The sequence below is a fragment of the Rhinoderma darwinii genome, chromosome 4 (genome assembly GCF_050947455.1).
Source record: "Rhinoderma darwinii isolate aRhiDar2 chromosome 4, aRhiDar2.hap1, whole genome shotgun sequence".
Lineage (NCBI taxonomy): Eukaryota > Metazoa > Chordata > Amphibia > Anura > Rhinodermatidae > Rhinoderma > Rhinoderma darwinii.
This window is the reverse complement of record NC_134690.1, coordinates 238,440,907-238,562,882: the sequence shown is the minus strand read 5'-3', so window position 1 is coordinate 238,562,882 and position 121,976 is coordinate 238,440,907. Positions and strand designations below refer to the sequence as shown.

Sequence of the window (121,976 nt, the reverse complement as noted above, 5' to 3'; positions counted from 1 at the left end):
TTATTTAATAGTGACGAAGTATTGTACATTTCTATATGAGAATGAACGATATATATTGATTTGAAGGAACCCTTGTGTGGGGGCTAATAAAACCTTATAATTTCCAAAAATAGGCTGTGTTACAAATGTAATAGACCGATGCGATCATGTTAACTCAGATCTGTCAAATGGAATAACTTCCGGTTCAAAGGGTGGTTTTTTTTAAGCTTGCGTTCCACAGTGTCTAGTAACCTAGGAATGCACACCGAAAACGGCCCAGCAGCTGGAGATCGACACCAAGGCGAACGGTGTGTTCGGATCATAGACATGAAAAAGAAGAACATAGCCTATGTATGTATATTGATTAACTATAGTATATATGGTAGATGTGGCTGTGACTATATTGGTTTGAATTATTTATTATAAAATAGATGTTTCAATATAATCGTCCGACTATGTTAGTTCTCAATAGAGAGTACAATTGGTGATTGTACTTATAGGTTGGGAAAAGAAAGTATGAAAGGGGAGCGCGATGTACACATATATTAGGTTAATGGTATTACCTCAATTGTATTAGTTGACCAGAATGTATATGTATTGTTTAGAAGGTCGGTGCTTGGTATTGATTACCAAATGAGAAGTAAAAGTAAAAGGTAGAAAGAATGAGCAGATATGAATAGAAAAGAAAATACGGAAGGTGTAAGAAAAATAGTGTCTGTTGCAAAACATGGTGGCTTAAAAGATGTAACGTGCAAAAAATCTATAACATGCACGTTGCATTATTAAAAATAGTGTGAACCTTGACATATTAGATACATTAAATGTTTATTTAGAATAAACACTGAAAAAACGACGTTAGTTAGAATTGAGTGGATACTTCCAAGATGACTAGTATATATCTAGTGTCTTATGGATATAGGTAAGTAGGTACATGGCATTGCAGAATATTCATATGTAATATTAATGTCATAATTATAGTATCTGCATATCAAGTATTGTGTGTTTGGGGCCGATGTTGTACTAAACTGAACCAAATGTGCTTGGATATATATTAGTTAGTTATATATATTGCAATAACATATAAAGGGTAGAAATGGAAGTTGAGTACATACATTAATAATGGAGGCTCAAATCATTTCTTATGTTGAGACCATTAGGGAAACGGGTGTTCAGCCTGAAGATCCAATAGGCTTCACGTTGGTAAATTTTATGTTGTAGGTCCCCCCCCTCTTTTAGGTAAATGAACTTTTTCGATGGCTTGGCATTGGAATGATTTGATTACTCTATTGTGCTGATATATAAAATGCTTGGCTGCATTAGAGGTATTAATGATGTTCATAGGCTATGTTCTTCTTCTTTTTCATGTCTATGATCCGAACACACCGTTCGCCTTGGTGTCGATCTCCAGCTGCTGGGCCGTTTCCGGTGTGCGTTCCTAGGTTACTAGACACTGTGGAACGCAAGCTTAAAAAAAACCACCCTTTGAACCGGAAGTTATTCCATTTGACAGATCTGAGTTAATATGATCGCATCGGTCTATTACATTTGTAACACAGCCTATTTTTGGAAATTATAAGGTTTTATTAGCCCCCACACAAGGGTTCCTTCAAATCAATATATATCGTTCATTCTCATATAGAAATGTACAATACTTCGTCACTATTAAATAAAGAAATAGAGACACACGGGAATGCAATTAAAGTTACCAGCAACACCTGTAGGCAGAGATATATATTCCAGCCACACAAACTAGTAGGTCAGCACCAGCCATGACTAAGGACGCGTGCAGCGTCTGAAACGCGTAGGCTTTTTCACCGATATTTTTTCCTTACACTACCAGGATTTCACACTCTTTACCTAAGTCCTGATTTTTAATCAAATACTTTTTGTCCATTAAACTTGGAACTTCGTTCCATTTTATTCTACAATCCACGCTGGATCCAACCCTCCTTCCTTTCATTGTTGTCCATTTATCGTGTGCCGACACGAGGATCCGTGCAGGATGACCTGAGTCATATATATATATATAAGGTGAGCTGGAGGTCTCTATCTCTATTTTTGTCTATTCACCCTCGGCTTGTGTCTCACGTGCCTACCTTACCTTATGTCTTCATACCACCAGGACTGAAATTGTATTGCTATAACTAACGCATCTAACTGCCGTGTGAATAGTGTCAAAAGGGAATCTATCACTGAATATTACCAGTTACAAGTAAAAGTAAAATAATAGACCTACTATTTGATAATTATACAACTACAGTGGCTGAATTCCTTCATTTTTCTGTGTTTTTATATTGAACTAATAACCTTTGACAGTAGACAATTACCCCAATACCATTTAAACACAATTCTCGACAAATTGAAATCAACATAAACTCTTCATCATGACCAGTGTTACACAAATAACCAGAGCACAAATGGCAGCTAAGGTCTTTGGCAACCAAGGTAGTGTACCTACGCACAACCAAGATATGGAAAATCTGTTCCATGACATGGAAAAGTTTATGGCTCAACAAGCCAAAATATGGTGGGACTTAACCACTCTTAAGAATTACATAGAGAAAGATATGATTCCAAGAGGCCTAAGGATTAAAAAACTACCTACGTTCAACTACTCAGAAACATTTAATAAGGAATGGAACCAGACGCTCACAGAATGTTCCATTAAATTGATGAAGCTCATCACTAAAGAAGAGGAAGTCAAACTAACAGAACTAGAGGCAAAAATATTGGAAATCAAATCTAAAATAGACGATCTTCCCAGCTCACCAGATCTTACAATGTTGGATACCCGAACTTCATTATACATAGACAAACTTGATCGATCTCTAGCAGAATCCCAAAAAAACAAGTTTATAAGAGATACGCGAGACTACAAGAACAACCAAGTATATAATTGGAATAGAAGGGACTCAAATCGGATAAGACCTAAACCCATTCTTAAAAATCGAAGTTTCCAACAACATAACAAACAGAGAGACACACCAAACAGAGTGAGTTTCAGTTCCACTGAACCGGAATCACTGGAAGGACTCTCCGAAGACGAAAATTATGGAACTCGCACTAAATATGCCCACAGATCTGATTCCATCCAATACACGTTTTCAAAAAACGAAGAAGGAGGGGCGGCAGGAAACATAGAAAGACTGGAACAAAACCAGAGCCGTCACCTCCGATCACGGAAATACCAACTCTAAATTCCAACGTGGTCAATTTATCTTCTATCACACTCACGCCGGCACAAAATGAAGCTCTGTCGCTGGGTCTGAACTTTGCACTGAATAATAATTTTGACATCTTCCATACTATTCTTGATATCAATAAATTCGTAAGAAATCTTACCATCAAACGACACTTTCTTATTTCTGACCAACAATCCACAACTCAAAATAACACTTCATTGTCAAGTCCTATAACAAGTGGTCATAGAACATTGTCTGAGAACCCTACCTCTACATCGTACCCTTCAAGCATTGAACAAATGAATCTGGTTGAAGATTCCATAATGGCACCGTTCCATACTATAGTGGAACAAACAGATTCATATGATGTATCATCACAAGATAACAATGATCAACCTGCAGCCTTTTTTTCTTTTCAAGAATTTCAAACTATTGCTTGTTTAGACAGTCTTCGTATAGATAGTCTCAACCCAGAAACCAATACCACAAACAAATTATGCAATTTTTCTACAACAAATACAAAATATTATCCTATCAAATCAAGGACTGACTCAATGGACACCTTTCAGACAATATTAGAAAAAGAACTTCAAGTGTTGTCCGACAAAGTAAACCAGACCAAATACAAATCTAACCTTCCCCACAGATTAAAAAATGCAGTGAAGTCACTTCAAAATAATAAAGAAATTATAATCAAAATGGCTGATAAAGGGGGAGGGATAGCCGTCATGGACAAATCCGACTACAAAGCGTCCATACTGGATCTTCTATCAGACGAACAGACATACAAAAAATTAGAAAACAACCCCACGGAAAGAATCCAAATTAAAATGAAACAGCTTCTGGATGAAGGTCTCAAAAATGGACATATTAATCAGAAACAAATTAACTATATTTACATCGAACAGCCGATTATACCAATAATACATGCCCTCCCCAAAATTCATAAACAAATAAAACCCCCACCCATGCGCCCGATTGTCTCAGGCATCGGTTCCATCCTAGAAAAATTATCTGAATGGCTGGACGCACTACTACAGCCATTAGCTCAGCAAACCCCAGCATTTTTGAGAGACACACGAGACGTCTTGCGCTCTTTTCAACACAAAATATGGAAAAAAGAATATTCATGGCTTACCTGTGACGTAGTGTCTTTATACACTTCGATCCCCCACCAGACTGCATACGCCGCTCTAGAACACCATCTAGCCACTCACAGTGTATACACCAAAAATTTTCAAAAATATATCTTGGAGGTATTGATGTTTCTCATGACTCATAATTTTTTTCAATTCAATGGTAAATTCTACTTACAACTTAAGGGGGTTTCTATGGGAGCCAAATTCTCCCCGTCAATAGCCAACCTAGTGATGGCATGGTGGGAGGAACATGCCATTTTTTCTACCAACAATCTCTTTGGACATCACATTGAATGGTACAAGAGATATATTGATGATCTGTTGTTCATTTGGAAAGGAGATGTTCTAACCATCCCTAAATTTCTGGAATACATGAATGATAATTCTCACAATCTCAAATTCACCCACAGTTACAATAAAACTGACATTGTGTTCCTGGATCTAGAACTAAAAGGATCAGAAGGCTTAACAATTGAATCCAAAACACATCGTAAACCAACCTCCGCAAATACCATATTGCATGCGAACAGCAACCACTCGAAAAAAAACATCATGAGCATTCCCGTGGGAGAAATGTACCGAGCGAGAAGAAATTGTAGTTCCAATAAACAATTCAACATTGAACAAAAACAAATACACTCTAGACTACAAAACAGAGGTTACTCAAATTGGTCACTCAACAGGGCTAATACCATCACAGCCAAACTGGCAAGAAATAATCTACTGAGTGAATCTAACAAATCCAAAGAACCTGATCATCATGTACCCACTCTGATATTACAACAAAGTAACCAATTTTCCGAAATTAAACGTATAATAAACAAATATTTACCTATTCTACTTGACGATGATAGTCTACGCTCCATTCTCCAAGAAGGAGTCAGAATAGTTGCACGAAAGGCTCCGTCACTCGGCAGCTCCCTCATTTTTCTCACCAAATGAAACAAAAACGACCTGGCTGGAAAATAAAGGCTTTTATAAATGCGGGCAATATCCATGCAAAACCTGTTCCTATGCTCACCCTAGTAAATCCTTTTCCAACGCAGACAACACAACCACTTTCACAGTGCAAAATTACATCAACTGTAACTCTACCGCAGTTATTTACATTATCGAATGCACAGAATGCAAATTAAAATATGTCGGGTGCACTAGCAGAAAACTTAAAATTAGAATACTAGAGCATTTGAGCTATATCCGCAACCAGAACATCATTAATACCTCTAATGCAGCCAAGCATTTTATATATCAGCACAATAGAGTAATCAAATCATTCCTATGCCAAGCCATCGAAAAAGTTCATTTACCTAAAAGAGGGGGGGACCTACAACATAAAATTTACCAACGTGAAGCCTATTGGATCTTCAGGCTGAACACCCGTTTCCCTAATGGTCTCAACATAAGAAATGATTTGAGCCTCCATTATTAATGTATGTACTCAACTTCCATTTCTACCCTTTATATGTTATTGCAATATATATAACTAACTAATATATATCCAAGCACATTTGGTTCAGTTTAGTACAACATCGGCCCCAAACACATAATACTTGATATGCAGATACTATAATTATGACATTAATATTACATATGAATATTCTGCAATGCCATGTACCTACTTACCTATATCCATAAGACACTAGATATATACTAGTCATCTTGGAAGTATCCACTCAATTCTAACTAACGTCGTTTTTTCAGTGTTTATTCTAAATAAACATTTAATGTATCTAATATGTCAAGGTTCACACTATTTTTAATAATGCAACGTGCATGTTATAGATTTTTTGCACGTTACATCTTTTAAGCCACCATGTTTTGCAACAGACACTATTTTTCTTACACCTTCCGTATTTTCTTTTCTATTCATATCTGCTCATTCTTTCTACCTTTTACTTTTACTTCTCATTTGGTAATCAATACCAAGCACCGACCTTCTAAACAATACATATACATTCTGGTCAACTAATACAATTGAGGTAATACCATTAACCTAATATATGTGTACATCGCGCTCCCCTTTCATACTTTCTTTTCCCAACCTATAAGTACAATCACCAATTGTACTCTCTATTGAGAACTAACATAGTCGGACGATTATATTGAAACATCTATTTTATAATAAATAATTCAAACCAATATAGCCACAGCCACATCTACCATATATACTATAGTTAATCAATATACATACATAGGCTATGTTCTTCTTCTTTTTCATGTCTATGATCCGAACACACCGTTCGCCTTGGTGTCGATCTCCAGCTGCTGGGCCGTTTCCGGTGTGCGTTCCTAGGTTACTAGACACTGTGGAACGCAAGCTTAAAAAAAAACACCCTTTGAACCGGAAGTTATTCCATTTGACAGATCTGAGTTAACATGATCGCATCGGTCTATTACATTTGTAACACAGCCTATTTTTGGAAATTATAAGGTTTTATTAGCCCCCACACAAGGGTTCCTTCAAATCAATATATATCGTTCATTCTCATATAGAAATGTACAATACTTCGTCACTATTAAATAAAGAAATAGAGACACACGGGAATGCAATTAAAGTTACCAGCAACACCTGTAGGCAGAGATATATATTCCAGCCACACAAACTAGTAGGTCAGCACCAGCCATGACTAAGGACGCGTGCAGCGTCTGAAACGCGTAGGCTTTTTCACCGATATTTTTTCCTTACACTACCAGGATTTCACACTCTTTACCTAAGTCCTGATTTTTAATCAAATACTTTTTGTCCATTAAACTTGGAACTTCGTTCCATTTTATTCTACAATCCACGCTGGATCCAACCCTCCTTCCTTTCATTACAGTACGAGACAGTTGTCCTGCAGCGAGGCAGGGACTCCTAGCGTCGTACATAACTATGATGCTAGGAGCCCGGCTCCCTGCAGTGTGTTCGGTCCGGGACTTGCGGCCGAAATACGTTCTGTCCTTTACGGATGTAACATGCTCGTGTGAACCCAGCCTTACAGAAAAAAATGAATTAAAATGGATTTCATAAAAAAAAACAAATGATATGTATAAAAATTTCAAATCCACTTTTCTTTCATTTCTGTGACTGACCTAATGGGTTAAGAAACTTTCTAAATGCTGCTTTGAATACTTTGAGTTGCGGTTTTTTAAATTCTAAACCACTTCAGAACTGATCTGGTCCCTAAAAAACTAGGTTTTGAAATTTTCTTGTGAGAAAGTTGTAATGCGTGTAACGTCCTGGAAAAAGAAAAGGATGTTCAAAAAATGGCCGGATGCTGAAGGAAGAGGACGTATGAGAGGAGAGCTCCGTGCTGTGATAGCGGCTCAAACAGCACCTGCTAAATCAACCGGATCACCCTGACTGAGGCTCAAATACTCATCATCCTAGGGTGGTCCACCATCATGACCAGGAGCAAAAAGAAAGAAACCAGTCCGTCGAGACTTACAGCTTTCTTCCCTCTGGTCTCCTCAAACCAAGATGGCACGGGCTCCGGAGCATGCCAGAGACCCACGACATTACAAATGGCATTGGAGGTGAGCACTTCCCCTCCTACAACCAGCTTGTCTCTTTCTCAGGTGGCCACAAACAAACATAAGTCCCCTCAGCATCATTTTTCCTCTGAGAAATCTACACAGCCTTTCCCCTGTGGGAAGTAACATGATGCTGCTCTTACCTCCATGCTCCTGTCACCAGTTGACACTCACAGGAAGAGGATTTCTCCATTTTGAAGCTAAAACTAGCTGACCTAGAAGACCGCTCTTGGAGAAATAATATCAGATTCACGAACATTCCACAGTCTGTTTCAGACTCCCAACTACAGGAATTTCTGACAGATGTATTTGTAGCTCTTATTCCCACAGCCAAAGAGCGTGATCTCCTTATTGATAGAGCTCCCAAAGTTCCCAAACCCAGAAATCTTCCACCCACTGCATCAAGGGATGTGCTTGCAAGACTCCATTTTTACTACTTTAAAAGAATTCCAGAACGCTTTCATCAAATCTCCTTATATGCTGACCTATCCTCTGCTACCCTCTCTAGAAGAAGAGAATTTGCTATATTTACTAAAATCCTAGGGACACCAATATTGTTTACAAATTGGATTATCCTGTCAAATGAATAATTAAAAATGACGGATCCACTCATGTCATCGCTGACCAAATAGAAGCTGCTAAACTTTTGTCCAAGTGGTCCCTCTACCAACCACAAGATGGCGACAAATCTCCATTGAGGAAAAAACGTCCTTCAACTCTGGTTCAAGAACGGACAAAATCTCTCAGGTCTCCACTTGATTCTGTATCCTTTTATCCTTTGCTGGACTCTCAATGAGTCTATTTACCACTTCTAGCACTCAATTTCATGTACTGATCCAGTACACTGGAGCCCACTTGCAGGAGAGTAACTAGGAAAGACTGAGCCCTATAGCAAACACTTGACTGGGCCCCCCCCAGGTGCCACACAAAGCCACCCTTATATCCAAGAAAAGAGAACATGAAGCAGCACTCAAAAAAAGTAGATTTATTTATCTAACATCAGACCACAATGTTTCACCTTTCTCTATGAAGGCATTTTCAAGCCCCCCTTATAGATAGTGCCCCCTGTAGTTTGTGCCATACAGCCCCCTGTAGACAGCACTATACAGCCCCGCCTGTAGACAGTGGCACACCCCACTTGTACATAGCACCCCCACCTCCCCTTTGTAGATAGTGCCATACAGCCCACCTGTAGATATCTAGATATCGCCAAAATGCCCCCCTGTATATGTCACCATACAGCTCCCCCTGTATATAGTGCCACGCAGCCCCCCTCCCTTGTATATAGTGACACACAGCCCCCCCTTAGTAGATAGTGCCACACAGCCCCCCTTATTAAATAGTGTCACACACAGACCCCAGTAGATTGTGCCATGCACAGCCCCCTGTAGATAGAGCAACAGCCCTCTCTCTTGTAAATAAAGCCATACAGCCCCCCTAGTAGATAGTGCCACACAGCCCCTCCTTAGTAGTGCCACACAGCTCTCCCTTGTGTATAGTGCCACACAGCCCCCCCTTGTATATAGTGCCACACAGCCCCCCAAGTAGTAATAGGCAATGGCACATTCGAGAAAGTTGTATCAGCCAGGGAGATGTCAATTAAACATGGAAAGGTGGGCTTAGAGGCAGGACTATGTGACAATTCAGGATATCGGCACCACCCCATGACCCTTTAATGAGAAATTAGCATATAGTGTTCATTTTATAGATTTTGCTGCATCTGAAAAAAACATACATTTGGAAATATTGTCAGGTCATATATTACCGCATGGTGGCGGTTGAAGGGGTTAAAACTACCAGACAGGTTCCCATTAAATATACAATGAATTGAAAACAATTCCATCTGCCGTGCAATTTTGTTATTATAAATATACCCTATATAATTACAGCTCCAAAAACAAGCTCATACCTATATACAGTACCACAACCAAGCTTAGTACATAAATACAGCACTAGAACCAAGCTCTGACATAAATACAGTACTACAACCAAGCTCAGTACATAAATACAGCACCAGAACAAATCTCATACATATATACGGGATGAGAGCCAAACTCAATACATATATACATCACCAGAACTAACCTCAGTACATATATACAGCACCAGAACAAAGCTCAGTACATATATACAACACCACACCAAGCTCAGTACATATTTACAACTCCAGAACCAAGCTCAGTACATATATACAGCACCACAACAAGCTTAGTACATAAATGCAGCACCAGAACCAAGCTCATACATATACACGGCACGAGAGCCAAGCTCAATACATATTTACAGCACCAAAATGACCTCAGTACATAAATACAGCACTAGAACCAAGCTCTGACATATATACAGCACCATAATTAACCTCAGTACATAAATACAGCACTAGCACCAAATTCAGTACATATATACAATACCAGAACCAAGGTCAGTACATATATACAATACCAGAACCAAGATCAGTACATAAATACAGCCCCAGAACCAAGCTCAGTACATAAATACAGCAGCAGAACAAAGCTCAGCACAAATATACATCCCCAGAACCAAGCTCAGTACATATTTACAGCACCAGAACAAGCTCAGTACATAAACACAGCACCAGAACCAAGCTCAATACATAAATACAGCCCCAGAACCAAGCTGTAAAGGATTTGCCAGACACAGCTTCTGTGTCGACGCCCATGGGCAATCAGTCTGCACCTGCTCCTATGTCTGTGAGACTGACTCCATCTTCCACCACTCAGGATGGCAGGCTTAGGAGTGGGAGAGCCTATCACAGCCTGGCCAGATGGAGCTAGCTCCCGCCCACTGTCTATTTATACCTGCCTATCCTGTTCCTCCTTTGCCTGTGATTCTTCTATGCTTGTTTCCTGGCTTTCTGCTGCTGCTTGTACTACTCATCATCTGCTTGTTATTGACGTTGGCTTTCTGACCACTCTCCTGCTCAGCGTTTTGTCCCTCGTTCTCTCCTGGTTTGACTCGGCTCGTTCACTACTCTTGTTGCTCACGGTGTCTCCGTGGGCAGCTGACCCTTTTCCCTCTCTTCTGTGAACCCTAGGTCTGTTTGTCTGTCTTGCACTTACTGAGCGTAGGGACCGTCGCCCAGTTGTACCCCGTCGCTTAGGACGGGTCGTTGCAAGTAGGCAGGGACTGAGTGGCGGGTAGATTAGGGCTCACCTGTCTGTCTCCCTACCCTGTCATTACACAAGCTCAGTACATAGATACAGTACCAGAACCAAGCTCTTACATATATACAGCGCCAGAACAAAGCTCAATACATAAATACAGCATCAGAACAAAGATCAGTACATATAAACAGCACCAGAAAAAAGCTCAGTACATAAATACAGCCATCAGAACCAAGACCAGTACATATATACAGCATCAGAACAAACCTCAGTACATATATACAGCACCAGAACCAAGCTCAGTATATATATACAGCACCAGAACAAATACAGCTCAATTTAGTGCAACCCCACAGGTAACCCACCCCTGTATATAGTGTCTCACATATAGCCCACCCCTATAGATAGTGCCTTACAGATAACTCCCCCTATAGATAGTGCTCCACATATAGCCCACCCCTGTATATAGTGTCCCACATATAGCCCACCCCTGTAGATAGTGCCGTACATATAGCTCCCCCTGTATATAGTGTTCCATATCCCCAAATATAGACCCCCCCCCTGTAGATAGAGCCCCCACTGTAGATAATGCCACTCACAGTTTTAGTAGAAAAAAAATCTTTACATACTCACCCTGATCCCGTTCCCGTCCGGTGGCAATGCAGATCTGTTCTCTTCCGAGCAGGTCTGCTGGAGCTGAACGTCACAAGCAGCGCGTTGTTGAAAGGCGCTGATTGGCAGGGCTGAGTGACTTGCCCCGTCAATCAGCACTTTTCAACCACGGTAGCGGCGTGATGATGTAATCGTGCCACTAGCGTTGTTGAAAGGCGCTCATTGGCGCAGCAAAATGATTTCAGCATCATTGTAAGGCGCTGAATAGTCGGGCACGCTAATGCGTGTATTTTCACCTGCCCCTCCGGTGCTAGTGACACCACCAGGCATGAGAGGCCTGTGCCGCCTGGCCCACAAATGTTAGAGGCCCGGCGGTGTGAGTCACGTATTAGCGTCGCTACCGCTGTAGCAGACATAATGGCTGCTAGCAGCGCCACTGGGCATATGGGGGGGCGTGTCAGCGGGCGGCACGCGCCCCCTCATGCCGTGGGCCCCGTATCAGCTGCTACGGCTGGTACAGCGGTAGTTACATTACTGCCCGCTTGCTCTTAACTGGCACTTTCAAGTTTCTTCCATATTTGGTCCATCCCTCCATTTCTGGTCGCTTCGGCTGAAGCTACCTTAAAGATTCTCTGCGAACCTGGACTGTGAATTTCTATTGTATTTTTGTAGTATACTGTTTTAAGTGTTATGACACTTGCTAATGTTCTTTTTAGCATATTTTCATCTAACTGTTTTAGTCAGTGTGATAATATGGTTTATCTCCATTGTAATTTATGCACGTATGCATTCTACAATTTTTAGTCCCTTTATCCTATTGAATCAATTGCATTACTTACCGTATCTTTTGGACTATAAGACACAGTTTTTAGCAAGAATAAATCTTGGTAAAAGGTCCCTGCGTCTTACAGTCGGCAGTCAAGAGACCCGGCAGCGATCGCGCTGTTCCTGGCCGTTTAACTAGTTAAATGCTGCGGTCAATAGCGACCGCGGCATTTATAGGACTTTTGAAGGACATTTATGACATATACACAAGATATGAAGCAAGCAGGCTTGACAAAGACCCCACACTCACTATGGGTCGAAACGTTGCCTGTTTACCGTGGATGTTTTGACAATGAAACCACTTTGAATATCTGGAGACGTGTGGTGTTGTCTTACTACTTTTCTTGGAATATCCACAAGATACAGTGAAGGAAATAAGTATTTGATCCCTTGCTGATTTTGTAAGTTTACCCACTGTCAAAGACCTGAACAGTCTAGAATTTTTAGGCTAGGTTAATTTTACCAGTGAGAGATAGATTATATATAAAAAAAAAAGAAAATCACATAGTCAAAATTATATATATTTATTTGCATTGTGCACAGAGAAATAAGTATTTGATCCCCTACCAACCATTAAGAGTTCAGCCTCCTCCAGACCAGTTACACGCTCCAAATCAACTTGGTGCCTGCATTAAAGACAGCTGTCTTAAATGGTCACCTGTATAAAAGATTCCTGTCCACAGGCTCAATTAATCAGTCTGACTCTAACCTCTACAACATGGGCAAGACCAAAGAGCTTTCTAAGGATGTCAGGGACAAGATCATAGACCTGCACAAGGCTGGAATGGGCTACAAAACCATAAGTAAGACGCTAGGTGAGAAGGAGACAACTGTTGGTGCAATAGTAAGAAAATGGAACACATACAAAATGACTGTCAATCGACATCGATCTGGGGCTCCATGCAAAATCTCACCTCGTGGGGTATCCTTGATCCTGAGGAAGGTGAGAGCTCAGCCGAAAACTACACGGGGGGAACTTGTTAATGATCTCAAGGCAGCTGGGACCACAGTCACCAAGAAAACCATTGGTAACACATTACGCCGTAATGGATTAAAATCCTGCAGTGCCCGCAAGGCCCCCCTGCTCAAGAAGGCACATGTACAGGCCCGTCTGAAGTTTGCAAATGAACATCTGGATGATTCTGAGAGTGATTGGGAGAAGGTGCTGTGGTCAGATGAGACTAAAATTTAGCTCTTTGGCATTAACTCAACTCGCCGTGTTTGGAGGAAGAGAAATGCTGCCTATGACCCAAAGAACACCGTCCCCACTGTCAAGCATGGAGGTGGAAACATTATGTTTTGGGGGTGTTTCTCTGCTAAGGGCACAGGACTACTTCACCGCATCAATGGGAGAATGGATGGAGCCATGTACCGTCAAATCCTGAGTGACAACCTCCTTCCCTCCACCAGGACATTAAAAATGGCTCGTGGCTGGGTCTTCCAGCATGACAATGCCCCGAAACATACAGCCAAGGCAACAAAGGAGTGGCTCAAAAAGAAGCACATTAAGGTCATGGAGTGGCCTAGCCAGTCTCCAGACCTTAATCCCATCGAAAACTTATGGAGGGAGCTGAAGATCCGAGTTGCCAAGCGACAGCCTCGAAATCTTAATGATTTACAGATGATCTGCAAAGAGGAGTGGGCCAAAATTCCATCTAACATGTGTGCAAACCTCATCATCAACTACAAAAAAAGTCTGACTGCTGTGCTTGCCAACAAGGGTTTTGCCACCAAGTATTAAGTCTTGTTTGCCAAAGGGATCAAATACTTATTTCTCTGTGCACAAATCAAATAAATATATATAATTTTGACTATGTGATTTTCTTCTTTTTTTTTAATATAATCTATCTCTCACTGGTAAAATTAACCTAGCCTAAAAATTCTAGACTGTTCATGTCTTTGACAGTGGGCAAACTTGCAAAATCAGCAAGGGATCAAATACTTATTTCCTTCACTGTATGTCATAAATGTCAGAAAGATGCGGGTCACCTATCTCTAGAACGGCGCCCCCTAAACCCTGTTTTATTTTACTCAGCTCCGCTGTCTCCCGGACACTTCCTGGTTAGGTGGTTGGTAGTTAAGGAAACGGCCGAGTGCTCGCTGAGCTACGCTGTTTCCGTAACTCCCATAGAAGCGAATGGGAGTTACGGAAACAGCGTAGCACCGCGAGCTGCGCTGTTTCTGGAACTCGGTTGTTACAAAAACATCGTACATGGTCGAGTTACGGAAACAGCGTAAGTCGCTGAGCTGCGCTGTTTCCGTATCTCCCATAGAACTGAATAGTAGTTACGGAAACAGCGTAGCATGATACGCTACTTCTGTAACTGCCATTCACTACTATGGCAGTTACGGAAACAGCGTAGCTCAGCGAGTTATGCTGTTTCCATAACTCATCCATGTATTGCAGCGTATTGTACCAGCGATCTAATGATCGCTGGTTAAAGTCCACTAGGGGAACTAATAAAATGTGTAAAAAAAAAAAATACATACATTTTCAGGAGTGTAAAAAAATATTGAAAGTTCAAAAAAAAAAACTTTTTCCCCAAGCACAATGTAAAAAATACAAAAAAAATATTGTATCGCTGCATCCTTAAAAGTCCAAACTATTAGAATATAGCATTATTTGACTCGCACGGTGAACGGAGTAAATAGAAAAATTAAAACCCCAGAATCTGTTTTTTTTGGTCATCATTGTGCTAAAAAGAATTAAATAGAAAATGATAAAAAAAAATCGTATGTACCAAAAAATGGTGCTAATACAAACTACAGCTCGTCCCGCAAAAAAAATACGCCCTCACACCGCTCAAACGATGAAAAAATATAAAAGTTGTGGCTCTCAGAATGTGGTGAAACCGAACAAATTATTTTTTTTAACCAATAGTTCTTTCTTTGTAAAAATAGTAAAATATGTCTTTTATTCCTATTTTCTGTTGTCTAAACCCTGGATGCATCTCATAGTCAGGTGCGTCTAATGGTCCGAAAAAACGTTCACTCCTATGGAAAGAAATTCAGAAACAGAACTGTGATATTTGCTGTATCCAAGAAACCCATCTATTGCAGTTAGATGCATTTAGAATTCAAAACCGCAACTTTCTGCATATTTTCTTTGCTCATGCCTCGACAAAAAGAAAGGGTGTTATCGTTGCTTTTAAAAACTCATTAGCTTTCAAACTTATAAATTTGTATCCTGACCCAGAGATATTTAATTTATACCTGTTGTATTAACAATGCCCGAATGGCACTGTTGTTACAGTTTATGCCCCCATTGGGCAGCAATCCATATCTATCAAATCAACTATTGAAATGGCCACTAATCTGGCACATGGTTCACTACTGATAGGTGGAGATTTCAACATTGTCTCTGATCCATCTCTAGACAAAAACTCCTCACCTAACATCATTAGAGAACCTCGTATCCGAGACTTACTGTTCAAAGACAATTTATTTGACCCTTGGCGCATATTACATGTTACATATTACACATATTTTTCTGCCCCACATAATGTATATTCCCGTATAGATTTTTTTCTTAACAGACAATTGGCTTCTCTAAAAGATCTCAAATGCTGTCATAGATATAATCTATATCGGTTCAATAATCATTTAATCTCACCCCTTCTTCACCCTGGAGATTAAATAATTCTTTACTGAATAAAGAGGTGTATCACTCCCAAATAAAGAAAGAATTTACAGACTTCTTTAAAATGAACAATACCAGTGAAATGTAAAAAAAAGAGCTAGAAATAAAACCATTTTGGATCTCTTTTCCAAAATCAAGCAATTAGAAGACAAACATAAAATAAATCCCCTAAACTCCACCCTTTTAGAATTAAAAAAAGTTACGTCACCATTTATATCTACTCATGCCACACAAATAACCTTAGAAACTTTGTTCTATTGGCAAGGTAACAAAGCCTCAAAAATGCTAGCAAATCACATCAAAATCAAAGAAGCCAAATCTAGAATCCCTTTCCTGTTCTACCCCAAAGGATCTAAAATACTAAACCCCCAGAAAATTTCTGAATCTTTTTCGGAAAACTATAGTACCTTGTATAATATTGCAGCAAACAAGGAATTCCAACATCCAAATTCTACTTTGGTAAACAATTTCCTCATTCTAAATCTCTCTCCCCTCCCTATCTTCCAAACAAATTGTTAGTCTTAACAAAGAATTCACAATAAATAAGTTTGTGTTAGCAAAGAGATTGCTAAAACCGAATAAATCTCTGGGTCCTGACGGCCTCACAAACGAATACAATAAATAATTTCAGGAAATATTAGCTCCATATTCACTTAAAATGTTTCAACAAATTGCCCATTCTGGTAATTGCCCAAATGAAATGCTCCACGCCTTAATTATTACCCTCCCAAAACATGGCAAGTCCGCAGACATTCCGCCTAATTTCCGTCCGATATCTCTTCTCAATACTGATCTAAAAGTATATGCAAAAATTCTGGCTGCTAGGTTACTTGACATTTTACCCAAAATAATAAAAAATGATCTGGTGGGCTTCATTAAATGACGCCAAACTTCGGATGGTACTAGACACTTTTTGGATATTATTGAAACAGTGGAGGCCTCTCGGACACCTTCTCTGCTTTTCTCTTTGGACACGGAGAAGGCATTTGACAGGGTCCACTGGGGATATTTGGAGTCCACACTAAAAAATGTTGGTTTTCATGGCTTGTTTCTATCAGCAGTCATATTACTCTATTAGAATCCCAACACCTCAGTATATACTTCGGTATATACTTCGGTTTTCTGTCACCTCCCTTTAAAATATCGAATGGTACTAGGCAGGGCTGCCCAATGTTGCCACACATCTTTGCAATCGTAATGGAACCATTTGCAAAACACCTTAGACAGTCTGAAATTATCAAAGGAATTAGAATAGGTCATTCTGAGCATCGCATAGGTCTCTTCGCTGACGATGTCCTGATAGCTCTGACTGACCCCAGTATTTCTCTACCCAGCAGTTATGGACATTATAAATAAATTTAGTTCTGCGTCCTATTATAAAATGAACACTTCAAAATCCCAAATACTTAACATGGGCCTAAAGAACTCAGAAACAAACAAGAACTATCCAAAAAATATAGCTTTAATTGGGTTGGAAACTCCCTTCCATACCTAGGAATAATACTCTCTTTTCCCACTTCTAAATTATTTGAACTCAATTATGGTGCCCTTCTTGTCACAATCTGAAGAGATACTAATAAATTAAGAACCCAAGGTATAGCATGGATTGGCAGAATGTAATGTCAGGATGGAGTAGTGGATGAGCCGAGTCAAACCAGGAGGGTATGTGGTAACAAATGCTGAGCAGGAGAGTAGTCAGTCAAGCCAGGGTCAATATGAAGCAGAGGTCAATGGTAACAGCAGGAACAGCAGAGCCAGGAAACAGGAAAATCACAGGCAAAGGACAAGCAGCAAATGAAGGTATAGGTGGACCAAGGGCGGGAGCTAGAACCATCTGGCCAGGCTGCGATAGGCTCTCCCACTCCTCAGCCTACCAGCCTGAATGGTAGCATATCGAGTCACTCTAGCAGACCTAGGAACAGATGCAGGCTGATTAACCACGGGCGTCGACACAGAAGCTGTGTCAGGCAAATCCTTCACACAGAATCTCTGCTATCAAAATGGTGGTCCTCCCTAAAATCCTTTATATATTCAGAAATGTTCCCATTTTCCTTCCATTTCCTACATAAACAAATTGCAATTGATTGCACAGAAGCTCGTTTGGGGAAAGATGAAACACAGAGTCAAAGCTAATATCTTACATTTATCCCACCGAGATGGTGGCCTAAATACACCATCTATTCTTCATTATCGAGCCATTATCTTAGATCAAATGCGTTCGCTATGGTCGAAGAATATATCCAAGTGTTGGGTGGATATTGAGCCCAAATAGCTGAATACTTATTCTTTACAACACCACCTAAATGCATTCTCAATTTTTAGCACAAATTTCCTTCCCAACCTCCTAACGTTACAGGCAATTTCTCTAACATGTAAGGCAATTTCCTCAAAACATGATCTCTATAAAAAAAAATACCTTTACTATGAACCTCTGGAGGTGCTGGAATTGGCGATACCTGGTTTACATCTTGATCTTTGGAGAAATTTGGGAATCAACAACGTAGGGATGTTGGGGCAGGGCGACCACTTAGTATCTTTCCAATTTCTAAACACAACATTTAAAATCCTGCATAAGGATTTTTACAATTTTCTTCAGATTCGATTTCTACAGAAAAACCTTATATCAGTGGTATTTTACCCCAGTAATACTGCAGTGAGTTTTTCGAAGATTTTCCAAACTCTGCTGAAAACGTAACTCCTCTATTGGCACATTTTTTCTTTTATGGTGGGAATGCCCTATTGTGAATAATCTATGGTTACGGTTTTTTTAATATGTTGTCTGGGCTATGCAGGGCACAGCTCCTACCTGATGCAGCCCTGGCATTGCTGGGATTGGTCTTGATCTGTTACCTGATGATCAAATCACGATTATTTCTCACACTTTAATTACCACAAGGCCAAAAATTGCCCAACACTGGAAAGCTGATCACCAGCCAACTATGACACTGATTATTTTAGGTAACTGTAAAATTCATCACTAAGTGGAAGCTATGACTCGATAGTCCATACAGCTCTTTCCCTTTGTCCTATATATAATTGCTCCCTACCTATATTTCTTTCAATCAGTTTATTCTCTTAGCAGTCTGATTATGATCTTATTCCCAAAATTACCTGTAATTTATGAGGTCTCTCTAAAAAGATCAATTTCCTACATGATATGTTCTTAGTGACATACTCCCAGTGACTATGTCTGTAATTACACTGACGGTTATGTTATTTTATTGTAACATTTGTTATTTTCCACATTCCTTTGTCAATTCCAGTGCTTTGCCAAGCTTGTTTTTTTACACTGGATTATTGACTTACTTTTGTATTTTGTAAAATTTCTAATAAAAACTCAATGGAAGAAAAAAAAGTAGACATATGGGAAATGTTAACTAGTAACTATGTTGTGTGCTATTACTATCTGTTTTACAAGCAGATACATTTTAATTTAGAAAAATGGTAATTTTTGCAAATTTTCTCAAACTTTTGGTGTTTTTCACAAATAAATACTGAATTTATCGACCAAATTTTTCCACTAACATAAAGTGAAATATGTCAGAATTGCTTGGATAGGTAAAAGCATTTCAAAGTTATTACCACATAAAGTGACACATGTCATATTTTAAAAAATCGTCTCTGTCTACAAGGCCAAAACAGGCTGCGTCCTGACTGGGTTAATGGAGAAGGGGGCCTAACTACTATATGAGGCACCTTACTACTACTGTATTTGTGGGGCTAACTACTGTATGGAAGGACCTAGCTACTATATGGGGGCCTATCTACTATATGGGGTAGGTTAACTTCTATATGGGGGCCTAACTATTATATTGGCACTTAACTGCTATATGGGGGCACCTATCTACCTATCTGCTATGTGGGCCTAACTACTATAAAGGAGCACATATCTACTGTTTGGGGGAACTACACTATTATATGGTGGCATATTTCTACTAAATGGGGGTCTAACTATTATATGGGGCACCTAACTACTGTATGGGGTATGTATCTACCTATCTGCTATATTGGCCTAACTATTATATGGGACCACTTAACAACTATATGGGGGACTATCTAATATAAAGGGGGCCTAACTATTATAGTGGTGCACATAACTACTTTATTACTGTTTTGGTGACACTATTACTGTGTTTGGCAATAGAAGGAGAACAGTATGGTGGCAATATTCAGTCACTATGCAGTGGTTATATTAAGTCATTTTATGGAAGTATTATTTGGTAACAGTGTGGTGACATTATTTAGTTACTATGTGGTGGTAATATGTGCTAATGATATTGGCAGCATTATTCAGTAACATTATGGTGGTATTATTCAGTCACTATGTGAAGGTAATATATGGTCATGGTGTGGCGGTATTGTTTGTTGTGCAATTGGTAATATTGGCTTTAGTATACTAGGCTTTTTTTCAGTAACAGTATGGTAATATTTTTTCCTTGTACAGAAAACATAGAAAATTGTCTTATAGCTAGGTTGCCTTTGAGACTCACAAAGCCACGGGGGCCCACACATCTGAGCAACAAACGTGGTTAGATTGTGGCAGGGGGGCCATTGCAAATTTTTCCAGAGCTTTCCATGTGGTAAAAATGACAGCTTAACTTTATTCTGTGTCTCAATACGATTACGGTGATACCAAATTTATATTGTTTTTTTTTATATTTTACTACTTTCACAACGAAAAACAATTTGTTAAAAAAAAATGGTTTTGTTTCACCACATTCTGAAAGCCATAACTTTTTTATTTTTTCATCGAGCGGTATGAGGGCTGGTTTTTTTTGCGGGACGAGCTTAAGTTTTTATTGGTACCATTTTTGATACATGCAACTTTTTGATCACTTTTTATTACATCTTCAATTTTTTGCAGATATAAGTTGACCAAAAAACACAGATTCTGGCGTTTTAAATTTTTTACGGCGTTCACCATGCGATTTTTTACATTACTTATTTTTTTTATTTTTTATATATTTTTTCCCACTACTAAAAATTGTATTTAAGTTTTTTAGAAACAATCTATAAATCCCCCTAGGGGACTTAAACCAGTGATCGTTGTGGGCTTCATTAGGCCCCTGGGCTGCCATGAAAACCATCGGCACCCCACGATCGCGTTGTTGGGGCGCCAACGAGCTTTCAGAGGCCCCTCTCTTTTTAACACCTCACATGCTGCCGTTGTGGATGACTGCAGCATTTGAGGGGTTAAACGGCCAGGAGCAACAAGATCGCTATTCCTGGCCGTTAGTCACGGGAGTCAGCTGAAAAACATAGCACCCCAACCATTTGAAAAGCAATTTCTCCCGATTACGAAAATACCCCATATGTGGTCACAAACTGCTGTTTGGACACACAAATTAATTTATTAAGGGGTCTAGTGAGCATTTAGACCCCACAGGTTTTTTGCTGAATTTAGTGGAATTAGGCTTTAAAAATGAATATCAACATTTCTTCCACTAAAATGTAAAAAAAAATTAATTTCCACAAGGGATAAAGGAGAAAAAGAACCCCAACATTTGTAAAGCAATTTCTCCGAAGTACTGCAATATTCCAGACGTGGCCATAAACTGCAATTTGGACACACGGCAGGGCTCAGAAAGGCAGGAGCGCTACATGTCATGCAGATTTGCTGGATTGGTTTTTGGGCGCCATGCCGCATTTGCAAAACCCCTGAGGGACCAAATGAGTAGAAAACCCCCCAAAAGTGACCCCATTTGGAAAACTACACCTCTTAAGGAATCTATCTAGGGGTTTAGAGAGCATTTAGACCCCACAGGTCTTTTGCAGAATTTATTAGAATTAGGCCATGTAAATGAACATCAACATTTTTTCCACTAAAATGTAATTTTTTTTCATTTTCACAAGGGATAAAGGAGAAAAGGCACCCCAAAATATGTAAAGCAATTTGTCCTGAAAACCCCACATGTGGTTATAAATTGCTGTTTCGAAACACTGCAGCACTCAGAAAGGCAGGAGCGCTATTTGGCATGCAAATTTAACTGATTTGGTTTTTGGGCGCCATGTCGCATTTGCAAAACCCTGAGGTACCAGAGTACAGTGGAAGCCCCGAAGAAGTGACCCCATTTTAGAAACTACACCCCTCAAGGCATTTATCATTTGCCTGGACATATGACAGGGCAAAGAAGTGAAGGGCACCACATGCATTTGAGGTCTAGTTTGGTGATTTTCCCAGGATTGACCCACAATTGCAGGGCTCTGAGGTTAAATAGTAAAACAAACCCCCAAGTTGTGACACCTATTTTGGAAACTACACCCCTTTAGGCATTTTAAGGGGTATAGTGAGCATTTTGATCCCACAGGTGTATTTTCATTAGAAATTAATGCACAGCGGACGGTGCAAGGTGAAAATTGCAAATTTCCACTGATATGCCATTTTAGTGCACAATATGTTGTGCCCAGCTTGTGCCACTGAAGACAAATACCTCATAAACTGTTAAGCGTGTTCTCCTGGGTGTGGCGATGCCATATATGTGGACATAAACGGCTGTTTGGGCGCGCTGTAGGGTTCAGAAGAGTGGGAGCGCCATTTGGTTTTTGTAGCGCAGATTTAGCTTGGTAGTAGTTCTGTTTGGGGTTTTGCTGGTATTTCAGTTTATAATATGGGTGCATATGTAATCTTTGCGGAATACATCAGGGCATAATAAGAGGGTATAATAATGCGGTAAATAAATAATAATTCATAGATGTGTGGCCAGTGTCGCACTGATAAATGGTGCTCAATCATATCCGCCTTTGGAACACTCTGGACATTTTGCGTCGCCACATTCTGAGAGCCATAACTTTTTTTATTTTTTCTCTAACGAAGCTGTTTTAGGGCCAGGGGCGTCGCTAGCACCGGGCCTCCGGGGCCCAAGCCTTGGATCTTTGGCCCGGTGCCCCGGATTCCTGGGTGACTGCCGCTACAGGGGTTGCAATTTCAATCAGGCAGCAGTCGGAATTGCTACTGGGCCGCGCCCCCCCGCACTGCTTCTGTAAAAATACTGGGGCCTATATCATAAAATACACGGGCCGCTGTTGCTATAGTAATACCACTATACTTACCCTCCTTCCCGAGTGCAGCGGAAGTCCTGACGTCTTCTTGCGCCATGACGTCACGACGCTGTCCGCCCCGCATGACGTCACATTGCTGGATCGTGTCGGGACATCCGCTGCACCCGGAGCAAAAGAGGAGGGAAAGTATACGCTTACTGCTTACTATCTGCTGGGGTCCTGTATCTAAGCCTGCCTTGTGGTAGGCTTAGATACAGGGTATAACAGACAGTAACACATATGGACCCTGAATCTAAGCTTACCAATTGATGGGCTTTTATACATATCCATGTATGATACTGTCTGATGGGCCCTGTATCTAAGCCTACCACATGGTAGGCTTGGATACAGGGCCCCAGCAGACAGTAATCTTATACTGTATAAGATTACTGTCTGCTGGGGCCCTGTATCTAGGCCTAACATGTGGCAGACAGTAATAAAAAAGCCGTAATCGAAGTAGTCCTTGAATCCGAAGTAGTCCAACATTTGAACCTATAAAAAAAAAAAAAACACACCGAAAAAATTTGTAACACATACAAAAGTATAGCAATTCTTATACTTACCTTGCCTGGGTCCAGCGCTGGAGCTGCAATGTCAGTTTTAACCAGTTTTCCCTCCAGAAGCTTCTAGCAATCTGTGGGTGGAGACATTAGCCCAGCCTACCTCTTAGCAGAGGGCAGGAAAACCAGAGCAGACGAGTTCTGGGGAGTCTAGGGTGAGGTGCCAGCAACCCATGCTGTGCAACACATGGCAGGGAGTCTATAGCTATCTACCTGCCATGCCTAGGAGCTGCATGGTGAATCTCACAGCCCATGCAAAGCACAGATATTCCTAGGACCCTTCACCAGTCCATACAGAGGTATTAGGTAAGACTAAACGTGGACACCACAACACTACTCAGTTATTTTCAAATCAACGGTTTACTGAAAATCACAATTTCAAACAGGCCAAATAACAACAATACAGCATTCAAATCAGGTCTCTCAGTAGCTGAGGCACTCGCCCTTGTGGGAGTCCCACCCACTCTCGGGTGGTTGCGCCTGGCGCAGGCATACACAGGATAACACATAGTAGGTACAGATAACACAGAAGAAAAATACCACTGAACATGAAAGATGCACAGGGAAGACAGTTTACTTTAGATGGGCAGTATCACCCCCTTACACTTCCCCCGGCTTTTTCGAGTGCAGTCCCTTGCACTCACAGAGGCGAGCCAGGCATTCATTTCTGTAGCGGTTACAGTTCCCCATCCTTGTAGAGCTGTGTTCTCCTTTTTGTCGACCTCTTGGAATCCCACTGCATCCGGTTGTGTTACTGTCGACAGGTCCCACTGATCTTTAGGCTGCTCAGTTGAACAGACGAAAGGCTGTTGAAACGGTGGTTCTTTGGTAATCAATCCTGGTCTTGACTCGTTGGCTGCTACCAACTTAGGACGTTGCAAGACTGCTGGTGTGAATTCCGCCGCTGCAGGGGAAAGGAGGGATGGCTGGTCACGAGACGTTTGGCTTGACACTTGACCTATGGCCGGGTCTCTTGATTCTTCTAAACTCTCTGACCTGAGCTGGTGAAAGGGCCGACGGGGTCGCCGCCGGTCAGGGGCAAATCTGCTTCCCTTAACTGGAACACCACCGGGGCCTGTGACATTGGCAGCTTCAATGCCCTTTCTTCCTCTCACTACATCAAATTCTACCATCTCTCCTTCTCCAACGCTGCGCAGAGACTTCCGGGGGCTGCTCCTCTTTATAGCAGACCAGTGGACAAACACATCGCGTTTATGGTCACTTCGGCGAATAAAACCGTAGCCCTTTCGGACATGAAACCACTTCACCGTCCCTTTTACTTGACTAGCAATAAACTTTCCTTCCACTTGGCTAAGATTCCACACCTTGTGCTGTACTGCTGCTATTCCTGTGAAGCACCCAATAGCTCTCTGTGTGGATGATAGAGGGCCTCTACAAGGAACTTCCGCCACTCGGCCCTCAGCAGCGGGTCCTTTTAGTTTAAAGGTGGCCGTTCCATCTTAGGGGCCTGACAGTCTCTTGCCAGGTGTCCTGGTCGGCCACATTCCCAACACCGGCGAATTTCGGCCGGATCAAATCTTCTCTGCCGAGGACGGTCCTCCCGGGTAGAACTTGCCGCCTTTAGCTGGTTGATCTCTTCTCTCATCTCCCTCATGGACTCCCTCACATCCCTGGCAAAGTCTCGGAGGAAAGCACTCTCTGGTGTGGTGTCCATTTTCGGAGGCGGTCCCCTTTCGGTAGAGTTGTGTACACTAACGTGAGCACCATCCTCTCCCTCGCGCTGCCACTCTATGGCCTCTCGAACTAGGTACACTAAGGCGGTATGCGGCTCCGTCCGTATATAGTCTCTGAGGCTCCTTCTTAGCCCTCTATTCTTCAACCTAGACACGTATTGGTCCCGCAGCACCCTGTCCGGGTAGCGGAAAGCCGCGCACCCCTCTTGATCTTTCTTGCTAAGTCGGTTCCACAATCGTTGGAGTGCGACCGAGTACTGTTGGACGGATTCATCTTCCCGTTGACTACGGGTATAGAACTTTTTCCGTAAATCGGTAACTGAGGTAGTGTCTCCCTATAGGGTTTCGAGCCTGGCGATGATGTCTTCCAGGGTCGCTCTTTGACTGACTTGGAGGACTACTACTGCTGCACGAGCATCTCCTTCTAGCAGGCTCAACGCGAGATCCGCTTGGTGTGGGGGAGGTACTTGGTAGAGTCAGGCCACTGCTCGTAGCCTCTCGGCCCAATCCATCAGCGTCACATTCTTTCCGTCATATTTGGGCACATTTAACATGGCTGCCCCCATAGGGAACAGAATTGGGGGTGGGGCTGGGGCACTGATGGCAGGCTCCGCTGAAGTTCCTGGTTGGCTCATCCTGTTTGTGACGCCACGTATTAGGTAAGACTAAACGTGGACACCACAACACTACTCAGTTCTTTTAAAATCAACGGTTTACTGAAAATCACAATTTCAAACAGGCCAAATAACAACAATACAGCATTCAAATCTAGTCTCTCAGTAGCTGAGGCACTCGCCCTTGTGGGAGTCCCACCCGCTCTCGGGTATCTGCGCCTGGCGCTCACTGACCCGGCCCGGCGGGTCTCAAGAAGGAAATGGGCCGTCTCTGCGGATCACTGTGGTGCTACCACTCACACTGCGGAATCCCCAAAGGTGGAAGCTATGCCCCTCGCCCTTTGGCTACGCCGTGAGTCCGGCGGATATATTACCGCGTGCGCCTCCGCGGGTCAGAGCGAGAGCTACTCACTACCACGCGGCATACCACCCTTACCTCTGATTTCTGCTCCTCTATTGAAGAAGATGACGTCTTTTCCTTTGTGTCTCCTGGCATCGCTGAGGTGTAGTGAATGTCCAGCTAGTCCTCCTCCAGGAACGTTGAGCCAAGGATCCTTCTCCTACAAATGGCGGAAGCCTGGTCACTGTGCTTCCTCTCTCTCACCCAAGTCTTCTATTTCCCCCCCCCCCCCCCGAGTCACATGGCTCTCACTGACTTCCACTTCCTGTCACCCAGCTCTGTCTCCTCAGTCACTCGTCCTGCAGTGACACCTTGTGGCTGCTAATAATATGACAGGCATACACAGGATAACACATAGTAGGTACAGATAACACAGAAGAAAAATACCACTAAACATGAAAGATGCACAGGTGAAGACAGTTCACTTTAGAAGGGCAGTATCACCCCCTTACAGAGGGGATAATATATACATTTCTACCGCCTCCGAAAAGGAGAGAATCTATCTGTCAGAAAGGAGCCGTTTCAAGAGGAGACTATCTGCAATCCTGGACCTTAAAGAAGGCCTAAAATAAAGTCCAGTACTCCGTGGTTTCCAAGCCACGTGTCTTAGGTCCGCGTCCGACTGTCGGGTACCGCGGCCCTGTAACCGTGAGTAACTACATTTCCCTCAAGTTAGTCACCCGCCGGGAGCCAACTGGTGAAGATCCCTTCTGTAGCCATAATAAGGACTGTGTCTCCCCCAAAACCATAAACTGCCTAATCTGAGGAAAGTACTATGTCAGCATCACCCCTCACAAGCATATCCCTGCAAGTCAGCTAACAAGGGGTCCTCCTCACATGCACACTCCACTATACTGGTAATGAGAGACTGCATTCCTGTGAATTATTGCTGCACTTTATGGAAGTTCTCCTCAGTAAAGAGACTTTTTGTTAGCAGAGGACTGTGTCTGATTTTGCTTTCCATTTTTGACAATTGACTTGGTATGTGTCCTAAGAGAGGTGCTCCAGGGTTGGATCACCACTGCAGCTACCGTGACATCACTAATAAACCAGCCATTAGGGGGACTACTACTCTCATCAGGTCCTCTCATAACATCTGCATCCTTTGGGATACCACAATAGGCTTAGATACATGGCCCAGCAGACATTATCAAACATGATAGACTTAGATACAGGGCCCCGGCAGTAAGTATACTTGTACTAATATATGTTCTCCCCCCGTGTATGCATGTATAGATAGCGCCACTGTAGCTCCCTGAAGGAGCGGAATCCCCGTGTGGACAGTGACATCAGGGAAAACTCCTGAAGCGGAATCCCCGGTCACAGCATTGCAGACGCTATGACCGTCGATTCCACTCCAGAAGCTCCTGTGTCCATGACGTCATTGGCTTCTCCTGGAGTGGAATCCCCGGTCATAGAGTCTGCAAGGTTGTGACCGGGGATTCTGCCTCAGGAGTTTTCCCTGATGTCACTGTCCGTATATGGACAGAGGCATCAAGCAGCGCTCCAGGAGCAGAATCCCCGGCCACACGGGGATTTCGCTCCTTCAGGGAGCTACAGTGGCACTATCTTTACTGGAGGGCGGGGGTTGCTATCTACAGGGGGGCTGTGGGCTGTGGGGCACTACCTACAAAGGACAACTGTGCAGGAGCACACAAAATACCCAGCTTTCCCGGGTATCAAAAAAAAGTGTGGAAATAAACTAAGATATAACTTTTATTTAATCTAGCTAAAAAGATGAATCCTTTACTCAGACTAAATAAAAGTTATATCTTAATTTATTTCCACACATTTATTTGATAGCTGGGAAAGCTGGGTATTTTGTGTGCTCCTGCACAGTTGTCCTTTTTTTAAAGCTATCAGGGTCATTTCGTAGTCTTTGCACTACCTACAAGAGGGCTGTGGGCAGTGTGGCACTACCTACCAGGGGGTTGTGGGCTGTGTGGCACTACCAACCAGGGGGCTGTGGGCTGTGTGGCACTACCAACCAGGGGGGCTGTGGGCTGTGTGGCACTACCAACCAGGGAGCTGTGTGGCACTCCCTACCAGGGGGCTGTGGACTGTGTGGCTCTACCAACCAGTGGGCTGTGGGCTGTGTGGCACTACCAACTAGGGGGCAGTGGGCAGTGTGGCACTACCAACCAGGGGGCTGTGGGCTGTGTGGCACTACCAACCAGGGGGCTTTGGGACACTACCAACCAGGGGGCTGTGGGGAACTACCAACCAGTGGGCTGTGCGGCACTACCAACCAGGGGGCTGTGGGGCACTACCAACAGGGGGCTGTGGGGCACTACCAACCAGGGGGCTGTGTGGCACTCCCTACCAGGGGGCTGTGGGCTGTGTGGCACTCCCTACCAGGGGTCTTTGCAACACTTCCTACCAGGGGGCTGTGCGGCACTCCCTACAGGAGGCTGTGCGGCACTCCCTACAGGGGGCTGTGCGGCACTCCCTACATGGGGCTGTGTGGCACTCCCTACAGGGGGTTGTGTGGCCCTCCCTACAGGGGGCTGTGTGGCACACTTTACAGGGGGCTGTGTGGCGCTATCTACAAGGGGGCTGTGTGGCGCTATCTACAAGGGGGCTTTGTGGCGCTACCTACAAGTGGGCTGTCTGGCGCTACCTATAAGGGGGCTGTCTGGGGCTATCCGCAAGGGGGCTGTGTGGTGCTACCTACAAGGGGCTGTGTGGTGCTACCTACAAGCGGCTATGTGGTGCTACCCACAAGGGGGCTGTGTGGCGCTACCCACAAGGGGCTGTGTGGCGCTACCTACAAGGGGGCTGTGTGGCGCTACCTACAAGGGGCTGTGTGGTGCTACCCACAAGGGGCTGTGTGGCGCTACCTACAAGGGGCTGTGTAGCGCCACCTACAAGGGGCTGTGTGGCGCTACCTACAGGGGGATCTGTGAGTGGGGGGCTGATGGTCATTTTACTGTGAGTCGGGAGTTGATGGTCATTTTACTGTGAGTAGTGGTTTCCACCTCTGACCTCCAATTAAAATGAATAGGAGGCAGAAAATACCTGCGGCGCCCGTTTGGAGCTTTTTTTTTCCTGCGTCTTTTGCATTCGCTTCAACAGCTTAAGAAAAAACACAAAAAAAAGGTCACACAACGCTGTCAGTTGCTGAAGGAATTTTGAGGCAGATTTTTTTTGCCTTACAAAAAACGTGTGTGAACATGCCCTACAAGTGGAGTGCTTGTTCTTAGCGGTTTTCTGTCTTTCTCAAAACAATTTTTGGTAGGGGGGCCGTGAGGAAATTTTGTTTTTCCAGTGCTGCCTCGAGTCCGAAAAGGTTGGGAAACTCTGTTCTAGACTACAGGGTCCCGTCATGGAGCAGCTCAGTTCGTCATGGGAACGGGGCCTAGGTGAGTACAATTTTTGTTTTTGTTTGGGGGCACTGTCTACAAGGGGGAGGTGCAGGGACTGTATGACACGATCTACAAGGGGGAGGTGGGGGACTGTATGGCACTGTCTACAAGGGGGAGGTGGGGGACTGTATTGCAATGTCTACAAGAGGAAGGTGGGGGGCTGTATGGCACGATCTACAAAAAGGAGGTGGGGAATTATGGCACTGTCTACAGGGAGGCTGTATGGCAAAATCTACAGGGGGGCACTATACTGTGTGGGGGCCACTAAGCGGACATTATACTGTGTAGGGGTACTACAGATGGCATAATACTGTGGCCACAATTAGAGGACAAAATACTGTGTCCTTGAAGGGGTTGTAATATATAATATTCTTAAATATTATTATTATTATACTGTATGGGGGCACTAAAGGGGCATTATAATTTTTTTATGGGCCATTTATTTTTAATGATGGGGTGGGGCGCCGAAAGATCATTTCGCACAGGGCGCCATCTATCCTAGGGCCGGACCTGGATGTCGTTAAGGGGTTAAATCAACAACTGATGTGTATGGAGCTGGCCAGTTCATGAGCACACTCCAGACCCTCGGAATTCCACTGTAATTAATGAAAAACTCTAGTATTTCTTTGGATAAACAAGAGAGGTTTGATAAAATTTAGACTCCATGGAACAGGTATGTTGATTGATAACCAGTCTCGTCACTCCTCCACTCACCTTTTTTTTGGAATGACAAAGTTACTATTATTTCATGATTTTTCCTGTGGATTTTGTGCTTTCTAATCGGGATTTGAGTCATTTATTTTGTATGATAATATGTCAATTGTTGGCAAAAAATGTTGCCACCCTTCTGTTTTTCCTTGATTGAGATTTATTTGTATTGTCTATATTACATTTAATTATGTAAAATCAATAAAAACTTTGAAACAAAAAATTTATTAAGTTGACGATACAAACAGCAATAATAATGTAAAATGCTAAACGAGGTCATGATAGCAGTCTGTTACCCATTATGATGACATAAAGCATTAGTATCAGTTCAGTAGAAGTTTAAGCTCTGTATACCGAACAGTATTGTATTCTGCACTGTTTTTATGGGGTTTTTTTTTTGTTTCTTTTTTAGAAGAATTTTTTTTTTCTTTACATATTAATATTTTGAACAATTGATTGCAAAAATTATATAAAAATTTATTATTTTTTTGCATTAGTATTTGTAAGCCAAAACCAGGAGTGGGTCCAAAGAGAGGTACAAATCTTTCCATTAGACATTTCCTCTGTGTTGGTTCCCCCCCTGGTTTGGGCTTCCAAATATTGATGCAAAACACTGACCTAAATATGCCAATGTGAATGAGGCTTCATTGTGACCTAGATCATGTGAAGTTTCCTGACCTTTGTCAGATGTTGTTTCCTGACACTTTTCTATTTAGAAATTAGAAATATGTGTGTCTATATTATATTAAAATAATTTGCAGGTAGCAGAATAATGTACTGTATAACTGGTTATAGAATGGCTGTACATTTTATTGAGTCATCACATTGAATTAGCATTGTAATTATTAATTCTTAGAAGCAGCAGTCATTACATAGAAATGAATATAATATGGAAGTATTTTCCATATCTGGCATTTTTCTTTACATTAGTAGTATTCCTTGAATATTTTGTTTCATACATTTATATGTTATTTTTTTTTTACGGCAAACCTTGATTTCTTTTGTTTACATCACATCCCTAATAAGGTGCCTTTAGCTTGCTATGGGCCCATACGGTACCTCTGTATGCCTCCAATTTTATATAGTTCCTTTTTCTCACAGATGTCACAGGTCCATGCCCAAAGTGTGTTGCAGTACAGGCTCTGAACACATGGCAATGCAATGTAAATACTTTTAACAGATCTTTTTTTATTAATTTAAAATTATACTAAGGGTCCTAGTCACACAGAGTTTTTTGGCGCAGATTTTGACGTGGAAACCATTGATTTCAGAAGTGTTGTTTTTCCTGGGCGGCTTTTGGTCGCTAGCGGGAAAAAAAAGCAACATGTTCTTTCTTGCCTCTGATCTCCCAATGAAATCAATGGGAGGCAGAAAAAACCTGCGTCGCTTGTTTCCGAACGGTTTTCACTGGGTTTTTTGCCCGTGGTCCTTGCATTAGGTCAATGCCACGGGTAAAAAATGCCACGAAAAACGCGGGAAAATAAGCACAGGTATTTAAAAATCTGCCTTAAAATTCCTGAAGGGATTCTGAGGCAGATTTCTTCTACCTGCAAAAAAAATCTGTGTGAACAGGGCCTAAGTGTTTTTGTTTTCTCTTCTTTTTACTTTCTACCGACACCCCGAGTGTCACATTTGGTATTTTAGCTTCATTCTGTTTACCAGTAATAGCATGTGTCATTGCTTCAGGCATGGTCCACACCCAGTAAAGTAACTATATACAGTATACTACTCCAAAACTTCATGATCAGATATTATATTTCTATAATGTCTAATGGCACAAACATTAACAGCTTTTATGTCGTCTTCTTCTTGCTTTAATGGAGAAGATTCTTTCATTCTTTGACCATGTCTGTGTACAATGATCATTCTCCGATCCAGAACATTGAAAAGATTGAGCTTGAAACTTTGAGTTCCTTTGTGAAGGAAAGAATGTGGCCCTACGGACTTTAAAGAATGATTGAATACTTTGAAGGTACCATTCTCTGTTGTTTCTTTCATGTTTAAATAAAATGATGTAACAAACAGGTAGTAGGTGACAACCGATGACCCCATAGTTTGAGGCTAATATGGCTATTATCTGTACAGCAGAGAGATATGTACTACTAGTATTATTCATGTAGATCGGAATAAAGAGAATCCATACAAACATATAGACCAGCATGCTGAATGTGATACATCGAGCCTCATTGTATTTCTCTGGTAATTTTCTACCTCTGTAAGCTAAAAGGAAACATATAAATGCAAGTAACCCAATATAGCCAAGCATGATTCCAAACACTAGGTAAGACCCTTCATCACATTGCAGGATTAGGAGTTGAGGTATTTTGTGGATGATGCTAACAGAAGGACTCATTAAAAAGAGCCATATTAAGCAAATAACCAACTGGATACTGGTTAAAAAAATAATAATAAATAGTGGTTTAAAAGCAAAACTCATTACCTTCTGACCTCTGCTGCCTGACTCAAACGCCAAAATAATTCGCAAGGATTTGATTAAAATGCAAGAAACAATAACAGTAAAACTGATGCCAAAAAGTGGTTGTCTGATCTGGCAAATAATTTGAACTGGTTCACCAATAAATAACGCAGTGCCTGCTAAACTTACCAACACTGATATGTTTAGTATGTATGTATAACTGCCCCCTGCTGCTTTAACTGCCGGCGTGTCAATATACTTTACAAATATAATTCCTATTACTGACACCAGTAGAAGTCCAATAGCAGAAAATGTCATTAACGTTATAGCAAATGGGTTGTTCCAGTGGAAATATTCCTTTGTCCTGTTATTACATTGATGACTTCCATTACTTGACCATTGATTATCGAGACACTTCAGACATTGAGCCAGATCTAGAAACAGGGTTAAGACATGGATCATAAATATATACCAATGAAAAAATTACAAACTGGGAAAAATTGCAAAGAAGGGCAATACAATTGATAAAGTACGGGACATTGTAATCCTGTTATTAAAAAACAATAACAGGATTTAAATCATTCAGCTTTGAGAAACGGTACCTAAAAAGACAAGGGCACATGTAAAATCTGTAACAGGGTTCCCGACCATACTACGTCCAATTTGTAATAATAGTGCCTTCTAATGTGGCAGAGGGACCTTCTGCCGCCATTAGGCCTAGATCCTACACAGAACATTTTTGGCGACGCCTGAAAAAATAGTCATACCCAGAGCATGCAGCGTTTGAAAAAACCCGCTTCTGACCACAAAATTGCCTCAAAAATGCCACAAACCAACATGCAGTAGTGTGCAGTGCATTTGATATTTTGCTATGGACTTTATTGTAACATCTGAACGCACATAAGACTGAATGAAAATCACTGCAAAAAATGCCATTAAAAACTCCATGAAAAAAGCACAAAAATGCAGCAAAACGTTGTGTGTGAATTCAACCTTAGGCACCAGAGCCAAACTAACTGCAAACTCTGCATCCTTTGGCTTTGCCCCTACACATAATCATTTACAGGCCATGAGGTCATTTCAAATAGACAGAGAGATACCCACAGTGGCTGGTGAAAAAAATCTCCAACCGCAAAATAAATTCTTTAGGCTTCCTTCACACATAATTTTTTTTTGTTGCCGTATTAAACTGCATGACACAATGCACGTATAAACGCCATCATTATTTAAATGAAACTTGCATTTTTTATGCTGTTTTAGTGTTAGTTTAAAAAAAAATAAAAAAACACACCCAGAGCATGAAGCATTTTGAAAAAACAAAAACAAAAAAAACACTGACCATAAAAATGCACCAAAAACACCACAAACAAAAGTGCAGTGAATGTAGTGAATTTTATAGTTAACTATAGACGTTAATGGTAAATCTGGCCGCGCAAAAATACACACTGTTAAAAATGCTACAAAAAATGCAGAAAATGTAGCAAAAAATGCTGTGTGTGGGATTACAATCCAGTTGTAAGGTTCATCTGGGAAATTATTGCTGTAGCCCTCGCATCATGCGTAAATATCGCTTAAGCCAGCTAGTGGTTTAGGGAGGTGCGCGAACATTCTTGTCTTTCACCCTGTGCTGTGTTTATTCTAATTTACTGTATTTCTGATTCCTATTCCCGCTTCTAAGTTGTCTATCCTGTTTGTGAGTACCTGCATCTGAATCTGGTCATGAACTCTTGTATAAACTAGTAATTTTTCTGATCTTGGAATCTGACCTTGTCTCATGTGATCCTTGAAACTCACTGCAAACTTTGGATATCCTATTATAGGGGCACAGCCTTTACAAATATACCAACCATACTCAAGTCAAACACCAAGGACCCCCGAAGCACTGCATTCTGCAATGGTTCCTAGAATCTAAGGACTGTTTTTACTAAATGCTGGACACTTGATTGCAGATTTGGACTGGCCCGCTAGGAGTATGCACTGGTGGGCTCAAGTTTGGGAACCATAAGGGCGGGTTCACACATAGCGGAATTTCACTTAAATTCCGCTGCGGACACTCCGCAGCGTTAATCCGCAGCGGAGCCGTTTCTCCATTGACTTTCACTTTAATTTAGCAGTGTTCGTTTACACGATGCGTACAATTCCGCTGCGGAGCATAGGCTGCGGAGCGGAATTTGGTGTCCGCAGCATGCTCTGTCTGTTGCGGAGCAGTGGCGGACTGGTTGCGGACTCATGGCGGAATTTCTCCATTGACTTCAATGGAGAGTCAAAATTCCGCAATGAAGTCCGCAGATCTTATGTGTGCTGCGGAGCGTATTGTTTTTACTACCATGACATTTCTTCATTCTGGCTGGACCTATGTATTTCTAGGTCTACAGCCAGACTGAGGAAGTCAATGGGGCTCCCGTAATGACGGGAGCGTTGCTAGGAGACGTCTGTAAATAGTCACTGTCCAGGGTGCTGAAAGAGTTACGCGATCGGCAGTAACTGTTTCTGCACCCGGGACAGTGACTACCGATCTCAATATACATGTATCTGTAAAAAAAAATATAAGTTCATACTTACCGAGAACTCCCTGCGTCTGTCTCCAGTCCGGCCTCCCAGGATGACGTTTCAGTGTAAGTGACGGCTGCAGCCAATCACAGGCCAAGCACAGGCTGCAGCGGTCACATGGACTGGTGCGTCATCCAGGGAGGTCGGGCCGGATGCCGAAAGAGGGACGCGTCACCAAGACAACGGGCGGTAAGTATGAATTTCTTTGACTTTCACTAGGGAAAGTGCTGTCCCTTCTCTCTATCCTGCACTGAATAGGGAGAAGAGAAGCACTTTTCCTGCAGTCCGCAGCGGCCAGTCCGCATCAATTTTCTGCACATTTTGTGCAGATCCGCTGCAGAATCTGCAACGCAGATTCTGTGCGGCATTGATGCGGACAGTTGCGGAGGAATTCCGCCATGTGTGGTCATGCCCTAATGGGCCCTGCAATAACAGGGAATTATGAGCATGGCCTATGTGTCCAATGATAACAGCAGGGATTATAATATGGACGCACGCTTGTTCTGTATAGCAGGAATATAGCACTCTATCATTTCCTATGCTAGGTCCAATGCACTCCACTTTGACATTGCTTATGGCATAAGGCTGGATATCCAAGAGCCACATGGTTTCCAAGCCACATTGTAGCCAGCCTGGCTACAGACAATCTGTCTATTCATCTATACTGGTAATTCCAATGATGTCATAAAAGAATTACATCAATACATTTCCAATTGTATACGGTATATATTCAAAACTTTTTACCTACCACTTGTTGGAGCATAGTATCCTTCAGCACATGAAACACAGGCGTAACAGCATGTAATATCAGAGTGTTTTTTGTAAGTTCCAGGAACACATGTTTTTGAACAATTTGAAAAAGGAACCTGGAAATATTTTACAAAAATGCAGATTACGTTCATTTATTCACAGGAGACAAAATATTGGAAATAATAGTAACACACCCAAACAACATTTATTGTTTCACCAGACGCTCATGCTTCAGACACTGGATGGAGTACTTTTTCTTGTGGGGCTTCAGTCTGAGGCTTACAGGCCTGTGTGATAACATCAGCAAGTTTCCTCCGCTTGTGGCCTTGTCAGTCAGTATGATTGCCATCTTATTGTCACAACTCTTATAGCAAGGCATGTGCAGTTGAGAGAGACTCATAGTCCACACTGTGCATGAATGCCCACTTTCCCCCCCACTAAGCCATGCACAGACAGTATAATAATGGTGCAGTCGCACATGGCAGACATTTTCTGCGATTGAAAATCCGTTCCAATGGGCTTGTTTCTACAAGTTTTATTCAGATGAATGGAACTGATTGTCAGACTCACAAAATTTCTGCAACAAAATCTGCTGTATATGACTGCACCCTAAGGCTGGATTCACACGAGCGTGGCGTTTTTGCGGACGCAAAAACGCGGCGATTTGCGCGCGCAAAAACCACTAGACAGCTCCGTGTGTCATCAGTGTAATTTTCACGCAGCCGCCATCATAGAGATGAGGCTAGTCGACGTCAGTAAGTAGTCACTGTCCAGGGTGCTGAAAGAGTTAACTGATCAGCAGTAACTCTTTCAGCACCCTCGACAGTGAATTCCGATCACAATATCGAGCAACCTGTTAAAAAAAAAAAAAGACGTTCGTACTTACCGAGAACTTCCCTCCCGGCCGTTGCCTTGGTGACGCGTCCCTCTCTTGACGTCCGGCCCCACCTCCCTGGATGACGCGGCAGTCCATGTGACCGCTGCAGCCTGTGCTTGGCCTGTGATTGGCTGGAGCTGTCACTTGGACTGAATTGTCATCCCGGGAGTTCAGACTGGAGGAAGAAGCAGGGAGTTATCGGTGCTTTTCTGTTTACATTCAGAGTTTGACAGCTCTTGCGCGAATAACGCAGTTCGCACGGAAGTGCTTCAGTGCGGCATGCGTGGTTTTCACGCACCCATTGACTTCAATGGGTGCGTGATGCGCAAAAAACGCAGAAAGAACGGACATGTCGTGACTTTTTTTCAGCGGATTCACGCTGAGTAAAAATCACGCACATGTCCGCACGGCCCCATAGACTAATACAGGTCCGTGCAACGCGCGTGCAAATCACGCGCGTTGCATTGACGTGATTCCCGTTCGTCTGAATAAAGCAACGGAATTCTGTGTAGAAATTCTGCAGCATTTACAGTAGCAGCAAAGTGGATGAGATTTAAAAAATCTCATGCCCACGCTGTGGAAAAAAAACCCACTGCATAAATGTTGATAATTTGATCTGCGGTGCGGAAATTAAATCCGTAGCATGTCAATTTATGCTGCATTATCGTTGATTTTCTTTTGCGGGTTTTCCCCATTGAATTCAATGGGGATACAAAACCCGCAACACAAAGTCGTATTGTGACTTTTGCGGCGGAATCACAGTGATTCCATCGCAAAAGTCGCAAGTAAGAATAAAAAAGTTATACTTACCCAGAATTCCCTGCTTCTTCTCCAGTCTGGCCTCCTGGGATTTCATGCCATGTGATCGCTGCAGCCAATCACAGGCTGCAGCGGTCACATGGCTTGCAACGTCGACTACGCACAGAAGAGAGGGAGGGGGTAAGTATAAATAAAAAAAATTTCAGCTCTGTTTTCCGCAGCGGAAATTCCGCCCAAAAAAACCGCACCACGATGTGGTGCGGTTTTACGGACGGAGCGTGCTGCGGGTTCCAGGTCGGATACGCTGCATAGTTTTTACGCAGCATATCCGACCCGTGGGAAACTGGCCAAAGGCCTTAGTCACATGAGCATGTTTCTCATGCATGTGCTGTCCATTCTACCAACTGAAAGCACACTGGCCTATGCAATTCAATGGGGCTATTCATACATTCATGTTTTTTCATGTTTTTTCATGTTTTTTCATGGGGCATGTGTCCAAAGCACGAAACTCACTGCATGTCCTATTCTGGTCTGTTTTTGCAAACCAGACTCACCCATTAAAGTCTATGAGTGTGTGAAAAAAATGGACAGTTGAAGGAAGTCTCTGAAGTTTAGATACTTTGTATGCAGGGACTGCTCTTCTCTGTCCAAGTTTATTCCACCAAAAAAACCTGAAACCTGATAGAACGGAATTGAACTGAAGCACACTGGGCTTGTAAAAAAAACTCATTGAACACAATAAGGGTATGTTCACACGGCCTATTTTCGGCCGTTTTTCAGGCTGTAAACGCCCGAAAAACGGCCGAAAAAATGGAAGCAGAAAGCCTCCAAACATCTGCCCGTTGATTTCAATGGGAAAAATGGTGTTCTGTTCCGACGGGCCCTTTTTTTACGCGGCCGTTTTGAAAAAGTGCAGTTCACTTCTTGGGACGTTTTTGGAGCCATTTTTCATAGACTATTGAAAACAGCTCCAAAAACGGCCCTGAAAAACGCGAATGGCTTAAAAAAAACTCTGAAAATCAGGAGCTGTTTTCCCTTGAAAACAGCTCTGTATTTTCAGACATTTTTGAGTTTGCATGTGAACATACCCTAAGTGTTTTTAGGCGCATTTCGGGGCGTTTATGCCTCGAAAAATGCCTGAAAAAACAGAAGCTGAACCAGACAAACATCTGCCCATTGAAATCAATGGGAAAAACAGCATTTAGTTCATACGGGGCATCTTTTTACGCCTGTTTTATAAAATGGAGCGTAAATAGTGCATGTCACTTCTTGAGGCGTTTTTTTTAAGCTGATTTTCCATTGAACACTATGAAAAACACCTCAAAAAAACGCCTCAAAGGAAGCCTGAAAAGAAGCCTCAAAAGAAGCTCCAGATTAAAAGAAGCTTCATTTTCAGCTTCAAAAACGCCAGAAAATCAAAAAAATCTACTTTTAAAACTGCACACGCTATATGCTAATTACTGATTAAAGGGTCATGGGGCGGTGGCCCCTATCCTGAAGAGTCACAAAGTCCTGCCTCCAAACCCACCTTTCCATGTTTGATTGACATCCCCCTGGCTGACACACTTTCTCGGATGCGCCATTGCCTTTTACTACTTGGCCACGCACGAGGTGTACTCTACCCGGCTTCATCGTTGCACCGCGCATGACAGAGGAGTACAAGGCAACTGTGCATCTGCAAGAGTTTGAGGTGGCTGGTAGTGATGTAGAACAGCCAGCGGGATGTCAATCAAAATCTGGGGGGCGCCATTTAAATTTTAGACTCAGGAAGCAGAAAAGCTAGAATCGGCCTTGAGCCTGCAGGCCACTTTAGGCCTGCAGCCTATAAGGTGCTGGGTAGACTCCCTGCGCAGGCCAGCGTGATGATGTCACTGTATCACACTGGTCTGCGCATGTGTCCCGACCAGGGCCTGAGCAGCGCAACGTCCGTCGCAAGAACTGGGGAAGGTATGTATAATTTTTTTTTTTGGGGAGGGGGGCTGTGTGGCACTATATACAAGTGGGGAGTAGGGTGGCACAAAAGGGGGCAGGGTGGCACTATATAAAAGGGGGAGCAGGGTGGCACTGTATTCAAGGGGGAGCAGGGCGGCACCTTATACAAGGGGGGAAGCAGGGTGGCAATATACACAAGGCGGAGAAGGGTGTCACCATGCACACGGGGGAAGCAGGGTGGCACTATATCCAAGGGGGGAGAGGGTGGCACTATATACTGGGGGGCCGTGTGATACTATATAAAAGTGGGACTGTGTGGCACTATACACAAGGGGGAACTGTGTGGCACTATATACAAGGGAAGGGCTGTGGCGCTATCTACAGGGGGCTGTTTGTGGTGAAATCTACAGGGGTCTGTGTGTGGCAATATATACTAAGGGGGTTGTATAGCACTGTCTACAGGGGGGCTGTATGGCACAAACTACAGGGGGCACTATCTATAAGAAGGTCTGTGTGTGGCACCTAGGGGGGGCCCAGTCAAAAGTTTGTTATGGGGCCCAGTCTTTCCTAGTTACGCCCCTGATTGGGGTGCATTCCTTCAGTATCATGAATTTTACATGTCAAAAATGCCTTTAAATTGTGAAAAAAAATTAAAACCAGTTTTGCTTAATTTATGGACCAAAATGTGGGCTCAAAATGCACACTAAACTCCCTAGATGAATACCTTAGGGTTTTTTTTTTTAAAATAGGGTGAATTCTGGGGGTGTTATATTATTTTGCCAGCTAAAATCCTCTAAAGGCATGGAATAGGGCCTATAATTGAGCTAAAATGGTGTCCTAAAAGCTGCGGGGTGCTCTTTAGCATTTGATAGAGCAGCAGATGGGGGTATTTTTAAACATAGTAGACACAGCATAATCAATGTTGGGGTGAAATTATTCAGTTTAATGTACTTTGCAGGAAATAATGACACATTTGTGACAAAAAATGAGATTTACATTTTTTGCATCAATTCCTACAAAAAAGGTGGGCTTGAAAAACTCACTGCACCGCTAGATGAATACTTTGGGGTGTGTGGTTTCCAAAATTGGGTCACTTTTGGGGGCAATTATTCAGTTTAACGTACTTTGCAGGAAATATGTGTCCTAATAATGACACACTTGTGACAGAAAATGAGATTTAAATTTTTCACATCGGCTTTGTATCAATTCCTACAAAAAAAGTGGGTTTGAAAAACTCACTGCACCGATAGATAAATACTTTAGGGCGTGTGGTTTCCAAAATGGGGTCACTTTTGGGGGCTTCGACTGTACTGGTACCTCAGGAGCTCTGCAAATGTGACATGGAGTACAAAAAACATTCCAGCAAAACCTGTGCACCAAAATCCAAATGCACTCCTTCTTTTCTGAGCCCTGCTGTGGGTCTAAACAGAAGGTTATTACCACAAATGGGGTATTACCGTAATCAGGAAAAATTGCTATCAAAAAATGGGGTTCTTTTTCTCCTTTATTCCTTGTAAAAATAAAAAATTTCAGTTTTTTCAGAAAAAATTTAGATTTTCATTTTCACGGTCTATTTCCAAAAAAATTCAGCAAAAACCTGTGGCTTCAAAATGCTAACTATACCCCTAGATAAATTCCTTGAGGGGTGTAGTTTCCCAAATGGGCTAACTTTTTGGGGGTTTACACTGTTTTGGTCCCTCAAGGGCGTTGCAATTGTGAAATAGCACAGATTGTGAAATAGCACAATTCCAGCAAAATCTGCTCTCCAAAATCCAAATGGCACTCGTTCCCTTCTGAGCAGTGAAATGTGTCCAAACAGCAGTTTATAACCACATATGGGGTATTGCCGTAATCAGGAGAAATTGCTTTTCAAATGTTGGGGTGCTTTTTCTGCTTTATTCCTTATAAAAATTTAAAATCTCTATGTTTTTTTTCAGAAAAATTTGATTTTCATTTTAACGGCCTAATTTAAATAAATTCAGCAGGAAAACTGTTGGGTAAAAATGCTCAATATAGCCCTCGATAAATTCCTTTATGGGTGTAGTTACCCAAATGGGGTAAATTTTGGGGGGTATCCACTGTTTTGGTACCACGAGACCTCTTTAAACCTGACATGGTGCCTAAAATATATTCTGATAAAAAGGAAGCCCCAAAATCCACTAGGTGCTTCTTTGCTTCTGAGGCTTATGTTTCAGTCCATTAGCACACTAGGGCCACATGTGGGATATTTCTAAAAACTGCATATTCTGGGCAATAATTATTAAGTTGCGTTTCTCTGGTATAACCTTCTGTGCTACAGAAAAAAATGAACTTCAAATAAATTTCTACAAAAAAAAATTTTATTTGTAAATTTCACCTCTACTGTGCTTTAATTCCTGTGAAATGCTTAAGGGATTAAGAAACTTTCTAAATGCTGTTTGGAATACTTTGAGGGGTTCCGTTTTTAAAATGGGGTGATTTATAGCGGTTTCTAATATATAGGGTATTCAAAGTCACTACGGACATGAACTAGTCCCTACAAAAACAGGTTTTGGAATTTTTTTTGAAAATATGAAAAATTGTTGCTATAGTTATAAACCTTGTTACGGCCTAGAAAAATAAAAGGACATTCAAAAAACTATGCCAACATACAGTATGGGAAATGTTAACTAGTAGCTATTATGTGTGGTATTGACATCTGTCTTACAAGCTGATACAATAAAATGTTGAAAAATTCTAATTTTTACAATGTTTCTAAAAATATTGGTGTTTTTCACAAATAAACACTGAATGTTTCAACAAAATTTTGCTACTAACATAAAGTACAATGTGTCACAAGAAAACAATCTCAGAATCGCTTGGATAGGTAAAAACATTCCAAAGCTATTACCACATAAAGTCATATAGGTCAGATTTGAAATAATCGGCTGTGTCCACAAGGCCAAAACAGGCTTTGTCCTTGAGGGGTTAAAAAAAAAGCATAGTTTTTTAATGTATCTGTCAAACAAATCCATTAAAAAAATTGTATGCAGTTGCATACAGTCGGCATCTTGCTTATGGATTTGTTTTAGATATTTTTTCTTAAAGGGAAAATGAATGTTTTTTTTTCTAAATATATACCAGAAGGTTTATTAAATATAGAAGGTTGTTAACAGTTACCATGATAAAAAAAAAAGCTTAAATGAAATTGATATTTTTCAATGTTTGATATGGAAGATACAAGATTATTAAATCCCTTCACTAGTAGTAATGCACCATTATAGAAAAAATTATTAATTGTTGATTTCAAGAACATGCCAAATTAAACTTTTTAACTATTGTTTATTATATAAAAATGTTCTACAGATACTGTATATGAATGTTCTAGGCAGAGGTAGTACCGAGAACGTGATTTTCATTTGTCACTAACTAGATTGTGTCGGCATTTATTTGATTCTTTTCCGTTTCTTCTTCTCTGCACCTTTCTTTGTGAAGTTTATCATTGTATATTAAAATACAAATAAAAATAAAATTAAAAAAATGTATTCATTGGACAAAGGAGGGTTCTACCCCGTGAGCTGAAACATTCTCACTAGACATTGAATATACCAGTGATCATCTCAGGACCTAATAGATCAAGATCTATGCGTTTACTAAACAAAATACATATATGCTAAATAATATTGTGGACAACCAGAAATTTATTTTGAGGTAACAGCTAGGTCTTCCTTTAGCACATAGGAATGTTATGGTATATTATGTGAACTCTATTTGTAACCCGTGATTAATGCATTAATTATGAGATTATTTGCATGTAATAAATATCTTGTATTCATTTGTGTGGAGAGTGTGGGTGCTTTAGTCTAAAATATGATTTAAACTATTCAAATTATTTTTGAGGCACGTACTTTATTGTTTTCTGTATTCCAAAAAATAGCATTATCTTCTAAGGTAAGATTTCTTCCATGAATGTCATATAAACCAATTAATTGGAATTTCACAGTAGAGTCTGCTGTATCCCAATAAATGATGTCATAGCCAGACAAAACTTCACCAGATGAAGTAAAATAGAATGTATTATTATTGTAGGTATAGTTTCCTCTCTGTATTTCCTCTAGTAACTGTAATAGAACAAACACATTAAAATGGAATTCTAAAGAAAAATCTATAAAATCAACTTTTAAAACGGCACACACTATATGCTAATTACTTATTAAGGTCATGGGGCTGTACAGCTATCCTGAAGAGTCACATAGTCCTGCCTCCAAACCCACCTTTCCATGCTTGATTGACACCCCCTGGCTGTTATACATCGCTACCAGTCTCCTCCAACTTCCTCGGATGCGCCATTGCCTTGTACGACTTGGGCACGCACAGTGCAGCGAGGCGTACTCTGCCCGGTTGCACCGCGCATGCCTGTACAAGGCAACGGTGCATCTGCAAGAGTAGGAGGAGGCTGCTAGTGATGTAGAACAGCCAGGGGGATGTCAATCAAAATCTAGGGGGTGCCATTTACATTTTCACCTCAGGCAGCAGAAAAGATAGAATCGGCCCTGACAACACTAGGCACATCTGCTAGAGCAGAGCACACCTCTAACGCTGCCCGCCAGAGAGGAGCAGAAGACACCTGCATGTTAGAAGAGAGGGTGAGCAAGGGTTTGTATACAGTGATAATGGATGATATATACAGGGATGATGGCGGTTAATGCAGGGATGATGGGTGGACTACCCATCATCCCTGCATATCATCCCCATCATTCCTGTATATAACCACCATCATTCCTGTATATAAACACCATCATTCCTGTATATACTAGCCAGGTTGGTATTTATAGAGATGATGGGGGTTATATACAGGAATGATGGCTGGTATATACAGGGATAATGGCTGGTATATACAGGTATGATGGCTGATATATACAGGGATGGTGGGAATTACATACAGGGATGATGGCTGGTATATATAGAGATGATGGGGTTGTATACATGGATGATGGGGGTTATGTACATGGATAATGGCTGGTCCAGACATGATCACTTTATATAACCCCCATCATCCCTGTATGTACCAGCAATCATCCTTATTTATAACCCCCATCGTCCCTGTAAATACCAGCCTGGCTGGTATATACAGGAATGAGGGGGATACAGGGATTTTGGTTGTTATATACAGGGATGATGGGTAGTCCAGCCATCATCCCTGCATTAACCCCTATCATCCCTGTATATACCAGCCATCATCCCTGTTTATAACCCCAATATTACCTGTATATACTAGCCAGGCTGATATATACAGAGATGACAGGGGTTATATACAGGGATGATGACTGGTATATTCAGGGATGATGGGGGTTATTTACAGAGATGATGGGGGTTATACACAGAGATGATGGGGGTTATAAACAGGGATGACGGCTGGTATATACAGGGATGATGGGCTATATACAGGGATGATGGGGGTTTTTATACAGGGATGATGGCTGGTATATAATTAGAATGTGCCTCTTCAGTTGTAAACATGTGTTAGGGAGGGCCCATTATATGTTTTGGCCCCCCTGTGCTAAACCCCTAGCTACGCCTCTAGGACTTCTGCCTATAAATACAAACACATTCTCTAGAGCTAAGCCTATAAGTAAAAATTGTATATTTAAAGACTATAAATACAAATGCACACACTATTGTAATAGCATCATAATAGATTGCAGACTAACATCTTTTTAAGGGAATATTTTCATCTTGTAAAGTGCTAGGATATGCCATCAATTTATGGTCGGTGGGGGTCTAACCTCTGGTACCCCCTCCAATCCTGAGAATGAAAGGGCTGCATCACTGATTTAGCGCTGCACCTTCACTGTTTTTCCAAGTGAATGTGGTTGGTAGCAGCTCCCTAAACAGCTGGGTGGCCAGGTGCACCCCTGTGCATGAAAAATTTAGAATGAGACACAGTGTTAAATCTGCGCTACAGCTCCTTCATTCTCAGGCTCGGTGGGGGCCCCAGACTATGGACAGCCACTAATCATAAAGTGATGGCATTCTGGGGATCACATGACACAGGTGCCCATAATGAAAGGGGTTTAAAATGTATGCAAACAAATTACATTGCTAAAATATTGCTGGTGAGTTCGTAGTTATGTCCCAAAAACATTTCCCGGAGTGCTTTTTTAAGTATGCACACAATGACATAGCCACCAAAATGCAAAAATTATTTAAAAGTTTGAGGGTAATAGCCAACAAACTTTGCACTTTTCAAATTACTATCTAAGAAAGAGACAAGTACCTAGACATAAATATCACAAACTATTACAAATAAAGAGAATGATGAGATAGCTTAAAGGCTATTGATACCTTTGCAGACTTTTTTTTATTATTACACCATGTGTGTTTTAATTAAAAATTTTACACCATTTGTCTTCTGCAGCTTATATATCTTAAAAGAGCATTCAAGCTGCTGGATGCCGTTCAGTTCAAGTTCGACAGGCCATCTGAATGTCAGCTCCTCTTCCACGGTTGCCAACCTCCACTTCAGAAATTTCTGGACAACTGAGCTAAAAATCACGGACAGACCAAAATTTTTACGGACACATTGCAAAATCAAGAGTAAGGACCCATGCACACGACCGTAGATTTCGTCCGTAATTACGGACCCATTCATTTCTATGGCCACAGAAACCTTCCGTAAAAAATAGGACATGTCCTATTTTTTTATTTTATGGGCCATGCTCCCATACTTTATAATGGGTGCACGGTCCACAAATGCGGATGACTGTCCGCAGCCGGCCGTGCCCGTAATGTTACGGGCACGGTCGTGTGCATGGGGCCTCAGTGATAATAAAGAGCATAACTAACACCTTTTATAAGTTTGCTTTTTTGGATAAAAAATAGCTCCTTGTGTCGGGCGGTTCTGTGTAGCTGGTGCGTTGTTCATTACAGACCCATTGGATGAAATCTAAATAAGTTATTGGACATTACATATATATAAAAAACAATAAAAAGGGATAAAAGAGGATGTGCTGCAACGCGTCTTTTATATCTTTTTATTGTTTTTTATATAAACGTAATGTCCAATAAATTATTTAGATTTCATCCAATGGGTCTGTAATGAACAACGCACATGCTACACGGAAGCGTCCGACACAAGGAGCTATTTTTTATCCCAAAAAGCAAGTTTAAAGGCCACGTCGAGGAAACTCCAGCACAGGAGGCAACCACCGTGGGTCTGCTCCCGAGGCTAGTACAGTGTACCGGAAAGTTCACCAGGCGAGCAATAAAGTTAAGTTGTGCTGATGATCCTGCACAACCATATCAGGTGAGTCGATTACAACTTCACCATACAAAAAATATTATCAGTACATACAACATCACCCCAGAGGAGCGCCATCTCTCTTTTTTGTACCTTTTTCCAAAGCACCTTTTATAAGTGATCACACGAGTGGGATAGTAAAAAGAAGAGTACGGGCACAACTGAATTTGAATTCAAAAACAATTAAAGTAAGGCTTCTTTCACACTAGCATTTCTATACGTTTACCTCTCTTCCGTCAAAGGAAAAGAGGATCGATGCATTAAATGGAAAGTAATGGTTCCGTTAGAATTACCATTGATTTTAGAGGTAATTCTTTTGTATCAGTTGCTTTCCTTTTGTCTCCGTTCGCTAGGTTTCCGTTTTTTTAACAGAACTTTTATTTTCGTTCAAAAGAACGGAAACCTAGCGAACGGAGACAAACGGAAAGCAACTGATACTAAAGAATTACCATTAAATTCAATGGTAATTCTAATGGAACCGTTGCTTTCCGTTTAATGTATCAATCCTCTCTTCCTCTGACGGAAGAGAGGTAAACGTATACTAACGCTAGTGTTAACTTAGCCTAATACAATGAAGTTATTAATAATATTTAAAAAAAATAAACAAACACTGTTGGGCTTTGAACCAGCGACCCTTCAAACATAAAGCAAACAAGCTAACCGCTGCACTATAGAAGCTATCACTTTCAACATCTGCCAAACAGTAGTAGTTGAGGGTCAATTCAATAATGGCGGGCACTGTCTCAGTTTATCTTGCCGGCAGTGGCGTAGCTAGAGGGGGCGCAGTGGTCGCAATAGCATCCGGGCCCCGCAGCCCCCTGCACCACATCAATAAAAAGTTACTATAGTAACTCGGGCCGTGGGCCCCTGTTACTATAGTAACTGACAGTACTTACCTTCCTGGTTCCGCAGCACTTCGGAGGTCCTGACGTCACAGCGCTGTGCGCAGCGCATGACGTCACAACGCTATGCGCCACACACAACATCATGATCCTGGATAGAGTCAGGACAGAACTTCCGCCGCGGCTGAAGAGGAGGGTTAGATTAATATCCCTGTCTGCTGAAGCTGATTGGCGGGTTCCGACTCCCGGGAGCCGGTCAATCAGCTGTTTTGAAGGGACGGCATCACTCGTACAAGAGCTGCTTCCCCTTCATTCCGGTCACTTGCTCACACTTGCGTTTCAACGGCCGTCCCACGATGTTTAACACGTTCATGTGAATCAAGCCTTAGGCTTCGAATCCATCTGCGTCAGGGCTCCGTTCAGGCATTCTATCTGAGCTTTCCGTCAGGGGAACCCATAAACGGAACCCTGACTGAAACAAACGAAAACCATAGGTTTCCGTTTGCATCACCATTGATTTCAATCGTGACGGATTCGGTGCAAATGGTTTCCGTTTGTCTCCGTTGTGCAAGAGTTCCGTCGTTTTGACGGAAGGAATACTGCAGTCGACTGCGCTATTCACTCCGTCAAAACGATGTAACCATTGCACAACAGAGACAAACGGAAACCATTTGCACCGGATCAGTCACCATTGAAATCAATGGTGATGCATATGGAAACCTATGGTTTCCGTTTGTTTCAGTCAAGGTTCCGTACATGGGTTCCCCTGACGGAAGGCTCAGACGGAAAGCCTAAACGGAGCCCTAACATAGATGTGAATCAAGTCTAATCAGTGAGCGGCATCTAGCAGTTGTAAGACGTACACGGGCAGAAGAAAAATTGTGAAAATGTTTAAATTAAAGCCAGTTGTAAATATGTTTAGCTTTTTTTTAAAATAAAATAAATACATTGCAGAAAAAATAATTTAAAAATGTAAGTGAGGATGTCAATAGCCTTTAAGTATTAGTTCACAAATATTAGGCTGGTGAAAGTAGTATGACAGATTTTGCAACACATCCACTTGATATTGACTTACCTATACTAAATAGCATGACTTACCATTTTGGGGATAAATGTATTATCCTTGTCACATGTATCCTGTTTGCACACAATGTTTCGAATAGCTTGGGCTATGGCAGTAACTGCCAATGTTGTGCTGTACACTGTACTCAACTCAATATTCTGCACCAAGAAGTCATCATTTTCCAGGTAGATATTAGTTACATTATCATGGCATGCCAATGGAGACTTCAACAGTATTGATTGATCATGAACACAGTTTATGGAAGACGAATTCATACATTTTAGGTATTCTCTGTACTCCTGTGTACAACCAAATCTTAACTCTTTATATTCTTGTAGAAACTCATTTGTAGCACCATTCAATGGAGGCTTTAAGTTCTCCAAATATTGTGAAAAACCTGGAACTAAGCCAGACTTAAAGTTCAGACCAATAATAGTTCCAATTTTTTGAATGTTATGAATAGTTGAAATCTCTTTTGAATTTGCCCAAATGTCACTTGCTATCCAGGTTTTGGATATGTTCAGTCTAATCATTCTTTCAAGTAATTTGCTCAGAATAGGACTCTTCACAAAGACGATCACAACATTTGTGGAGCTGTTGATAAGTTCATTCGTTATGTCATTCAATGTATGATCCAGATCAGGATGATCTACGTGGGCTGGAATTGTTTTGGTAAAGGCAGTACATATTCCATACTGCTTAAAAAGAAAATATAAACTAGAGGACGCAGAACTACCATAGTCGTCATCTGTTGCAATAACTCCAATCCAGTTCCACCCATATCTTCTGATTAGAGTAACCATAGCTTCGGTCTGATGCTTATCATTTGGAATAGTGCGAAAAAAAGATGGAAATCTCAGTCTATCTAGGAGAGTAACAGTCGATGATGCATGACTTATCTAGAAGTATAAATTATTTAAACATATTAGACCACATCAAACCATTTTATTGTGTTTAACGTAAAAAGAAAAAACAAGACATTTGCTCGACTTAACCCCTTAAGGTCCGAGCCATTTTTTGATTTTTCATTTTCGTTTTTCACTCCCTGCCTTCCAAGAATGATAACTCCTTTAGTTTTCCATCAATAGAGCGGTGTGAGGGCTTATCTTTTGCAGGAGGAGTTGTCGTTTCTATTGGTAGCATTTAAAATACCATATAATGTACTTGGAAACTGAGAAAAACATTCTTTGCAGGTTGAAATTGGAAAAAACTGCGATTCCTATTTTTTGGGGGGTTTCGTTTTTACGGTTTTCACCATGTAGTAAAAACGACAACTTAACTTTATTCTGTGGCTCAATGCGATTACGGTGATAACAAAATTTATTTAGCTTTTTTTTATATTTTACTACTTTAAAAAACAAAATGTTTTGTTAAAAAAAAATAGTTTTGTTTCACCACATTCTGAGAGCCATAACATTTTTATTTTTGCATGGATTGAGCGGTTTGAGGGTTTTTTTTTTGCTAGACGAGCTGTAGGTTTTATTGGTTCTATTTTTTGAACACAAAACTTTCTGATCACTTTTTATAAAAAAAATTTTTAGAGCTAAGTTGACCGAAGAACAGCGATTTTGGCATTTTAAATGTTTTCTTTTTTACAGCGTTCACCATGCACATTAAATAATGCTATATTGTAATAGTTCAGACTTTTACGGACGCAGCTATATCAATTTTGTTTACTCTTTTTATTATTTACACTACTTTAGAGAAGAAATGGGAAAAGGTGTTTTTTTTAAACTTTTAATAAATATATATTTTTTTCACTACTAAAAACTTTATTTCACACGTTCTATTAGTCTCCCTAGGGGACTTGAACCAGCGATTGTTAGATCACTGGTACAATACACTGCAATACTAATGTATTGCAGTGTATAGTCATTTTTACAGGCTTCTGTTCAGCCCTGCCACAGGCAGGGCTTAACACAGGCAGAGTGAAGGCAGACCTGGGTGCTTCTGGGCTGCCATGACAATCATCACCGCCCCCGATTGCGTTGCTGGGGGGGGATGAGCTATCGGAGGGAGGCGCCCCCCTCTTTTCAACACCTCAGATGCTGCAGTCGCAATTGACCGCAGCATTTGAGGTGTTAAACAGCCAGGAACAGCGTGATCGCTGTTCCTGGCCGTTAGTCCCAGGTGTCAGCTGTGATACACAGCTGACACCCGCACCGTATGGAGCGCGCTCAGCACGTGAGCACCCTCCATACTTCTCCCCCTGCAGCAGGATGTACCGGGACGTCCTGGTGCGTGAAGAAGTTAAAGGGATTTTCTGGTTTTATGTAAATAATGCTTAAAGGGGTATTCCCATCTGATAAAATGATGGCAAATTGCAAGGATATACCATCTCTTTATGATTAGTGGGGTCCGACCTTTGGGATCCCCACTGATCCTGAGAATAAAAGGCGCCACATCGCTGCGTCAGTGCTGCTCACGGCCATGTGGCTTTGCAGGGAACTGCAGTCAGCTCCATTCATTTGAATAAGGCCATGCAGCTTGAATCTTCCCTCTATTCTAGGAAATTCAGGACTTGTGTACACTATGATGGTACTTCTCAGACTATATGGTCTTCTCTGATGTATGTTGTCATAGTTATGTTGCTAGCAGGCTCATTAGCCTCCATTTGTAAAAGGGCATTACTTTTTGAGACAAATGTATTTAAGATTTCATTGCGCTTAAAGTAAGTTTTTTTTCTACATGGGGCCTGGTGATTGTTCGTTTTTATTCCAAGGGAGTGTGAAACTACATTCGGTCTCATCAGAGGCTCAAACTGTTACTCTTTTGCTCCTCCATACTTTACACTTCAGTACTATCGTTTTAAATTGCCTGCTGTGTATACCCACACTTAATCATCACTGAGATTAATAAGGTAACTGCCACACATCTATTGAGCCAAATAAGTCTATATATGTAATCCAATTAATCTCTACAACACCTATCTACTTCAATGCATTTTGAAAGTCTTTAGATCCTTTCAGTTTTTTCACATTTTGTTATGTTGAGGTCTTGTGCTAAAATTGAAAAGGAAAAACAAAAACATTGCACTGACGTAAGTATTCAGACCCTTTACTCAGTACTTAGTTGAAGCACCTTTGGCAGCGATAACAGCCTCCAGTCTTCTTGGGTATGATGCCACAAGATTCGCACACCTAGATTTTGAGATTTTCTGCCATTCTTCTCTACAGAACCTCTCAAGTTCTGTCAGGTTGGATGGGGACCGTCTACTAACATCAATTTTCAGGTCTCTTCATGTGCAGTTGGGTTCAAGTCAGAACTCTGGCTGGGCCACTCAAGGACAGTCACAGAGTTGTCCCTAAGCCTCTCCTGTGTTGTCTTGGCTGTGTGCTTAGGGTCATTGTCTTGTTGGAAGTTGAACCTTTTGCCCAGACTGAGGTCCAGAGACGCTGGATCAGGTTTTCATTAAGAATATCGCTGTACTTTGCTCCATTCATCTTTCCCTCAAGCCTGGCCAGTTTCCCTGTCCCAGCCGCTAAAAAAACACCCCCACAGCATGATGCTGCCACCACCATGCCGCACCGTAGGGATGGTATTGGGCTGGTGATGATCAGTGCCTTGTTTCTTCCAGACATGACACTTAGCATTGAGGTTAAAAAGTTCAATCTTGGTTTCATCAGACCACAGAATCTTGTTTCTCACAGTCTGAGAGTCCTATAAGTACTTTTTTTGTAATCTCCAGGTGGGCTTTCATGTGTGTTTTAAGGAGCAGAGGCTTCTTTCTGGCCAATAGAAAAATAAAAACGGGGGAAAGACCGTTTACCTGGTAATTAGCCAGATGAAAAGTCAGCAATTAGTACTTCCACAATCCCAATAAACAGTTTTTCCTTATGGGATTGTGTAAGTACTAAGTGCTGACTTTTTATCTGGCTAATTGCATAAAACTACTATACTAGCAGGCGCTGATCTTTCCCCCATTTTTTATTTCTCTATATGCCAAGACAAGTTCAGACCAGACCGGATTGTCAAGACCTGCTGCCAAGCCAGAATTTTTATTACTAAAAATAATAACAACACTTCCAGTGCGGGTTACTCTATTTTTCTTTCAGGCCACTCTGCCCAGATTGGTGGAGAGCTGCAGTGATGGTTGACCTTCTGGAAGTTTCTCCCATCTGCACATAGGTTCTTTGGAGCTCAGCCAGAGTGACCATTGGATTCTGGGTCACTTCTCTTACCAAGGCCCTTCTCCCCCAATAACTTAGTTTGGTGGGATGGCCAGCTCTAGAAAGAGTCATAATTGTTCCAAACTTCTTCTATTTAAGAATTATGGAGGCTACTGTGCTCCTGGGAACTTTCAGAAATTTTTTTGTACCCTTCTCCAGATCTGTGTCCTCCAGACAATCCTGTCTCTGAGCTCCTACAGGCAGTTATTTCCCCTTCGTGACTTGGTTTTTGCTCTGATATGCATTGTCAGATGTGAGACCTTATAAGACAGGGTTGTGTCTTTCCAAATCATGTCCAATCAAACGAATTTACCACAGGTGGACTCCAATCAAGGTGTAGAAACATGTCAAAGATAATCTAGAGAAAAGGGAGGCCCCAGAGCTAGATTTCAAATGTCAAATCAAGTACAGTAACTAAATGTGCAAAAAGGGTCTGAAGACTTTCCGAATGCACTGTTTATGAACACTGTTCATTCAATTATAAAACCTCTCATCAGATAAAACTATGTACTGTAACTTTTACCTGGGGTATAAGATGCAGACTTAGGATCCTTGAAATTATAATGGAAAATTCAGAAAATTCCTCTCCAACAACAGCCTTGATATTAGGTATGAGTTCTGTGTGGTTACAGTTCGCAGATCTATTCATAACAACGGATTTAGAAATCATTTTCAGTGTTGCTTGAGTGGCTTTTAGTCCATAAGAACATGAATCGTATATTTCATACCCCAATGTAATTCCTGGTAGGAGGGTGGAGTTATTAATATTTTCAATTGCATGGATCATAGAAAGAACTTGAATAAGGCTTCGTAGCTGTAACCTACATATAAAAAACAAGTAGTGGCAAAGCCAAAAATGTTAGTTTCCCAATATCCAAAAATGTATTTAATCTTGTATCATTAAACATGTTGTGGCTGGGTGCAGGCATCTTCCTATGTTTTCAGAATTTTCATCAAAGCTTTTTTGGTATTATGGCTACAAGATTCAGATCCCCTGTGTTTAAAACCAACTGCAGAGGGGTCTGAGTGTTGTGGCTATAATATGGATGTGTAACATGTGGGAATTGTATTCCCAGGCAGATGGGGCTTTTGTGATGATTTTTTTGATACTGTATGTTTAGGTTCTATTGTATGACTGTGCTTTATTTTCCTTCTGTATTTGGCACTTGTACAGTGTATAAACCTGCTGAGATCCGACAATGATGGGAGAAGAAAAGCCGCATGGAGAAGGGTTTCTGTCTGACAATGAATATGGCGTGTGCAACGTGTGATGTTGGCGTTAATGTATAAAATAAGGTGCGGTAGATACCGGCTTGTTATCACTTAAACATTGGCACTGGGGCGTATGTCCCAGACGTCATCTTAGGCTGCGTTTGCTACCTCTGTAACCAACGTCAGGTTGGCATTCCTTGGGTCCACCAGAGGAGATGATTCTGAGGGCCCACCCCCATCTATAAAGAACATGTACATGTCCACTTTACATTTCATCATATTGCTTGTTGTTATCATTGTACACATAGGAGATATCATTAATAAGTTCAAATAGGTAATTTGTGAATCATCCCATAAAAAATAAACCCTAGTGGAAAGTGACTGGCTCCAATGGGATTATCTTCTGCTGTACCTTTAAGGGCCTGTTCACATCACCGTTCATTTCCGTTCCGGGGTTTCGTCAGAGGGTTCCGTCGGGTGAACCCCGCAACGGAAAGTGAAACTGACAGCACAGCTTCCGTTTCAGTCACCATTGATCTCAATGGTGACGGAAACATCGCTAATGCTTTCCGTTCGTCACCATTCCGTCTGGTTTCCGGTTTTCCGATGGAACCCTCCGATGGAACCCCGGAACGGAAATGAACGGTGATGTGAACAGGCCCTAAGACATATTGTGTAAATGTCTGGGCCCACCGGAGGATCCTCTGATTCTCTGGTGGGCCAGTCCGACCCTGTCTGTAACAGGGTGATGACAGACAGATGTGCCTGGGGGCAGCGCTATGTCAATAAAACAGCGGTAAGCCCCCCAAACAGGGCTCAGTATTGGGAAAGAGCTAGGAGTGACCTGAACTGCATACTGTGAAGAAAAGAGAGAAGACAGTGGTGGATTTTGAAGGGCTGAGCATCTTGCCATTTCTGTTGCTGCAGTGGAATGGACTAGAGAAGCGCTCAGTCTGAGGAAAGGACTGGAAATGAGGCCTCATATGAGGACTGGAAAGAACTGGGCTATGGTGTATCTGTGCTTGCCCTGTAGCTGCAGCAGGGCCCTGGACAGCGAGCAGTGTTTCTTGAGGTAGCCCCCACTGAAGAAAGCTAGCTAGGCAACTAGAGGAGAAACAAAGAATGAGCCTGTAGTGTCCAGTCACACAAAAACAACTTGGAAATAGTCTGTACTCATACAATAGGTTTATAGGGGCCTTCTTAGTTAGCAGCCAGTTACCACCGTCAAAAGGGGCGATAGGCCCGAACCTCGCAGATGCAGCCAAAATCTTGCAGTATACATGGCCTGAGCAAACTTTCCCTTGCATAAAGGGAGGGCTGCCCTTGGTCCTTGCTCTGCCAGTTACACAGAACAAAAAGGCAGTTATCTTTCTAGCCTGCTCCTTCTGTATGTACACTCCTCAACATTGAATTTGCGACACCAAGAAGGAAAGGTTTTGCAATTGTGGTTGTTAATGATATGCAAATGATAAAAAAATGGAAACAAAATATTCCAAAAATCAAAAAAAGTATGAGCACCACACACAGAAATACACGCTCTTACATGCCTTGGCATGCTATCAATGACGTTATTAATGGTTGTCTGAGGAATGTCCTGCCACTCTGAATTCACTTGGGCACGCAAATCATCTAGATTGTCTACTGGCAACTTCCTTTGCAAATGCCGACCGATGATGTCCCACATGTGATCGATGGGAGACAAGTTCAGAGACTCTGCAGGCCATGGTAGCGCGTTTAGGCCATGCAGGCTGCTCACAGTAGCACAAGCAACATGTGGCCTGGCATTGTCCTGTTGAAAAACGGCTTCTGGGACACTTTGGAGAAATGGCCATACCACTGGTTCCATGACCAAATCCATGTAACGCCGAGCGGTTAGTGTACCTGAAATGAAGACTAGAGGGGTCCGGCTACCGTACATTATGCCGCTCCACACCATAATCCCGAGAGTAGGACCGGTATGACGTTCCCTTGTAAAGGCCTCTTTGTGGCTTTGCCCACATGGTCTCCATTTCGTCCGACGCAAAAGTGGGACTCATCGGTCAAGAGCAGATATGTGACCGGATGTGTCTGTCGAAGCTCTGTCCCTCTCCTCCGTCCCGCGATGCACTGCTATACTGCTCCGGACCCAGCCTCTGCTAATTTATGTAGCCGTCACACTGATTAGGGTAATGCTGCTACTAACATCGCTACTGCTATTGTTGGGATACTGCTGGAATACTGCTGCATCATTCTACTCCCTGACTCTAATTCTCTCGGCTCTCTAGCTTTGGTCTGCTGGCTCTCCCCTGGCTCTCCTACACCTTGATATTACTAATAGCTTGCATGCTGAGCTCGTTCATTGAGGCCTGCACGGTTGCATTCCTACACCCTTGTATAAGACCAGGAGGGGTGAGATCGTTCCTAACAATATCAGAATTTATCTGTGCATTATATTTTTAAGAGCTGATATATACTGTAGTTGTAGGTGTTATTGAGGACAGGAGTGGAGGAGAGGTAACATACTGAGAGCTACGTAATGGTAAGAGCAGAGTTCACAACAGCACAGAATCTGCACGCTCCTCTCCTGAAATACTCTGTGCTGCTGTGAACTCTGCTCTTACCATTACGTAGCTCAGTCTGTTAACTCTCCTCCACTCCTGTCCTCAATAACACCTTCACATGATTGGCAAGTCACCACCCCGAACAAGATCCGCACGCTCATCTCCTGAAATACTCTGTGCTGCTGTGAACTCTGCTCTTACCATTACGTGGTGACTTGCCAATCATCTGAAGGTGTTATTGAGGACAGGAGTGGAGGAGAGGTAACAGACTGAGAGCTACGTAATGGTAAGAGCAGAGTTCACAGCAGCACTGAATCTGCACGCTCATCTCCTGAAATACTCTGTGCTGCCTTAAACTCTGTGGACAGGTCAGGATCCTGTTTCTTTTAAATGCTGCACTGTAGCGCAGCCTTATATAGTGGATCGAGCGAGTTCCCCAGCAGCATTTAAAAGAAACAGGATACTGACCTGTCCACAGAGTTTAAGACAGCGCAGCACAGAGTATTTCAGGAGAGGAGGGTGTGATTGGCTGCAGAGGCCGCTGCAGCCTGTGATTGGAAGATACAATTTTAATGTAATAAAAAAAATAAAAAATAAGTTCATACTTACATTCCTCCTGTCTGGCCTCCAGCGATGACGTTTCATCCATGTCGCCGCTGCAGCCAATCACAGGCTGCAGCGGCCTCTGCAGCCAATCACAGGCTGCAGCGGCGACATGGATGAAACGTCATCGCTGGAGGCCAGACAGGAGGAATGTAAGTATGAACTTATTTTTTATTTTTTTTATTACATTAAAATTGTATCTTCCGTGCGCCGAGCATGGTACTGTCAAGGTTGCTGAAAGAGTTAGTGCAGCCCATTAACTCTTTCAGCACCCTGGACAGTACCATGCTCGGCGCACGGAAATTACAGGTTCGGTCAGAACTAGTTCGGTCCGAATCGAACTTTTTCGTTAAATTCGGCGAACTAGCCGAACCTTAACTTTTCATAAGTTCGCTCATCTCTAATTACCACATAAAGTGAAACATGTCAGATTTGAAAAATGAGGCTCTGTCAGAAAGGTCAAAAGTGGCCAAAGCGGGAAGGGGTTAAACATGACCTGTCCAAAATAAGAGAGAGGTTGGAGGAAGGGTCTCTTCTCTTGAGAATATGGTGACCACTTTAAAATCTAAGGTTTTGGAGAGAGATGTGAAAGATTCTGCTAGTAAATTGGTGGACTTGGAGGATAGATCCAGGAGAGCGAACATTTGCTCTATGGGATTGCCTGAGGGGATAGAGGGAGAAAATTGCTGCGAATATATTACAAATTGGCTGCTGGAGAGGTTTGGAGAGGCAGTGTAATCCAAAGTTTTTGCTGTGGAAAGGGCTCGCAGAATCCTGTTTAAACCCAGACCTGCAGGCCAGGCCCAAGATCTATTCTGGTCAAGCTGTTATGTGCAGGGGACTGGGATATAATCCTAAGAAATGCACGATCAAGGGAGAATATGGTGGTAAATGGAGCCCAGATAATGCTTTTTCCGGACAACTCAGGGGCCACTTCCAAAAATAGGCTTAAGTTAGTTTAAATTAAGAAACGTCTAAGCAGAGCGGCGCTACAATATTCCGTCCTTGCTTCCATTCCCGGCAAAGCTACAGGTGATACATGAGGGGCAAACTTTTTTTTTTCCTCCTCTGAGGAGGCAACCACCTGGATGGACTTTCCATAAGAAGAGATGTTTGTTGCCCGGATGAACTTTATGTTACTGTTCTAAGGAATTGTGATTGCTGGAGAATGTTATAAATAGGATGTGTGGTGGTATGTCTAGGGGATTTAATGGTGGATAAAAATGTGGTCTGGTAAAACAAGATAGGAAGGCAAGAGGGTGCTTAGGTATACTATTTAACATGCAGGCAGTGTAGATACACAAAATGTGGTATTTTGATATGGAGCTAGGGGGAGGGGCAATGCCCCTGGATCTGGCGATCAAGGGAGGGAAGGAGGGGATGTGTGGTTATTTATTTATTTATTTATTTATTTATTTTATCCATTTTTTTTGTACCTTTATGTATTTTTCATTTTTTATTTTTTTTTGGTATATTTTTTGTGTCCCTTTATTCTTTTTAGAGTATGAGAATTTTATCATGGAACATTAGGAGGCTGGGCAATAAATTTAAGAGATTGTCAGTTTTTAATTCAATCCAAAATCATCTGCCCGCAGTGATTTTTTTTGCAGGAGAATCATTTTCTTCCTGCGACATTCGGAGGTCTATCTAGGGGGTGGGTTTCCTATATGTACTACTCCGTCTATTCGTCCTTTTCTAGAGGAGTGAGTATTTTGGTCCATAAGAATGTTATGGTTCAGATTTATGAGGTCCTAGTGGATGATGCAGGAAGATTTGTGTTATTACATGGGAGATTTGACGGAGTGGACATTGTATTGGGGTTGTATTGGGCCCACCATTTGCTTATTTAGTCCAGAATAGTATTACCCTTTTTCTGGCTAATAAAACTGGAGTTCCTCTTCTCCTAATTGGGGACTTTAATAAGGTTTTAGATTAAGTAAAAGATCGGCACTGGAGGTCCACTTTAAAACATGGGAGTATTAGTCACTCTTTTGGGTGTTATTTGGAGGAGATGGGATGGTTCAATACATGGAGGATTTTTCACCCACACACATTTCAGTTCTCTTGCTATTCTAAGACCTCGGAATCCCTCTCAAGAATTGACTTAACTCTGGCAAATAAACAAATGATGGGCTTAGTTAAGAGAGTGGAATATGAAGTAAGTGGCCTGTCGGATCATTCACCATTGCTTGTTGAAATTGAGACCATAAGGCGGGGGTGTTCTGTGAGACCATGTATCTCCCCCTATTTAATTCTTGGAATGGAACGAGATGAGGAAGCTTTAGTTCAGTTTATGGAATTTTTCCAGATTAATAAGGGGACTGCATCTAGAAGAGGAATTTGGGATACCTTCAATGCTTATGTGAGATGATTCTATAAAAAGAGAAATATTGAGAAGAACAGGAGAGAGACAAGTGGTAGACTCCTTGATGCTGGATTTGGGTAGAGCAGAGGAGGAGTATACCCGTGTCCATCAGATGATACAGCAGCGGTATGACAGGCATCTCAAAATCGGTACAACAAGTTTTCTAAGGCAGGGATCCTTGGAGAAAAATTTAATTATTTCAGATTAATATTATTTGGAAGGGGGTAGAGTGGGAAAATTGTTGTCATCTTGCGTGAAAAATCAGAGGGAACAGTTGGAAATAGTTGCGGTTAAAGGACGTTCGGGGGAAATTATTACAGATGCCAAACTAATTGCCGACAAATTTGCCTCCTTCTATAAGGAAGTATATGCATCTGAGGATACTTGTATGTTGGATCTGGTGAAATCCTATTTGGATAAAATAGCGTTTCCCAGAATATCAGAGGTTTAGAGGGAAGCTCTGGAGGTACCTTTGTCAAGGGTCGAATTTGAGGCGGCTATTAAAGAAGAGCAATGGGAAAAGTCCCCTGGGCTGGATGGGATTCCATATGAATGATTTTTAAAGTATCAAGAGCAGATTCTGAGGGAGTTCCTGGGGACAATGGAGGAAGCATTCAGGGAAGGGGCACTCCCAGAATCTATGAATGATGCTTTAATTTCTCTTATCTTAAAGAAAGATAAAGATCCGCTCCTTGTATCATCATACTGTCCGATCTCTCTCTTAAATTGTGATATCAAGTTGGTAGCTAAGGTTCTGGCAAACTGGTTGGCCTCTGTTATAGAGGATATTATCAACCCAGACAGATTTCATCACGGGTAAAGCCATCAATTACAATTCACGTAAAGTCTTTACTAAAGTTACAGTATGGAGACTAATTATGCGGTGGAAGGGAGACTTCTCTCAACCGATGCAGTATGGGAATTTGACTCGGTCACTTGGGATTTTTTGTGAGCAGTTATTTTGAGGTTTGGGGAAAATTTTGTCTCCTGGATTAAGCTCATATATAGGACCCGCCGGGCTCAGGTGGGTGTGAGTAAGATAATTTTACCATTTTTTGTTTTAGCCAGAGGTACCCGACAGGGATGTACTTTATTTCCTTTTTTGTTTGCAATTGTTATTGAATGTCTGGCATTGAAGATAAGGGCAGACCCAGGTATCAGGGGGTTTTTGTTTGGGACTGAGGAGGAAAAAATTTTCATGTACGCGGACGACATGCTCCCGTATCTTAGTCAGTCGTCGGATGTGGAAGAGGTCGTCCGCGTATATCAGGAGTTCGGGATTCTCTCGAGTATCCAGATCAATTGGTCTAAATCAATGTTTCTCCCCTTTTCGAATATAGTTTCAGCCAATCAGGTTATAGGAGGTCTCCAAATTGTGGATCAGATGCGTTATGTAGGTATTGTTATTTCCCCAAAAATTGAGGATTATACATCTTTAAATATTTTCCCCCTAATGGGTGTTCTAAGAAGCAAGGTTAAGACTTGGAATCGCCTCCCTCTGTCCAGGGCCTCAGGGATTGCCCTGATCAAAATGGTTATATTACCTATGCTGTTGCATATATTTGGTAATTCCCCAGTTTGGATTCCGGGTAAGATTTATAACATACTGGAATCAATTGTTAATGATCTAATATGGTGGGGTAAAAAAAGTTGTATTAAATATAGTAAATTATGTCGCCGAGTAGTCGTGGGAGGGTTTGATCTACCTGATTTTAAGTTGTACTTCTTACCTTCGCAGATCCAACAGCTCATTGATTGGTAATACTCACCAGCAAATGGATTGATTTTGAATTTGGGGGGCCCTATATGGAGGGAGAATATATTTCAGGCTTTGGAGGCAGGATGCCTTAGTAAGATGTCTTCTAGGTATAACGTTTTTACTATGATGTATAAGGTATGGAGTGCGGTGAAACATTAATTGGGAGTTAGGGTAGTTCTTTTACCTCTATATGGGGTAATGAATTACTTAACCAATTTGTAAAAGTAGAGGATAGAATTTGTTAATGGGGCAATTAAAACCTTGGACAATTTACAGTGGGAGTTCGATATTTTATCCGGATCCCTGTATTTGCACTATTTTCAAATAGTTCATGCATGGGAAGCAACAAGTGATAAAGAATTCTTTAAGCTTGGTTCAGAGGAATTATTTACGAAATTGTACAAAAGGGGGAAAGAAAAGTGGTTACGTCTTTGGTGTATCATGACTTAAGTAGGTTTACAAATAGAGATAGCCAAGTAAGGGCAAACTTAAATGAAAAATGGGGTAAAAAGTTGGGGAAGGATTATATAGTCACGTGGAGGGAAGTGTTTAGAAGAGTTAATACTGTGTCACTAAATTATTTAGATAGATTGGGATACAGAGAGAATGATACCTGTCCTACGTGTAATATAGAACAGGCTGATCTCATTCATTTGATGTGGTGATGCACAAAGCTGCATCGATATTGGTTCTCTGTAATTGAAACCATTAAATCTATCTTACCTATTGCTGTCATTGCCGTTTGTCGATGTTCTCCCAACCTCCGGGACACACAACGTTGAAAAGTGCTGAAATTTTGGCGCATAGCGATCTGCCAGAGTGATAAACCAAGGTCTCTCAGTTCAAGTATTCTGCCCCACCCAGTTTGCCAAAAGTGTCGATAATTGGCATGTCGACGAACAGGAGGCATCGCAACAATCATCCCACACCACATGACTTGAGGTTTCAGGTGGCTAAAAAACTTTGCTTTCAATCTGCCTTTTGTGCCCCTTCCGCATGCCACAGATTGGAACCAGATGCTTGAAAATGTGATAATTTGTAGATTTTAGCGACACCTTGCATAATCTTGGTAGTTGTAACTTCACATTGTACCTCTCACACTGGGAAGAATGTACATAATATTTGTGGCCTAATGCACAATCAGAATGTACATATTATCTAAGTAAAAGTTAAGTGAATATGCTAACTTTCTGCTTCATTTTATCTTTTTCCACAAAATTCATGCAGGGGCTTCACCATCTCACCACAACCATCACTTTACAGACCTTAACATGCAGTAATTTATGGACGTATGAAAATAGCCTAACACTTAGGGCACAGACACATGGCAAAACCATGTGCCCAGATACTGTACAGCAGCAAACAGTGTCCATGTAATACTGTATTACAGACCCGTAGGCACTCCATTCTCTACTAGAGGCAATGGTTCTTGGGATAAGCACGTCTATAAAAAGACATGCAATCTAGCATGATACCATTTTTTCAAATGGATTGCGTATGGGTACTAGATAAATGCGTACAACACAGATTCATAATATAGCCATGCCAATTAGCCTTTAACATAAATTAATGGTTGGTTATAGATAGTAAAGTTATGTTTTCAGGGAGCTTAACTCAATGATGTGGTAGCTGTTCTTGACAAAAGGTTAATCTCTTCATTGTTCCTACCTTCTTTGCAGGTACTGCAGGCAGAGGCGTAGCTAGGGGTTTAGCCAGGGGGGGGACGGACATATATGAGTGGACCCCAACCCAGTGGGCCCCCCAACGCATGATTACAACTGAAGAGGCGCTGTAAAGGATCTGCCAGACACAGCTTCTGTGTCAACGCCCATAGGTAATCAGTCTGCACCTGCTTCTATGTCTGTGAGACTGACTCCATCTTCCACCACTCAGGATGGCAGGCTTAGGAGTGGGAGAGCCTATCACTGCCTGGCCAGACGGAGCTAGCTCCCGCCCTCTGTCTATTTATACCTGCCTTTCCTGTTCCTTCTTTGCTTGTGATTCTTCTCTGCTGGTGTCCTGGCCCTGCTGCAGCTTCTTGAACTACTGACTCTCTGCTTGTTACTGACCTTGGCTTTACTGACCACTCTTCTGCTGTGCGTTTTGTACCTCGCTCATCTCCTGGTTTTACTCGGCTCGTTCACCTCGCTTGTTGCTCACGGTGTTCCCGTGGGCAACTTCCCCATTTCCCCGGATCTTTGTACCCTTGTCTGTTTGTCTGTCGTGCACCTATTGAGTGTAGGGACCGTCGCCCAGTTGTACCCCATCGCCTAGGGCGGGTTGTTGCAAGTAGGCAGGGGCTGTGTGGCGGGTAGATTAGGGCTCACCTGTCTGTCTCCCTACCCCTTCATTACATAATCACAAGCCCATATACCTAGTCTACCCTGGTCCCTGAGACTCTATGGACCCCCTTGAGACCCTGGCTCAGCAAATGCAGGGCCTCTCCCTACAGGTCCAGGCCCTGGCTCTGAGGGACAACCAGCCTGATGCTACCCTGATAGTGCCCCTCAGCTCACCTCTTGAACCCCACCTCAAGTTGCCTGACCGGTTCTCAGGGGACCGGAAGACTTTTTTCTCCTTTCGGGAGAGTTGTAGGCTCTATTTTCGCTTAAAGCCCCACTCCTCTGGTTCTGAGAGCCAGCGGGTGGGTATAATTATGTCCCGGCTCCAGGACGGGCCCCAAGAATGGGCCTTCTCCTTGGCTCCTGACGCCCCTGAACTTTCCTCCGTTGAACTTTTCTTTTCTGCTCTCGGGCTCATTTATGACGAGACTGACAAGACTGCCTTTGCCGAGAGTCAGCTGGTGACCTTACGTCAGGGTGAGAGACCTGTTGAGGAGTATTGTTCTGACTTTAGGAAGTGGTGCGTAGCTTCTCGGTGGAATGACCCTGCCTTAAGGTGCCAGTTTAGATTGGGTCTGTCGAACGCCCTGAAAGACCTGCTAGTTAGCTATCCCTCTTCTGACTCCCTAGATCAGGTTATGGCTTTAGCGGTACGACTTGACCGACGTCTCAGGGAACGACGACTTGAACGTTTTTGTATTTTCTCCTCTGACTCCCCCATGACGCCTCCCGAGGTTCCGTTGCTTCGTTCTTCCACGGAAGACTCGGAGGTACCTATGCAACTCGGGGCCTCCGTGTCCCCCCAACAACGTAGAGAGTTCCGCAGGAAGAATGGTCTCTGCTTCTACTGTGGGGATGACAAGCATCAAGTGAACAAATGTCCTAGGCGTAAGAATAACCAGTCGGAGGAAATTCCGCGCCTAAGTGACCATCGGGGAGGTCACTTGGGCGCACAGGTATTTCCCGTAAATATGAAACGTAATAAAATCTTGCTTCCCTTTCAGGTCTCTTTTGGTGGTAGGTCTGCTACCGGCAGTGCCTTCGTGGATTCAGGGTCTTCTGCTAATATTATGTCTGTGGAATTTGCTATGTCTCTAGCTATGCCATTGATTGACTTGCCTAAACCTGTCCCGGTAGTGGGTATCAAGTCCACTCCTCTTGCTAATGCAGTGGCGGACACAGACTGCAAAAGGCCCCTGTGCAGATAATGTGCCAGGGCCCCCCCCCCCCCCCACCCCGCAAACTTCTCATGGCCGACGGTCCGCTTTCAGCTGCATCGCTGGGTCTCCTAAGTGACCCAACAATGCAGCACTAGCAGCCGGGGCGTCACTAAGGCTGGGTTCACACACACACTATTTACGGACGTAATTTGGGCGTTTTAGCATTGAATTACATCCGAAAATGCGGCTCAAAAGCGTCGGAAAACATCTGCCCATTCATTTGAATGGGTCTTACGATGTTCTGTGCCGATGGTCATTTTTTTTTACGCGCCGCTGTCGAAAGGCGGCGCGTAAAAAACTGCCTGTCACTTCTTCAGATGTAAATGGAGCCGTTTTCCATGGACTCCATGGAAAACCAGCTTCAATTACTTCCGTAGTGGACGCAGCAAAAGACGCCTGCACATGCCATTACGGCTGAAATTACGGTGCTGTTTTCTCCTGAAAACAGCACAGTAATTTCAGCCGTAACAGACGCTGCCGTGTGAACATACCCTCAGGGCTTAAAATGTCCGGGAAATAGCCCCAATACATATGTGTCCGCCCCAAAAAAAAGTGTGTGTATAGGAGACAGCATAGCATATCTATAGCACTACGACCCTATAAACTATGGATAGGATTAGATACAGTGGCTGAGCAGACAGTATCACACATGATAGGATTAGATACAGTGGCTCAGAAGGCAGTATCACACATGATAGGATTAGATACACAGCTCAGCAGACAGTATCACACATGATAGGATTAGATACAGTGGCCCAGCAGACAGTATCACACATGATAGGATTAGATACAGTGGCTCAGCAGACAGTACCACACATGATAGGATTAGATACAGTGGCTCAGCAGACAGTACCACACATGATAGGATTAGATACAGTGGCTCAGCAGACAGTATCACACATGATAGGATTAGATACAGTGGCTCAGCAGACAGTACCACACATTATAGGATTAGATACAGTGGCTCAGCAGACAGTATCACACATGATAGGATTAGATACAGTGGCTCAGCAGACAGTATCACACATGATCGGATTAGATATAGGGCCCAGCACAGTATCATACATGATTGGATTAGATACACAGCTCAGCAGACTGTATCACACATGATAGGATTAGATACAGGGCCCAGCTCGCTGACATTGCGGCTCCAGCGCTGGACCCAGGAAAGGTAAGAATAATAATTTTGCTTCTTTATGTGTTACTGATTATTTTTGTGTGTTTGTGTTTTTTTTACAGGTTCGGTTGTTGGACTTCGGATACGAGGACTTCAATGACGGCGTTTTTTTTATTCTCAATAAAATGGTTAATGAGGGTTGTGTTTTTATTTCAATAAAAAAAATTTCTATGTGCTTGTATCTTTTTAAACTTTATTATCACCGCCTTAGTAATGGCCGCTGGCTGATTGACAACCTCCATTACTAAGGCGAGGCTTAATGTTAGCCGGTGCAGAGTCTACACTAACCCCCATTATTACCCCGGTACCCACCGCCACCAGGGGTACTGGGAAGAGCCGGGTACAAACCAGTACCCGACCAGCTGTAGTGACGGGCAGGCACCGGGGTGGCCGCAGGCTGGTAGTATTAGGCTGGGGAAGGCCAAAAACAGTGGCCCTTCCCACCCTTGTAATGCTGCCTGCTGCTGCTGTGTTGTATCTGGCTGGTTATGAAAATTGGGGGGGACCCGACATCGTTCTTTCCAATTATTTTTTAAATGACGTGGCGTCCCCCCCATTTTCATAACCAGCCAGATACAATAAAGCAGCAGCAGCCTAGCATCACCAGGGTAGGAAGGGCCACTGTATCTGGCCTTTCCCCTCCTGATAATACCAGCCTGCGGCCACCCCAGTGGCCGACCATCACTACAGATGGTCAGGTACTGGATCGTACCCGGCTCTTCCCAGCACCCCTGGTGGCGGTGGGTACCGGGGTAATAAAGGGGGTTAGTGTTAGCCTCTGCACCGGCTAACACTAAGCCCTGCCTTAGCAATGGATGCTGTCAATCAGCCGGCGGCCATTACTAAGGCGGTAGTAATATAGTTTAAAAAAAACCACAAAGACATAGAAAAAATATTTTATTGAAATAAAAAAAAAAAACACAACCCTCATTAACCATTTTATTAATAAAAAAAAAAGCTGTCATCGAAGTAGTCCTGGAATCCGCCGTAGTCCAACGACCGAACCTGTAAGAAAACACACAAAAAATGATTAGTAACACATGTGTTAGGGTATGTGCACACACACTAATTACGTCCGGAATTGACGGACGTATTTCGGCCGCAAGTACCGGACCGAACACACTGCAGGGAGCCGGGCTCCTAGCATCATAGTTATGTACGACGCTAGGAGTCCCTGCCTCGCTGCCGGACAACTGTCCGGTACTGAAAACATGATTACAGTACAGGACAGTTGTCCCACAGCGAGGCAGGGACTCCTAGCGTCGTACATAAGTATGATGCTAGGAGCCCGGCTCCCTGCAGTGTGTTCGGTCCGGTACTTGCGGCCGAAATACATCCGTCACTTACGGACGTAATTAGTGTCTGTGCACATACCCTAAGGCTTAGATACAGGGCCCATGTGTGATACTGTCTGTGGGACCCTGTATCTAAGCCTACCACAAGGTAGGCTTAGATACAGGGTCCAGCAGACAGTAATCTTATACAGTATAAGATTACTGTGTGCTGGGGCCCTGTATCTAAACCTACAGTGTGGTAGGCTTAGATACAGGGCCCAGCAGACAGGATCACGCATGGGCCATGTATCTAAGCCTACCATGTGATTGGCTTAGATACAGGGCCCAGCAGACAGCATCACACAATCTGTGATCCTGTCTCATGGGCCCCCTAAGCCTGCTACATCGTAGGCTTAGGGGTTGTGCAGTCCCTAAACATTGATGGCCTATCCTCAGGATAGGCCATCAATAGCTGATGTGTCGCCCGGGACCCGCAAATCAGCTGTTTTGAAGGGGCCGCAGCACTCGTACGAGAGCTGCTTCCCCTTCATTTCACTACTCGCCCACACTGTGAATCGCCGAAACCGATTCACAGTGTGACCGGAATGAAGTGACAGGAATGAAGGGGAGCAGCTCTCGTACGAGTGCTGCGGCCCCTTCAAAACAGCTGATTGGCGGGTCCCAGGAGTCGGACCCCGCCAGTCAGGGCTATCTTACCTTCCTCTTCGGCCGCGGCGGGAGTTCTGTCGTCTCGATGCTGTGCGCGGCGCATAGCGCTGTGACGTCATGTGCTGCGCACAGCGCCTGACGTCAGGACCTCCGCTGCGATCCGGAACCAGGAAGGTAAGTAAAGTATGTTACTATAGTAACAGGGGCCCGCGGCCCGAGTTACTATAGTAACTTTTTATTGATGTGGTGCGGGGGGCCGTGGGCCCCCCTGGCTTCGGGGCCCGGTCGCAATTGCGACCGCTGCGACCCCTATAGCTACGCCAGTGGTCCACGGGCCTCTGTCTCAGTCCTCAGCATCGCGCAGCTGAGAACTGAGTCGGCCAGCAGAGGAACGGGCCCCCTTCCCACGCGGGGCCCTTGTGCAGCTGCACCGGCTGCACATGCGGTATGTCCGCCCCTGTGCTAATGGTTATTTTACATAGCATACCCCTGTTTTTAACTCCTTGTTGGCTCCATGCATTTGGAGCAGTGCTCTGTACTGGTGAGGCAGGGATTATCGTCCGATTTGGTTTTAAGCCTTCCCTGGTTGCAGTTGCATAATCCCACGTTTTACTGGAATACTGGGGATCTTACCAAATGGGGTAATGAATGCATGACGTCATGTTTTTCTGTTAATTCTATTTCTCCCCCTGAGAAGGTGAACACTCTACCTGAGTTTGTTTAGGACTTCGCTGATGTTTTCTCTAAAGAGGACTCCGAAGTGTTACCTCCTCATAGAGAATACGATTGCGCAATTGATTTGGTACCAGGAGCTAAGCTCCCTAAGGGTAGGGCTGGGTCTAAAAATATTAAGGCTGATGCACTGTCGCGTAGCTTCATGGCCAGCCCTCCTTTGGAGGAAGATCCTGCTTGTGTTTTGCCTCCAGGTATAATAATTTCCTCTATTGATTCTGATTTAGTCTCTGAAATTGCGGCTGATCAAGGTTCAGCTCCCAAGAACCTTCCTGAGAACAAGTTGTTTGTTCCCCTGCAATTCCGGCTAAGGGTAATTAGGGAAAATCATGACTCCGCACTATCTGGTCATCCAGGCATCATGGGTACCAAGCACCTCATTGCCAGAAACTATTGGTGGCCTGGGTTGCCTAAAGACGTTAAGGCCTACGTCGCCGCTTGTGAAGTTTGTGCTAGGTCCAAGACTCCCAGGTCCCGACCAGCGGGCTTACTATGTTATTTGCCCATTCCCCAGAGACCTTGGACCCATATCTCCATGGATTTTATCACCAATTTGCCTTCATCTCAAGGCAAGTCGGTGGTGTGGGTTGTAGTAGACCGCTTCAGTAAGATGTGCCACTTTGTGCCCCTCAAGAAACTACCCAATGCTAAGACGTTAGCTACCTTGTTTGTCAAACACATCCTGCGTCTCCATGGGGTCCCTGTCAATATTGTTTCTAACAGAGGGGTACAATTAGTTTCATTGTTTTGGAGAGCCTTCTGTAAAAAGTTGGAGATTGATCTCATCTGTCCTTCTCCTCTGCCTTCCATCCTGAAACTAATGGCCAAACTGAGAGGACTAATCAGTCTCTAGAACAATATTTAAGGTGTTTTATCTCTGACTGTCAATATGATTGGGTCTCATTCATTCCCCTCACCGAATTTTCCCTTAATAACCGGGTCAGTAACTCGTCAGGGGTCTCCCCCTTTTTCTGTAATTTTGGGTTTAATCCACGGTTCTCCTCCATTTCACCTGGTAGTTCCAACAATCCCGAGGTAGAGGTCGTTCATCGGGAACTGTGCACAGTCTGGGCCCAGGTTCAGAAGAACCTAGAAGCGTCCCAGAGCATACAAAAGACTCAGGCAGATAGAAGACGTTCTGCTAACCCCTTGTTTGTGGTCGGGGATCTGGTGTGGCTATCGTAAAAAAATTTGCGCCTTAAAGTCCCGTCCAAGAAGTTTGCTCCCCGGTTTATAGGGCCGTACAAGGTCATTGAAGTCCTCAACCCTGTCTCCTTCCGACTGGAGTTGCCCCCGTCTTTTCGAGTACACGACGTGTTTCATGCCTCCCTCCTTAAACGCTGCTCCCCGTCCTTGGCTCCCTCGAGGAAACCTCCAGTCCCTGTTCTCACCCCTGAGGGGGTAGAATTCGAGGTGGCCAAGATTGTGGACAGCAGGATGGTCTAAGGCTCCCTCCAGTACCTGGTCCATTGGAGAGGATACGGGCCTGAGGAGAGGACTTGGGTACCCGCCCGGAATGTTCACGCTGGGGTATTGGTGAGGAGGTTCCACCTTTGTTTCCCCAATAAACCAGGTCCAGGTAGAAAGGGTCCGGTGGCCCTTCATAAAAGGGGGGGTACTGTAAAGGATCTGCCAGACACAGCTTCTGTGTCAACGCCCATAGGTAATCAGTCTGCACCTGCTTCTATGTCTGTGAGACTGACTCCATCTTCCACCACTCAGGATGGCAGGCTTAGGAGTGGGAGAGCCTATCACAGCCTGGCCAGATGGAGCTAGCTCCCGCCCTCTGTCTATTTATACCTGCCTTTCCTGTTCCTCCTTTGCTTGTGATTCTTCTCTGCTGGTTTCCTGGCCCTGCTGCAGCTTCTTGAACTACTGACTCTCTGCTTGTTATTGACCTTGGCTTAACTGACCACTCTTCTGCTCTGCGTTTTGTACCTCGCTCATCTCCTGGTTTTACTCGGCTCGTTCACCTCGCTTGTTGCTCACGGTGTTCCCGTGGGCAACTTCCCCATTTCCCCGGCTCGTTGTACCCTTGTCTGTTTGTCTGTCGTGCACCTATTGAGTGTAGGGACCGTCGCCCAGTTGTACCCCGTCACCTAGGGCGGGTCGTTGCAAGTAGGCAGGGACTGTGTGGCGGGTAGATTAGGGCTCACCTGTCTGTCTCCCTACCCCTTCATTACAGGCTCATTCTAATTATATGCCAGCCATCATCCCCGTATATAACCCCTATCATCCCTGTATATACCAGTCATCATCCCTGTATATAACCCCCATCATCGCTGTATATAACCCCCATCATCGCTGTATATAACAGCCTGGCTGGTATATATAGGTAAGGTGGGAGTTATAAACAGGGATGATAGCTGGTGTATACATCATGATCACTGCATATACCCACCATCATCCCTATTCATACCAACCGTCATCCCCATATATAACCCCCATCATCACTGTATATACCAGCCATCATCCCTGTTTATAACCCCCATCATCCCTGTAAATACCAGCCTGGCTTGTATATACAGGGATTGCGGGGTTTACATACAGGACTCATGGCTGGTATATGCAGGGATGATGGGGGTTATATACACGGATGATGCGGGTTATATGCAGAGATGATTGGTAGTCCAGCCATCATTCCTGCAAGAACCCCCATCATCCCTGTATATATCAGCCATTATCCCTGTATACAAACCTCATCATCCCTGTATCCATTCATTATTGGGGAGGGCTGCTTGCTCACCCTCTCTACTAACACGCAGGCTTCTTCTGCTCCTCTGTGGCGGCAGCGTCAAAGGTATGCTCTAGCAGACTTACCTAGCGTGCAGCACGTCTGCTATATTGAAGTTTATTGCGGCGTGGCTGCGGCGGTGATGACGTGGGTTGCGACGGCCATGGCAGGGCGACGGCAGTCATGGTGGGCCCCACCATCTTAGTGGGCCCGGGGCCACTGCCCTCCCCTCCCCCCACTAGCTATACCACTGACTGTAGGAGGTCAGTTTAAATAACCTTAGTCATCAAAACTGTAGTTTTGTGCTTGTGACATGAACTTCAAATACTATTTTCGACACAGTCCACAGGAACAATAGGGACTGACCTTTAATAACTATATATTACAAAGCTGAAGCTTCGCTCTGAAGAAAATTCTACAGGCCATACTCAGGACAGACTAGAATATTGTTTAACCTTATTTCGTTTTTGGAAACAGTAAAGAAAGTATCCCATTGACATAAAAAAAAATCTTCCTACATGCTCAAGTCTTTCTGTTTGTTTTTCTTCATTAAAATCAATAGGTGAAGAATAATGCATGTTGTGTACCAGCTGTGCTTTCCATCATTCTAGGACCTAATGTCAAAATAATGCTCTGCGACCGATCCACATATCACGAAAACAAATCACCGTATTTTTCGGACTAAAAGACGAATATAAGACGTACCCACGTTTTAGACAAAGGAAAATAGGGAAAAAAAAATATTTATTCGGTTTCACCACATTCTGAGAGCCATAGCTTTTATATTTTTTCATCGTTTGAGCGGTGTGAGGGCTTATATTTTGTGGGACGAGCTGTAGTTTTTATCAGCACCATTTTTTGTTACATACAACTTTCTTTATCACTTTTTATTTCATTCTATTTAGCGCTATGGTGACCAAAAAACAATGATTCTGGGGTTTTAAGTTTTTTGTTCTTTACACCGTTCACCGTGCAAGTCAAATAATGTTATATTGTAATAGTTTTGACTTTTATAGATAGAGCAATACCAATTTTTTTAATTTTTAAAAAAATGTTAAATTGTGCTTGGGGAAAAAGTGTTTTTTTTTACTTTTAATATTTTTTTACACTCCTGAAAAGGTATCTAACTTTAATTTTTTTTACACATTTTATTAGCTCCCCTAGGGGACTTGAACGAGCGATCATTAGATCACTGGTACAATACACTGCGATACATGTATGAGTTACGGAAACAGCGTAACTCGCTGAGCTACACTATTTACGTAACTCCCATAGTAGTGAATGGAAGTTACAGAAGCGGTGTAGCATGCTACGCTTTTTCCGCAACGACTATTCAATTCTATGGGAGTTACGGAAACAGCGCGGCTCAGCGAGTTATGCTGTTTCCGGAACTCGACCATGTACGCTGTTTTTCTGTGGATATGTCATAAATGTCCTTCATGGGAAGACCCCTATAAATTGACTGCGGCATTTAACTAGTTAAATGGCCAGGAACAGCACCATTAAACGAGAAGGTGTCCGTGGACAATAGAAGTGAATGCGTCCGTAATTACGGATGATTTTTACGGTCGTGTGTATGGGGCCTAAGACAGCGTAAACTTACATCAGGCATTGAGAAGATGCACCATAACTTTTTTTAAGTGTCTAGAGAGGTGTAAACATCTGTTCTAAAATGAAATGGTGGAACATTTTTCGACACATTAGTTGCAGACGCATTAGTAAATCTGCCCCATAAGTCCTTCAATTCCTTCCAGAGTAGGTGAGAGGACATGGATGAGAGGATGGAGAGAAAAAATATCTTAATTTATACCTGTTGATCAAAAAAAAGGAAATAATAAAACTAACATTACTGGCCTGCTGTTTTCAGGTATCGTTGGTACACTTCTTAGAGACAGTGCTTGGGTGCTACAGCATTTTATAGCATGTTGTTACATTAGTATAGTGTTTATCTGACTGTTTTTAAAAGGGTATTCCCATTTTGGGGCCCTGCCAACCTCTCGGACCCCTGCCAACCTAGTGAACAAAGGGACAAAGGGTGCTCCCACCCACGCCCTGTGAAGGGAAATGCAACACGGCCCCATTAAATATTTCAGTCTGTAAGTCTGTAAAATAAAATTTAATCATTGCATAATGAAAAATGAATCATCTTTCTAATATGTCATTTGTGTTTCAAATCCATACCATTTTCAAGATCTTTGTTTGTTGTCAGTGGATATACTGTAAGCATTGATGTTCACATCCGGAATCTGAATATTCGTCCTGATCTAGTGCTGTTCACACAGCTGAGGATTTGTTACAATGTTTTTGTCTAGGTTAATCATCGGTGAGTTAAAGGCTATGTGCACCTCCACAATTTTACTGTTTCGATGCATTTAAAATTTTAAAAAAAGGCCACTTTGCAACTCGCCAACAGTCATATTGCCTTCCATCTGTCCCCTACTTCTTAAGGCCCTATTACATGGGCTAATGATCGGGAAAACGAGCGTTTACATGATCGCTCGTTCCCAATCATTGACCTGTGTAATAAGGGCAACGATCAGCCGATGAACGAGCAAATGCTCTTTCTTCGACTGATCTGCTCTTTTATGTAGAATTAAAAATCATCGTTATCGGCAGTACATCTCCCTGTATAATCAGGAAGATGCTCTGCCGACATGATGAAAATGTATGTGGACAAGTAATCGGAGTAACGAGCTTTCATCCCTATACATATCCAATCATTGTTCCATGTGATAGGAGCAAACGAGCGCCGATCAACGTGCTGTCTCATTGATCTGTGCTTGTTTACACGGTCCATATCAGGCCGTGTAATATTACTTTAACTATCATGTTTGTTAGACAAGCAAAAAGTAGGCTATAGATTAAAGGCATTATGACGGCAGGATTAGATTACACAGGGTTTGTTTGTTGTCTGTCACCATGTGAGCCCAGGTTTTCATGCATGCTGTGGAGACGAATTATAGGAGATTGTTAATTAAGATTATAAATTGCTTCATTGTTCATTTAGATGCATTGGAACAATAATAATGAAAAAAATGATTTCAAAGGTGTACATAGCCTTTAAACTCTGAAATAACGCAAACTTTTCTTAGACTAAGTTTACAACTTTTGCCTACGTGACAGAAAACATCCCACAAAATTATGTAATATGATACATTTTAACAAAGTTTCAGATGTGTGAGTAGCATTAGGTTGGGATTGTTTTAAGTTGGGATGGTTTCTCTGCCTCTGAATTTGAAAAAAAAAAGTATTTTAATTTCCTGACTGTAAGCAGTGACCTTGAAAACTTTGAAGAATTGTAGCACAAATTATACACAGGCAGATATAAACACAAAAATAAAAAGTATTATAAAAACTTACCCAGAACACTTAAAGTCTTGTGTATATCTACGGGTTAATATGTTAGAAACACCTTCATGAATTGGAAAGATGCCTCCTATGATATAGTCACCAGACAGTTGGGCTACAGCATGTTCATACGTGTCGCAAGTTAAGATAGGTTTCCATAAGTTTTTGGAAAACAGCGCAAAAAATATCAAATTGAAAAACATGGTTATCTTAAGGCTTGTCTTACACGTTCTGAGCTAATATATTGAAACTCAGAAAGTATATCAAGATTTCATTTAAATGCAGGCACTTAATTATTACGTTTCTAAGCCATTGATAATGTATGTCTATTGGCATGATTCCAGATGATTGCACAAAGAGAAATTATATAAGCAACATAACTTCCCGAACTGAGGCATGACGTCATGGGAAAAATTCTGGCATGAAGAAATAGTTTTGTAGTAACTTAGATCACAGGGGTAGCTATTTCCAGGCAATGATTTCAAAAAGGCCATACCCGGGCATGGTTCACTTTTGCTTAAGCAAGCTAGAATGTGAGTAGCGTAACCCCTCTTATGTAAATTTGTGAGTTTCCCTTTAAATTGCATGATGCCCCATATTTTGTGTCCCCACTACTGGCTCCACCTTTGTGTTTAAGGCCTGTTTGCCTGTGTCCAGTGGTGTCTGTTGGACTGCTGTAAGTGGAGCCGCTGCCAAGCCCTGCCAGAGTCGATGGCCACTGGAGTACATGGAGGGAATTTACTAAGACTGGTATTTAATATGGCAGTCTTAAACTGAAGTGCGTTAGAGTACAATCTGCCAAATTTATTTAAAAAAAACGTGCGGCCTCTTAAATTTAGTGCATCTTTGGCTTTCAGTGCATCAGAAATTTAAATTGATGCCTGCTGTAAGCAAGCGTAGGTTTGTGCTCTAATATACACCAATTACTGGCATAATTGATGGTCAATCTGTGGGCCAATGTGAGGCCCCATCCCACTAAGCCCCATCCACTTTTCTCACCACTTTCAAAAAGTAACGAGAGGTGTAAAAATTCGCAATTTAGAGCACAAAGATGGTGTGCACCAGGGGCGTAGCTATAGGGGGGGGGGCAAGTGTAGCAGTCACACTCTGGCCCTGGAGCCAGAGGGGGCCCAAAAGACCCTCAGCCGCATGAAAAAAGACTTATAAATTACATATGGTAGCTGGAAGTATTATAAATTACATATTATAAATGTAAGTATTATAAATGACATAAATTACATATGGTATGGTAGAACTATTATAAATTACATATGGTAGGTGGGGGCCTTGTTATAGATTTTGAATTGGGGCAAAGGAGCTTCCAGTTATGACTCTGGCGTGCACCATAATTTGCAACTTTTCTACACCAGAAAAGTAATTCCCCTATAGTCTACTGGCAGCCAGCTTGCAGGAAAAGGAGTCCGACGTCAGCATAGGCCCACGCAAAGCTTGATGCTGACGTCAGGGAAATGTTTTGGCGCAGAGATATTGCACCATGGTGTGGTGGCATAGAGAGGGACCTATGCAAAGTGATCTAAGGAGTATGAAAGTGGTAATCTAGAAAGTTAGCAGCAGAGATTGCGTGTTGCGGCCACAGGAGCTTACTGCATGGATGTGATAGCAGCAAGCTATGTGCAGTTACTGTGAGCTAAACTGTTGGGCTGATGTCTGAGACTAATAGACTATAGGAGGCCACTGCCAAAGGAAGTGCCAGCCCGGAGTTGGAGCATTCAGCAGCTGAGTATGAGATTGGCTGCCCTGAAGCCTATGGAGGAGGCCTTTTCCTCTGAGCGGGGTAGAGTGAATGGACAGTTGGGGCAAAGAGAGACAGGCAAAAAAGGACTAGTTCAAGCCTAGTTAAAGTGAGTTATTCCTCCTGTTGCCTATCAGAGTGTAAGTCCAAGTATTGTATTCCACAAGTGTTTGAAGTTACCATAGGACTATTGCTGAAATCACTGTTGAGCGGTCTTTTAAAGAGACGATACCCCATTAACAAAAAGGAAGGTCTAGAACTGTGTTGGTAATCCTGTGGTATACAAACATAAGGAGGTTGGGTATTCCGCAAAACATAGTCACGTAGTTGCCAGAAGGTACAGAGAAATTCCTTTACTTCGTGACTGGTGCAACCCCATGAGTTGCAAGTAGGCGAGGTAGGGTGTGATAGAAAATAGCCCCTCTGGGACCCACAGCGGCACAATTTTAGCGCAACCCAGCTTGGGGGCCTCCCGCGTGGTTGACGTCCTCGACCCAGGTTTTAGGACCGCTCAGAAAGGTTGTGCCACTGTAATTAAAAATAAAGTTATTTGTTCGAATGCAACTGAATTGTCTGTGTTCTTACGGGGGAGCCTCCTCTTACAAGACATTGGCTGATTTAGATTAACCCCTTTGATTGCCCTGAAGGCCATTTAAAAAGTAGGGTCTATTTAGCTAAGCACCGCCCTCTTTTTGGAGAAGTGCCATGGGCAGCGTAAATGCATTAAAAATCACATTTGATGCATTTGCGACTTTTGCACACCATGAAACTGGTATAGAGAACCATAAAATCCTTTCAAAGCAAGTTAGAAAGTTGTAGAGCGTTTCCTTATAAAATGGTTGAGTATTTTATTTGCATAAAACTTCTTAAACCTTTTAAACACGCTAATATATGACATTGATAATCACAGTAACCATAATAACCTGCACAGTATATATATGAAGCCTTTTTTTAATAAAAGACAGACAACATTGTATTTATTAAATAGGCACTGTACTTTGAAAAAACTTTGCATAAATCAATACTATAAGCGAATAAAATAAAGTTTGTAACATATTCTATTCAGGGGCGGATTGCCGGTGGGCCACTCATTTATAAAACATAGTGGGCTGCCTGGTCCTCCCATCCCTCCTCTGTGTGCCTGGCGGAGAAAAAATATGCACTCAAAAATTTGAGCACAGTGTCCTGGCCAGTCTCAGATCATTGTGAGCGGCGGATGGAATTGGCGCGCACAACTTCCTGATGCTGGCCAGTCACAACGTTCTGTGTGGAGCTTGCGCTGCCCGGCCATCAGACTCAGAGTCAGTATTTGTCTCCACCTCCCTCTATCCAACCCCCGTTGTATTAGAGTAAAATGCCTCTTTCTCTACTTATCAGGCTTCTTCCTCCCCCTCCTTCCTAATTACTTCACTCACTCTGAATTTACTGCTTTTTCCGTCACCTCAAGACATGACGGACTATTATCTCAGTGAGTGATTAGGGTAAAGCTGCCTATAGAAGTCTATAGGGGGTGGAGTGGGAGGTGGGGGATGGAGTAGAGTGAGAGAGACACTGCTGCAGCTTCCAGTAAGTGTTATATCTCACTCCAGTGCTGGATGCGCAGCTACACTGCTCCTTACTTCTGTATAATATCCTCCATGTTGCTGCTGCTTCTATATATTTGATAGGTTGAGATGGCAATGTGCAAAGTATGGCAAATATGATAGCAGTTAGGCTTCAACGACTAGCTCATTGAAAACTGAGAATTAGGGATAGATCCTGCAGATGGGAAAACTGATTTAAAAAAAATGGAAAAATATTCCATATACAATGAATGACCAGAAATAGTGTTATTCCTCATCTACACCCATATGACAGCTTATTCTGAAAAGTCACCTGAAAAGTATTTACTGTACCATATAACGTACTGGGAATCTGCAAAAAAAATGTTTGTGTGTGAAATGGGGAAAAACAGCAAATCCTCCATTGTTTACTTGTTTTCCTTTTCACCGTGCAGTAAAAACGACATGTTACCTTTTATTCTGCAGGCCAATACGCATATGGCGATACCTAATTTATCTTTTTTTCTTTATATTTTACTACTTTTACAAAGAAAAGAAAAAAATAATTTGTTAAAGTATATTTTGTGTCACCATATTCTGAGACATATAAGTTTTTTATTTTTCTGCCGATTGAGCTGTGTGGGGGCTTGTTTAATGCAGAATGAACTGTAGTTTTTATTGGTATAATTTAAGGGTACTTGCAACAATTTGATCACTTTTTATTCAATTGTTTATGTGAGGGGAGGTGAACAGCGATTCGGGTGTTTACATTTTTTGGATTAAATAATGTTATAGTGTAATAGTTCAGACTTTCACAGCACGGCAATATCAATTATGTTTATTTATTTTTTTCCATTCCATCAGGAGAAAAATGAGAAAAGGTTTCTGCTTTTCTTACTTTTAATAATTATATATATATATATATATATATACACACACATATATATATATATATATATATATATATATATATGTATATATATATATATATATATATGCATATATATATATATATATATATATATATATATAAATATATATATATATATATATATATATACATACATATATATATACATACATATAAACAGTATATATATATATATACTGTACTTTATTCATTAGTCTCTCAAGGGGACTTGGACCAACAACAATTGTTTGACTGCCTGCACAAAATACTGCAATATTTATATTGTATTGTATTATACTGTTTTTTTTTTTACCAGATCCTATTAAGCCCTGCCTCTAGCAGGGCTTAATAGGAGCACAGGTATAGCAGTCCAGCTGGCCTTCAGTAGGCCCCCAGGGTGCCATGACAACCTTCAGCCCCCTGCAATCGCATCGCGGAGGGGCAATGAGCTGACAGTGTGGGCCGCCCCCTTTTTTGATGGTTTAGATGTCACAGTCGCTATTGACTGTGGCATCTCAGTGGTTAAGCGGCTAGGATCAGAGTTATCTCTGATTCTGGCCGTTACAGTGAGGTGTCAGCAGTAGAATACAGTCAACACCCACTGTATATGGAGCACGCTCAGCACGTGAGTCCGCTCCATACTTCCCTGACGTAACTGTGCGTCAAATGTCGAAAAGGATTTAATCACTTTATACCTGAAAATCAACAGTATACAACGCTCTTCACCATGTTCGTAAAAGTCAGAACTATTAAAGTATAACATTATTTATGCTGCAACAGGGGCGGACACAGGCAACTGAAGGCCCTCATGCAAGAACAGTTTATTGTCCGTCTGCTCTCCAATGTCTAATCATAGATTAGCCCCTTTGTCTCTCTAAAAATCCATCAGTAGTTGTTATCTATAAAGTTAGCTCAGGCATTTATATTTAATCTATTAGACACAAGAAGGCCGCTTTATGGTGAAGGTGTGCCCACTTACCTACTGGGCCCCTGTGCAGCTGCACGGGTTGCACCAATGGTATGTCCGCCCCGGTCCTGCAAGTTAAACGCTTTAAAAAATTAAAAAAGAAAGATGCCAGAATTGTTTCTTGGCCACCTGGCCTTTCCAAAAAAATTGGATAAAAAGTGATCAAAAAGTCGTATATACCCCCAAAACAGTACCAGTAAAAACTAGTCTGCCCCACCACTCCAATGATGCAAAAACAAAAACGTTATGGGTCTCAGAACATGTGACACAAAACAAATTATATTTTTAACAAATTGGTTTTTTATGGAAAATGTAGTGTATCTTTAAAAAAAACAAAAAAAAAAACAAGCAACATGTCTCTATAACAAAAGCTCTTTTCAGCCCCCTAATACCATGCAAATGTGTAAAGGATCTGCCAGGCACAGCTTCGGGGTTAACTCCCTTAATTAATCAGTCAGCACCTGAATCTACATCCCTGAGACTGACTCCAGCTTCCACCACTCAGGCTGGCAGGCTTAGGAGTGGGAGAGCCTATCGCAGCCTGGCCAGACTCAGCTAGCTCCCGCCCTCTGTCTATTTATACCTGCATTTCCTGTTCCTCCTTGCTTGTTGTTCTTTTTCGTGTGGTTTCCTGGCCCAGCTACAGCTCCTTCTATTTTGTTCCTGCTCCATACTGACCCTGGCTTACTGACTACTCTTCTGCTCTTCGTTTGGTACCTCGCACACTCCTGGCTTGACTCGGCTCGTACACCACTCTGGTTGCTCACGGTGTTGCCGTGGGCAACTGCCCCTTTCCCTTGCTTGTATTCCCTTGTATGTTTGTCGTGTTTGTCGTGTACTTACTGAGTGCAGGGACCGCCGCCCAGTTGTACCCCGTCGCCTAGGGCGGGTCGTTGCAAGTAGGCAGGGACAGAGTGGCGGGTAGATTAGGGCTCACTTGTCCGTTTCCCTACCCCCCGGTCATTACATAATAACAAGCCCATACCTAGTCTACCCTGGTCCCTGACACCACTATGGACCCCCGTGAGACCCTGGCTCAGCAAATGCAGGGTCTCTCCTACAGGTCCAGGCCCTGGCTCAGAGGGTCAACCAGCCTGATGCTACCTTGGTAGTTCCCCTCACCGCACCTCTTGAACCCCACCTCAAGTTGCCCGACCGGTTCTCAGGGGACCGGAGGGCTTTTCTCTCCTTTCGGGAGAGTTGTAGGCTTTACTTTCGTTTAAAGCCTCATTCCTCAGGTTCTGAGAGCCAGCGGGTGGGTATAATTATGTCCCGGCTCCAGGAAGGGCCCCAAGAGTGGGCCTTCTCCTTGGCTCCTGACGCCCCTGAACTTTCCTCCGTTGATTGTTTCTTTTCTGCTCTCGGACTTATTTATGACGAGACTGACAGGACTGCCTTTGCCGAGAGTCAGCTGGTGACCTTACGTCAGGGTAAGAGACCTGTTGAGGAGTATTGCTCTGACTTTAGGAAGTGGTGCGTAGCTTCTCGGTGGAATGACCCTGCCTTAAGGTGCCAGTTTAGGTTGGGTCTGTCGAATGCCCTGAAAGACCTGCTAGTTAGCTATCCCTCTTCTGACTCCCTAGACCAGGCTATGGCTTTAGCGGTACGACTTGACCGACGTCTCAGGGAACGACAACATGAACGTTTATGTGTTTTCTCCTCCGACTCCCCCATGATGCCTCCCGAAGTTCCGTTGCTTCGTTCCTCCCCGAAAGACTCAAAGATACCTATGCAACTCGGGGCCTCCGTGTCCCCCCAACAACGTAGAGAATTCTGCAGGAAGAATGGTCTCTGCTTCTACTGTGGGGATGACAAGCATCAAGTGAACAACTGTCCTAAGCGTAAGAATGCAGCCAGAGAACTTCCGCGCCTAAGTGATCATCGGGGAGGTCACTTGGGCGCACAGGTATTTCCAGTAAATAGGAAACGTACTAAGATCTTGCTTCCCTTTCAGGTCTCTTTTGGTGGTAGGTCTGCTACCGGCAGTGCCTTCGTGGATTCAGGGTCCTCTACTAATATTATGTCTGTGGAATTTGCTATGTCTCTTGCTATGCCTCTGATTGATTTGCCTAAACTTGTCCCGGTAGTGGGTATTGACTCCACTCCTCTTGCTAATGGTTATTTTACACAGCATACCCCTGTTTTTGCACTCCTTGTTGGCTCCATGCATTTGGAGCAATGCTCTGTACTGTTGATGCAGGGATTATCGTACGATTTGGTTCTAGGCCTTCCCTGGTTGCAGTTGCATAATCCCACGTTTGACTGGAATACTGGGGAGCTAACCAAATGGGGTAATGAATGTTGTACGTCATGTTTTTCTGTTAATTCTATTTCTCCCCCTGAGGAGGCGAATACGCTACCCGAGTTTGTTCAGGACTTCGCTGATGTTTTCTCTAGGGAGGCCTCCGAAGTGTTACCTCCTCATAGAGAATATGATTGCGCTATCGAATTGGTACCAGGAGCTAAGCTTCCTAAGGGTAGGATATTTAATCTTTCTTGTCTCGAACGTGAAGCCATGAGAGAGTATATCCAGGAATCCCTGGCCAAGGGTTACATTCGTCCCTCTTCTTCTCCGGTAGGTGCTGGCTTCTTCTTCGTGGAGAAGAAGGATGGTGGTCTTAGGCCATGCATTGACTACCGTAGCCTGAATAAGGTCACGGTAAGGAACCAGTATCCCCTTTCTTTGATTCCTGATCTCTTTAATCAGGTTCAGGGGGCCCAATGGTTCTCTAAATTGGATCTACGGGGAACGTATAACCTTATTCGCATCAAAGAGGGGGATGAGTGGAAGACTGCGTTTAACACGCCCGAAGGCCATTTCGAATACCTCGTCATGCCCTTTGGGTTGTGTAATGCCCCTGCGGTCTTCCAGAATTTCATAAATGAGATTTTGAGAAATTACCTGGGGATATTTCTTGTAGTGTACCTTGATGACAAACTGGTGTTTTCCAAGGACTGGTCCTCCCACATTGAGCATGTCAGGAAGGTGCTCCAGGTCCTTCGGGAAAACAAACTGTTTGCGAAAACCGAAAAATGTGTGTTTGGGGTACAGGAGATACCATTTTTGGGTCAAATCCTCACTCCTCATGAATTCCGCATGGACCCCGCCAAGGTTCAGGCTGTGGCGGAATGGGTCCAACCTGCCTCCCTGAAGGCGTTACAGTGTTTTTTGGGGTTCGCTAATTATTACAGGAGATTTATTGCTAACTTCTCGGTCATCGCTAAGCCTCTTACGGACCTCACTCGCAAAGGTGCTGATCTCCTCCACTGGCCTCCTGAGGCTGTCCAGGCTTTTGAGGTCCTTAAGAAGTGCTTTATCTCGGCCCCGGTGCTGGTTCAGCCCAACCAAATGGAGCCATTTATCGTGGAAGTTGACGCATCTGAGGTGGGAGTGGGGGCTGTCTTGTCCCAGGGTACCAGGTCCCTCACCCATCTCCGCCCCTGTGCCTACTTCTCCAGGAAGTTTTCGCCAACTGAGAGTAACTATGATATTGGCAACCGCGAACTCTTAGCCATTAAATGGGCATTTGAAGAGTGGCGCCACTTCCTGGAGGGGGCTAGACACCAGGTAACGGTCCTTACCGACCACAAGAATCTGGTTTTCCTAGAATCTGCCCGGAGGCTAAACCCGAGACAAGCTCGATGGGCGTTATTTTTTACCAGATTCAATTTTTTGGTTACCTATAGGGCTGGGTCTAAAAATATTAAGGCTGATGCACTGTCGCGTAGTTCATGGCCAGGAGGAAGATCCTGCTTGTATTTTGCCTCCAGGTATAATCATTTCCTCGATCGATTCTGATTTAGTCTCTGAAACTGCTGCTGATCAAGGTTCAGCTCCCGGGAACCTTCCTGAGAACAAGCTGTTTGTTCCCCTGCAATTCCGGCTAAGGGTACTTAGGGAAAATCATGACTCCGCACTATCTGGTCATCCAGGCATCCTGGGTACCAAACACCTCATTACCAGAAACTATTGGTGGCCTGGGTTGCCTAAAGACGTTAAGGCCTACGTCGCCGCTTTTGAGGATTGTGCTAGGTCCAAGACTCCCAGGTCCCGACCAGCGGGCTTACTGCGTTAGTTGCCCATTCCCCAGAGACCTTGGACACATATCTCCATGGATTTTATCACCGATTTGCCTCCATCCCAAGGCAAGTCGGTGGTGTGGGTGGTGGTAGACCGCTTCAGTAAGATGTGCCACTTTGTGCCCCTCAAGAAACTACCCAACGCCAAGACGTTGGCTACCTTGTTTGTCAAACACATCCTGCGTCTCCATGGGGTCCCTGTCAATATTGTTTCGGACAGAGGGGTACAATTTGTTTCATTGTTTTGGAGAGCCTTCTGTATGAAGTTGGGGATTGATCTGTCCTTCTCCTCTGCCTTCCATCCTGAAACCAATGGTCAAACGGAGAGGACTAATCAATCTCTAGAACAATACTTAAGGTGTTTTGTCTCTGACTGTCAATATGATTGGGTCTCATTCATTCCCCTTGCCGAATTTTCCCTTAATAACCGGGTCAGTAACTCGTCAGGGGTCTCTCCCTTTTTCTGTAATTTTGGGTTTAATCCACGGTTCTCCTCCGTTTCACCTGGTAGTTCCAACAATCCCGAGGTAGAGGTCGTTCATCGGGAACTGTGCACAGTCTGGGCCCAGGTTCAGAAGAACCTAGAGGCGTCCCAGAGCGTACAAAAAACTCAGGCTGATAGAAAACGTTCTGCTAACCCCCTGTTTATGGTCGGGGATCTGGTGTGGTTGTCGTCTAGGAACTTGCGTCTCAAGGTTCCGTCCAAGAAGTTTGCTCCCCGGTTTATTGGGCCGTATAAGGTCATTGAGGTCCTCAATCCTGTCTCCTTCCGGCTGGAGTTACCCCCGTCTTTTCGTATACACGACGTGTTTCATGCCTCCCTTCTTAAATGCTGCTCCCCGTCCTTGGCTCCCTCGAGGAGACCTCCTGTTCCCGTCCTCACCCCTGATGTTTGTCCCTTGTATGTTTGTCGTGTTTGTCGTGTACTTACTGAGTGCAGGGACCGCCGCCCAGTTGTACCCCGTCGCCTAGGGCGGGTCGTTGCAAGTAGGCAGGGACAGAGTGGCGGGTAGATTAGGGCTCACTTGTCCGTTTCCCTACCCCCCGGTCATTACAAAATGGTAGAAACCTTTATCTCTCTTGTTCAAAAAGATGTGAATGAATTCAGAATTACCAATCATGATGTGATGCCTTCTGGTTACGTAGTTACATAGTACAGTTGAAAAAAGACACATGTCCATCAAGTTCAACCAAGGGATGGGAAAAGGGAAAGGATTAAACAAAATTTCTACACATTGACCTAGGAGCTGATATTTTTTCGTTCTATGAAATTATCTAAGCCTTTTTTAAAGCCGTCTACTGTCCCTGCTGTGACCAGCTCCTGCGGTAGACTATTCCATAAATTCACCATTCTCACAGTAAAGAAGGCTTGTCGCATCTGCAGATTAAACCTTTTTTTCTCCAGATGGAGGGACTGTCCCCTTGTTTTTTTAGGGAGTTTTACATGGAACAGGATTTCACCAAATGTTTTGTATGTGCTATTCATATATTTATATAAGTTAATCATGTCCCCCCTTAGTCATCACTTTTCAAGGCTAAATAGGTTTAATTCTTTTAATCTTTCCTCATAACTTAGATTCTCCATGCCCCTTATTAGCTTTGTTGCTCTTCTTTGTATTTTTTTCAACTCCAGGGCGTCCTTTCTGTGAACTGGAGCCCAGAACTGTACTGCATATTCTAGATGAGGCCGCACTGATGCTTTAAAAAAAAACAAAAAAAAAAAAACTGATGCTTTGTAAAGTGCCGCACTGATGCTTTGTAAAGTGGTAATATTATATACCTGTCCCACGAGTTCTTGCCTCACATGACAATATCTTATTGGCCTTTGAAGCAGCTGATTGACATTGCATGCTGTTATTTAGTTTATGATCCACAAGTACACCCAGATCCTTCTCAACAAGTGACTCCCCCAGTGTAGCTCCCCCTAGGACATATGATGCCTGCAGATTGTTGGTACCCAGATGCATAACTTTACATTTATCTACATTAAACCTTATTTGCCAAGTGGATGCCCAAACACTTAGTGTATCCAAATCAGCTTGTAATTTATGAACATCTTCCATAGACTGAACATTACTGCATAGCTTGGGGTCATCTGTAAAAATAGAAAAAGGTTCTATTAATCCCATCTTCTATATCATTAATAAATAAGTTGAATAATAGTGGTCCCTACACGGAACCCTGGGGTACATCACTTATAACTGGGAATCATTCAGAGTAGGAATCATTGCCCACAACTCTCTTCACAACACCCAGTTGGTAAAAAGTAAAAACACGCCCAGTTGTCTATTAAGAAAGTATTTAGCATAAATCTAAAATTGTTCATAACTTTGTCAAAAATGATCGTTTTTCAAAATAAAAACCACTGTTGATATCTACATTACAGCGCCGATCAGATTATGTAGGAGATAGGGCACTTATAATCTGGTGACAGAGCCTCTTTAAGAACTCTAGGGTGTAAACCATCTAGTCCCGGGGCTTTGTGCACATTTATTTTATTTACCAGCATTTCACCTATTAAACCAGCAATACCTGGTGGTAGGGGTGAAAAATTATTTCTATATAAGCTATAATTGTCTTCTTAGTCAGCTTTGTAGCTTTAGTATTCAATTTTTTTGTGTTCCCACACTGTATGCTAATGAGCATAAAAGAGTCACATCTTCGTTTGAAAAGAGTCAAATCTTCATTTGAAAAGAGTCATATTTTCATTCCTCAAGTCTTTCCGAGTTTACCTCACCTCCTTACTTTTGATTGACAGCTCCTCGCCTTACCCGAGCACACAAAATCCTGCGCTTGTGCATTGATGTCCTCTTCTGGTGTGTGCACACTAAGGGACACCGGATTATTATGGTAAAAGGCGCAAAATGTTTGCAGACCGTTATTTACAGTCGGAGAAGGAGTTTAGGAGAGCGGATAACGGCAATGAACTTTTGATAGCAGCGGTCACTGAGGGATAAATAAAGTTCAATAGGTGAAATGCTGGTGGCAGGTTCCCTTTAACTTAGCTTAGACCATATCTACAGGCCAATTCAGTATGTTAATTGATGTATCAACAGCACTGGCACCGGCTACATCAGCTACTCTTTCTTCTGTTGTATATACAGAGCTAAAGAACCCATTTAGTAACTCTGCCTTCTCTTGATTTCCTTTACCAACTCCTCATTATCAGTATTTAGGGTTCCTACATGTTCAGACATTGTCTTTTTTTCATTTACATACTTGAAGAATTTTTGGGGATTTGTCTTACTATACTTGGCCACCTGCCTTTCATTTAGTATTTTTGCTTATTTTATTACTTTTTTGCAGATTTTATTAAGCCCTTTATAATTTACATAGGCTACAGCTGTACCCTCAAACTTAGTGTTTTTGCCCTCCGAGCCTGTGTTTGTTTTTTACAGTATAGGTAAAATATAACTATATTGTGATCACTGTTACAGAGGTTTTCACGAACATTGACATTCCCAACAACCTCAACATTATTAGAAATGACCAGATCCAATAGAGCTTCATCTGTTGTCGGGTCTTCCACAAGCTGGCCCATAAAATTTTCCTGCAACAGGTTGAGGAAATTTCTCCCCTTCGTAGTTGAAGCGGAGCCATGACACCAATTAATATCCCGGTAATTAAAATCTCCTATTATCACTACAGTACCCTCCTGTGCTGCTCACTCCCTCTGTTTATATAGCTGACCTGCTTCTGTATTTAATTTCACGTATGATGAGAGGTTGGCACTGAACTGCCTGATCCATAATGACGACCTAATTATCAAACTTGCCGACAGGAGTGGTGCGGTCGTCGTTATGGATCGGACATTATAGTTGCAGGAAATAGAAAGGCAACTTAACAACAATTGTGTATACAAGAAAGTACCCTCAGATCCAACCAGTGGTGTCCTTAAACGCATGTGCTGCCTGATAGACAACACATATGCCATTGATATTATTGATAAAGAACTTCATGTGTTCTTGATAGCTCAGCATCCTATTGTTCCAATGATATACTGTTTGCCCAATATTCATAAAAGCATGACATGTCCACTCGGCAGACAGATTGTTTCAGGTAGGGATTCACTTTTGAGCCCCATGGTGGTTTTTCTGGACAAAATGCTTAGGATATTTTCAACCCCAGCTAAATCATATGTTAGGGACACGTTTAAAATCAGTGAGATGACTGAAGCGACTAACTCAATATTAGTGTCTTTTAACGTGACAAGCTTGTACACTTCTATCAATCATGTGAAGGGTTTCATGAGTGTTAGAAAGGCTTTGGATCACTCTGATTTTTCAAGGGAAGGCAAGGAATTTCTGATAGGCCTACTAGAGATTGTTCTGACCTGTAATTTTTTTATTTTTAATGATGAATATTATATTCAGCTAAGGGGAACCGCCATGGAGTTAAATATGGCCCCTACTTATGCCAACATAGTCATGGCAGATTTAGAGGAGACGTCAAGCTGCATTGAGCAGCTGAAATGTTGCACCCTTTTCACTGATGGGTGAATAAAACTTCTTCTATTTTTTGAACTGTGGACTGCTGCCTCTTTCTCTATATTTGTATACCATTTTGGATTTACAAGTCGGATCCCTGGAGGCTTGCTCCCGGATACCCTGGAGGTTCTTGTTCTACTGTGCTGCCCATATATCTCTCTTTGGTCTATGTATCCCACCACTTCATGTGCTGAGGTGGTGGAGATACATCAACGACGTCTTCCTCGTTTGGACGAGTGACATGTCTGCTTTAGATGGCTTTTTCAAGTACCTAAATAAAATAGACCAGGACATAAAATTTACCAGAGTGGTCTCTAGACATATTTTACAGTTTCTGCACACTATGGTACATATTGTAGTGGACAAATAAAAAACTGATCTGTTTGTGAAGCCCATCGACTGTAATAATCTATTATGATACGATAGTCATCACCCTAAATCCATGATATGCTCTTTACCATACATTTAGCTGTTACGTGTAAAGAGTATAGTAGATGATCCAAATAAGCTTAATATGAGACTTGGAGAAATTTCCAGGAAATTTCTAAATAGAGGATATCCAAAACTGATTATATAGGGTCATCTAGATAGAGTTCATGAGCTTGACAGATCAAATTCACAAATGGAGAGGGTTGTTAGACCTAAAAGATTTCCATTGGTCTCTACCTACAATGTACATAGTTCTGCAATTGCATCAATAATTAACAAACACTGGAATATTTTAACTAATTACTATGATTATGTGCTAGAATTTAAATACCCTCCTTTATTCTCATATAAAATATTGCGGAACTTGCGGGATCAGCTAGTTAAAATGGATGTAAGTGTTAAATAGTGTAGGACAGGACAACCTCTGATGAGACGCATGGGCTACTTTCTTTGCCTGACATGTGAAAACTTCTCCTTGATAATTAAAGGTGACACGTTCAGACATCCTACTACTGGTAAGGAATATAAGATTAATTTGTTTTATACATGTAAAAGTGATTATATTATCTATGTTATTCAGTGCCCTTGTAAACTATTATATGTCGCTGAAACTAGAACAGGGTGTAGTTTGCGCCTTCACAATCACAAATCCAGTATTCAAACTTGTAAATGTGAACTTCCAGTACCGCGTCACTTTGTTAAAGCAGGTCACTCTATCAGTCAACTTAGATTAAATTAACGAATGAGCCGCCATGTAACTTCGTAGCTGAGTTACACATCTTGTGAGCATAGGTATTCTTGTCAATGTCCTCCTTTTATTAGATATGGGTTATTACTCTATTTATTATATTACCAAAGAATTGATAGTAAATACAATAAAGTGTGTTAATATTGAACTTATATTCACTGCAATTATTTAAAGTTTTGTCTATTTTTCCAGCAGGATGCACACAAGATTATCAGTCTGTACACTCACCACCGAATGTATTGGAATGCCATTTTAGGAATGTCCTCATACAGTTACTTTGCATACGTCTCCACTGAGTCTCTTGGGGCGCAGACATGTCTTTATGATGTGTCGGAACGCAACAGATTGAATATCCCTGGAGCATACAGTATATGTTATATACTTTATTAATGTTTCTATGTATTTAAATATGTTATGTCATTTTCAACTAATAGGGTACCACCAATAGAAAGGATAATAACGATGATTCTTTATGGCAGTGACGAGATCTGAGATCCCGGAATGAGAGTCACAGATAGCGATAGTGAGACTTATAGAGTCCCATGGTCGTGATGTGACTCTCTGTAGTGTGATGGTGTTGGACTGGGAAGCCCTGCACACTTGCACTTTGGACATGAGAAAATCATGTGCTATCTTAATATACATTTAATACCTTACAATCAGGTGTGAACGCCAAATCATACTGTAATATACTATTTCTTTATGTAACTTTATTAGTTGAGACACAAAGTGAGTGACATAGATTGATAGTGTTTGCATAAATCCATGAACAATCTTCTCTGTAAGGACACACAAATGATTTGACATCATCTTTCGTATATAGGATTCTGAAGGATGCTCAATTCTCTTTGAGCATGTGTGGGATTTCATTATCCAACGAGATTTATTGTGTCCATTCTTTTAAAAAAAATATATATATATACATTTGGTATCACTGTAATCGTACTGACCCGCAGAAAAAAGTTAACATGTAATTTTTCCTGCACAGTTAACGCAGTAAAAACGAAACACAAAAATCAATGGAGGATTTGCTGTTTTTTTTCTATTTCACCCTACACAATTTTTCTTCCAGTTTCTCAACACATTCTATGGCACATTAAACTACAACTCATTCTACAAAAACAAGTCCTCATACCACTATGTTAACAGAAAAATAAAAAAGTTATGGCTCTTGGAATCGTTAAGTCCTTAAGGGTGAAAACGAGAAAAATTTAAAAGTTATGGCTCTTGGAATCCTTAAGGGTGAATCCTTAGGTCCTTAAGGGGTTAAAATCATTACCTGTTCATTAATATTTGAGGTACTTTTATTATTTGGAATCACAGAGCTCTCAGATGTAACTATCTCTTGAGTATATCACATAATCACAATCAAAATCAGGTACTGTTGGAGGCCATACAGTCAGAATGTGTACACAGAGGACCAGATCAAATAGTATTTTTTATAAATGTGGAGAATACAGGAGGTTTCCTGTAGTACAGTAGGCAATTGTTTATGTACAGTATAGTATGCACTGTACTGTACACTATCCTTTGTTCAATATATTGTACAGTACAGCACTGTGCTGTCTCCAAAGTGCCGGCTATGGGGCTTAACAGTTGTCCATAGCTTCATGTGGCACCTGGTGGTGGAATCGGGATATTACAGGTCAAATCCTATATTAAAAAAGCAGAAAGCCGGCAATTCGTTACAATATGTTTCTGTGTAGGTTAACACATTTTTGCTAGTCAAGATAACGATTACTATATCTGTACTTTGTGTTTCAATTCCTCAATATTTTCAAGATAATTGTATGCTATCAGTGAATATGAACACTTGTTTACATTCAGAGGCTACAAACCTGGTCTTGCTTCAGCTGAGAAAAAGATTAAATTGTATCCAGTCTAGGCAATGTTCTGTGAGATAAATACATTAGTAGCAGATGCAGAAATAACTCTGGTAGTTTGCTACAATGTATTAGGTTCTCTGCCTTTTAAACAAGTTTCTTATTGTTCATTGACAGCAAGCAAATAAATGGTGAGAAATTGAAATAAAGTATATTAGAAAAATGTAGAACTTCTAATTTATACATTGATTAAGCTTTACGAAATCCTTCCCTTTAATAAATATCAGTTGTTTATTAGACACATGCTGGTGTACCACAGATTCATTTAGGGTTATTTTACACTGTGTAAACGAGCGTCGATCAACGAGACAGCTCATTGATCGGCACTCGTTTGATCCTTTCACAAGGAGCTATGCATGGGGACGAGCACTCGTTACTACGATCAATCGTCCACATACATTTCTATCATGTCGGCAGCACGTCTCCCTGTTTACGTAGGGAGATGTGCTGCCGACAAAGATAATAATTTAGGCTGCAGAAACTATATGATTAGCCGATGAATAAGCGTTTGCACGTTCATCGGCTGATCGTTGCCCTGTTTACATGCTCTTTTGTCCGATAATTGGCCTGTGTAAAAGGGCCCTTAGACAACCCCTTTTGTAAAGCAATATGACATGGCGATCATCTGTTGAACATCTTTTGTAGTGGGTTTCCCCACATCAGCAGAGCTAGTGGGGTTTGTAATGGAGGTTAATGTTGTCTTATGCTTCTTTGTGTGTTTTTTCAGCATGTTTCAGCTAAGTGCAGATGTGCAACACCTTCCCCACTTTTATCTGTGGCTTTCTTTGTGTGTGTAAATAAAGTGGCAGCTTTTCCATCATGTGCCTTTCTTCCTGGTCCAAGCATGGTGTCACAACCGTGAAGAATGTGGATTCACTGGGCCACTCCGACGTAACGGAGTAGCAGCTGGGCAAACAAAATATATATCAGTAACTAGGTCAAGGGTACCTGGATGGCGGGTCGGTGCTGGATAGCTGGAAGCTGGCTTGCACCAGATTATCGGTAGCATGCTTGTGACAGATTATTAGGAGCAGGCTTGTGCCGGATTATCAGAAGCTGGCTTGTGCTGGATTGTCGGACTTGTCATGGATACTGGACACGGATACTAAAGTCGTCACGGACACTGGACTTGACACGGACACCGGACATGAATACTGAAGTCGTCATGAACTCTGGACTTGACACGGACGCCAGACACGGATACTGAAGTCGTCACGGACACTAGACTTGACACGGACACCGGACACAGATACTGAAGTCGTCACCGACACTGGACTTGACACAGACACTGAACTTGACACAGACACGGATACTGAAGTCATCAGGAACACTGGAATTGACACGGACACTGGACACATATATTGAAGTCGTCACGGACACTGGATACAGATACTGAAGTCGACATGGACACTGGACTTGACACGGACACGGACACTGAAGTCGTCACATATACTAGAATTGACATGGACAACGGACACTGAAGTTGTCACAGATACTGGACATTGCACGGACATTGGACACGGATACTGGATACAGGAACAGACTATGGAACCTTTGCAAACTAACAAAAGGTTATCAACAACACGGCTCAAGCACCGGAGTAATGGGCAGGTTTCCTTTAATCGTTCAGGTTGTCCAGGGATAGGCTGGGGACACTTTATTGTTGCATGCGCTGGCCCTTTAAGAACATGCACCAGTGCGCCCTACGGGTAGTAGTTTGGAGGAGGAGGAAGAGAGCAGAGTGCACCAGCATCCCTGTGGAGATAGACGCCGGCGGGGATACACAGTCCTGCGGTCACTGCTGCCAGTAAGAGGGGAATGCCGGTGGTCAGCAACCACGGACATTAAATTACCCCCCTTACGCCCACTCTTCTTAGGTCTCGAGAGAAGAAGGAATCTTCTGATGAGAGCGGGAGAATCAATGTTCTCCTCTGGTTTCCAGTACCTCTCTTCAGGTTCAAAACCCCTTCCAGTCCACCAGATAAAAAGGTTCTCCCTCCAACCTTCTTGAAATCCAGGATCTCCTTGACTTCAAACACATCAGCGGTACCCATGGGAGCAGTAAAAGAACCAGGACACTTACTGTATGGGTTGAGGACCACAGGCTTTAGGAGGGAAACATGGAAGGAATTGGAAACTTTGAGAGTAGGAGGTAGACATAGCTTGTATGATACAGGATTGATCTGTAGCAGGAATTCAAAGAGACCAAGAAATTTAGGAGCAAATGTGTAGGAGGGAGTTTTCAGGCGAATATTTTTAGAAGATAACCAGACCTTAACTCCGGGACTTGGGGAGGAGGTCTACACTTCTTATCGGCATACTTATTGATACGATTCACTGCCTGCAGGACCACAGACTTGGTTTGCTGCCAGATCTGAAGAAAACTCCCAAAAGAAACATTAGCTGCAGGCACTTGGGATGTAGCAGGTATAGGAAGAGGGACACGTGGATGTTGGCTGTACACAATGAAAAATGGGGATGTAGTAGTAGATTCACTTGTGTGATTATTGAAAGAGAATTCGGCCCATGGAAGGAGATGTACCCAGCTGTCATGTTGAGCAGATACAAAATGGCGAAGATAATTCTCAAGCACTTAGGTTAATTCTTTCAATTTGTCCATTGGATTGCTGGTGGTATGCAGAGGAAAAAGTCAAATTTCACACCCAGAAGCTTAACGAAAAATATGCTGAACAAGTAGACTTGGCAGGCTAGGAGCTGATGGAAGACCAGACAGAGATAAGAAATGTGCCATCTTGAAGAAACGATCCACCATGACCCACACAGTGGTACATCCAGCAGAGGAAGGAAGATCTGTAATAAAATCCATGCCAATATGCTGTTATGGACTATCGTGAAGCAGCAGAGGTTGCACTAGACCCGCAGGCTTGAACTGAGTAGCTTCATTTTGGGCACAGTTGGTACATGAGGAGACATAGTCCACAACATCTCTGGGCAATGTGGGCCACTAGTAGTGGGGAGAGTTAAAATACAGAGAATTTCCGAATACCTGAATTACTTGCCAGCTTGGAATTTTGACCCCAGATGAGATTTTTATTCCTGTCAATAAGACGAACAAAAAATTTTCTAAGAGGAATGTCTTTAATCAGCAGAGGGTTAACAAGAATAATACTGGAAGGGTAAATAATATGCTGAGGATCCTTTTCAGCATCCTCTGTCTCAAACGAAGGAGACAGTACATTAGTCTTTACATTTTTATCAGCAGGATGGAAATGGAGTAGGAATTTGAATCTGGCAAAGAACAGTGACCATCTGGCTTGACGAGGTTTCAGGCATTGTGCAGACTGTAAGTAAGTGAGATTCCTGTGAACAATGTAGATGATAATTGGATGAGCAGACCCGTCTAGCAAATGCCTCCACAGTTCCAAGGCCAACTTGATGGCTAGTAGCTCAGGGACCCCAATGGAGTAGTTTCTTTCTGCGGAAGAGAAGAGTTTTGAGAAGATGCCACAGGAAACCACCTTACCCTTGAAGTTTTTTTGAAAGAGAAGTGCTCCCGCACCAATGGAAGAAGTGCTAACCTCCAAGGAGTACAGCTGTAGGAGAGAAAGAAGAGAGCACGGCTATTGGCCTGATAAAGACGTTAGTCCAACGTTGAAACGCGTTGCCTGCTTATCTCCATTAAAACTAGTTATTTATTTGCTAACTACTTGTCATCATCATTATCTTCACTAACAGCGTCTCTCTTTAGGTCCTCTTACACATCAAAATTTGTACAGTTTTTAGTTTATTTGAATTGATCTCCAAGGAGGAGGGCCGAGAAACATCAGCATCATGAAAAACGGAGGTAGAAGTGAAGACCCTCTTGAGATTAATGAATGCCGACTCAGTGCTTCAGTGGTCCAGACTTTAGCGTTCACGGCCTTGTTGGTGAGAGCAGAGATAGGGGTGGTAAGCTCACAAAAGTTTGTGGTGAACTGGCGATAGAAATTTGCGAAAATCTTTGTATGGCACGGAAACCTTGAGTACGTGGCCACTCTAAGACGGATTTCACGTTTTACGAGTCCATGATCAGAAACTATACAGCCCAGAAAGGGCAAGGATTTCCCTTCGAATACACAGTTTTCTAGTTTGTCGTAGAGGTTATTCCCTCTTAACTGCAACAGGACTTGGTGAACATGCTTCTGGTGAGTAGTCTGATCTGGTGAGTAGATCAAAATATCATCCAGATACACCACCACAAAGACATAGAGTAGGTCACGGAATATGTTGTTCACAAATTCCTGCAACACAGCTGGAGCGTTACACAATCCAAAGGGCATCCCAAGATATTCGTAGTGACCGTCTCTGGCACCCTGGCAGATACGGATCAAGTTATAAGCCTTGTGTAGATCCACCTTTGTGAAAATCTTGGCCCCACGGATTCTGACGAAGAGCTCAGAGATCAGCGGTAAGGGGAGCTTGTTTTTGACAGTGCTTTGGTTCAGACCACGATAATTGATACAAGGCCAGAGTGATCCATCTTTCTTTTCCACAAAGAAGAATCCAACTCCGGCTGGAGAAGTAGATTTCCTGATAAACCCCCTCTCAAGGTTTTCTTTGACGTATGTCGACATGGCTTGATTTTCAGGCAGAGAGAGAAGATATACCTTCCATGAGGAGGTGAAGTCTCAGGAAGCAACTCAATTGGGCAGTTGTAAGGACGATGGAGAGGCAGGATCTCAGCCTCCTTCTTGTTGAAGACATCTGCGTATCAGGCATACTGTGAAGGCAGACCAGGGAGTGACTTAGGCACCGGTGGTTGAACAGGATGAAACTGTGGCAGCCAGTGGTGTAGACAACGGGTTCCCCACTGGAGAATTTCTACGGAATTCCAGTCAAGAACAGGAGCGTGTTTTGCCGAAGCCATAGTAGTTCCAGAAGGATTGGGTTAATAGCCTTAGGCAGAACATAGAAGACTATTTGTTCAGAGTGTAGAACACCCACTAGTAACTTCAAAAGTTCTGTGATGGAGAGAACTTAGTCTGGCAATGGTCGACCATTCATAAAAGTTACCGCTAGAGGCTTCTCCAGATGAGTCATGGGCAAGTGAAGGCCTGATGCATGTAGTTCGCAGCCGCTCCAGAGTGCAGATGAGCGGAAACAGAATGCGATTTTTCACCTGAGGAGATTGTTACAGGAATTGAGAGTTTAGGAGAGAATTTTGCAGAAGGTATCAGTCCACCTAGGGTAGTCTCTCCTATCAACCCTATGTGCAGGAGTTACCCAGCTTTTGGGGGCATTGGCACACAAAATGACCCTTGCAGCCCTAGTACATACATAAATTAGCAGAACGTCTGCGCTGACGCTCCTGGTCAGGCAGTCTGACTCTGTCTACTTGCATATATTCTTCAGGGACGACAACCGAAGAGGGAAGCAGGGGTCTCTGAAACTTAGGTGCCAGTCTGTAGGACCTTTTTTCCCAATGAACTTCCTCGGCGTGCTCTTGGAATTTCATGTCGATACGTGTTTCCAGAAGAATCAGGGAATCCAGGGTAGAAGATCTCGACCAGCCAGTTCATCTTTGATTTTACTGGCTAATCCCTGCCAGAAGGTCACCAACAAGGCCTCATTGTTCCAAGAGAGCTCAGCTTCCAAAGTCCAGAACTGTATTGCATACTCTCCTACTGTCAACTCTCCTTGGCGGAGTGTCAGAAGGGAAGAAGCGGCTGAAGACGTACTGCCCAGTTCCTCAAACTCTGTGCAAAAATTTTCTAAGAACAGCTGCAGATTGGAAGACTCCGGCCCCTCACGTTCCCAGATAGGGTTCGCCCGTGCCACAGCTTTGCTAGACAGTAGGGAGACAATGAAGGCAACCTTGGTCCGATCAGAAGGGAACAGATGAGCATGCAGCTGCAAATGGATCTTGCACATGTTGAGGAAGCCACGACAGGTTCTTGCAACTCCATCGTAATGAGGTGTAAGTGGCGAAGAAATTCCAGCCCCAGAACTGACTGGAGTTATGACGAGTTGAGGAGTAAATGGAGCAGCAACTTGAGAGGTAGTTAGGGGAGCAACTGAAGCAAGGTCCAGGCATGTGGCAATAGAAAAGAATTGACCGCTTGCAGAAGCTGATCCTGGTGTGATTGGAGATGATGAAAGTCCGCTAGCATTGCTTGGACTGCCGTCTTGGGTTGATCAGCGGGTTCCATGGCCTGAGCAAACTGTCACAACCACGGGGAATGTGGACCCACTGTGCCACTCTGCCGTAACGGAGTATCAGCCAGCCAAGCAAAACATATATCAGTCACTACGTCAACCTGGATGGCAGGTTGGTGCCGAATAGAAGGAAGCTAACTTGTGCCAGATTGGAATCCAGCTTGTGCTGGATTGTTGGACTTGTCAGGGAAACTGGACATGGATACTGAAGTCGTAATGGACACTGGACTTGACATGGACACAGGACACGAATACTGAAGTCATCACGGACACTTGACACGGACACCAGATACGGATACTGAAGTCATCACAGACACTGGACTTGACACGGACACGGATACTGAAGTCGTCACAGACACTGTACTTGACACGGACACCGGACACGGAAACTGAAGTCGTCACGGATACTGGACTTGACATGGACATGGATACTGGATATAGAAACAATCTATGGAACCTTTGCAGACTAACAAAAGGTTAGCAACAACATTTCTCAGGCACTGGACTAAAGGGTAGTATTCCTTAAATAGTCCAGGTTGTCCAGGGATAGGCTGGGGACACTTTACAGGTGAGTGCGCCGGCCTTTTAAGAACATGCACCAGCATGATGGGGAATTATCGGTATATAACCATTGTTTGAGCTACGTATGCTACAAAACTAGTAGACTGTGACTTATAGAACAGCAGAACATAGCAGGTTCTTGAACAATGTTCAATTTTTATATTTTTTAGGTCCTGAAAAATTAGTCCATGCCTAGCTGACTGCATAACATAAGAATTCACAGACAAAAAATGCCTAGAAACTTACACTTCTTTTCCGAAAAGCTGCAGAAGATTGAAAATTAACATCCTGTACGAACAGACAAAGCTGACATTTGTTTGGCTGAGAACGAAGAACACTAAAATTTGATTGAGAAAAACTGCTTTTGGAGCTTGACTGTAAACTTTGCAGGTACGTATCTCTTTTATTACTCTTACTCTTAAAAAATAATATATAAGTTGTTGGTAAAAGGTGACAGCAAACAATGCCATAGTTAGATGCCAATATGGCCAGCATCTCTACTGCAGGGAGATATTTTCCTGTAGTAGTGACATAAATTGGTATGAAAGCAAACCATACAAAAATATTTATGAGCATGCTGAATGTGATAAACCGACCTTCATTGTATACATCAGGCAGTTTCCTTTCTTTATAAGCTAAAACAAAACAAACAAAGGCGAGGAAAGCAATATATGCCAACATTACACTATATGCCACTGTTGATCCTTCATGGCACTCTAGAATAATATATTGTGTCAGAAAAGAAATTTGTTGAACTGAAGGCGGCTTCAAAGCAAGCCATACAGTGCATATTCCAATTTGTACACTTGTTAGAATAATAATAACAATGGCTGGTTGGTAAGTCAGTTTAACATGGTAACAAATGCGTTGCCCTAGCTCAAATGCCAACACGATCCGAAGAGCCTTGATTAAAATGCAAGATACACATATAGTAAAACTGATTCCATAAAGCGGCTGCCTTATCATACAATTGAAGTCTGATGGCTCGCCAATAAAAAATCCACTGCTGATGTAGCTGGCTAATAACGAAAGGTTCATAATACAGGTATAAATACCTCCAGCAGCCCTCACTGCCGGAGTGGACAAATATTTCATAAATACTATTCCAATTATTAGAACCAATAGGAAACCAAATGTAGCGAGACTTAATAGGACGACTGCGAATGGATCAGACCAGTCCAAATACTGAACCATCTTATTTTGACAATAAGAACTTCCTTTAAAGGACCACTGATGAGGGAGACACATTTTGCATTCATTCATATCTGAAAGAAAAAATGCAAAAGTCACATTAAATGGACACTAAGGCTGGATTCACACGAGCATGTTCGATCCGTAAAGGACGGAACGTATTTCGGTCGCAAGTCCCGGACCGAACACACTGCAGGGGGCCGGGCTCCTAGCATCATAGTTATGTACAACACTAGGAGTCCCTGCCTTGCTGCGGTACAACTGTCCCGTACTGTAATCATGTTTTCAGTACGGGACAGTAGTTCCACGGAGAGGCAGGGACTCCTAGCGTCGTACATAACTATGATGCTAGGAGCCCGGCCCCCTGCAGTGTGTTCGGTCCGGGACTTGCGACCTAAATACATTCCGTCCTTTACGGATCGAACATGCTCGTGTGAATCCAGCCTAACTTTTCAAACTTATGCTAATCTTATAGTATACCTGATATATATGAACGTTGTAATTTACTTACTGTTAAAATTTAGTTGTTTTATCCATGCAAATTCTGTGTGAAGTTACTGCCACTAGTTGTCTCACTGTACCACGAGCGGCTCGGCACAGGCAGGTGCGATGTAGTGATGTCATCGCGGCTGTCAGCGCCAAGTCACGCGCAGCACAGTGCAGAGGAGGAAAAGGATCTCCTTCACCCGTCATGCGAACAGGGATTGGTAAGTAATTATATTATTATTTTTCTGTTAGGTACATACATATTGGGGCATTATACTGTGTAAGGGAGGGGGAGGGCTCATATGGTAGCTGCTGAGGGGGGCATTATACTGTATCCCCCATACTGTATGGGACAGCTAGGGGGGGCATTATACTGTATGGGAGGCATTATACTGTATGGGACAGCTATGGGGGGTATTATACTGTATATGCAGCTATGGGGGCCATTCTACTGTATGGGTGGCATTATACTGTATGGGGCAGCTATGGGGGGCATTAGGCCTCATGCACACGACCGTAGCCATGTGTACGGTCACGGGCTGTGCACATGGCCGCGCCCATTATTTTCGATGAGCCCGGACCACAAAACACGGCCGTAATAAGGCTTGCCCATTCTGCGGTCCGGGCTCTGGGGCCATGCACGGACCGTGAAAATCACGGTCGTGTGCATGGCCCCATAGGAATGAATGGGGCCGCAATTCTCCTGTGGATTTTGGGGGAATTGCGGCCGCAAAAGCACGTTCATGTGCATGGGGCCTTATACTGTGTGTGGCAGGTATGGAGAGCATTATACTGTATGGGGGGCATTATACTGTATGTGGCAGTTATGGAGAGCATTATACTGTATGGGGGGCATTATACTGTACTGTATGGGGGCATTATACAGTATGGAGCAGCTATGAGGGCATTATACTGTATGGGGGCATTATACTCTATGGGGCAGTTATGGGGGCATTATACTGTATTGGGGCATTATACTGTATGGAGCAGCTATGGGGGCATTATACTGTATGGGGGGCATTATACTGTATGGGGCAGCTATGGGGAGTATTATACTGTATGTGGCATTATAGTGTATGGGGCAGCTATGGGGGCATGATACTGTATGGGGGCATTATACTGTATGTGACAGATATGCATGGCAATATACTGTGGGGGCAGCGATAGGGGCATTACACTGTGGGGGCAGCTATGGGGGGCATTATACTGTGGTGGTCAGTTATGGGGGCATTATACTGTGTGGGGGCAGCTATTGGGAGCATTATTCTATGGTGGTCAGCTATGGGGGCATTATACTGTGTGGGGGCAGCTATGGGGGGACATTATACTGTAGAGGGCAGCTATGGATGGCATTATACTGTGTGGTGCCATTATACTGTGGGGGCAGGTATGCGGGACATTATACTGTGGGGACATTAATGGTGTCTGTCAGGCAATGTAGCTGGGCATAGGCGTGCGCAAGGGTCTGGTGGTGTTGGGGAGGGGTAGGGAGGCCCAAGCTGAAATCTTGCACCAGGGCCCATGAGCCTTTAGCTACGCCCCTGCCCTAACCCCTCTGTTAGCTGTGTGCAGTGGTCTATCCACAACCATACAGTCAGGAGAGAGATCTTATGTTCTTCTGAGTGATCAGTTCTTTTGAGTGGTTATTTTTCAAAGCCAAATATCTACAGATTTTGGATCACTATTCCTCTAAAGTGTGAATATGTTGTTCGCTTGTTAAAAAATAATGCCATACTTATCAGCAAGAAATATTGTCATTGCCTTAATTGCCTCATGTTGTTGGTCAGTACACAATACACAGTATCATTAGTCATATAATTAGCCCTACTAGCTGAAATGTAGCAAAAAAACAAAATATGTCATTCAAATAACATACAAATATTAATATATATTAATAGGTGGAAACTTACCAAAATCATCTGAGTAGTAACCCTCTGGACATAGACTGCAATTATAGCAGCATTTCACATAGGAATGAATTTTATATTGTCCTGGACCACAAGACTTCGAACATCTTGATTCTGGAATCTGTTAAAAATTAACATAATAAGAATGTGTCTGCTATTAGAATCCACTAGATTTTCTATCAATTAATAATTTCTAATAATTTATCTAGTAATATTAATAGGGATGAGTCACTTAAAGGTTCAAGGTAAATAAAAGGCATTTGGACAGAGACATTGGTGAGTAAAGACCACAGCCTTTGAAAGACCTAGTGCCTAAGGATGAACTTAGCCACATTAATACTCTCAGACCATATAAACGTGGATCAAATCTGGTGGTTGCCATTCAGTTTCACCAATGAAAGGGAATCCATGTTCCATTGCTCTCCCCGGCTTAGAACGTAAGAATGTCCAAGATCCATCTTGGCCATTTCTCACTTTGTTACTACAGAATTAACCCCTTCACGACAGCCATACGGCTATATACGTTCCAACTGCCGATGCTCTATGCAGTTGTCACGTATATAAACGTTGGCAGCCTGGAACGGGTTTAATGAGTGCAGTGCTGCTTCAGTGGAAGCAGCACCGCACTTTCATGTTTGCCAGGGTTTGAGATACCTGGAATACACCCCCCTGTAGATAGCGCCACCTACGCTCTCTCTAGGAGCGTAATCCCTGGTCAGAGCAATCTGGCCGGGGATTCCACTTCTAGAGGGAGCCCCCGACGGCTCTACATCCCCTCTGTAGATAGTGCCACCCCCTGCATATAGCGCCACCCCTCCAGTAGATAGCACTACCGCCTGTAGATAGCATAATCCCCCCCTGTAGATAGCACCCCCCTGTAAATAGTACCATTCCTCCTGTAGATAGTGCCACCTAAGCTCCCTTTAGGAGTGGAATCCCTGGTCAGATCGCTCTGGAATGGGGGATTCCATTTCTAGAGGGAGCCCCTGTCATTAGCACCATCCCCCCGGTAGATAGTGCCACCAGCTGCATATAGCACCACCCCTCCTGTAGATAGCACCACCCCCTGTAGATAGCACCATCCCCTGCAGATAGCACCACCACCCCCTGTAGCTAGGGTCACCTAAGCTCCCTCTAGGGCGGAATCTCCGGTCACAGTGTCAGGAACACTTTGGACAGTACTCCGCTCCTGGTGGGAGACCCTGACGTCACTTTCCTTATATGATCAGACACGTGAGGGGCTCCCTCTAGCAGAGGAATCCCCAGCCAGGGGAATCCGCTCAAAAGAGGGAGCTTAGGTGGCGCTATTTACTGGGGGGTTGGTGCTATCTACAGGAGAGGCGGTGCTGTCTACAGGGGAGTGCTATCTACAGGGGGTGGTGCTATCTACAGAGGGTTGGTTCTATCTAGAGGGGGTAGTGCTATCTACAGAGTGGTTGCTATCTACAGGGGGTGGTGCTATCTACAGGGGGGTGGTGCTATCAACAGGTGGTAGTGCTATCTACATTGGGTGGTGCTATCTGCAGGGGGTGTGGAGCTATCTACAGGGGATGTGGTGCTATCTACAGGAGGTGTGGCACTATCTACAAGTTCACTGTGGAACTATATGGGCACTACCTACAGATGATATTATGGCGCTATCTACAGTGGGCACTAGCTATGTGGGCACAGGCACTATCTACAGTAGGCACTGTAGCACAATCTATAGGGGTATTACCACACTATCTACAAGGGCACTGTGGTGTTTTCATGGGGTTGGGACAGAAAAACCCTAACAAATAAAATTAATCCATTTTTTTTTAACGGCCATGAAAAACAAATAGCAAATGGTGGTTAAAAATGGTCAGACAGCCGGGAGATGGTTTGAAATTTTGAGTCACACTGATGCAAAACAGCCATGAAAAACTGACAGTTGTTACGTTTTAACTGCTCTTTTTTCACGTCATGTGAATATAGCCTTATAGCCATCTTCACTCTCTCCTCACAGCGATCTAGGCTTTCGGAGAGAGAAGAAGAGACTAATTGTTACAGAGCTGCAACAGCATATATATATATGTATACATACATACATATAATATAATATATATGTGTGCGTACATACATATAATATAGATAAAAATATATATAAAAAATTACAAAAAAGTTTTTTCTCACATGTTTAGTGATTTGTCTGCTCATAATAAAAATTTTAATCATGGAATTAATTAAACGAATCAAAAACATGAACGCCTCATAAGTTTTGTAAAAAAAAAAAAAACAAAGTAAAAATTGTTATAGTGATATTCAAATCACTTGCAAAGATCCTGGACACTGGCATCAATGACCCTTGGTCATGGAATAGCCATTGTGTATTCTAAGCAGTACTTGCCCCTAGATGTTCAGGTATGGGAGCAAGGCCAGGGCAATGGTAAAAAGAAGGATGCCTTGTGAAATTTACAAAGAGATTATATTGCCTATGTTAGAGAGTTAGGCCATTGTTGAGAACAACTACAATATTATAGTGACCTTCAGACCATTCTGATGATGCAGTGCAGATACATTGGGGAGATTTCTGGGGCTAGTTCTGGAAATCAGCATCATATACCATTTTTAATTGTTCACTCATCCATACAGACTAGAATTTCTATCCAATGACCATTGAAGAAGCAATGCTAGAAGTTCTTACAATAGATATCCAAGTTTCTAAAAAAAAAAAACCCTCTTGATCGGGATATATCAATGTGGGGATATATTGTATACTTAGTCCAGTTAGGATAATGTGAGAAATACAAAGCCAAGGATGACAAACCTGGTTCATATCTAGGAACAGACCAGACATATAAACATTAGGCAACATTGTTTTCTACCTCATTATTTGGTGTGTTCCAAATAATTTTCGAGGTGTTTTTTACAATGTAATTTTCATCAATATCGTATTTCCCAGCGACAATAAACTCTATGGACTCATTCATTTTCTGCCAAGATATCAGGTCAAATCCAGTATTGAAATCGCCATATTGATCAAAATAAACAGTTTCATTGTTATCGAAGAACTTTACTTTCTTCACCTCCTGGAGTAGCTGTAAAAAACAAAAACAAACAACATAATTAGACTAGATTATCTCTATAATAAACAATCTTATTCTGATTAAGTTTTTCCATTCACTTGTATTTAAATATTTCTATAATTTTGTATTCTGATGCCAGAACATGCAGATTATACAGAGATTATATAGAGATCTGTCTCAGATCACTTCTTACAGAAATCTTTTTTCTGCAAAAGCTTTTGTCCTTCCACTATGAGAAGACAACAATACCCTATGGGTCAGGAAGAATGAGTAGCTGAAAAATGAGAAAGGGAAATAGGCAAACAGAAAAGTTGCACTAGAGATAGAGATCTAAGTTGTGGAGTAAAGTGTTGGGAGGCGGGGGGTCTGTTGCCTTTCAGCACTTTGGTTACAATCCAACCAAGAGCAACTTCTACATGGTATTTCTGTAAGTTTTTCTTCTGAGTATTCTGGTTTCCTACTAAACTCCAAAAACATACAGATTGGGAATTTAGAATGTGAGCCCCACTGGAGACAGTGAGTTATAACAACTTCTGTACAGAGCATTATAAGCAACAGAAATAAATAATACATTTAAGGTATTTGGAAGTAACAGAATGCAATGAAACCCTATTGGAAACATGTTTACAACTATCAGATAAGCATAGTAGAGGATTGTTACCAGTTTGGAGGTGTATAACAACATTTAAAGTTGCTAATTTGTTTTTCATTGAAAGCATCAGGAAGTAAAAACAATTAATTATACATCATATTATATTTTCTGGAATATATTTGACTAGGAAAAAAAACCTTTGGCAGCAAGAGGAGTGACACCTAAGCACACTATTGTAAAGATTAATACCTACTTAACACACAAATAAGTTACTGAAGTTCTCAAAACAATGGATAGGGCACCCCAAATCTCAGACTTTAACATTATTAAATGTGTCTGGCGTTACTTGGATCGTGAAAAGCATAAAATGCACCCAACGTCTAAGACTGAACTTTGGGGGTGTATAAAAGAAGCATTAGAAATGTCCCTGCAGGAGTCTCCCAAAAATAATTGAACTGTATTAAAGGAAAAGGATGGACACAAATTTTTTTTTTAGTAATCATCTGTTTTATTTTCTCAGAATGAAGACACCAGATGCTATGTTCAAAATGAAGGTGTATTATTTTTGCTATGTGAACATTTAAAGGTGTGCCCGCTAGATGGCATATTTTTATAGACATAAAATAGAACTGCTTTGAGATTGATCACACACAATGTTCTGCATATAAATACTCTACCTGCCATGGAGGAAATGATGTGTTGTGTATACAGACTCCAGTAGAACACAACAGGTTTTTTAAAGCTTCTGCTATAGCTCGAACTGCCAAGTATGCACTGTAAGCCACGTCAGGCTCGATGCTCCTATCAAGGTAGTCATCCGTTTCTAAAGAGATATCTTCAGAACAATTCAGAGACGACTTGCCCACAACTGGTTCTGACTTGGTGCAGTTATTTGATGTCTGAAAGCACTGTTTGGGCTTCTGGGTATCAGCGCATTCAGAACGGATTTGCTGGTATTTTTTTATAAAAGGGTTTTCAGAATGATTTCCTAAATCTAAAGTATGAAGATATTGTCTGAATCCCGGAATTTCTCCATGTTTAAAAGAAAACCCAATTACACAACCAATCGTGTCAATATCTATCATTTTAGCAACCTCTTGAGAGTTAGACCAATGGTTAGTCGCAATCCATGTCCTGGAGATGTTATGTTTGAGAATTTCTTTAAATAGTTCCATAACAAGCGGCACTTTTAATGCCAAAATTATGACGCTTGCTGAAGAATTCATTATTTTTCCAATAATACCACTAATTGCTTTATGGACTTTTTGGTTACCAACATCTGCAGGTATCATATCCTTAAATGATGTGCAGATATACAGTAAATCCAACTGAACTGATAAATTTTCAATAAATGAGCGTCCATAGTCATCATCGCTTGACACAATTGCCACATAACTCCAATGAAACTTGTTAATGAGCATGGATAGAGCTTTGGTGAGGTGTATATCACTTGGAACCGTCCTCAGAAAAGAGGGAAACCTTTGTTTATCACTCAATATTTCTGCTGATGACCCATAACTGATCTGTAGAATGAAGAAAGAGAGATTGAGTTTTTCATTAGGGGATATTTTGCAATTCAGTAATCTTGGATTCCTGTCTCTCTCTTGCCAAATGTAAAAAATAAACAATCTTTAAACATATTATAGAAAATGTATCTTGATTTACTGTCTTATTTAGTCCTAATCGATATTTGAGGTAAAAAAAAAAGTTAGTGTGTTTTGTATTAAAATGTATGCAATTGGACATTATCATACTGGACACAGATGTATGAAAATAAAATGTTGATTGTATCTGGGTAAAAGTTTCTTGTTAAATAAATAAATAAATACATTTATATATACTGTATACTAATATTATATATATTTACTAATAAAATGTATCCACTAAATAAGAATTTACATTTTAAAAGCTTTTCCCACGTTGAAAAGTTTTTCCCAAACCCTTACAACCTTAAAGGGTTGTATGCACAATCCTAATTATGGCTCATTGGAAAGTATTTGTGCATACTCGTCCTGTAAAATAGAAACTGCAGCAGGACATACTCAGCGGCAACTCTTTTCAGACAATGGTTGGATCTGGGGTACTTGGGGGGAAGTTTTATTAAGAACAATGCAATCTGGAGGGTTAATGTGAGTTAGATATATCATACATTCTCTATGTGCTATATATATATATATATATATATATACACTACCGTTCAAAAGTTTAGGGTCACTTAGAAATGTCCTTATCTTTGAAAGAAAAGCACAGTTTTTTTCAATGAAGATAACATTAAATTAATCAGAAATACACTCTATACATTGTTAATGTGCTAAATGACTATTCTAGCTGCAAACGTCTGGTTTTTAATGCAATATCTACATAGGTGTATGGAGGCCCATTTCCAGCAACCATCACTCCAGTGTTCTAATGGTACATTGTGTTTGCTAACTGTGTTAGAAGGCTAATGGATGAAAACACTTGAAAACCCTTGTGCAATTATGTTAGCACCGCTGTAAACAGTTTTGCTGTTTAGAGGAGCTATAAGGCTGGATTCACACGAGGTCATTATGTCCGTAATTGACGGACGTATTTCGGCCGCAAGTCCCGGACCGAACACAGTGCAGGGAGCCGGGCTACTAGCATCATAGTTATGTATGATGCTAGGAGTCCCTGCCTCACTGCAGGACAACTGTCCCGTACTGTAATCATGATTACAGTACGGGGCAGTTGTCCGGCAGCGAGGCAGGGACTCCTAGCATCGTACATAACTATGATGCTAGGAGCCTGGCTCCCTGCACTGTGTTCGGTCCGGGACTTGCGCCTGAAATACGTCCGTCAATTACGGACGTAATGACCTCGTGTGAATCCAGCCTAAAACTGACCTTCCTTTGAGCCAGTTGAGAATCTGGAGCATTACATTTGTGGGTTCGATTAAACTCTCAAAATGGCTAGAAAAAGAGAGCTTTCATGTGAAACTCGACAGTCTATTCTTGTTCTTAGAAATAAAGGCTATTCCATGCGAGAAATTGCCAAGAAACTGACGATTTCCTACAACGGTGAGTACTACTCCCTTCAGAGGACAGCACACACAGGCTCTAACCAGAGTAGAAAGAGAAGTGGGAGGCCCCGCTGCACAACTGAGCAACAAGACAAGTACATTAGAGTCTCTAGTTTGAGAAATAGACGCCTCACAGGTCCTCAACTGGCAGCTTCATTAAATAGTACCCTCTACAGTGAAGAGGCGACTCTGGGATGCTGACCTTCAGGGTAGAGTGGCAAAGAAAAAGCCATATCTGAGACTGGCTAATAAAAGGAAAAGATTAATATGGGCAAAAGCACACAGACATTGGACAGAGGAAGATTGGAAAAAAGTGTTATGGACAGACGAATCAAAGTTTGAGGTGTTTGGATAACACAGAAGAACATTTGTGAGACGCAGAACAACTGAAAAGATGCTGGAAGAGTGCCTGACGCCATCTGTCAAGCATGGTGGAGGTAATGTGATGGTCTGGGGTTGCTTTGGTGCTGGTAAAGTTGGAGATTTGTACAAGGTAAAAGGGATTTTGAATAAGGATGGCTATCACTCCATTTTGCAACACCATGCCATACCCTGTGGACAGCGCTTGATTGGAGCCAATTTCATCCTACAACAGGACAATGACCCAAAGCACACCTCCAAATTATGCAAGAACTATTTAGGGAAGAAGCAGGCAGCTGGTATTCTATCTGTAATGGAGTGGCTAGCGCAGTCACCAGATCTCAACCCCATAGAGCTGTTGTGGGAGCAGCTTGACCGTATGGTACGCAAGAAGTGCCCATCAAGCCAATCCAACTTGTGGGAGGGCCTTCTGGAAGCATGGGGTGACATTTCTCCCGATTACCTCAGCAAATTAACAGCTAGAATGCCAAAGGTCTGCTATGCTGTAATTGCTGCAAATGGAGCATTCTTTGACGAAAGCAAAGTTTGAAGGAGAAAATTATTATTTAAAATAAAAATCATTATTTCTAACCTTGTCAATGTCTTGACTATATTTTCTAGTCATTTTGCAACTCATTTGATAAATATAAGTGTGAGTTTTCATGGAAAACACAAAATTGTCTAGGTGACCCCAAACTTTTGAACGGTAGTGTATATATATATATATTTTAAGATATGATCGTCATTGTGGCAATACTCCTTTAAAGGGATTGTCTCATTTGGACAACCTTTATCCATATTACCTGTTAGGGCATATGAATAAATAGGAACATGGAGACCATCTATGAGCAAAAGCGGAGAGCCAATAGCGGATTTTGCTTTGGCACACCAGGCGCATTCATGTATTACATGGACGACCATTTCTTTGCCGTCAACCACTGCAGCCGGGGTCGGTGGTCCTGGGAGCCAGCTTTCCTTAAAGAGGACCTGTCACTTGGTTATATAAGCTGAACTGATTAACTGACCTGATTAGTGCCATCTCCTTGATTCCAACGCTGTTTTTCTTTTTTCCCTGGACCCCCATTGTGATATGGCCCTCTACTTTGTTGGCTCCCTATATGCAAATTTTTTGTGGTTAGGCAATGTGGTGCCGCTAGCTATTTTGCCTCTGATGCTGACCAATAAGCTCAAAGAAGCTTGAGGGTAGTTCACGCCCTGTTGGCTAACTACAGCAAATTAGCATAGAGGGAGCTAGCACGACATTGGGCCATATCTCTGCAAAGGGGGATCCATCAAAAAAACAAAAAACAGCGCTGGAATCAGGTAGACAACGCTATTCAGATCAATATACCAGTTCAACTTATATGTCCTAGTGACAGGTCCTCTTTAAGTAATGCAGAATGAATGTGGGCAGATTTTATAATAATTCTATTACACCAGCTATGCAAACTAACACAGTTTTAGCATGTTATTGTCCATAGTCGATCATATGATCCATGTGACCACTTATATGTTTACTGTAGCTATCATATATATTTCCAAATAATTTGTAGCATATTAACATCACGAAGACAAAACGTATTCTTGCTACATTTGTGTCGTTTTCGTCTAGGATAATCTTGTACACTATTTTGAATTAATCGCTCTACAGTACTTACTTGTGGTATGAGTTTAAAGCTCAGTTGCCTTGCAATTGTAATGGAAACTTCTGAGTAGAAGGCCCCTATCACAGCTTTCACTGATTGTCTGGGACTTGTCAAATTGCATCTTCCGCTAACATCGTCTTCAATTGAGTTCCATTCACTAGTTAATCTCAAAGTTTCTTGAAGGGCCTTTCCAGCATTGGAGCATGTGTCATAAATTTCATACCCAAGTGTGAGTCCAGGCAACAAATTGAAGTGGTTAATTCTGTCAATTGTATAAATCATTCCAAGAGATTTCAGGAATTCAGTCCTCTGAAAACTGGTTCAAATAGAAGATATACAAGTAAGTGCATCATTTTAAATACACATATGAAGAGTGGTGAGAGTACGTTTTCCAGAGGGCATGGCATTTTTTATTTTAGCATACATGAAATTGATCAACGTGTATGTACTATGAGCTTTGGGGAGCACACATATAGTAGTAGTTGGCTGCAATGAAGGAGAAGCTTTTGTGTTCCTCTTTACAACCTATCCTATAAGTTAAAGCTAAAAAGTCTGGTCACTTGAAGAAAGGATGCTAAAGGGGTATATGATGTGTTTTTATCGTAGTTCCAGTTTAAAAAAAAGATTTCTACTAATATAAGAGACTGTGGTTAGCAACTACTTCTTTAGTGAATTTCTGACCACTGCTTGGTCTGTATTGAAGGTAGAAAAAAATGTCTGCATCTTAAAAGATGTGGTAGATGTCAGTGTTTTCTGTGGGGTCAAAGGGTGTAATTTTGCCAAATATTATTGGGAAAATGTCAGGTATACCTTTTTTTAGCATAGTTAATAACGCTGTGCTTTACACTTTTACATCGTTTACGCAAAAAAAATATACATTAAGGTATATTATTTTCTATAATGTCAGACATACAGTATCCAAATATAAGGGTAAACATTTGTATGAATTTAAATCCAACTGAGAAAGAAAGAAGGTAACAAAATTCTCAATTCCATTTGAAATCCCCCTAAAGATCCTTCAAAAAAAGTATATAGTTCTCATACATTTGCATGCCATTTCTGCCGTATACTTTTTAAAAAAAATAAAAAAAATAAGGAATAGTGTGAACTAGCCTTAAAGACAACTATGCACAAATATAATGTATAATGAACAGAGTAGTAAAAGCAACTGGTAGTATATAAAGAGGATATATATGTTGTACTCCACTATACACATGTACAAAATTTGGAATCCATGGAACTGATTAAAGATTTTGTTTTCAAGCATTATAGTTATAACAGGTAAATTTGTAATTGCCATTTAATTTACTTTCCCCTACAAAGGCAATAACTATCATAAATAAATACAAAGGTATCCTAGTAAAAGATTAACTTACCCTTCACAGGTCAGATCATAAGGTATTGTGTAATTCTCTAATGCAGATATTGCTTTATGTATTGGAAAAAGTCCTCCGATCATGATGTCTCCTTGAAGTCTGGCGACATTTCCACAATTACTGTTGCCCCTGCTGATAGTTACCAGCTCCAGACCTAATATAGAAAAAAGCATGCATAGAAGCCTACACATTTTGCTACTTGAGCTTCCTAAACTAGTCTTCCAAGTAAGGACTCTTAATTCACTATGACACATTATTCTGATGTCCAACAAGGTGTGGTTAACAGTGTACATGACTACCCACATGTATTCCTTGCGGCAACGATCTCATCAAAATATTTAGGGACTTGTGTAATATTGTTACATCAAACATTTCTTGGGTCTATTGATTGACTGTCAACTACTCTAGCATTTCGCAAAGAATTTCTCTATAATTTGGCAACAAGCACGAAAATAAAAGGAGGAATTTCACTTAGTATTACACAAAACATGATATGAGATAAACAGAAAAAAAATGTACAGGAATAAAATGATTTATTTTACATAAACAAGGTTAAAAAAGGCATATATATGAATGTTTATACAGCTTGACATATGAGTTGTATATTTGTTTACAATTATTGTACACTTCTAGAGGAGTTATAAGAGCATTTTAGGCTGTGGGGATGTTCACTGTAATGTTCTTGTATAATATTCCTGAAAAAAACTTTCACAAATATATTTAAAACTTCTACAATATATTGTTGAGCATAATCAACACAGACAACCCTTTTTTAAAAAAAAAATAAATGTGACCTGGCATCTATAAACTGCAATTAACCGATTTTGGAGAACAATCACTGGACAATGCCTGGGCAACTCATAAGGTGTGGAAAACATATATCCAATAAGCTTGACATAATAACAGTAACGTCGATTCTCTGAACTGAAATAATGACCTATAGAGAATGGAGTCCACATGGCGTCTATTTGTCACGCTGTTGAAATCATCTCTGAATTAAAATTTTGTGTTATATATATTTTTAATTTTTTTGTGTTTCAATAAAGTTTATATTTTATACTGTATTGGTGTCATGTGGACTCCATTCTCTATAGGTTATACTTCTATATACTGTGTCTGGCCATACATTTATAAATGTAGCATTACATGACGGTCATGCAGAGAAATAGGTTTCTCTCCATCCTGGGCAACATGCTATGGTGTCCATATGCCCTAACATGTCCTGATGGGACAACTTATTTTAATTTGAACAAAAATATTTGTGTATTTTACTGTTAGCTGTCATCATTACTTGTCATGATCGGCAGTAACTCTTTCAGCACCCGGGACAGTGAATACCGCTGGAGTTAATAGTATTAAAAGTTAACTTACCCAGAACTGTTCTTCTTGTTCTTCTTCTTCCACCAGTCTGGCCTCCCGGGATGACGTTTCATCCCATGTGACGGCTGCAGCCAATCACAGGCCAATCACAGGCTGCAGCGGTCACATGGACTGCCGCGTCATCCAGGGAGGTCGGACTGGATGTCAAAAGAGGGACGTGTCACCAAGACCATGGCCGGGGTATGTATGAACATTTTTTTTTACTTTCAAATGCTGCGGAAACTCTGCCCGAAAGGGCTGCCCCTTCTCTCTATCCTGATAGAGAGAAGGGGCTGCCGATAAGTGCAGAGAAAACGGGTCCGTAAATACAGGAGGAATAGTGGTGACACCGGACTCGTATTTACGGGCACGGGTACGTAAATACTGGTGGAATACGGGTCACATACGTGTGACAATGGACCCATAGCTAGATAGATGCAGGATAGGTAGGACGATAAAAAATATATATATAGTAGAACACTTAGACTTTTTCTACAGTTTAAGGCCTCATTCACACGACCGTAATTTTTATCCGCAAATACGGGTGACAGTCCGTGGCCCATCCGTGCCGTAATCATGGTCCGTACACACATAAATTTGCAGCATTATATTTAGTGTCAGTTAGTGTAGGACATTACATTTTTTTTAACTGAAGTTCGTTCACTAAATTTTTGATAGCGTAACGATAGTTTTAGTTTATATTTACAGTGTTATAGTTAGTGTCAGTTAGTGACAGACATTCACGTTTTTTTAACTGAAGTTCAATCACTAACATTTTTAAAAGAGTAGCAACAGATTTAGCAGGGGCGTAGCTAGGGGGGGGGCAGGCGGGGCATGTGCCCCGGGCGCAACCCGGAGGATAGGGAAGGGGGGGGGTGCCGAAGAGCAGTTGATCGCTGCTGACAGGCGCCCCGTATGTGGGACACCTGCAGCAGCTTAGGAAGAGCCAGGACATTACGGCGTTCTGACTGGGGTCTGTGACGGCCAGGGAGTGGACCAGTCCAGTCACCTGACCTCACGTCAGTGGCATGAGGTCAGATGACTCAGGTTAGGGGACAGCTCCACTCCCGTGCTGCAGCCTCCCTGCATCTGCCTCTACTCTATGCTCTGTGCTCTGCCGAGAAGCAGAGAGGAAGTTCCGCCCACACACAGCCCATCCTGACCTGTCAGCAAGGAGACATGGGGAGTGTCTGTGTGTGTAGTGTGTAAGGTGTGTCTCTGTGTTTGTATGTGTATATTTTACAGTGTGTGTGTGTGTGTGTGTGTGTGTGTGTGTCTGTCTGTCTCTCTGTGTCTCTGCATGTGTTTGTCTCTTACATCTACTACATTATCTGTACTCAGAGAGTTATCTCTGTGTTATCTGTGGTGTTACATAGGACTGCAGATAACACTACTACATTATCTGTACTCAGAGAGCTATCACTGTGTTATCTGTGGTGTTACATAGGACTGCAGGTAACATCTACTACATTATCTGTACTCAGAGAGTTATCTCTGTGTTATCTGTGGTGTTACATAGGACTGCAGATAACACTACTACATTATCTGTACTCAGAGAGATATGACTGTGTTATCTGTGGTGTTACATAGGACTGCAGTGAACCTCTACTAGATTATCTGTACTGTGTGCTAAATTACAATATCAGCTCTGCTACACAGTACAGATAATGTAGTAGTGTTATCTACTGTCCTATGTAACACCACATATAACACAGTGATATCTCTCTAAATACAGATAGTAGTGTTACCTGCAGTCCTATGTAACACCACATATAACACAGTGATATCTCTCTAAATACAGATAGTAGTGTTACCTGCAGTCCTATGTAACACCACAGATAACACATTGTGCTAAATTACAATCTCAGCTCTGCTACAATGTGTTATCTATTGTGTTACATAGGACTGCAGGCAACAGCTACTACATTATCAGTACTCATAGAGTTATCACTGTGTTATCTGTGGTGTTACATAGGACTGCAGGTAACACTACTATCTGTATTTAAAGAGTTATCGCTGTGTTATCTGTGTTGTTACATAGGACTGCAGGTAACATCTACTACATTATCTGTGCTGTGTACATATGTGCCTGTGTGCGTATATATGGGTCTGTTTGTGAATGTGTCTTTGTGCTTGTATATTTGTACCTTTTATGTATTAGTATTTGTATATGTTCCTGTCTGTGCATTTATCTGCCGGTGTGTGTGCGTGTGTGCATATGTGTCTGTACGTCTATATATTTACCTGTATGTATGTATTCCAGATGTGTGTATGTATATTTGCCTGTATGTCTAAATATCTGTCTTTATGTATGTACAGTATATATGTTCCAGCGTGTCCATATATGTGGTTGATTTTTGGTTTGTGTAGGGGGCGGCAATAGAGAGTCCCGCACAGGGCGCCATCCAACCTAAGGCCGGCCCTGGCTGTCACCAACTCTAGTCAGAAGAAACTCCGCCGCTGCCTGCGCCGAATGACCTCCTCGGCTCCTCCGGTAAGTCACACCAGGCAGAGCGGAGAGTGGTAGCGGTAGGCTACTGCTCACCGGTCTGTTCACAGTGTGGCCCTAAGTACAAGGGGTGGGAGTGTGGCGCTACGTACAAGGGGTGGGAGTGTGGCGCTATTTAAAAGGGGGGGAGTGTGGCGCTATTTACAAAGGGACAGCGGGCTGTGGTGGCACTATCTACAAGGGGGGCTGTGTGGCACTATTTACAAGGGGCTGTGTGTGGCACTATCTACTGGGGGCTGTGTGTGGCACTATCTACAAGAGAGGGGCTGTGTGGCGCTATCTACAGGGGGCTGTGTGTGGCACTATCTACGTGATAAGGGTTAAGGGGAAGTATGAAGCGTGCTTACAGGCTGAGCTCACTCCATACAAAGCAGGTGACGGCTGTTACACGCAGCCGACACCTCGCTGCAATGGGCGGAATCAAAGTTCACTTTGATTCCGCCCGTTTAACATCTTAAATGCCGCGGTCAATCGCGACTGCGGCATTTAAAGTGTTAGTATTAGGGGGACGCCCCCTCAAACACGCAATCGTGCCCCCCTCCCGCGGCGCGATCGGCCGGTAACAACGGTTGCTATGGCAACCTGGGGGCCTAACAAATGCCCCCAGGTCCGCCATCTTAGTATTGCAGTATATCATGCAAGCGATCCAACGATCGCTGCTTCAAGTCTCCTAGGGGGACAAATAAAAAGAAGTAAAAAACTGTTAAATGAAGTATTTTGTTATGTTCCAAAAAAAAGAAAGTATTAAAAGTTAAAAACAAAAAACCTTTTCACATTTTTTCCCTAAATTAATGTAAAAAAAAAAAAAGTTAACATAACTGGTATCACCGCGTTTGTAAATGTCCTAACTATCACAATATAGCATTGTTTAACCCGCTCGGTGAAGGACATAAAAAAAATAATATATACAAAACACGCAAATTGCGGGTTTTTGGTCACCTTAGTGCTCCAAATAAATGAAATAAAAAGTGATCAAAAACTCGCACATACCCCAAAATGGTATCAGTGAAAACGACAGCTCGCCCCGCAAAATATAAGCCCTCACATCGCTAAATTGATGGAAAAATGAAAAAGTTATGGTGGCTCTCAGAACATGGTGACACAAAAGATTTTTTTTAATTTAGCAAATAGATTAATTTTTTTAACCCCTTCCCGCTCCTGGACGTACTATTAGGTCATGGTAACTGTATAGTTCGCGCTCCATGACCTAATAGTACGTCTCGGGAGTAACGGCCATTTCGGCCGTCCTCCCGACACATGCAAGAGCTGTGACAGCTGCTGTCTCGCACAGCAGCTGCCGCAGCTCCTACAGTGGGGACCGATCGCTGTGTCCCCGCTGATTAACCCCTTAAAAGCCGCGTCCAATAGAGATTGCGGCTTTTTAGGGGTTAAGCAACCATCGCCGGCCTGCTACACGATAGCGGCCGGCGATGGTGACTATGGCAACCGGACACCAAACAATGGCGTCCGGCTATGCCATAGACAGAAGCCTAGTGGGTCCTGACAAAGTCAGGACCCACTATGCTTGCTGTCAGTGAGTAGCTGACAGCTCTAATACACTGCACTACGCATGTAGTGCAGTGTATTAGAATAGCGATCAGGGCCTCCTGCCCTCAAGTCCTCTAATGGGACAAAGTAATGAAGTAAAAAAAAGTTAAAAAAAGATGTGTAAAAATAAGAAAATAAAAGTTTTAAAAGTAATAAAAGTAAAAATCCCCCTTTTTCCCTTATCTGTCATTTATTATTAATAAAAATAGATAAATAAACAAATAAACTATACATAATTGGTATCGCCGCGTCCGTAACGGCCTGAACTACAAAATTATTTTGTTATTTATCTTGCACAGTGAACGCCGTAAAAGATAATAATAATAAACCTTACCAGAATTACAATTGTTTGGTCACTTCACCTCCCAAAAAATGGAATAAAAAGAGATCAAAAAGTCGCATGTACCTAAAAATGGTAATGATTGAAACTACAGTTCGTTACGCAAAAAATAAGTCCTCGCACGGCTTTATTGATGGAAAAAGAAAAAAGTTATGGCTCTGAGAATAAGGTAACACAAAAAGTGAATGATTTTTTACAAAACGTATTTTTTTTGCGCAAACGCCATAAGACATAAAAAAAACTATAAACATCTGGTATCGCCGTAATCGTATCGCCCCGCAGAATAAAGTGAATATGTCATTTATAGCACACGGTGAACGCTGTAAAAAAAATAGAATAATAAAACAATAGTAGAATTGCTGTTTTTTAGTCACCACGCCACCTAAAAATAGAATAAAAACTGATCAAAAAGCCGCATGCACCCCAAGAACACTACACTGAATTCCTCAAGGGGTCTAGTTTCCAAAATAGGGTCACTTTTAGGGGGTTTCCACTGTTTTGGCACCACAAGACCTCTTCAAACCGGACATGGTGCCTAATAAAAAAGAGGCCTCAAAACCCACTAGGTGCTCCTTTGCTTCGGAGGCCGGTGCTTCAGTCCATTACAGCACTAGGGCCACATGTGGGATATTTCTCAAAACTGCAGAATCTGGGCAATAAATATTGAGTTGCGTTTCTCTGGTAAAACCTTTTGTGTTCTAGAAAAAAATGGTATAAAAAGGATTTTCTGACAAAAATAAATATGTAAATTTCACCTCTACTTTGCTCTAAATTCCTGTGAAACACCTAAAGAGTTCATAAACTTTGATGAGGGGTCTAGTTTCTAAAATGGGGTGTTTGATGGGGGAGTCTAATATTTAAGCCCCTCAAAGCAACTTCAGAACTGAACTGGAACCTAAAAAAAAAAAAAAAAAGAGGCAATACTTGGCTTCTCCTAATGTCTACTCCAAGACGACCCCAGTTTTGACCGTTTGTATAAACGGAGACCACTATTAGACCGTTTCAGTGCCCGGTTTTCCCAAGCATACACCCCCGAGTAGTGTATTTCTATTGATGAGTCCTTGGTACATTTTAAAAGGAGGCTTCAATTCCGCCAGTACCTGCCTGGTAGGAGGGCAAGGTATGGTGTGAAGATGTATAAGCTGTGCGAGAGTGCATCAGGGTATACCTACAAATTTAGGATATATGAAGGGAAGGACACCAGTGCTCAGCCCCAGAATGCCCACCCCCTCCCCCTAACTGGGAGTTAATGCAAAAATTGTGTGGGATTTGGTGCACCCACTGCTGGACCAGGGTTACTACCTCTACCTGGATAATTTTTATACCAGCGTCCCACTCTTCAAGTGCCTCGCTTCCAGAAGTACTGCGGCATGCGGCACTGCTAGAAGAAATCTGAGAGGCCTCCCTAAGTCTCTTCTTGGGCAAACACTCAGAAGGGGTGAGAGCAGGGCACATTCTAGCAGCAACATATTGTGTGTCAAGTACAAGACAAGAGAGAAGTCCCTGTAATAACAATACATGGCCACACCAGTACCCATGTACCTGTATGAGGTACCAGTACAGAGACCCCCAAACCAGACTGCATCCTGGACTACAATAGGTACATGGGAGGGGTGGACTAGTCCTGAAGCCCTACAGCGCCATGCGGTGTGGTATAAGAAGCTGGCCAGGCACATCATACAGATGGCATTGTACAATGTGTACGTGCTACGTCGATGTACAGGCCAGAGGGGAACTTTCCTGGAATTTCAAGAGGTGGTTATCAATAAACTAATTTTTAGGGACCAAGAGGGGGGGGCTCCCAGTACTTCTGGAAGCGGGGCCACACGCATCGTACCAGGCCAACACTTTCCAGGAGAAGTTCCCCAAACTGGCAAGAAAGGAAAAAGTCAAAAGAGGTACAAAGTCTGCTATAAGAGGGGGATAAGGGAGGACACAATATATCAATGTGACACGTGTCCCGAAAAACTAAGGCTCCGTATGAAAGAGTGCTTCAAAAAGTATCATACATCCCTAGATTTTTAATCTACCCCAGTTTTACTTACCCTGATGCACTCCTCATCTTTCCCTTCTGAGCCCTGCCGTGTGCCCAGGCAGCTGATAACAGCCACATTGAGGGTATTGCCATACCCGTGAGATCCCACATTACAGTTTATGGGGTGTATATCTCCGGTCAAAATGCTCACTACACATCTAGATGAATGCCTTAAGGGGTGTAGTTTTTAAAACGGGGTCACTTCTTGGGGGTTTCAACTGTACTGGTACCTCAGGGGCTTCTGCATACATGACTTCGCACCAGAAAATCCCCAGTAGGCCAAATGGTGGTCCTTTCCTTCTGAGCCCTCCCATGAGCCCAAACGTCAGTTTATCACCACAAATTGGGCAACAAAATGGGGTATTTTATTTCTTGTGAAAATAAGAAATTTTCAGCCAAAACTACATATTATTGGAAAAAATTTATTTTGTTTGAATTCCCAGCCCAATTCAAATACGTTATGTGAAAAAACTATGGGGTGAAAATGGTCATAACAAATAAATTATATTCCTTGAGGGGTGTAGTTTCCAAAATGGGGTTACTTCTGGTGGGTTTCCATTGCTTTGATACCTCTGGGGCTCTGCAAATGCGACATGGCACCCGAAAACCAATCCAGCAAAATCTGCACTCCAAAGAACACACAGCGTTCCTTCACTTCTGAGGCCAACCATGGGCCCAAACGGGGTATTGCTGCACTCAGGAGAAATTGGACAACAAAAGGGGGTATTTTGTTCCCTCTGAAAATAAGAATTTTTTATCAAAAATGACATCTTATTGGAAAAAATGTTATTTTTTTAATTTCACAGCCCAATTCAAATACGTGCTGTGTAAAAACTGTGGGGTCAAAATGGTAACAACAACCATAAATGAATTCCTTGGGGGGTCTAGTTTCTGAAATGTGGTCACTTTTGTAGGATTCCTACTGTTTTGGCACCTCAACACCTCTTCAAACCTGGCATGCTGCATAAAATATATTCTAAGAAAAAAGAGGTCTCAAAATGTACTAGGTCCTTTTTTGCTTCTGGGGCTTGTGTTTTAGTCCACGAGCGCACTATAGACACATGTGGGACATTTCTAAAAACTGCAGAATCTGGACAATACATATTTAGTATTGTTTCTCTGGTAAAACCTTCTGTGTTACAGAAAAAAATTTAATACAATTGAAATTCAGCAAGAAAAATGAAATTTGCAAATTTCACCTCCACTTTGCTATAACTTATTTGAAATGCCTGAAGGGTTAAATAAACTTTCTAAATGCTGTTTTGAATACTTTGAGGGGTCTAGTTTTCAAAATGGGGTGTTTTATGGGGGTTTCTAATACATAGGCCCCTCAAAGCCACTTCGAAATTGAACAGGTACCTTAAAAAAAAGGCTTTTGAAATTTTCATAAAAATATGAGAAATTGCTGTTTATGTTCTAAGCCTTGTAACGTCCAAGAAAAATTAAAGAATGTTCAAAAAACAATGCCAATCTAAAGTAGACATATGGGAAATGTGAACTAGTAACTATTTTGGCTGGTATAACCGTCTGTTTTACAAGCAGATGCATTTAAATTCTGAAAAATGCTATTTTTTATACATTTTCTCTAAATTTTGCAATTTTTCCCCAATAAACACTGAATATATCGTCCAAATTTTACCACTAACATAAAGCCCAATGTGTCACAAGAAAACAATCTCAGAATCGCTTGGATAGGTTTAAGCATTCCGACGTTATTACCACATAAAGTGAAATATGTCAGATTTGAAAAATGCCCTCTGAGCCTTAAGGCCAAAACAAGGCTGCATCCTTAAGGGGTTAAAAGTGGTAAAACATAAAACAAAACGTATAAATTTGGTATTGCCATAATAATATCAACCTGTAGAATAAGGTGACTATGTAGTTTTTACTGCCTGATGGATGCCATGAAAAACTACAACTTGTCCCGCAACAAACAAGCCCTCGTATGGCTATATAGATGGAAATATTAAATAATTCTAGCTTTTTGGAAGGTGGGGAGGAAAAAACAAAAGTGATAATCTGAAAAATGGCTGAGGAGGG

At 42.3% G+C, this 121,976-nt stretch overlaps 3 protein-coding genes across 3 annotated transcripts; all 3 read right to left on the bottom strand.

Moving 5' to 3' along the window:
• Positions 1 to 32,177: 32,177 nt before the first annotated feature.
• Positions 32,178 to 96,357, bottom strand: LOC142760502 (G-protein coupled receptor family C group 6 member A-like). The gene is made up of 9 exons (XM_075863699.1): positions 96,096 to 96,357; positions 95,803 to 95,942; positions 93,646 to 93,888; positions 74,998 to 75,221; positions 53,534 to 53,831; positions 48,877 to 49,740; positions 43,545 to 43,757; positions 36,109 to 36,226; positions 32,178 to 33,244 (listed from the first exon to the last, which is right to left on the bottom strand). Exons 1-9 carry the CDS (start codon positions 96,355 to 96,357, stop codon positions 32,178 to 32,180), a joined length of 3,429 nt encoding a protein of 1,142 aa, XP_075719814.1.
• Positions 96,358 to 98,734: 2,377 nt separating this feature from the next.
• Positions 98,735 to 99,748, bottom strand: LOC142760501 (G-protein coupled receptor family C group 6 member A-like). Its single transcript, XM_075863698.1, has one exon. It carries the CDS (start codon positions 99,746 to 99,748, stop codon positions 98,735 to 98,737), a length of 1,014 nt encoding a protein of 337 aa, XP_075719813.1.
• An 11-nt stretch (positions 99,749 to 99,759) lies between these two features.
• Positions 99,760 to 113,443, bottom strand: LOC142760500 (G-protein coupled receptor family C group 6 member A-like). Its single transcript, XM_075863697.1, has 6 exons — positions 113,437 to 113,443; positions 112,146 to 112,299; positions 110,782 to 111,085; positions 106,401 to 107,246; positions 104,976 to 105,143; positions 99,760 to 99,765 (listed from the first exon to the last, which is right to left on the bottom strand). Exons 1-6 carry the CDS (start codon positions 113,441 to 113,443, stop codon positions 99,760 to 99,762), a joined length of 1,485 nt encoding a protein of 494 aa, XP_075719812.1.
• Between the last annotated feature and the right edge of the window lie 8,533 nt (positions 113,444 to 121,976).

What these genes read in the sequence shown, in the direction of transcription:
- LOC142760502 (XM_075863699.1), bottom strand. Translation starts at nt 96,357, where the DNA reads ATGTCGACATACGTCAAAGAAAACCTTGAGAGGGGGTTTATCAGGAAA. An exon ending in CTTGATCCGTATCTGCCAGG is followed by an intron (nt 95,943 to 96,095) that starts GTGCCAGAGACG and finishes TCTACTCACCAG; the next exon opens with ATCAGACTACTCACCAGAAG. An exon ending in GAGACCTAAGAAGAGTGGGC is followed by an intron (nt 75,222 to 93,645) that starts GTAAGGGGGGTA and finishes TCAATATATTAG; the next exon opens with CTCAGAACGTGTAAGACAAG.
- LOC142760501 (XM_075863698.1), bottom strand. Translation starts at nt 99,748, where the DNA reads ATGTGTCTCCCTCATCAGTGGTCCTTTAAAGGAAGTTCTTATTGTCAA.
- LOC142760500 (XM_075863697.1), bottom strand. An exon ending in TATGATCTGACCTGTGAAGG is followed by an intron (nt 111,086 to 112,145) that starts GTAAGTTAATCT and finishes TATTTGAACCAG; the next exon opens with TTTTCAGAGGACTGAATTCC. An exon ending in GCTTTAAACTCATACCACAA is followed by an intron (nt 107,247 to 110,781) that starts GTAAGTACTGTA and finishes TTCATTCTACAG; the next exon opens with ATCAGTTATGGGTCATCAGC.